Source organism: Carcharodon carcharias, chromosome 11, assembly GCF_017639515.1.
Source record: "Carcharodon carcharias isolate sCarCar2 chromosome 11, sCarCar2.pri, whole genome shotgun sequence".
Taxonomy (NCBI): Eukaryota; Metazoa; Chordata; class Chondrichthyes; order Lamniformes; family Lamnidae; genus Carcharodon; species Carcharodon carcharias.
This window is the reverse complement of record NC_054477.1, coordinates 29,957,186-30,092,991: the sequence shown is the minus strand read 5'-3', so window position 1 is coordinate 30,092,991 and position 135,806 is coordinate 29,957,186. Positions and strand designations below refer to the sequence as shown.

At 43.2% G+C, this 135,806-nt stretch overlaps 1 protein-coding gene across 1 annotated transcript; it reads right to left on the bottom strand.

Moving 5' to 3' along the window:
- Positions 1-17,856: 17,856 nt before the first annotated feature.
- p4ha3 (prolyl 4-hydroxylase, alpha polypeptide III) lies at positions 17,857-88,751 on the bottom strand. The gene is made up of 13 exons (XM_041199409.1): positions 88,333-88,751; positions 81,440-81,594; positions 78,320-78,543; positions 76,017-76,166; positions 69,094-69,145; positions 67,097-67,260; positions 65,806-65,982; positions 40,559-40,623; positions 38,812-38,971; positions 32,525-32,587; positions 30,182-30,250; positions 21,658-21,754; positions 17,857-18,403 (listed from the first exon to the last, which is right to left on the bottom strand). Exons 1-13 carry the CDS (start codon positions 88,515-88,517, stop codon positions 18,333-18,335), a joined length of 1,632 nt encoding a protein of 543 aa, XP_041055343.1. The 5' UTR covers positions 88,518-88,751; the 3' UTR covers positions 17,857-18,332.
- Between the last annotated feature and the right edge of the window lie 47,055 nt (positions 88,752-135,806).

Genomic DNA, 135,806 nt, shown 5'->3' with positions numbered 1-135,806 from the left:
AAAGTGCTTTGGGGACGTCTGGCAGTTGTGAAAGCTGTATAAATGTAAACCTTTTTCTCATGATAAACATCTTTCTAGTTGTTCCTGTTATGTGTAGAATATGCTTGAGATGGCAGCAGAATAGATAGTTGACTTTTGGGCACCTAATATTCAAGGACTGAATGTCTGTCAGAAGCTAACTCATTGATAGTTTCGAGAATGTTTTAGGAATTCAATTTCTCTACATATAAGAGTTTCACACAGTGTAGCAGTGAAATTTTAGAAGAGTGTGAATGCAGAGGTTAGTTTAAGACTTCTACATTAAAACTAAAATACAGATTGGATCTAGTTGGATGTGAAGTAAGAATTTGTACGCATAATCAGATTCAATATAACACATGGAAAGGAGTTAAAGATGAAATAAAAATATAGGCAGTTAACCTCCAGGGTATTTCTCAAAGAAAAGCCTTTAACTCAATGATCAGACAGGGTGGCTGCAGTGGTTGCTTAGGCAAGCACAATACAATTATGAAACATTATTATCCTGCAACACCACCACCCCCCCACCCTCACCCATGCCCCAGGGTGTATCCTTTGTGTGTGATCCCTAGTGTTCACTTACAAAGACCATGGTTTGGACTATGTGGTCAGCCATAATGGAACATGGTGCTCATAGGTCACCTCACTGATAGCTGTCCACAAAGTTTTCTCAGCTATCTCAGCATAGACTTGCACTAGTCCAGCACTTGATCAGTGTGACAGCCTCTACAGGGGATGTGACATCTGTTAGCAGGCTAAGAAACATCAAGGCCCTTCGACCAATCAAATGGAAGAATCCTCACTGAGACACGTAGGGTGGAATTGTCCCAATCCCATCGAGGCGGATTTGAAAGCGAGGCTAGAAATAAACTTTCAGCTGAGTGCACTAGGACGGTGGGCTGACGTGTTCCTGCCTCCAGGGTATCTTGCCTTGAGGTGGGTGAATAAAGGGAGTTGGCCCTTGGCCTGTCTGGCAGAGGCCACGTAGTCTGGAAAGGCTTCACATATGGCCCAAAATCCTCTGGAAGGGCTTCCCCTCTAATGGACCTAATGGCATTGGCACTCTTCACTTATAAAATTTTATGGAAGGTTCTGAGGTGCCTCTAATTTGAGCTGTCCTCACGCTCACCCTTCTGCCTGAGCAGCATCCACCTCTCCTGATGGGGCTGCTAACCTTCCTAAGGCGCGGGTCCTCTGATTGGGCCTGTAACCTCAGGAATATTTAATAGGACAGTAAAAGTGGAGGTGGCCAATTAGGAGACTGTCTCTTGAAAGATCATGCTGCTGGGTGCACCGCTGACCTGGAAATGGTTGGAACTCCTGAAAAAAAATGTCCGTAAAGTCTGAACCAAGAAGTATAAACCAGGATTTATAAATTAGATTTAAGTCATTCATAAAAAATGAAACCAAGTCTAGGAAAGACAAATTTTATAAAGAAAGAAAGAGAAATAAATACAGAAAAAGCAAAAAAAAAAGTTTTAAATTCTACATCACTGACTAATTTTTGAAGGAATGAGACTCCATACTTATAAATTTAAATTTCCAGGGCCAGAGAAGTTAGTTGGCAGTAATTGTCATTTACCATGTTGTTAAAAATACACTTACTCCTGAATGCATGAGGAGTTGTCTTTTTCTGGCGATTTTAGTTGGGAGCTAATGGGTAAGTACCTCAAATCCATGTCACTCGCAGATTCCTGGGATGAAGGGGTTAATTTATGAGGAAAGATTGAGCAGGTTGGACCCATAGCCATTGGAATTTAGAAGAATGAGATGAGATCTAATTGAAACATTTAAGGTCCTGAGGGGATTTGGCAGGGTTGTTGCTGAGAGTATGTTTCCTCTTGTGGGACTGTCTAGAACTGGGGGACACAGTAGAAAAACTAGGGTTTCTTGTTTAAGACTAACGCAAGGAATATTTTTTTCTCTCAGAGAGTTGTTAGCCTTTAGAATTCTCTTCCCCAGAGAGCAGAAGATGCTGGGTCATTAAATATATTCAAGGCTGAGTTAGATTAATTTTTTAAAAATTCATTCACGGGATGTGGGCTTCACTGGCTGGGCCAGCATTTATTGCCCATCCCTAGTTGCCCTTGAGAAGGTGGTGGTGAGCTGCCTTCTTGAACTGCTGCAGTCCATATGATGCAAGTAGGGAGGGAGTTCCAGGATTTTGGCCCAGTAACAGTGAAGGAACAGCGATATATTTCCAAGTCAGGGTGGTGTTGGAACTTGGAGGGGAACTTCAAGGTGGTGGTGTTCCCATCTATCTGCTGCCCTTGTCCTTATAGGTGGTAGTGGCTGTGGGTTCGGAAGGTGCTGTCTATGGATCCTTGGTGAATTGCTGCAGCGCATCTTGTAGATGGTACACACTGCTGCTACTGTGCGTCGGTGGCGGAGGGAGTGAATGTTTGTGGATGCAGTACCAATCAAGTAGACTGCTTTGTCCTGGACCGTGTCCAGCTTCTTAAGTGTTGTAGGACCTGCACTCATGCAGGCAAGTGGGGAGTATTACACCATGCTTCTGACTTGTGCCTTGTAGATGGTGGACAGGCTTTGGGAAGTCAGGAGCCAAGTTACTCGTCGCCTGATTCCTAGCCTCTGACCTGCTCTTGTAGCCACAGTATTTATATGGCTAGTCCAGTTCAGTTTCTGGTCAATGGTAGCCCCCAGGATGTTGATAGTGAGGTTTCAGTGATGGTAATGCCATTGAACATCAAGTGACGATGGTTGGATTCTCTCTTTTTGGAGATGGTCATTGCCTGGCACTTGTCTGGTGCGAATGTTACTTGCCATTTGTCAGCCCAAGCCTGGATATTGTCCAGGTCTTGCTGCATTTGGACATGGACTGCTTCAGTATCTGAGGAATCGTGAATGGTGCTGAACATCCCACAAAAATCAGCGAACATCCCCACTTCTGACCTTATGATGGAAAGAAGGTCATTGATGAAGCAGCTGAAGATGTTTGGGCTGAGGACACTCCCCTGAGGAACTCCTGCAGTGATGTCCCAGAGCTGAGATGACTGACCTTCAACAACCACAACCATCTTCCTTTGTGCTAGGTATGACTTCAACCAGCGGAGAGTTTTCCCATTCTGATTCCCATTGACTCCAGTTTTGCTAGGGCTCCTTGATGCCACACTCGGTCAAATGCTGCCTTGATGTCAAGGGCAGTCACTCTTACCTCAAGAATTCAGCTTTTTGTCCATTTTTGAACCAAGGCTGTAACAAAATCTGGAGCTGAGTGGTCCTGGCGGAACCCAAACTGGGCATCAGTGAACAGGTTATTCCTAAGCAAGTGCTGCTTGATAACACTGTTGATGACCCCTTCCATTCTTTTACTGATGATTGAGCATAGACTGATGGGGCGGTAATTGGCCGGGTTGGATTTGTCCTGCTTTTTGTGTACAGGACATACCTGGGCAATTTTCCACATAGCCGGGTAGAGGCCAGTGTTGTCACTATACTGGAACATCTTGGCTAGTGGCACGGCAAGTTCTGGAGCACAAGTCATCAGTACTATTGCCGGAATGTTGTCAGGGCCCATAGCCTTTGCAGTATCCAGTGCCTTCAGCTGTTTCTTGATGTTATGTGGAGTGAATCAAATTGGCTGAAGACTGGCATCTGTGAAGCTGGGGACCTCCGGAGGAGGCCGAGATGGGTCATCCACTCGCCACTTCTGGCTGAAGATTGTTGCAAATGCTTCAGCCTTATCTTTTGCACTGCTGTGTTGGGCTCCTCCATCATTGAGGATGGGGATATTTGTGGAGCCACCTCCTCCAGTGAGTTGTTTAGTTGTACACCACCTTTCACGACTGGATGTGACAGGACTGCAGAGTTTAGGTCTGATCCATTGGTTGTGGGATCACTTAGCTCTGTCTATCACTTGCTGCTTCTGCTGTTTAGCATGCAAGTAGTCCTGTTTTATAGCTTCACCAGGTTGACACCTCATTTTCAGGTATGCCCTGGTGCTGCTTCTGCACTCTTCATTGAACCATGGTTGATCCCCAGGCTTGTTGGTAATGGTAGAGTGGGAGATATGCAACCTCATGGTTACAGATTATGTTCGAGTACAATTCTGCTGCTGCTGATCCATAGCGCCTCAATCCCTCATGCCCAATCTTGAGTTGCTAGTTCTGTTCAAAATCTATCCCATTTAGCGCAGTGGTAGTGCCACACAACATCACAACATGATGGAGGGTATCCTCAATGTGAAGGCAGGACTTTGTCTCCACAATGACTATGCGGTGGTCATGGACAGATGCATCTGCAGCAGGCAGGTTGGTGAGGATGAGATCAAATATGTTTTTCCCTCACCACCTGCCTCAGGCCCAGGTGCTATTTCATTTAGGACACAGTCAGTAGTGGTGCTACTGAGACACTCTTGGTGATGGACGTTGAAGTACCCCACCCAGAGTACATTCTGCACCCTTGCCACCCTCAGTGCTTCCTCCAATTGATGTTCAACATGGAGGAGCACTGGTTCATCAGCTGAGGGAGGGCAGTACACGGTAATCAGCAGGAGGTTTCCTTGCCCATGTTTGGGCTGATGCTATGAGACTTCATGGGGTCCAGAGTCAATGTTGAGGACTCCCAGGTCAGCTCCCTCCTCACTGTATGCCACTGTGCCACCACATCTACTGGATCTGTCCTGCCAGTGGGACAAGACATACCCAGGGATGGTGGAGTCTGGGATATTATCTGTAAGGTATGATTCCGTGAGGATGACTATGTCAGGCTGTTGCTTGACTAGTCTGTAAGGCAGGTCTCCCAAATTTGGCACTAGCTCCCAGATGTTTAAAGGAGGACTTTGCAGGGTCAACAGGGCTGTGATTGCCATTGATAAAATCAAAAAACTGTGGATGCTGGAAATCCAAAACAAAAACAGAATTACCTGGAAAAACTCAGCAGGTCTGGCAGCATCGGTGGAGAAGAAAAGAGTTGTTGTTTCGAGTCCTCATGACTGTGGAAGGGTCCAGTTTGTTACAACTGGAGTGGTTTCATTTCAGACTCAACATTGTTGTGGGTCTGGAGCACTTGCAGGGCAGACCAGGTAAGGATGACAGATTTCCTTCCCTAAAGGGTATTAGTAATGGGTTTTTACAGCAATCAACAATGGTTTCAAGGCCACCATTGGACTTTTAATTCCAGATTTTTATTGAATTCAAATTCCACTATCTACCTTGGTGGGATTTGAATCCAGGGCCGCAGAACGTTACCCTGGGTCTCCTGGATTATTAAGCCAGCGACAATACCACTACACTATCACCTCCCTACAATGCCATCGCCTGATGTTCAACAAGGGAGTCCAGGGTTATGAGAAAGCGGAGCTGAGACTACAGTCAGATTGGCCATGATCTTTCTGAATGGCAGAGCAGGTTCGAGGAGCAAATGGATTACTTATGCTCCTAACTTTTCTGTTCTTGTAGGCCAATACAGTGATTTCAGTTTTCAGTCCATTGATGCAAACTAATCGAGTGCACCATACAGAGGAGAAGGTTATCTCTGACAGCAACTTGTGGATTTCCACAATTAACTACCACTCCAGAATTTGCTGACATATTTTCACCTTGTAATATCGCAAAAATCTGGGCCCATGTGCTCAAACTGTATGCACTATCACAACTGATGATCTTGACCACATTCTATGAGCTGCATGAAAACCTTTGTGTGCAACATGGAAGAAAACAACCTTCTTTTAAAACCTTTTATGGGGTGTGGGCATTGCTGGTCCAGCATTTATTGCCCAACTCTAAATGCCCTTGAAAAGGTGGTGGTGAGCTGCCTTTTTGAACCGCTGCAGTCCATGTGGTGTAGGTACACCCACAGTGCTGCTAGAGAAGGGGTTCCAGGATTTTGACCCAGTGACAGTGAAGGAATGGCGATATATTTCCAAGTCAGGATGGTAACTGACTTGGAGGGGAACTTCTAAGTGGTGGTGTTCCCATGTATCTGCTGCCCTTGTCCTTCAAGGTAGCAGAGGTCGTGTGTTTGGAAGATGCTATCTATGGAGCCTTGGCAAGTTACTGCAGTGCATCTTGTTGATGGTACACACTGCTGCAACTGTTGTTGGTGGAGGGAGTGGATAATGAAGGTGCACGATGGGGTGCCAGTCAAGTGGGCTGCTTTGTCCTGGATGGTGTTGAGTTTCTTGAATGTTGTTGGAGCTGCACTCATCCAGGCAAGTGGAGAGTATTCAATCACACTCTTGACTTGTGCCTTGTAGATGGTGTACAGGCTTTGGTGAATCAGGAGGTGAGTTACTCTCCTAGCCTCTGAGCTGCTTTTGTAGCCACAGTATTTATATGGCTAGTCCAGTTCAGTTTCTGGTCAATTGTTACCCCAAGGATTTTGATAGTGGGGGATGCAGCTATGGTAATGCCATTGATTGTCGAGGGGAGATGGTTGGATTCTCTCTTGTTGTGTAGCACAATGTTACTTGCCACTTATCAGCCAAGTCTGAATGTTGTCCGGGTCTTGCTGCTTATGGACACAGTTGCTTTAGTATCTGAGGAGTTGTGAATAGTGCTGAACATTGTGCAATCATTTGCACAACGGAGTTTCGTTAGCAGTGGGGAGCTCTGAACCTCATTGCAACTTGGTGGCGACTTCAGCAGTTGCCTGTGCTGAACTAACAAGGTCACCTTGATAAGTAACACTGCCCTGATCTCCTCTATCCTTAGCTGTTTGTCAATGATCCCTTTGGTATCTATGCCAATCCCTCCTAAAACATTGAGCAGCATGAACAATGGATTCCCATTTCTGTAGTCCCCCTACTTAACAAAAATCTTCCAATCCAAATCTGGGCACAGATACTTCTATGATTATTTACAATCCTGAAACATGAGCAACACTGCCCTTTATGTAATGGTAGTTCTTCACTAGGCTGCTGTATAAAATCGTAAGAGACCAGCCAGTGTTTCATAATCTCTGTAATTTGCACAGTATTTATTCACAACTCCTCAGATACTGAAGCAGTCCATGTCCACATGCAGTAAGACCTGGACAACATTCAGGCTTGGACTGATAAATGACAAGTAACATCTGTGCCACACAAGTGCCAGGCAATGACCATCTCCAACAAGAGAGAATCTAACCATCGCCCTTTGACATTCAATGGCATTACCATTGCTGAGTCCCCCACCATGAATATCCTGGGGGTTACCATTAATCAGAAACTTAACTGAACATTATGAACATTGTGGCTTCAAGTCTAGGTCCAAGGCTTGGAATTTTGTAGTGAGTAATTCACCTCTCCACGTCGCAGAGCCTGCCCACCATTGAGATGACACAAGTCAGGAGTGTGACGGAATACTCTCCAGCTTCCTGGATGAGTTCAGCTCCAACAACACTCAGAAGCTTGACAGTATCCAGGACAAAACAGCTGCTTGATTGTCATCCCATCCACCACTTTCAACATCCACTCCCTCCACCACTGACGCACAGTGGCAGCAGTATGTACCACCTACAAGGTACATTGTAGAAACTCACCAAGGCTCCTTTGACAGCACCTTCCAAACTCGCGATCTCTACCAACTAGAAGGACAAGGGCAGCAGATTCATGGGAGCCCCACCACCTGCAAATTCCCCTCCAATTCACTCACCATCCTGAATAGGAACTATATTGCTGTTCCTTTACTGTTGCTGGATCAAAATTCTGGAACTACCTCCCTAGCAGCACTTTAGGTGTACCTGCACGACATGGACTGCAGTGGTTCAAGGCAGCGCACTACCACCTTCTCAAGGGCAACTAAGGATAGGCAATAAATGTTGGCCAAGCCAATGAACCCACATCCCATGATTGAATAAAAGAATCATGTCACCCATTCAGTGTGAAGGTTAGCAAAAAGGCTGTCTCATATCTTTGGATCTGATGCAACCACCTCAATTATGGCTGACCTTGCCACATTGAAAACACCCAAAGTTATGGTCTCCTGATCCTCTCCCTTTATATCTGATACTTTTACACTCTATCCTTATGACATATATCTAGAAGATTCACAAGCCTTCACATAGCTAATGTCTAAATGCTGAACAGAAAAGTGGTTGATGAAACCAGTTTCTGCCTGTCAGTGGGAAGGAAGGTCATTGTCAATAGTAACATCACAGCCCAAGTTAACTAAATAGTCACCTTTCAACTGATTAATTATGTTTTGTCACTGGCAAGCTACCTGCTTAGAAACTTGAGGGAGAATTTTTGGCTTGGCGAGCAGGGGCGAGGCCTGCTTGTCAAGGCATAAAATGACGTGGGGTGACGTTGGGCATGTGTCCCGTCGCCGCGCTTCATTTAGATTTTCAGTTTGGCGGGTGTGCAGCCGAGTTGGCTGCGTGCCCGCCGAACTGTCAAATGCCTATTAAAGCCATTAAACTAACAATTAAAATAATTAACGGAGCTGCCTGTCCAGCCTTAAGGTTGGTGGGCAGGCGAAGAACCCAGGCGGCCTTTACATTTTTCATGGAACCTCATCCACGGGCGGAATGAGGTTTCATGAATGATTTTAAATTTTCTCAAAAATTCTTCTTGAAATTAATGCAGATGTCCCAGCTCATGTAACAGTTTCACATGAGGGGATATGCCATAAAAAAATTTTCAGCACTTTATTGAACTGTTAAAACTTAAAACCAATTTCCCTGAGGTACCCCTGTGCCTCAGGGAGATTTCTGTGCTCTTTCACATGCATGCGTGAAAGAGCACACCCCCAACTCAGGGAACCACACCCCAGCACACACAGGGAGCGTACAGCACACATAAAATAGTGGCACAGGCCCTATCAGGGGCACCAATCAGGTACGCGCCTGCCTGCACAACCCCCCTGATGGGGGGAAAATCCTATCCTTGGTGTAATGCACTTTAGAAACATATTCACAGAACCTCCATTCAATTCCTCAGCCATGCCACATGCTATTGGTAATAGCTAGGTGCACATAAAGATTATACAAGAAGAACAAATATCAGGTTGTTATGTATAAGTGCTGCTCCAGCTGTGCTCTCCTAAACCTTTTCAACTGCCACTGAAACAGCTAAAAACATTATTTACATTGGGAAATGGATTTTCATTAAACTCCAGACAAATATTACTTGTCAAAAGCATTTCCACATCAAGAGAAGCAAAAACATAGACTATGACAAAGACAATGAATGAATTTTAGCACTAAAGCCGAGTACTAATTGAACAGATCCACTGCTTGCTGATGGAATAATATTTTGTGACTGGCTAGTTCTTTCTATTTTTATTTCTTTGCCAAGGAACTTACAAATCATAAACTTATTGTTTTCCTGCTTAAAATGTTTTTTGAGGTTTATATATACAAACTGTTTACATAGGTAACAAACCAGGTATACAATTTGACTTTTACATTTAGCAATATAATACTTTACCTGGAGAGATGTTATAAAGGGAATGAAGATACATTCCAGTCGCTCGGATTAGGACCATCAATACCAAAAACAGTAACAGTATTTTTCAACATGTCGATTTGGTTTCTATCCGTTTTCCACATGGACTAAAACAATGGCACAGGCCTGTGTGTCTATCAATATGGATGTAACTCTGATTCAGTATTGATGAACAGAAAAGGTGGGCTGGTTACTTAACATGTGGTTCGGGATTAACATCAAGATTGTGGAGTTCGATCCCCGTTCTGGCTGAGGTAGATCTGTGTCCCGCCTCCTCACCCTACCCCATGGTAAAATTACAGCATAACCTGGGCTTGGCGACCTTCAATCAAGGGTGCTAGCTGGAGAAGAAAAAGTATGGAAAATTTCCTGGCTATTCCCTCTCAACTGGAAACATTTATATGCTCTAACAGCTGAATAGAATTTACTGAAAACGCACCTAACTCCAAAGTCTTTCCTAGTTTGTTGTTAAATAAATTTAATAACAAGCCACACAGGGCATCAGAAATGGAAATAACTTACTCTGGACTTACGAGAATCCTTTGAAAGGAACTTCCAGCACAATTGCAAGGGGAGATGGTAGTTTAGTAGTAATGTTGCTGGGCTCGTAATCCAGGCTAATTCTCTGTGGGACAAGGGTTCAAATCCCATCACAGCAGCTGATAGAATTTGAATTCAAACAACAAATTTGGAATACAAAGATAGTCTCAGTCATGGTGACCATGAAAACTATCAATGATTGTTGTTAAAACCCATCTGGTTCCCTAATGCCCTTTAGGGGAAGGAAATCTGCTGTCCTCACCTGGTCTGGCCTATGTGTGACTCCAGACCCACAGCAATGTGGTTGCCTCATAGCTACCCGCTGAAATGCCCTAGCAAGCCATTCAGTTTGAGGGCTATTAGGGATAGGCAACAAATGCTGGCCTTGCCAATGATGCCATGTCCTTTCAAAGAAAACTTCCTTATATTTCAATGGGGTGAATTTTATGACCCCCGGGTGGGTGGTGCCCGACACGACCGGGCGTAAAATTGCGCGAGAAGACATCAGGCGAGCGTCCCGATGACACCTCGCGCTTGCTCAGCGGGCATGCACAAAAGTCGGAAGCGAGTCAGCTGACAATTAAGAAGGTAATTAAGCCCATTAACAGCGCAATTGTCTCCGATTTTTCGTTGCCAGTCCAACCTTACAGTTGGTGGGCGGGCGAATTGGCCAGGCGGCCTTTATATTTTTCATCAAGCCTCATCCCAGGGTGAGACGAAATCTCCGTTATGAAATAAAATAAAAATAAATATCTGTAGACAGCATTTTTATCAGCTATATTTTCAGGTAATTGATTGTGATACATGGGCATTTTTTTTTGCAGCTGTTTAAATCCTATATTTGATGATTTTCAGGTCTGCAGCTCCCTGGGCCAGCTGCCTGCCTTCAGGGAGCTCTCTCGCGGAGCTCACCCGCAGAAACGTCATCGTCTGCCCTCTCCCCACCCCCACCACGGCAGCGCTGAGCTGGTTGTTAATTGGCCAGCCAGCATGAAATCGCGGTCAGGGGCCCGTTTCCCGACCGCTCCCGGACCCGCCAGTGATGCGCACGCCCACCAACAGTCAAATTTAGGCCAATGGGCAGAATATTAAGCTCAGCGGGCGGGCGGTTCTTGACCCGGCCGAGCTTAAAATGACGCGTGATGAACGTCGGGCAAGCAACCCAACATCATCGTGCAGTCCCACGACATTTTGTTCGGTGGACGCGCGCCAGAGTTAGCAGCGCGCCCACTAACAATTAAAAGACCTGTTAAGGCCATTAAAAAGGTAATTAAATTCAAGTTTACACTGCCCATCCAACCTTACGGTTGGCGGGCAGGCGAAAAGGCCAAGTGGCCTTTGCACTTTTCAGGAAACCTCATCCACGGGCAGGATGAGGTTTCCTAAAGCAAATAAAAATCAAATAAAAATTTTACACTTGAATCAAAAATATGTCCCTGTTCATGTGACAGGGTCACATGAGGGGATTTGTTTTATGACAATTGTATTTTCTTTATTTTTTTTAAACAGCACTTCATCTCCCTGGAGTGTGAAATCGTGGTATGGTGCCAATCTTTCTTAGCAAACTATTCTAGAATTATTCCAAACTGATCAAGTGCAGATACTATATTATTTTCAGTCAACTGTATCCAACTCTTGTGTCATCGTACCAAGCAGAAGACATTTTAAAATTAAAATATTAAGCAATGGAAATCCACCCAGCTTCATGGTCACTTAAACTGATACCAGTTTTCTACTTCCAGATTTTTGCGTCAGTGGTGCTCCCTTCGAGGTGTATTTTCTTTTCCTGGTGACACTGGTCCTCTCCATTGGTTTTATGTCAAATAGTCCCAGAGCTTCAGAATTCATATTATAGCAGGCTAATCAAACCGAAGGGAATGAACAAAGAGATTCATTCATTGCAACTGCCTTTGACATTTGGCCCTGGACTCAGTTCTGAAATTTATCTGCTGTGCCTTAAGAAACTGTGACTGACTGCTAATCAGAAGGTAACTCTGTGGGGAATGGCAGGAATTAGCTCAGACAAAAGTTCTCACAAAACTCACCAAATTAATGTGCGATGCAGTTATCATTCGTCCCGTAGTTACATTTTACACCACTACCCTATTTAAATAACATTTTCCTTATACATGTGACAAGCTGTTAACTCAATTGGGAATCAACACGTAGCTGATACTACTTTTCCCACCCTCAGCAATTAGGTTTTCCATTCTACGATGCCTTTCCCCAGTGTCTCACTAAAGATGCCCGATGAATGGTTTTGTCAGCAGTGCTGTGAGTGAGAGAGGCCAGAAGAATATGGAGTTTTGCCTCAATGGGAGTCCAGTCTGCATTATTGGACAGGGTTTGTTTCCTTCCAAAATGAATACTTCTATGAAGTGAGTAAGAGTAGTTTGATTCTTGTGAAAGATTCGTGTTAATGGAGGCCTTAGGTTAACACTATCTACTGTTTTTAAGCTAGACATAAAGGAATGACAGTGCATAGAAATTTCTACGTCTGTAATATTGTCTGTCTCCACCTCCTCAGCTCATCCACTGCTGAAACCCTCATCCATGCTGCTGTTACCTTCAGATTTGACTACTCTAATGCTATCCCAGTGACCCTCCCACCTTGCACCCTCAGTAAACTTGAGCTCATCTAAAATACTGATGCCTGCATCTAACTGGCAACAAGTCCAGTTGACCCATCATTCTTTTCCTCACTGACCCACATTGGCTCTGGGTCCAGTGATGCCTCGATTTTAAAATTCTCATTCTTGCTTTCAAATCCCTCCATGTCCTTAACCCTCCCTACTTCTATATCCTTCTCCAGGCCTATAACACTCTTTGCTCCTTCAATTCTAGCTTCTTGCACATCCCTGATTTTCATCACTCTAACTTTGGTGGTTGTGCTTTCAGCTTCCTAGACCCTAAATTCTGGAATTCTTTCCCTAAACCTCTGCATCTCTTCCTCTCCCCTTCTTAAGGCACTGTTTGTAGCGTAAAGGGTTAATGTAAAAAGAGAGTCTACATCATCAGTGATGTGAGATCACATGACAACAGAGTATGCTGAGAGATGGTTCTATGTAAAACCTTATGCCAAGCCTTATTCTGTACATAGTTAGAATAATGTTTAATAAAAATTAAAGTTTATCAACAACCAATTGCTCTAGTAGTCTCTACCAGTCCTATCCAAGGAAAACCTCAGCTAAGACCCACAATGATGATAACAGACTCCTTCTTTCCTTGACAACACATTTGGCCACCAATCCTAATATCTCTTAGACAGGTTGTTGTCCAATTCTGTTTGATAGCACTCCTGTACATTGGGATGCTTCAATACATTAAAAATAATTTATACATGCAAGTTATTGTTGTTGCTGTGATGTATGGAGAGTACAAGATTTGAGATATTGTAGAACCTTGGTGAATATTCTTTTGCATTGGGTTCCTGCAGTGGATGATTTTTGTGGTTGAAAAGCAATAGGCCACACTGAGTTATCAGAAAGGGGATGAGGGGTCACAACAACAACAGCAGCACATTAAATTTATATTGCCCCTTTAAAGCAATAAAACATCTCAAAGTGCTTCACAGGGGCAATAATACAAATTATGACCCCAAGCCACAGAAGGAGATATTAGGGCAGATGACCAATACCCGATAGGTTTTAAGCAATGTTTTAAATGAGGAAAGAAAAGTAGAGAGATGGAGAGATTTGGGGAAAGAATTCCAGAGCGTGGGGCCTCAGCAACTGAAGGCGCAACCATCAATGTTGCAGTGATTAAAATTAGGAATGTTTAAAAGGACAGAATTGGGTGAATGCTAATATCTCAGGGTGCTGTGGGGCTGGAGGAGGTTACAGAGATAGGGAGGGCTGAGGCCATGGTGGGATTTGAAAACAAGGTTGAGAATCTTAAAGTCAAGACTTTGCTTAACTTGGAACCTATGCACGTCAGCAAGTACAGATAGATTTTTAATCAGTAGGAGGATCAAGGGGTATGGGAAAAAGGCAGAAAAGTGGAGTTGCGGATTATCAGATCAGCCATTATCTCATTGAATGGCGGAGCAGACTCGAAGGGCTGAGTGGCTCCCACCTCTAATGGTCTTATGGTGATTAGTAAATGAGACATGTTGCAAGTTAGGACACAGACAACCGAATTGCTTTGAGATGGTGAGTGGTCATGAAAGACACGAAACAAATGCAAGCTTTTCCTTTCTTCCTTTTGTATCACCTAAAGTTTACAGAGGGTAGGGCATGGGAGGCTGGCCAGGAGTGCATTGGAATAATCAGATAACAGAGGCATGGCTGAGAATTTCAGCAGCAGTTGAGTTGAGCTGAGGCAAGGCTGAGTCGGTAATTTCCTAGAGGTGGAAACAGGAGATGTTAGTGATGACGTAGGTGTATGGTTGAAAGCTCATCTCAGTGCCAAATATGATACTAAGGTTGCAAACTGCTGCCAGGAAGAGGGTTCAATTCAGTGGCTAGGAAAAGGAATTTATGGCAGGGGCTGAAACCATTTACAATTTAGAGACAGAGGAGGAGTCAAAGGAGGTGCTGGTAAGGTAGCATAGGGTGTCATCAATGTGTGTATGGAAACTGGGTTTTCAGATGATGCCTGATCATACTCTGGAATATGGTTACTTAAGATGCAGCACTACATAGTTCAGGGGCACAGAGATAATGGGCAGAATTTCACCCTTGTCGGGCAGGCTCGGCAGCAGCAGTCAGCATCGAGGCCGGAAGGCAATTTCACACTAGCGGGCCAATTAAGGTGAGCCAATTAGTATCCCTGGTGTTAGAATCATTGAATCATGGAACGGTTACTGCACAGAAGGAGGCCATTTGGCCCCTTGTGCTCATACTGGCTCTCTGCAATAGCATTTCACCTAATGTCACTCCCTTGCCTTTTCCTTGTAGCACTACAAATGTTTCCTTTTCAGTTAATGATCCAATTCTCTTTTGAATGCCTTGATTGAATCTGCCTCTACCACACTCTCAGGCATTACATTCCAGATCCTAATCACTGGTTGTGTAAAAAAGATTAAGCTGTAAAAAGAGATATGTTGTCAAAGCTTTTCAACTTGCACTCATCAGGACTGGTGCAAGAATATCAAATTTCAAAGGGAACAGCAATTAATACTGCATGAGAAAAGTGCACTGATTGGATGGCAATTGGACTCTGATTGGTGGAGGCGTTGCCATGGAGAATGTACCAGGGAACTGCTATCCCTCAAGTTTTTGTATAAATTCAAAAATGGCAAATCAACTCTGATTGGTCAAGGCATTCCCATGGGGAATGCACTAGCAAAAAGTTATCTCCCATGCTTTTGTTTGTGCTTTCTGTTTGCATTGGACAGGGCCCTTCTTATGAAAATGTGTAACTTCTGGCAACTCATAACTGAGCCACATTGGAAGCCCAGCTGATAATCTTAAATTGATTGTTAGTGCAATTCTTAGCACATTGGGGATTGTTCAGTAAGTGCTGTCCAATTGCAGAATCACATCTAAAGTTGGACACTGTGTTCTTAGTTTTACAAGCATGGGCTGGTTGACTACAGTCAGCACTCTGCTCTTGCGAACAGCCAAAGGGCATGCTATTTGATACGATTCAGCTGTTGGGATGTATGGCCTACATACCTGGCATCACAACAGCACTGGAATTCATAAGCCATATTACTCATCTGTGTGATAGGCAGAACAATTTTTGACTTGACGACAGCATCCTGTTAGTGGAGACTACCACTCGTGCTGCTGCTACATAGTGGCAGCGTGGTGGCTAGCTTCATCTCTTGCTCAAATTTTTGGGACAACTTACCTTTCCACGGTAACTTAAGGTAAATGGCACATTTCAGGATTGAAAGTAACGGGCCTTAGGCCCATTCATGAGTTTGTCTTCACATCCTTCCTAAAGTGTAGGCCCAGAACTAGACACAATACTCCAGTTGTGGCCAAACCAGTATTTTACAGAAATGTTTTATAGAAACAATGTTAGAATGAAGGGCATCAAAATAACAGGCAAAAGGAGTAGAAGTGATGTCAGGAAAATTTTTTTCACCCAGAAGGTGGTTGGAGCCTGGAACGAACTCCCTGTAAGGGTGGTAGAGGAAGGTTCGATTGAGGTATTCAGGATTGCTACCTGAAAAGAGAGAATGTGCAAAACTATAGGGATAAGGCAGGGGAGTGGGATTAGGTAGAATGCTCTTTCAGCGAGCCCGTGCAGACTCAATGGACCAAATGGCCTCCTTCTGCACCATAAAGATTCTGTGATTCTGTGATTAAGAAATGGGTGGAAAATTTTCTAGAAAGGAATGGAGAACAACCAAAAGTTAAGATTTATATCATTTTAAATTTATTCTTTACTGGGGATGTGGGCATCACTGCCGGGGCCAGCATTTATTGCCCATCCCTAATTGTCCTTGAGAAGGTGGTGGTGAGCTGCCTTCTTGAACCACTGCAGTCCATGTGGTGTAGGTACAACCACAATGCTGTTAGGAAGGGATATTGGAATCATATCGGTGTTGGAATCAATGGTGTAGATTAACTGGGCAGAAAGGTATCTATCAGGTTGACTGACCATCAGTGGGAAGTTTTCAACTATAAGATGTATGGAACACAAAATAAATATATTCCAAAGGATTAGAAATGGTTGCATCAAGGTAAAGAGTTCTGTACCAAAACTGGTACACAAGAGGACCAGGCAAAGTGGTCCTCTTTCATCATCAGGACATGATTGGTCAGTTGTACCCTAGGAAACTGAAGAGGATGAAAGTTGACCAACTAGGATGCCAGGAATGGGTCTACAGTGAGTCCAGGGAGGGAGAGCTAGGAAACCCAGAGGGTGCCAAGTGGTGGCTGACAGGGGTCTGCAGTTTCACTGAGGAGCTATGAGAAGCACTCCTGGCTCCACAATTCACTTCCCATTTTCTAGCCACATTTAGCAGCCCCATGAAGGAATTCTGGTTTTGTTGTTTTAGACCTAAGAAAACTGTATGCAGCGTACACAACGTATGCTGTGATCAGTCAAGATTTAGTATGAGAAAGGGATAAGGTTGCCTACCCTCCAGGATTGGCCTGGAGTCTCCAGAAATTGAAGATCAATCTCTAGGACACTGTTGTGTGCAATCCTGGATGAAAATCATTGCGACATTAAAAAAATTGCTATTTTTTGTCATTTTCTTTGAGCTTTTGCCTTTACCAGATATTAAAAAGTGCAAGATGTGAGAAAAAGGCTGTTTGGCTGACAGTCAATCTCCATCCAAATGGGCAGTTAGTCTTTTTGTTTTCAAATTGGCGTAGGAAGGCAGGGCATCACAATTAAGGATGGATGGGTTGGCCGGCTAATGGCTGGAGCGTGGGGGCAAGTCATGCGATGAAACCTCCTGGAGTTCATTTAATCACAGTTAGCAACCCTAGAAAGGGGTCGAAACCTACAGCTGGGCCCTGAATTTATGTAGGAAATGGGCCTAACACTAGGTTCAGGCAATAGCCAGAAAGGCTTCAGTACATCTTATCCAACATTAGGAACTCCCTTCCTAACTGCACTGTAGATGTACCTACACCACATGGGCTGCAGTGGTACAAGAAGGCAACTCACCAAAACCTTCTAAAGGGCAATTAGGGAAGGGCAATAAATGCTGGTGCTGCCCGCATCCTGTGAGAGAATAAAAAGAATTGATCATGTGGGGTTCTGCCAGTCTGGAGTGAGTGTGTGCATTCCGCAATCTGTGTACAGGTCTTGGACGTGATTCTGACCTGTGTACTGTCCGCTGGTGCACCTATACATGATCTGTGTATGGTCATTAGACAGGCTGAAATGAAAGCACCTGAACAGATTCCAGTTGGATAAATAAAACATACATTTGATCTCCTCTCTTACCTTACTGCCTGCATTCCAAAATCAAGAGAAACAGAAACAGCAGTTCCCCTTCATTTGACTTTCAATTTTCATTTCACTTTTAATTCTCCAAAGAAATTCTCCTCAGGAATGAACAAAGCAATATAGCAATTTGTTTCAGGGAGCTACTTTTGTAAAATAAACCATTCTGTCCTCACTTATTTGAGGATAGTTTGTTTTCCTTTTCCCTTTGATCCAGCTTTTTCATGTCAGATACAGTGTTCAGGAATTTATGACATAGGCACAGTCAGCGATGACATGAATGGAAATTTGCAGCAATGCGTCCTGGTTCCAAGGGTGTATGTTTTCCCCATATGTTAACAACCGCTCAGCTCCATTCCTCAGACCCGAGTCAGTGCTAAAGTGTGTTTGGCTTCAGGCCATGCTTCCTCACTCCTGTTCAGACAGTACTTGGGCTTCCAGTCATTATTTCAGAAACATATGGTGCTACCCCTCTCCGTGCATAGCACAAGTTCTTGTACTCCAAGAGGTCCCGTGACGAAGAGGTCGCTTATTCATCTGGGTCAGCTCCACATTTCCTTTGAAATTCCTGCCCATGTTCTCGGATCCATTTGTTAGCGACTGAAAAGTTTATTTTTAAAGAAGAACAATTGTTAAACTGCCAAATATTAAAAGATCTACAAATCGTCAGCTAGAAAATACCAGCAACGACTAGTCATAGCCATCTTGCATTGAAATATAGTTAAAAAAAGCAAATATTAAGAACAATTAAAAAAGAAAAATATACATTAATTATATTTATTTTTCCCCATACAACCTCTTTATCTTAAGTCAAAGTTATTTAATTCAAATTATCTTTTCATTGCACATTTTAGCAATAAGTTGCCATATGCTTGTTTATTTATATTGTTTATTTCAAATTATGGGTAATTCAATTTTTAGCGCAAAATCAGGGATAGTTGTAGTGACGTCTGGGTAATGTGTCACTTAATTCATTGACTCCCTGTTCATGCTGCTGTTTTTGCAACCAGATGAATGAGATAATTAGATAGAGTTCCAGGAGGTAAGTGCTTTTCCAGCTCTGTTTTGTGGGCATAGCAGGAGTGACTCCCATGATCTCTTCCTCTCTGCAATCTCTCAGAAAAGCCATACTATCTCTGAGACTTCCCTGTGATATACCCCATCGCCCCACAAACCGCCCCCCCCCAAACTCTCAGACTCCCAAGACGCAATCTCTCCTTCTGAACCTGACCCCATGATCTATCTGTCCCACCTGTCCAATCTGCTCTGAGACTAACCACCTTCCCCAACACCAAACTCCCACCCCCCCAACACCAAACCCCCGCATGACCCGCAATCTTCTTCAGTGCCTGGGACTGTCCCCCGCAATTGCCAGCTTTCTCGCCAATGAGCCGACGAGCCCCCTCAATCTGGCTGCAAGGCACAAAATGGAGTAAAACCCTGCAGTGAGGTTTTGCTGTTCACTTTGACAGAACCCCCACCTTCCTGTAAATATCAGGGCGACAGAGTACAAAAACAACAAACTTATGACAAACCCATTATAAATCCCTGGTTAGGTCTCAGCCGGATATCATCGTTAATTCTAGGCAGCGCACTTTAGGAAGGCTTTGGAGTGGGTGCAGAGGAGATTTACCAGAATGTTGCTGGGGGTGGGGGAGGGTTTAGCTGCTTGGAGAGACTGGGGGTTGTTCACCTTCTTAGAGCAGAGGAGGTTATCGGGAGATTTAATAAAGGTATTCAAAATTCTGTGGCGTAAACTTTGGCATAAATTTGTTGTTTTTGTACTCTGTCGCCATGTACTGGACCTTGAGTTTCTACCCATCTACCTTTGAGTCACACCACCAAGAAATTTTTAAAAAACCTATTCTTATTGTTAACTTTAAATCCTTGTTCCACTTTCTCATACTCAGAGGCATTAATTAATGAGGTAATTAAACTTTATGCTGAATTTTCATCATTACTGAAGCAAACTTCAGGAACTAAGCTCTGGTCCCGGTGACCTACTCAACCCCTCAACTGTACAATGTTGGCAAATTATGGCCAACATTAACTATTGCATGATCTGTTTGCCAGCTCCCAGGACTCTGATTAAGCTGTTCCTTGAGGTAATTGCTGCGTAAAGGGTAAAAGAGTAAAAAATGTTAAAAGAATGGAGTTCTATTCACCAAATGATTCTGCCTTGAATGAGGATACAAAGAACGGACAATGAAAACATATGAACATATGAATAAAGAGCAGGAGTAGGCCACTCGGCCCCTTGAACCTGCTCTACCATTCAATGAGATCATAGCTGATCTGATTGCGACCTCCACTCCACATTCCCATCCACTACTGATGACCTTTCACTCTCTTGTTTAACAAGAATCTATCTAGCTCTGCCCTAAAAATATTCAAAGGCTGCTTCCACTGCCTTTTGAGGAAAAGATTTCCAAAGACTCACTAGCCTCAGAGACAAAATTTTCCTCATCTCTCTTCTAAATGAGCGACCCCTTATTTTTAAACAGTGACCCCCTAGTTCTAAATTCTCCCACAAGAGGAAAGATCCCTCTCCACATCCTCCCTGTAAAGACCCCTCAGGATCTTATATGTTTCAACAAGTCGCCTCTTACTCTTCTAAACTCCAGCGGATACAACCCCAATCTGTCCAACCTTCCCTCATAAGATAACCCGTCCATTCCAGATAATAGTCAAGTATATCTTTTCTGAACTGCTTCTAACACATTTATATCCATCCTTAAATAAGGAGATCAATACTGGACACAGTACTCCAGATGTGGTGTCACCAATGCTCTTGTATAACTGAAGCATAACATCCCTACAATTTAATTTTTTTCGCAATAAACAATTACATTCTATTAGCTTTCCTCATTATTTGCTGTATCTGCATACTAATCTTTTGAGAAATGTGCACTAGAACACCCAGATCCCTTTGCATCTCACTGATGCCAAAACACAGGTCTTTGGTGTATAACACGCATGCTTGTTGTATTCAATTCCTGGCTTCTTTTTATATATTTCTCCACACAGTGTGCACCAGAGGCCTGTGTTTTAATCGTTGGAAATATTTATAATACATCAGATATTATTTATTTCTAAACTAGACGACGAGGCTGTGTTATCAGTCATGAAACTAGCATCTTTTTTGCTTTCCCAATCACCTTACCACTATCCTCACCTTTCTCAATCCCATGGGTAGAATTTTCACCTTGGCAGACGGGGGTACGCACCCGATCCGCTCAAGCGTGAAATGACGTGCTTATGGTTGACGGGCAGGCGAAAAGGCCAAGCGGCCTTTGCACTTCTTAGGAAGCCGCACCCACGGGCAGGATGAGGCTTCCAACACCAAATAAAAATAAAACAAAAATTTTTAAATTTAATTAATAACATGTCCCTGCTCATGCGACAGAGTCACATGAGGGGGCATGTTTTATAACATTTTTCATTTCTTTATTATTTTATTAACTCTTCATCTCTCTGAGGCAGCTCTGTGCCTCAGGGAGATTCTGAAGCACGCATTCGCCCCCTTCGCCCTCCTCCCCTGCCCCCCCACCCCCCCCGGCCCCCAAACACACACACACACACACACACACACACACGCAATGCTGAGCCCTGCCGCTCGCGTTTCACGCTAGGCGGGCCTTAATGCGTGAAATCGCCTTCCGGCCTCGATTGTGGACGGCGGTCAGCTTCCCAACCACCCCCGCCCAGCCTCGCTGAGCCCGCCCGACAAGGGCAGGATTCTGCCCCATGTGTTTGATTTTGTTGTGTTATATTGGGCTCACCTATCTTGTGCACTGTCATTTTAAGGAGCATATAGAACAAATGATTCACAATTACTTCAATTGTGCACCTACCCCATTTGTCTCCAACTAGCACTGGACAGCCAGCGTGGAGAGTGTCTGCATTACCTTGTCCATTTTTGTGCAGGTTCCACCAAAACAGGGCTGCATTCTAAAAAAAAAGGAGCAATTTCTAGTTAATGTTCATCAGATGTTAGCTTCGCGATATGAGGAGGGCTGATGAATCTTTGTGCAAAGCAAATATATAAGATGAGCCATCTTTCCATCTTGTTTGTGATCTTTTGGAAAGTAAACTGTTCCAATTAGCATAATAAACTGAAATGGTTCTACTTTTAATGACCATCAATGTTATAAGTAAAATAACCTGTAAAAAAAGCAAAGAAAATTATTCTGGGGATTTAAACATTCAAGAATTCAGTTTGAAGAGTCATGATGATCTTCAAAGACTTGACAGATGATGGTCACACATTCTTGAGGGGAGTGAGACCTTATTTGGAAGGTCAAAATCACCAGAGAATCCCATTATTACTGGGACTGACCTGAAGTAACCTGGTTGTGTGGGGGAGGAGAGGTGGGGGGCTGTGGGAGGGGGGCAAGTCGCTGCATGGGAAGAGTCAGGACACTTGGTACCTTACCCCAGAAACTAATGAGATACAATACACAGGGAAATAAGTCTGCCATTGTGTTGTACAGAATGGCATTGGTTTAAACCTACAGTCGAAGCTCTGCTGTGACTCAAACAGGTCTCTGGAGTAATCCTGATACCGTAAATACAGTTAGCCACATAGTTTGGACTGCACACGGTTTTAATTTGTAGGGTTTAGCAGGTACTGATAAAAGTCTTTGAGTTAAGGGGAACCAAAAGCAATAACATTGCGACTTAAAAACCTTTAAATTGCAAGTTAAGGGAGGTCTGTTTGCTTTGTTCTATACGTTTTTGTTAATAAATTGTTTTTATTTCAAAGAAACCTCTAAATTGACATCTGTCTGTATGTAGGATTTTTCCAATTCTTGGATAAGTCATGAAAATATGGGTATTTTGCACGTGTGATGTCTTGGCATTGCAGTGAGGTCTGGGTGCCATTGAGAAATCTGCACTAGATCAGTATTTACTAAACTTTATACAACATGTTGTACTTCAGTTTGTGAATATAGTCAATGTGAAGGAAAGGACACACCAGGCAGATTTGGGGAAATTATTTAAACTCAATAATTCTAAGTGTAGGAAGACTGAATTGCTATCTTTTTTCAGATTGTTATTTTAATTTCATTATTTCATCTGCTAACACAAGATCAAAGTAAAAAGGGGATTCCAATAATACTCGATGTATAGTTCCCACCAATGTTTAAGGGTGTAATTTCTCATTATGTCAGAGCATGTTGTCACACTGTAAAATTCAATGAAAAATTTGGGATTAGATCAAAGAAGTGTAACTTGATAAACTTCTGAAAAAGGAGACAACAGCAGCTACAAACAAGGACTTTGCAGCATAGCAAAAATTGTTTCAGGTTACAATATTTTTCCACTGCACTCATTTACGGATCGGGTAGCCAGAGGGCAGGATGATGACTTGTTAGAATTAGTCCCAGAACGTTTCTTAAATTGACCGGGTTGGCAATTCAGGAGATGGACTCAGCCATGTATAGTCCCATAGTGTATTCGGCAGATGTTTGATGCAACTATACAATGAGATCACTATGCCTGAAACGTAACTCCTGCTGTGACAAATTAGATACAGATGAACTGTGTAAAGTTGGAACGCAGCAGACTGAAATGGATCTGTCCGGTACTCGGGACACCCCACTGCCTAACAGCACTTCCCACGGTCAGAATCCAGGCACCAGAAATCACAGACGTTTTGGCTCATTAAAGCTCAACATTAATCCTGCCTTGTTGTGAGGTTTGTGAGGGGTGTGATCTTCCATTTTAAAATGGTGTCAAATCGATGCTGATGCAACTTCTGCACTTCAGCCTGCCTGATCTTCTGAACAGAACTCCAGTATGCTGCAGCATTCAGGTGCTAAAGCTAGCTGCTGTTCTTCATTCCCACTTTCTGTGATGCGTTACTCAGTGAAATTCAACATGGTTCTACCAATGAAATACCGTGTTCTCTTTGCTTTTTTTGCTTTTATTTTTTACATAATCTTGCTAGTTAATGAGCATTTAGCATTCACCAAATTATTCACATTTAATTCAATTTTATCTTATGTTTTATTAAATTAAATTTATTTTTTAGTTCAGATTTCCAGCATCCATGGTAATTTGCTTTTATTTACATTTAATAGTCGTTTGGTAGTACAGGGTGCAGAGTATTGCTGAAAAAAAGAGACATGCTATCAAAGCTTTTTGCCTTGCACTCATCAGGACAGATGGAAGAACACCAAATTTCAAAGGGAACAACAATTTATACCACATGGAAAAAGGGTTGCTGATTGGTTGGCAAGTTGGCTCTGATTGGTTGAGATATTGCCATGGCAAATGCACAAGGGAGCTATTGTCTTTATATTTTGGTTTATTCACAATATCTGGACATATTCCTTTGGCTGCAGAGACCTATGAAAAGTGCCCAGTCTACCTCCAAATTACCCTGGAAGCGTAAAGTATCTCAAAAATTTGAGTAACAATTGAAGCTAGCTGTTTTATGCAGTAGCAACACGAATGGCATTCTCCAGTAACAGGATAGTGCCGTCAAACAAAAAGACATTCTGTCTACCACACAAATGAGTAATGTGGTGGATGAACTTCATTGCTGCTGTGATGCCAGGTAGGCAGACCTTACATCCCAATGGCAGGTGGATCATATCAAACAGCACGTCCCATTGGCTGTTCGAAACAGGCAGAGTACTGACCTCACTCAACCAACCTATGCTTACAAAACTCAGAACATAATGTCTAATGTTTGATATGATTCTGTGACTGGGCAGCAATTGCTGAATAATCCTAAGTGTGCTAAGAAGTACACCAACAACCAATTTAAAAATATAAGTCGGGCTTGCAATGTGGCTCACTTATGCTTGCTAGAAGCAACATACATCCATATGCAGTGACCTATCCTCTGCAGGCAAAAGGAAAATGTCCAGACACTGCACTTGTTTTGAATAAACAAAAGCAGAAGGACAATAGCTCCCTGGTGCATTCGCCTGTGCCTGACCTGATGAGTGCAAGATGAAAGGCTTCAACAGTGTGTCTCTTTTTTCAGCAATTCACATTTAAATCGTCTTCATAACTTATGGCTTGTAAAATCTTTCTTGCTTCTTTGTTAGACTTAGATATTTCACAATCTTAAAGTTACAGAATTCAGCCTGTAATCCTTATAAGAAACATGGCAACAATGAAGAACGTTACAAAAAGATCTTTTGAAAGGAATTGCTGCCAACTTCAGGCTTCACGTTAATTCTGACAGACTGGGTTTCACTTGCTTAAGTAAAGTCCTTTTTTCCAATGGAGTCTTTGCTTTGTCACAGTTATTTTGATATTTGTCAGTGCCATATGTTTTTTTGTTGCCAAGGCTTGGGGTGAGAAGGTAAATGCCACAAGAATAATCTGTGATTTTGTTATAGGTCTATGGGGAACATAGAATTCCTAACATAAATATGCAGAGGTGGCTTAGAAAAACCCCAAGAAGAGTAATTGGAGTAAGATAATATTAGATCAGCCTGCTTGACTTGGCATGAATGTTCCATTTCCTTCCTTGTTGAAAAAGGAAACTTGAGCAATTAAGAAATCAACAATAATAATACAGAAATCTGCAGGCTGGCTCATTCCCCACATGTCTATACCTTCAATTAGACTAGTCATACCATTGAATTTAAAATAAATTAAATTCAACATAAGAAAGAGATGGATTTATTCAATTATTTGCATTTAAGCTGATGGGAGAAATGGAAATTTAAAATTAATATTTCACCAAATATTAATTCTATCCAAATACTTTAAGTTGCATTCCTATAATAATATCAATAATTCATTTGAAACAACAAAATGCTCTGTGTAAAAAGTAATAACCAGTAAAGGTTTTTGAAACATGTTAAATAATTGCAGATATTTTACATTTGGTATACGGGAAACGGGACATTCGGCCCAACTGGTCCATGCTAACATTGAAAAAGTGGTTGCCTGCCTCCACTTAGAAAAGGCCGCACCAGGGATTCTTTAAGGCAGTCAGTCGCTGTGATCTTAATAAAGCGATGATGTCCTGGATTTATAAACTTAGGCATTTCTTATAGTTAGTGTCCAATCCTTAACCATGAGGTAAAATTTGAAGGTTGTGGGCATCTACTTATATTTTGATGGTAATACAGAGAGATTAAAGCATAATTGGAAATTATCAAGATGTATACATTCATAGGGTACAGTGTAGATTCACCAGAAAAAAAACACCAGGCCTTAAAGGATTAAATTATGAGCATGGGATGCATAAACGTGGATAGTTGAGTTGCATGTGCAACCCAGAACTGGGAATCCATGAAGATCCTCAGAACCTACAGAATACATGACTCAAATCATGCACACTTTTCCAGAGCTCTGAGAATGCTTTGAGGTTTTAACAAAAAGGACAAATGGCGCAACCGCAACCAATATCGGCATTAAGGATCTGGTGAGTGATTTGATAGTAGAGCTTCCAGGACTTGATCTTCCTTGAAAGCAGTGGTCTTACACTCAACAGGATCCACACTTCCCATGCAAGGGCATCACAATGGGATTTCAAGGATAGCCCAGCATGCAACTGTGGTCACCCGGATCAGACTGTTCACCACACTGTGGGTGGATGCAGCCTACAAAAAATTTGGCGCAGGATTCAAGGCAATCCACCTAACAACACACAGTGCAGTGACTCAGTTGTCCAACTTGGGCTTAGATTTGTAAAGCTGCAAGCTGTCATATGCAAGAAGAAGAAGATAAATATGGATTTCATTTCCTTGGGTTTATGAGGTTGAGAGATGATCTAACCAAGGTATTTAAAATAATTAAGGGATTTGATAGGATAGATACAGGAAAGCTATTTCCTCTAGTGAAGGAATCAAGAACAAGTAGACATATTTTTAAAATTAGACTTAGGCCATTTAGAAGTGAAGTTAGGCAGCATCTTTCACACAAAGATCAGTGCAAATTGATAACCTGTCCCTCCGAAAAGCAGTGGATATTAGGTCAATTGAAATTTCGTGAACTGATAGATTTATGTTAGGGAAGTGTATCAAGGAATAAGGAGTAAAGGCAGATAAATAGACTTGAGAAACAAATCAGTCATGATCTAATGGAATGGCAGAACAGGCTCAATGGCTGGATGGTTTATTCCTGTTCCTATATTCCTATAGATAAGCGTCAATTTAGAAACATAAAACAGATATAATGGGAAATATGGTGGTTGTCTTGTTTTAATGTTGCACTATGCCTGTTTGATGGGATATTGAAGTTGCTTAGTTTCATTCCAAGGTACAAGATACATTTATCATAAAAATCTCTGTCTCTGAAAATTGTATGCATCAATCTTTTGATTATTGCCAGCACCATAGATAAAGAGGTGTTCAACAGAGAATTAATATACCGACATATTTTCAAACTGAATGGATAGAGTCCTTCTTCCCCACTCCAAAGTGAAGTTACTCCATGCAATACATGTAATCCCAGGACAGGGTTTGGAGATGGCCTCCTTCATGGCTACCACAAATGAAGCCATGTAACCATGTGGTGTCTCAGGCAATTCAATTGGGCTACTCTGAATTAATATCCAAGCATGGATTTTTTATGCTTAACTAACTTGATTACATTTTTCGATGAGGTAACAGAGGGGATTGGTGTGGGTAATGCAGGTGGTGTGATATTAACGGACTTCCCAAATGCGTTTGATAAAGTGTCACATGCTAGCCTTGCATGTGAATAAAATGGAAAGTGGCAACATTGATATGAAGTTGGCAGGGTGACAGGAAATAGAAGGTAGTGGTGAATGGTTGCTTCTCAGACTAGAGGAATATATATAGTGGGATTTCCCAGGTCAGTACTAAGACCACTGCCTTTCTTAATATTTTATATATATATGTATATATATATTTTTTATTTGATCATGGGATGTGGGTGTTAGTGGCTTGACCAGCATATGTTGCCCATCTTTAATTGCCCTTGAGAAGGTGGTGGTGAGCTGCCTTCTTAAACGGCTGCAATCCATGTGGTGTGGGAAGAGAGTTCCAGGATTTTGACCCAGTGACAGTGAAGGAATGGCAATATAGTTCCAAGTCAGGCTGGTATGTGGCTTGGAGGAGATCTTGCAATTGGTGGTATCTCCATGTGCCTGCTGCTATTGTCCTTGTAGGTGGTAGAGGTCGTAGGTTTGGAAGATGCTGTTGAAGGAGCCTTGGTGAGTTGCTGCAGTGCATCTTTGTTAGGAAATAGAGATAGTTTAAGTAAGTTACATTTGTATTTGTGGGTATTAGGAATGAGTTTTAGTTTTAAAATTTATATTTGATTTGTATTTCTGTATCTGTGTTAAGAAAGGCCAAATGGAGTTTTAGTTTCACTTTTAAAAAGTGCTTACATTTCTAATGAGGTTTTTTTACAATGGTTGCAGCTAAGTTAAACAAATAAGGGTAGAAGAATTGAACTGTTGCCTGGCAACAGGGGGCCAGAGAGGCAGGTCCCTCCCACAAACACACACACAGAAAAAAAACAGCAGTTGTTTTGGAAGCTGTTTGAGTGCGGTTGGTTCTGAAAATAGCTGCCAGGAGAGACTGGAGCAAAGGGGACAGATAGCCAGTTCCAAGATAAAGAAAAACCCCAAAATCCAGGGCAGTGCACGAGGGGAAAGTCCAAAGAAAATCCTCTAGTCAAAGGAAGGACAGGGACTTGGTAAAGGTCCTGATAATGAAGTTGAGAGTGAGGGGCAGAAAGGAAGGCTCTGTGCTTCAGATTTAAAGAGACAAAAGCTGCAGAAAGCAGATTTAAAGTCAGAACAGTTTGCAAGAGTCAAGAAAACCCAAAGAGACAACTTGTAGAAGGCATCTGAGAGAAAGCGTTCATTTGGGAGAAGATTCCAAGGCGAGAATGGAGATCGGAAACCCTCGTATGAAGGACGGAGTTCAGTGAGACTGGTCAGCTCATGGTATGACAAATGTCTAGGGGGAGTTAAGGAGAGATTTATAGCATCTGGTTGAGGTGACATCTGTCACTTGATTTCAGAGTGTGCTATTTCTGACCACAGGGTACCATGGGTTTACATGGACTGTGTACTTACTGTGTACATGAGAGTATAAGATAGCTTTGTAACTTGTGTTATTCCTACAAATCTGTATACATTTGTAAAGGTATAGTTGTGGGTGAAGGAGTATTGTAATATAGTGCATCTTTTCTTGTTGAATAAATGTTTTATTCTTTTGTTAAAAGTTCATCAGCTGACTCCTTGCCTCTGTTCGGAAGCTACTCTCCACGTATCTAAAGAAACAAAATTAGGATCTATCAAGCTGGGTTCCACCATGGGATCTGGCTTGTCCAATGGTAACAGCAGCTGGGATTATAACAACCTTGTAGATGGTACACGTTGCTGCCACTGTGTGTTAGTGGTTGAAGGAGTCAATGTTGAAGGTAGTGGATGGGGTGCCAATCAAGTAGGCTGTTTTGTCCTGGATGGTGTTGAGCTTGTTGAGTGTTGTTGGAGCTGCACTCATCCAGGCAAATATTCCATCATACCCCTGACTTGAGCCTTGTAGCTGGTGGACAGTCTTTGGGGAGTTAGGAGGTGAGTTCTCACTGCAAATTAGTAACCTAGATTTGGGAATACAGGGCAGGATTTTAAAATTTGCAGGTGGTACAAAATTTGAAAGTATTGTGAGCTCTGAGGAGGTGAGTTAAAGACTTCAAGAGGACATTGACAGGCTGGTGGAATGGGTGGCCAAGTGGCAGGTGAAATTCATTGACTGGAAGTGTGAAGTGATTGATTTTGGTAGGAAGAACAGGGCCTGCCCACTGATGATCCGTGTGTTTCCCGTGAATGCATTACTAATGAGGCTGGGAAATTTTCTACTGGGAAGGGGATGATATGGCGTGAAAACCCGCCATTGCGGCCGATGGGTAAAGTATTGTTTTTCAAGCCCGCTACCGCACTTAGTGTAAATCTGGGACAATTCCGCCCACAGATTAATAAAATGGTTTAAAGAGGGGGAACTCATTATTTTTATCACTAATTTTCTCTTCTTTCTCTACCTTCTAAAACTGTTGATTCGTAGCAGGACACTGTTCCGAGCACCCCGGTATTTGGGCTGTGTGCCCATTCTTCATTTATGAACTTTGTCGGTGATTACTGGCAGATCCATTTGATGCATGGAGGGCATTGCATGTAAACCCACTCCTGTCCTCATCTAATTCCCACACATGACTAACAGGGATTACTGGATTATGATCGTGGAGCACTGTCTGATTTTTCACTCTCTAATCTAGTAGGCCAAAGGTGAATTGCCACAACTACTAACCTGGCTGAGGCAGTTTGATCAGAATGGCTCAGTTACATGTTAGATAAATATACATTTATAAATATAACAAATATCAACAACTACATCTAGTTATAACAAAAACAAGATATATTCTACTTACCTTGACAACAGGAACACTAAAGTTAGCATAAATGAAAGCAGTTGACCCTCCAGCTTCCACTGTACTCAACTAAAACAGAACACAAGATTATTCTTATAATGACTCCTTCATCATAAATGTTATGCTAGTTTCATAGCTATGAAGGGACAAGATTTCCCACCGGAGCTGGATGATGTTGCTTGTTTTCATTTTTATACAATTACCAAAATCATTACCAAACCAAATTGCACTGCTTGATTTAAGTGACTGATCATGCCTGGTGTCTCACTGTGGATTAAAGCAGTTCAACAATTTGAGCAAAGCTGCATCTCTTCCAGTGTTAACCCTTCAAAGAGATTAAAGAAATTGATACGAAGTGCTAGTGGGGTAATGGTAATGTCATGGGACTAATAACCTAGAGATCCCAGGTGAATGCCCTTTGGACATGGGTTCAAATCCCACTGTTTCAGCTGGTGGAATTTAAATTTAGCTAATAAATCTGGAATTGGAAGGTAATGGTGACTGTGAAACTATTATCAGCTGTCATAAAAACTCATCATGTTTGTTAATGTCCTTTACAGAATGAACTCTGCCATCCTTACCTGGTCTGGCCTACATGTGACTCCAGATCTTAACTGCCCAAACATGCCAGTCAGGTCAAGGGCAGTTAAGGATGGGAAACAAATGCCTGTCTTGCCTGTGATGCCCACATACCAAGAAAGAAAAAGGCAGGGGTATCTGGTTTAGTTCACAATGTGGTTCTATCGTTACTCTACCAGAGTCAGTTAGTGTTCTGAGGGATATAGAGCAATGCGTGTTGGCTCATATGAAATTTAGATGGTTGTCGGAGTAACAGGCACCATTGAACTCAAGAAGTCATCTGTTTCAGGCCTAAATTCATAACACATTTACACAATTGGCTTTGGCTATTGCATTTGGAACGACTGAACAAATCTTGAGTTTAAAAAAGAAACAAAAATTGACCATGCTTAGCTTCTGCGTGCGTCAGTCTATAATTACATGCAAATAAGCACAAATGTGCATCATTCTAGTGGGTTTTTTTTTCTTTTCTAACTTCCCAAGCTTTTTTAACTTCTTCAGCAGTCTATGGAAGGCCATCAGAGCTTGGGAAGGCCATCAGAGCTTGGGAACGCCCTCGCTCATGGTACTCTATCAGCCATCTTTAACCTAATTGGGCAACTTTCAGAATTGACCGAAAATTGGGTACCAATTTCAAAATGAATTTTGCTGAATCTCCCATCTCTTAGCACACCAGACGGAGTTGTGATTTACACTCACTTTCATCACTCCAACATTGGAGGTCGTTCCTACTGCTGCCACACCCTAAATTCTGTGATTTTCCTTCCTAAACCTATTGATTCTCTATCCTTACTATAAAACAGAGAGCAAATTAAACACGGTACTCTTGATAAGGTTTCACCAAGGCCAGGAGTAACTTTACAATCATTTGCTTAGACTTATAAATTGCACCCAACTGTACATCTCAGCACTATATTTGCTTTCTTGACCTCCTGTGAATACTGAACCAACAGCTTTAACAATTTTTGCACATAACCCCCCAGACCCATTTTCTGTGACTGTCCCATTTCCTTAATCACACAATCATTTTGTGAAAACTCCACATTCTCACTTCTCCAACCTAGCCTCACAACTTCACACTCACCCATGTTGGACTCTCTTTACAACCTCTCTTCCAGCTGACCTAGCCTGTTAGATTCCTTTGCATTATTGCACATTGTTTTGCCTCATTAACTGCTACACCCAGTTTGATGTCATCTGTAAATCTGGACAATATTCCTCTCTCCAATTTTTTTTTTTGTATTTATGGGATGTGGGCCTTGCTGGCTCAGCCAGCATTTATTGCCCATCCCCAATTGCCCTTGTTCAGAGGGCATTTAAGAGTCAACCAATTGCTGTGTGGGTCTGGCCAGACCAGGTAAGGGTGGCAGATTGCCTTCCCTAATGGACATTAGTGAACTAGATGGGTTTTATGACAATTGGCAATGGTTTCACAGTCATCATTTAGGCTTTAAATTTCAGATTTTTATTGGATTCAAATTCAAATTGGAATTGGAACCTGGGTCCCCAAAACATTAGCCCTGGATTCCCAGATTACCAGTCCAATGACAATACCACTATGCCATCGCCTCATTATCAACAATATCAATGATATTGACCCTTCTGAAACTCCACTGGAAAAATGCATCTCCTCACATATTTTGGGAAATAATACTGGGGCAGGATTGTAAAAAGAAATTGCCACATTCCACAAAAGTGCAAAACATAACAAGTCTGCGAGGAGATGGTATTTTCATCAACAGAAACTATATGATCAATACTTACATATATCATGAATGTGGCCACCCTGTTTCCAGACTTCAGTTTATACAGTGGACTGTTAGGGGACTATTGCAAAGCAAAAAGAAATACACTTTGAACAAATATTTTGACCATAAATTGATAAAGTAAATGAATTACAAAGGGTGCATAAATCAAACCGAAGTACTAAAGCCAATTTCATATGGAGTTTATATCTTTCAGGAAGTTATCCTGCATAAGCTATTAGCTGCTTACAAAAAAGGGTGGTTTAGTACTTATTTCCTCACCTTAGCCTAGAAAAAAGCATTTCAACTCTCTTCAGCATCCCAGTCCTTCCTCACCTTTTGATCCCAAGGCTGGAGTTTTCCTCTCCTGTTGGCGGTGGGCATGTTTGGTGGCGCAAGTGGACAATATGGTGAGAAGGCCAAAAATTGGTTTTACATCGTTGTAAAACCAGTTTGCAATCGTCTGCTCCGCCTATCTATGGCGGGCCGCATTTGCTGCTACCGCACATCAGGGACCTAATTTCAATACTTTAGCATCATTATAAGACCAGCTTGCCAGAATCATCTCCCCCATGCTGGATCATCCGTGCACATTGTTGTGTTTCACAGCTGTGCATAAGCGACGTGTGCCCGGTGAGCTGCACTTCGCTTGGTACTTCGAAGTTTGTTTGCCTACCTTGCTTCAGGCAGCAGTCGTGGTCATCAGTGCCAGGATTTGCAGACAGCACCACATCACTTTTAGGGGGGCTCATGGGCAGGTCTCTACCTATCAGACCAGTCGTAAGGTGGGGGTGGCTTTTCAATGGCTGCAGGGCTAAGGCTTGCTTGGGGAGAGAGGAGAAGTGGCCTCAGGCAAGGAAAGAGGCTGCAGGGCAAGGGCTGTACTGGGGAAGGGTGGGGTATCCCAAACTGTGTTTGTGGGGGCACAGTTTGATCTGCACAAGTGGCCTCAACTGGTCTCCAGAAGAAGTGAGGCCAGATGGAGATGTGAGGGTGTGTGTGAGAGACTGACTGGTGATGTCCCTTGAGCTGGCAGTGAGTGAGATGCCAGTGAATGTGTGATGAACTTGTGAGTGTGTGAGTTTAGAGCGATGAGATGGTTGCCTTACCCTAGCTGCAAGGATGAGATCATTAATCCTTTTTCTGCACTGGATGGTCAACCTCTTCTGTGCAGCATTGGCACTGACCATCACTGCCACCACCTACCAAGCTGGAGTGGTGAGCCTGCTGGACCTCCTGTGGCCAGGGAGGAGGTGGAGGACATCGTGGTGGGCCTCCAAAAGACATTCCAGTGAGGGGTCACTGAACTCTTCTCGGCTTTCAGGGCCATGTCTACACTGGAACAATCCTGGGCTGCAAGCATTGAGAACTGAGCGCAGCTGCAGTTTAGATATAGCACCCGGAGTGAGGAAACGGTGTGGTAAAGGCGTGGCGGGCGATTCAGAGGCCGCCCACCAGCAAGATAGTGTGTTTCCTGTGGCTGCATAATTAATGACGAGGGGAGCGGATGATACAGCACAAAACTCGCCCTTGCAGCTGGTGGGTAAAGCGTCATTTTTCACACCAGCTACCGCACTTAGTGCAATTTTGGGACGATTCCTTCCCAAGCTTCTGGATGAAGTGCATGATACTCACAGATCTTACATATCTGGTAAGAATTTACCAGCAAGGAATGCCAGATACCATCATGCAAAAACCATGCTGCAGACCAAACTCAGAGAAATGAAGAGCCAATGGCGGGAATTCAAGGTTGAAGAACTTTGAGCAGCTGCTAATGAAAACAACCTGAAGGCTCTACATGAACTGCCTGTGGTCAGTCGATGACAGTGTGAGACCCATCCTCTCAGTAGATGGCAATCAGCTCCTAACAAAGCGACATGAGATTCTCTCTCGTTGAGCACAGCACTTCAGCAATCCCAAAAACCAACAAACCACAGTATACAATGACACCATTGAGTCACTTCCACAGCACCCACTCTGGAAGAGCTTCCTCTCGATCCTTCTCAAAGGGCAGTCATGAAGGCCGTGAGGTAGCTTTCAATGGGAAAGTCACCGGGAGCTGATGGCATCCCACCTGAAGTATTCAAAGACGGAAGGATTTACATGGGTAGGAAAGTCACTAATCTCTTCTGCCCAATCTGGACCTAGGGCACAGTGCCCCAAGGTGACAGAGATACTTCAATAACTCATTTCTACAAACAGAAAAGGGAGCAAGTCCTTCTGTGACAATCATCATGGAATATCACTTCTTTCAATAGCAAGAAAAGGTCTTGCAAGCAGTTATCCTTAATCAGGATATCACTGACCTCACTGACTCTGTATACCCAGAATTACAGTGTAGCTTCCAAATGGGATGGGGAACAGAAAGCACAGGCTAGGATTTTCCAGCTCTGTCGCGGGTGGGACCTACCGTGGGTGAGGCGGTGCCCTGGCCAGAAGTCCATTAACTTGCGGCGGGACCGGAACAGTGGCGGGTGGGTGTGGAAAATCCCACCTATGGTCTTTGCAGCAAATCAAATTCAAGAAAAGTCCTGCGAACAGAACGGGGATCACTTTGTGGTGTACATTGGCCTGATCAAGACTTTTGACTCTGATCAAGACTCTGTAAAAATATGGTTGCTCTGAAAAGATGATCAGTACCATTTGCTCGTTTCACGATAGCTTGATGGCCAGCATGATGCAAAGTGGCACGTCAACGGGTGCCTTTCCTGTCACCAATGGCACTGAGCACGGCTGGGTATTGACTCCAGCTCTGTTTGCCTTATACTTCTTAGCCATGCTCCAGTATGCGCTCAAAGGTCTTTCAATTCAATTCAGGACAGGCAGCAACGTCTTCAATTTGCAAAGGCCCAAGGCTTGAACAAAGATTATTGAACAGCTTCGGAGTGAACTCTTGGTCGCGGGCGACTGCGCTGTCAAAGCACATACTCCAGAAGACATGCCGCTGTTTATTGATCACTTTGCCCTAGCCACAGAACACTTTGGCTTGACAATAAGTCTGAAGTAGACAGAGATCTTGTATTAACCTGCCCCTGGCCACATACTCCAAGACCCCACAGTCACTATGAACAATACACTCCTCTGCTCAATACAGTGGTTTTGCTATCTTGGGAGTATCCTCTCCAATAGCACTATGCTAGATGACAATACCATCCAGTGCCTGGCAATAGCAAGCTCAATATTTGGCAGGTTCACTCACAGCCTTTGGAAAGAGCATGGAGTTTGTCTCAGGACAAAGATCCAAAGTCTACCAGGCAGTGCTTCTTCCATCATTTCTTTATGGCTGTGAGACTTGGATAATCTACTGACATCACATAAACCAACCAGAATGATTCCATCTTCGCTGTCTTAGATTTATTAGTAACGTCATGTGGCATGACAAAATCCCCAACACTGAGGTTCTTGCAAAACGCTTCATACCTCGCAATAAGAGCATGCTCATCAGAGCTCAGCTTCGTATGAAAATACCTGCAAAGAGCAGGAGTAGGCCATTCAGCCCCTGGAGCCTGCTCTGCCATTTAATAAGATCATGGCTGATCTGATAGTAACCTGAAATCTGCATCCTGCCTACCGCCGATAACCTATCGCCCCCTTGCTTACCAACAATCTATCCACCTCTGCCTTAAAAATATTCAAAGACTCTGCTTCCACCACCTTTTCAGGAAGAGAGTTCCAAAGACTTACGACCTTCTGAGTGAAAAAATGTCACCTCATCTCTGTCTTAAATGGATGACTCCTTGTTTTTAAAAAATGACCCCTAGTTCTAGATTCTTCCAGAAGGGGAAACATCCTCTCCATATCCATCCTGTCAAGACCCCTCATGATCTTATATGTTTCAATCAAGTCACCTCTCACTCTCCTAAACTCAAGCAGATACAAGCCTAGTTAGTCTGTCCAACCTTTCCTCATAAGACAACCCACCCATTCCAGGTATTATCTGGTAAACCTGTTCTGAACTACATCCAACACATTTACATCCTTCTTTAAATAAGGTGACCAATACTGTACACAGTACTCCAGATGTGGTCTCACTAGTGCCCTGTACAACTGAAGCATAACCTCCCTACTTTTGTATTTAATTCATCTCGCAATAAATAATAACATTATACTAGCTTTTCTAATTACTTGCTGTACTTGCATTTTAGCCTTTTGTGATTCATGCACTAGGACACCCAGACCCCTCAGCACCTCAGCTCTGCAATCTCACTGGATTGGTCATGTGGTTCACATGGAGGTTTCCCACATTCCAAAGGCAGTAGTCTATAGCCAGCTGAACATGGGAAACTGCACCACAGGATACCCCAAACTTAGATATAAAGACAATCTGAAAGCCAACCCCAGAGCTTGCAAGCTGGATTCCAATTGGGCAAAAAAAAGCCTTGGATAGACTCACATGGAAAAGTCTCTGTCATCAAGTGATTTCAACATTTGAGAAGAGAGTCAAGTACCGCAGGACAAACGAGTGCGGCATAAAGAAAATGCCTCCATCAATCCCTCAACACTGACTTCAAATGCAATATTTGCAATTGGTTGTACAAACCAAGACTTGGCTGAACGTTACACATAAGGCAACATCAACCTACACTGTAAACCAGTCTTTTTTTAACTTGCTGAACACTCATCCGTTGAAGCGATGGGAGAATCCATCATCAGCCCAGAGAGCTTTTAAAATAATTTTAAATTTACACCTACCACTGCACATTAGTGACAAAAGTACCCATTATTCCTTCACCTATAATTATCTTATAAACACTCTGTGGAAGTGTGATTGCTGTTTAGTTTATAGGACTGAACATATTTTTAACATAACACAATACTAATAACAAATACCATAACATGCTACACGTACTATAATATACTCTAATAAACTATAACATACTTGTACTGTAGCATAACATAACATTATACAATCATTGCGAAGGACCTAATACACTAACATTTACTATAACCCACACTGTAACAAACTATAACATGTTGAAAATCCACTAATAAACTATAACACTACACAAACTCTAGTACTTTCTAATACTCTAATGTATACACAAACCAATCACACAACTGGGTCTTTGCTAACAGGGATCTCCATAAGAGGACAAAGGCTTTAGTCTACAATGCTGTTATTGTCACCACCCTTCTATATGGCACTGAGACTTGGGTCACCTACCAAAGACACCTCTGGGCACTGGAGAATTTCCATCAGCAGTGTCTCAGTCGTAAGGGAAGACAGATGAACAAATTCCAGCATACTCACTGAAGTCAATTCCTTGCAGCATTGCAAACAAGATCATGCAAAATCAGCTCTGTTGGTCTGGGCATTGCATTGGCATGCCAAATAATCAGCTTCCAAAGTAAATTCTCTTTTCACAACTTAAGAATGGCACACGATCTCAAGAAACGTAGGAAAAAAGTAACATAGGAGTAAGAGTAGGCCATTCAGCCCATTGAGTCTGCTCCACCACTCAATTCAATCATGGCTGATTACCTACCTCAACGGCACTTTCCTGTGCTATCCTCATATCTCTTGATGTCATCCGTATCCCAAAGTCTATCAATTTCTGTCTTGAACATGCTCAATGACTGAGCTTCCACAGCCTTCTGGGGTAGAGAATTCCAAGGATTCACCACTCACTGAGTGAAGAAATTCCTTCTCACCTCAGTCCTAAATAGTCTGCCCTTATTCTGCTCTGTAAGAATTTTGTAAGTTACAGGTGTGACAGGGTGGATGGAGATAGGATATTTCCCCTGGCTGGCGAGTCTAGAACCAGGGGATACAGTCTCAGAATCAGAGGCAGGCCATTTAAGACTGAGATGAGGAGGAATTTCTTCACTTAGAGGGTGGTGAATCTATGGAATTCTCTATATACCAGAGGGCTGTGGAAGCTCAATCATTGACCAAGTTCAAGGAGGACAGGGGAAACGTTTTAAGGACACTCTGAAGGCCTCATTGAAAAGGGGACAAATTGACATGGTGTGTGGGAGGAACTTGCTGCAAACCATGGCAAGTGGTGGCATATCATCCAGTAAGCTGCAATGCAGTAAAAAACTGACCGCATAAATTCCAATGTAGAAGTGGAAGCAGAGAGAGCAAAACCCTGGCTTGAGAAGCCTCAACTCAGTCTTCCTCAGGGCAACTCTTGTCCTGTCTGCCCAAAGACCTGTTGAGTCACCTGAAGACACACAAATCATGAAGCCTGGCAGACATCATCCTCGTTCAATCCTTGATGATGAGGACATAACTTGTAACACACTTTAACACAGTATACATGCTGTAATGCATCCCATAATGAAACAAACTATAGCACTTACCGTTGCATGGTCAAAGTGTGGCTCATAGTGACCTCCAATCCCATAGTTGACAACCTGGAGATATTCTGCATAAGGCTGCTGCACATTTAAACCAGTAAAATGTGCAATTCGTTGTTCCAGCTTTTTGATCACTGGATCCACAGTGTCTTTGATCCAGGCACTGGGAAAAACGTACAAAAAAATGGTCATGTTTATTGAAAAGAATAAAAACTAATGATATCTCCCATTACATTACAAGCATGGTAGTTAGTGAGAGAACCGTGCTAAAGGGGTTGAAAATGCTCAAGAGAGAGGGCTATGAATAGTAACCCCAAACCCCACTTAATAAAGGCTGAAGGAAAAAGACATGGATTGTTGAAAGAAGTAATAGATCATCAATATTTATACTAGTGATGAAGTAGTTCATGGTTAAAGAAAGAGCTTGCATTCATATAGCACCTTCCCAAAGTGCTTCACAGGCAATTCATTATGTTTGAAGTGATTCAGATGCATTTTACATCAGACACTGCAGTCTTCAATTCTGATGTTCTTTGCATCCTCGCTCTTCATTCCATCTTCTACTGCAAAGGCTTCTGTTGTTTTGGTCCCACACTTATATGGTCTCCCTGAATCTGCCTTCCCACCTCACTCCAATAAGGCTTTCCACATCTACATTTTTGACTAGGCCTTTGCTTCTCAACCCACAACTTCCCATCTTTGCTTGTGACCTCTATGAAGTGCTTTGCGTTGTCACTTGCCTGGGCTTTTTGCTTCTGTTCTTACCAGCCATATGGCTTTTCTTTGTGTTAAAATGAATGGGAGCAAAATTGCATGTCTCTGTTTCTAAATCCAAGAATCCCACATGCATTTTTAGCCAGCTTCTCAACTTGGCTTGCCACTTTCAAAGTGTACTCCTAGGATTCTCTGTTTGTGCAGCCACACTGAAAATTGTACTGTTTTGCTCATATTGCCTTTCTTCATTCTTCCTACAAAAATGCATCACTTTACACTTCTTTCCATTAAACTACATCTGCCATGAGTATGCTCATTTCACCAGTCCATTTATGTCCTCATGAAATCTGTTACTAGCTTCCTTCTTCAACCCCATGGAATGTTCTACTTTAAAATTGGCAGCGATTGTGAAAGAAAAATGAATACTTCAATTGGATTTCCCGGAGCTAAAAAAAAAATTTGAAGTAGTGAATAGAAAAAAATGGGAAAAATGTACTACATTTTCAAGATAGTGTTTGGCATGATGAGCAGATGGGATTGAGCCCATCAGTGGCGTTTGTTACTCAATCTGACCTAAGGCAATTGGTGGGGTAAGATAGGAGAGATGGAGAGGAAGAATTTTTAAAAATCCTTCAGCCAGGATGACAAGATATATTAAACTTACATAAGGAAGATGGCTTCTTAGCCAAAGGCTAATCTGAACCATCAGAGTAAAATCAAAATTATGCAAACAAAGATAGAGACAGACTAACCCGCTGACAGGTAAGGAATGTAAGTGTGTTACAGCTTGGAAGCTGCAGGATCTTGCTGACAGATATTGCTGAAAAAAGGGACTTTTTTTTGTCAAAACACTCTCTTGTCAACCAATCAGCACTCTCTTCTCATATAGTAGAAATATGTTGTTTCCCCGACTTTGGTATTTTCTTGCAAATTGTCCTGATGAGTGCAAGACAAAAAGCTTTGACAAAAAAAATGTCTCTTTATTTCAGCAATACTCAAGTTCTGTACTACCAAACAACTATTTGACAGATATTACCTTTTACTGATCCGGTACTCCACAGCAGCCTGCTTGTCCCCAGAGGCCACCACTGACCTCTGCAACTGTTGACCCAAGAAAACAAGTGTCAGTGCATTTGTGTTCATTCAGCAAGCAATCAACCGAAAGTTCCTATGTTAAATTATCTTAAATATTGGACAGTCAAAGTCTTACTCAATGTACACAGATGGCAGGTTTTAAAAATAGTTTATTTATAAACATGCTCAGCTTTTAAGTTTTTCATTTTTGAGATAGGAACCAGATGACAGTTCAGTTCCGTTACTGTTACTGCTGGCCACTAATTCCTTCACAGTAAATGCCCAAGAACTCAGCATAAATGAGCAGAATGTAATAGCTGAACAATAACAATTGTTTGGGTTTAAATGCTTCCTTTAACATATTGAGAAGAAATGGGCACTGAGCATAGGATTCTTTATCTTCCTATCTTTTCCCTTTTTTACTTTTTCCTGCCAAATACTATTCTCCAAAGGCAGGGAGTTGGGTGCCTTGATTTCAGTTCTCTGTCACTGCTGCACTGTAACTGAAGACGAGAGGATGTGGCAGAAGGCGTGGGGCCGGATTTTCATCCGAGAGGTGGGTAGCGGGGGTCGGGATATTTCCCGGCTCGGCCTGCCCGGTTCGGGGGAAAGTGCCAGCAAAGACGCAATTTTCGTTTTGAGGGGGCGGGTGCTAACTGGAGTCAGGTCTGCCACGACTGGAAAGAGGTTGGAGACAGCCAGAGGGGCCGCTGAGTGCTGAGGCGGGTTGTTTAAAAGGCCTGCCTCAGGGCTCTGGGGCTCTGTCCTAGTTGTAATAATGACAGAAAAACAAAGAACAGACCTTTAGCTCTCACCCTTCACTCCCACACCCTCCCCATACCCCATTCATGCCAACTCATGCCCCTACCCACTACTCATACCTTCCATGTTAAGGTATGGCACTTCCATGCCTATCCATCCATTAAACACTCCGTACAGAGCCAGAGAACCCTATCCCACTCGGATGTGTGAAAAATGTTTTAAAAAAATAGTGATTCATTAATAACTCTCTACTTATTTAAAAAAATCATTTTATTACATCTATCTAAGTGTCAATCATCCAAGCACTTTCAATTATCAATACCAGAAACTGTAAGCACTTGACATCTCTTTATCTTGTGTGAACATTGTGAGATTGACAGGATAGATCACAGAGTAAGAGCTGTCAATCAGACAATATTTTCCTTCAGATGCAGCTGTTTTAACAGTCTAATGGTTGTCTTGCCTCCCAGCCAAGAATTCATAACAAGGCTTCATAGTTTCGGATAATCCTCTGCTCCCAGTCCACAGTTCCTTTACAGCTCCTGACAGATGCTCTCTCTGCCTGTTTCTAAGCTGTTCCAACTCCAGACTTCTTGTTTCTGCAAGAATCACCCAGATCAAAGCCCAAAATCAAATTAAAACCTCCGTGCAATCTATCCCCACAGCAACATGGCATGCCTGGGATGTCCCAGATAGACATTCAAGCTAATTAACTTTACCTTCAAAACATCCTTTTGATTCTGGGACCAACATGAATAATTTATATCTCTAATGGGAACACTGCAATCTTACCAGACTGACCAGCTCCATTCTGAAAGTAAGAAAGGACCCCCTGTTGTTTATTGTTATTCACACCTCCAACTCTAACCCTTGAAGTAAACATGGGCCATCTTTTGAATTGCAATTATCTTAGGGATGTATACCAATTTCTCAAACCTAGGCTTTTCCAATTATCTTACATTCAAAAATTCAATTGCCAAGTTAAAAGTTATAACCCAAAAGCATATTAATCATAAAATTAGATATTCGTAACAACTTGTTCTTTACAGTTTTCAGTGTAATATACATATAATATGTACGTACATATGTGCTTAGATATCTTCAGGCCAAAAAGTAAAAATGCCACAATCCACCCTAGCTCAGAACCCAATGCCTTTAAAAAATACATTTTTGATAGTATGGATTTAACTTTAAATATAAAGTATGCACATTATTGGTTTTGGAAGGAGAAATTCTGAGTCTTGCCAGATCAGGTCACAATATTGGAAACTGGACAATATTATTTTGCTGACACCTCCAATTTCACTGATGGATCCCATAGCCCATGGTGATGAGGGAAGCCCATTTGGAATTAAGAAGAATAAAAGACTCCAAAACACATTCAGCTGAACTATTCACGGTTTGTTATCTGTAATCTAGCTGCAGGGTTTTAGTTTTGAAGTAATTACTGTCTGCTGCAAAAGGCCTGTCAAAGGTGAATTTGGTGCTTTCAGTCTGGATACTTAACCGGGAATTATTATTGGCTTCAGTTCACTCATTAAAAACCTCATAATTAATTAGTATTAGTCACGAATGGTCCACTACGTTTCTGAATTGGTTCAAGCAACTTCTAGCTATGAATGTAATAATTGGATAAATACTTGAAGGAAGATAAATTACAGACTATGGCAAAAGAACAAAGGAGTGGGATTAATTGGATATTGCCACCAAAGGGCTGGCAAGGGCACAATGGGCCGAATGGTCTCCTTCCATGTTGTATAATTCTATGATCAACTCAGGAACATTAAGAGAAATACTGCAGATGCTGGAAACCTGAAACAAAAACAGAAATGCTGCAAATACTCAGCGGGTCAGGTAACAACTGTAGAAGGAGTGCTAGCATATCAGGCTTGAATATTCCATCAGGGTTCGGATGTGTTTCCAGCTTTTTAATGTTCTTGTTCTAACATCTCTGTGTTTGCAAAATTTATCCCTTATATTGTCATGTCAAACATTGGACTTTTAAAAAAGGCAGATGTTTTGAAAGAAACTAAAACAACTTCAATATACAGCAAGATGGTCGAATGTACATCACCATACATCCAACGGACAGTTAATCTATGAAACTCATTACAAATAATCTCACCACCCTCCCACCCCCCCACCCCCAGCAATTGGAAAAACCCTTACTGAAGATATCTACGGCAGCCTACGGCATTCAACAATTGGAAACAAACCATTCAGAAACTGATGACTTGAACAAAGGGCCTTGATTCTAAGAAAACATCCTGACTTGATTCAATCAAGTTATAGTTGGAATTTACAATTGTTATTTAAAGCGGGCAGTTGGGGAGAGAAGTCACGTGATATTTCAAGCTCTGTGTGTGTGCTTAAGCACATGATTTGCAGAACATCAGCAGCAGTTGAGTGAAGGGAAGTCTCTTGCTCTCTTTCTCGCTCCAGCTGACCTGATCATTGTGCACATCCCATTAAGAAGCTTTTATAACAACAAGAGATAAATCAGTAATAGTTCCGCATTAGGAAATTCAAGGAGTGGATGTCAAATTAGACACATATTTTGAACGATGAGTTTTCCTGATGTTTGCTGTTACATTTTAATTTAATATTTAATATGTTTGAGACACTGGAATACTGAGAAAAGAGAAATCAGGGAGCTTTTAGAAACCAGTGTAATTATAAATCACTTCACAAGTCTGTTAATCAGGTTGTTGGTGCTAATATATGTCTTCTTATGCAATTGACCACTTTTCCCTCAGTTTGCTTCCCTTGTGCCACCTAAGGATGGATTATGTTTTCACAGACAACATCAGCAACGCTAATTGCTCATTCAATTTTCCATTTTCTTTCATGAGCCTGAAGCTGTGAGACATCACTGGCTATTCGACTCCAGAGTCGCCCCATCAATCATGAGGCTTCTCTTGCCATAGATGCAGGACTGGATGATTTTCAGCCTGAGGATATTGAGGCTAACTGTATTGTCCTATTAACATAATGCAACCCAGCACTAAACCTGGGACATCATTCTCAGTCTGTATAACTCAGTACCAACAACAACAACTTATATTTATATAGCGCCTTTAATGTATTAAAATGTGCCAAGGCGCCTCACACACATAGTGGTTAATTATCAGAAATCTCTGGTCAAACAATTGGCATTCCTCCTTTATGAACGTTAGATTATGTCCCCCCCATTTGCCATAATGTTGCTTAAGTGATGAATCATGATGGAAGTGGCTGAGAAGCATTGTCTCTGGAGCCCTAGCTTCATGCAGCAATTTGGTTGACTTAAAGGCAGTGCTGATGCTGCATCTACTAAACAATGACAAAGTTTTTCTATCAATCTGTGTACGTCCTAGAGTCCCTTACCACCTATCATCCAAATAAAATCTGCCATATGGTTAATGTGTTGTGACTATTGGGCACGGGAGGGGGTGCAGGCAGGCGAGAGAATGGTGGAATCATGTAATGTGTGGCAGGCTGGCATGGGCTGGACTGGGTCTGGGCAGAATTGGTGCTGGGAGTGGATGGGGAGTTGTGGTCAAATCCCTTTGAAAATGAACTTGGGCAAGACTCATGGATCGACCTGAACTTGTGGCTGATAGTGACAGGGCTTCTTTTCTCATAGGTGTATGACAATATGGCCAATAATGCTGGGACATGGAGCTAGCCAGGTCTAGGGGACTGCAGAACCCTCAATATGTGGAGGTCTATGAGGCAGGGGATTGCATGCCTGCTCACAGAAGAAGGAACATCACTTTGGTGAAACATTAGAAGTATGTTGGTACCTGTGGAACTGTAACCTGGCGTGAACCATTAGCTTCAACAACAGAAGGAGAAGGGAAAAAAACTGTAGCAGGAAACGTATTGTAAACTTTTACGCCAGTGATGGTGAGTTGTGCTGGATGAAGCAAAGCTAACATTCTTCTGAAATTCATGTCCACTGAATCAAATGCCTGATAGAAGTCCAGTAAATTAGGTTGTGAGCTCTTTCACCATCTTCCTGTGTGCTTCTGCACTATACATTCCCAGAAGTTCCCACAATTAATCGCTGTGCTGAATTTAATCAGAGGAACAGGGAAGCTACAATTGACATCAGTGTCCATGGGTTATTGCAGGAGGGTGAACAACATCACAGCCTAGAGACATAGCCATATATAAAGACTTTGAGGATACTCCCTCAGCACCCTCACATGAATTCATTCTCCCAGGGGAAGTAGGGCAAACATTGGAAAGAAACCAAACCAGCCTCTAGATAGCGAACAAAATAAGAATTTTCTAACATGGTGTGTTAGTGTCATGATGGGATGAAACTCATCTCACAGCAGAAATGTGCACAATATTTAGCAATGAACATGGATTGTGATTGTCTTCTTTGGGGTGGAGTTCTTCCTGGATGGGGCAAGACAATGAGACCTGACCCTCCAGATCCTTCACAACCCAAAATAACATTCGTGCCACGCAATTGCAGGAAATGATCATCTCCAACAAGGGAGAATCTAACTATCTTCCCTTGACATTCGATGACATTGCCATCATTGTATCCCCCACCATCAACACCCTGGGAATTACCATTGACCAGAAATTTAACTGGAAGAGCAATATAAACACTGTGGCTACAAGAGCAGGTCAGAGGCTGAGAATTCCACGGTGAATAACTCATCTCCTGACTCCCCAAAGCCTGTTCACCATCTACAAGGCACAAGTCCGGAGTGTGATGGAATACTCTCTACTTGCCTGGGTGAGTGCAGCTCCCACAACACTCACGAAGCTCAACACCATCCAGGACACAGCAGCCTGCTTGATCTGCACCACATCCACAAACATTCACTCCCTCTACACAGTAGCACAGTAGCAACAGAGTTTAGTATCTACAAAATCCACTACAGTAACTTGGCAAGGCTCCTTTGACAGCACCTCCCAAACCCATGATTTCTACCACCTGGAAGGACATGGGTAGCTGACACATGGGAATGCACCATCTGTAGGTTCCCCTCCAAGTCACACAAGATTCTGACTTGGAGCTATATCATTATTCCTTCACTGTCTCTGGGTCAAAATCCTGGAACTCCCTCCTTTACAACACTGTGGGTGTACCCTCACCACATAGACTGCAGCTGTTCAAGAGGGCGGCTCATTACCACTTTCTCAAGGGCAATTAGGGATGGGCAACAACTCCTGGCTGTGCAGAGATACTCACTTCAGAAGGGCAAATAGAAAAAAGCCCTAACCCATTTTCGTGGGTTAGGATTCATCCTGTGTGCATGATGAATGGCTGGTGAGGTTCTCTTTCTCAAGAGGGAGAAGGTCAGAATGAGGGTGGAAAATCTTGAAAGCCCACGCGGCAGCCAAAGATACTGCGAAGGAACTTAAAGAGGCAGAGCATAGCATCAAGCTCTAACTGGAAGTTCAGCCAGGCCATGTCTTTAACAGTTAATTGCTGGGCCCAATCTGGAGGGAGAATATGCCACCACAAGGTTGTCTGACTCCTTTAGACAGGGTCTTTACTGCCATTGACTCAGGTTTACAGTGACCTTCCATATTGTAGTCCAGGGAAAGGGTGGCATGTGGAACAGAAGGAAATTCCTCTGGGAACCTGGCCCCACCTCCTGTCAACGTTTGCTAGTGGTGAAGGAGTGGGGTTGGGGGAAGATCACCAAGAGGCAATCCAGGGAGGAGTGAGTGGGGGTGGGGGGGAGGGAAATCATGATTCTGGCCTTCCTCCTGCACTGTGGTGCTGCCTGATTTAGGGCCAAATCCTGGCCTTGTTCTTAAAATGGAAAAATGAAGGAATTTATTTAGCAGAAGTAAGGTTAAAAACTATTGGGCCACATACAAAAAGCTGGTAGAATAGCAACCCCCATGGAATCTTGATTTTTAAAAAATCTGCAATTCAAAGACACAAATAATGTAAAATAGGAACTTATTATTATTGCATTATTATTTGTGACTTTTTACGAAGGATATCAATTTTGGAGAAGGAGGTGGAATGGAATACTTATACATTTAGGTGACCCAGGATCTTAAATACTCCCAGATCAAGCAGGTTTAGAGTAAGGGCCCTCTACTTGAATCTCTAGCTTTCACAGACCATCCCTATTGCTTCCGGCTGAACAAGTCAAATTTCCAGCCTCAGCTGACCTCATATGATGTGAGTGAGCTAGCTGGTTTAAATGCTGCATATCTGGCAAATTCCTCCTGCTATAGACATCACTTATTGGGAACTGGCTTGAGACTGTGAAGACATGTTTCATGTACCACCCAATACAGCCAGCAGAGCAAGGAAACTTTTAGATCATCAGTTCCATAGGGAACCAGACCCTGCCGCACCACCCAGTTCATTCTGAATGGGTGGGGTTTTCAAAATGAGAAAAGATATTTCACAGTTTGCTTAATAGGTTCCAAATGTCAAGTCAGAGCAAAAACAAAATGAGTCTGGAAGTAATAAAAAAAACCAGACACAATTCACAAAAAGCAAGTCACTCCAGTCAAACCTTTTCCTTGCGTTGCAATAAGAAATTACACATTAGGCAAGAAGTGTATATGTAATGCATTCTTTCAGATCAATTTCTCATACTTTATGTATTATACATTTGCAGCAAAGTTACAGCAAGCGAATAGACATTTGGCTATAGCAGTCCTTCCCAATGTTTATCCTTCACACGAGCAAGTAGTGCTCAGTACATTTGCTCATCCTGTTTCTGTATCTCTTCAAGCTCTTGTCCGTTATCCACTTATTCAAGCTAATCTTGAATGTTGACATAGGGTGGGATTTATGGTCCGGCCCACTGCTGGAATCATCCGGTCCTGCTAAAAGTCAATGGACTTTTGACTTTTGACTGCCCTTCTAAATAGTCAGCCTCCAGAGATCGCGGCTGTCAGCGATTGTCTCCCAGTTGTTAATGTCAATGCCCACCATCTTCATATCTCACTCTTAGGTGTCCTTGTAGCAGAGGTATGGACACCCAGGAGGTCATGACCTAGCGGCCAGTTCATCTCACAGGAGGTTTATGGGTACACGGCTATCATCCATCTGAGGAACATGGCCAAGTCATAGCAGGTGTCATTGACTTAGCAATGAGTGTATACTGATGGAATTAGCATGTTCCACGACCTCTGAGTTGGTGACCCTGTCCTGCCAGGAGCTGCTAAGGATATGTCTGAGACAGCAAAGGTGGAAGCTGTTCAGTCTTTCCTCTTGCCCGGCATACGTTGTCCAGGTGTCGCTACTGTAGAAGGGTGTGCTGAGGATGTAGGTTTGGTAGATTTGCTGTTCTTGCTGTTCATTGTTGTTCCTTCGTAAAACAATTTGTGAATTGGTTCACCAGGTTTGTAAGTGGAAGTGTGCAACGTTATAGTTAGTTATGTCTGTCATTCAAATATTCATGTGTTACGAACAGTTTATCCTGCAGCAGATAAAACATCTCATGAAGCCGAAAAATACCTGACAGGGGGTTTTGAAGTGAAGCTTTCCGGGCAAGCTTGCCGACAACCATGTGCAATAGAACTGACTGCACCAAGGCTCTCCTGGCTGTCCTCCCATCTTCCATCCTGCATAAACTTGATCCCATCCAAAACTCTCTTGCACATATCCTAACCCTTACCAAGTCCCATTCACCCATCACCTCTGTGCTCACTGACCTACATTAATCCCCAGTCCGTCTTTGCCTCAATTTTAAAATTCTCATCCTTGTCTCAAATCCCTCCATGGCCTCACCCCTCCCTAACTCTGTAATCTCCTCCAGTCCTATAACCTTCCAAGATCTCTGCACTCCTCCAATTCTGGCCTCTTGAGCATCTCCAATTTTAATCACGCCACCACTTGGCAGGCCTTAAGCTCTGGAATTCCCTCCCTACAGCTCTCTCTCCTCCTTTAAAGTATGCTTTTAAACCCTACCTTTGACCAAGATTTTGGTCACCTGTCCTAATTTCTTGTTTTGTGGCTCAGTGTCAGATTTTGCACTCATATGAAGTGCCTTGGCACATTTAAAATGTTAAAGGTGCAATATAAATGCAAGTTGTTGTTGTTGTGGATATCACTTTAAAACAGTGAGGATGAAAATTACAGTAAAGCCAGACTTAAAAAAGTAATACTTCCACAAAACGGCATCAGCCTCCTGTAGGAGATTACCGGTCTTTAGCACCGTTTGAATCAAGTCAGTTCAAATGTTCCAATTTACAGGCAGGGTTTACCACACCCTGTCAATTGTGTAGCTAAAAAAAGGGAGTGGTGAAAAGAGACAAACTGCGGTATGCCAGTTGCATTAATACATTTAAGTATTTTTAGTCTCTAATCAGATGATTTCCTGTATGATCTAGTGAGAAAATATTGATCACGCCCATTGTCAACTTCCAACCAACATCACTGTAATTGTTGCAGAGACAGTGGGTCATTTCTCGAAGTTAACAAATGTGGAAGTTTCAAAAGATAGTTGGTACTCAAAAAGGTTACCTGCTTTGTTTCATTTCAGTGATGTGTGCCAATGGCAAAATATGTGCTTTGGCCGCATTTTTTATATTGCAATTCAATGCTGTTGCGAATAACTTACTTTGAATATTCAGACCAGCCACTCCCATCCTAACCCTCCGCTTCCCCCGCTCCACCTCATCTACTTCTCCATCTCTACAGCCAAGAGGAATAAGCAACCATTGGATAGGTTTAGTTGCAATGCAGCATTGCAATAAACCACTTTGAAGAACACTTCACCACTTTCATCACTTGCTTTCACCATGGCAATGACTCAACCAATCAGAATCAACTTGCCAACCAATTAGCACCCTTTTCTCCTACAGTATAAATTGCTGTGATTGTTTGAAATTTGACATTCTTGCGTTTGTCCTGATGAGTGCAAGATGAAAAGCTTCAACAACATATCTCTCGTTTCAGCAATATTCACGTTCCGTACTATCAAGTGACTGAAAGATCGGTTCACAATTCAGATGTAAGACCCTACCTCGGAACTCCAACTGTTTTTCCCTCTGTTATACCTAGCTGGGCATGTGAGGAAAATTGAACAGGGAGCCCAGTATCCTATTCTCCCACCACATGCCACCACTTCCATGATTTTCCACTCTGAACGGCATTCACCACTTTGGCAGTAGTTCTTCAATGTTCACCAAAACAACATCACTAATGGGCAGGAGTATGCGGGGAAGGAATAGCTGAAGGTTAAACCTTGTCCCCAGCTGCAGTATATTAGTAACACTGATTGTGCTCGGCCATTTGGACAGAAAGACATCAAAGGCCAAGAATGCTAGAAATACACATGATTTGTAAACAGGAAAGACAGATTCTTGAATATTGCTGAAAAGAGAGACATCTTGCCAAAGCTTTCTGTTATGCTCTCATCAGGACAAATGCAAGAATGCCAAACTTCAAATGATCACAACAATTTATACTACAAGAGGGTACTGACTGGTTGCCAAGTCGATTCTGAATGGCCGAGACATTGCCATGGAGAAAGCGACGGGGAACTATTGGCTCCCCAAGCTCCCGGGTAATCTAAAAAAGTGCAAGGCTTGAACATATTTATTTTGTTTGCAGAGAATAGGTGCCTGCTTGTGAATGTATGCCCTTCTAGCAAGTAAATGAGCTACATTTTGAGCTCGACTGCTTGCTTTCACCAGGGCAACGCCTCAGCCAATCAGAGTCAACTTGCCAAATGATCAGCACCCTTTTTTCCGGTAGTATAAATTGCTGTGATTGTTTGAAATTTGACATTCTTGCGTTTGTCCCGACGAGTACAAGATGAAAAGCCTCGGCAACATATCTCTCATTTCAACAATAGTCAAGTTCTGTTCTACCAAGCAACTGAAAGATAGATTCATATTTCAGATGTAAGACCCTTCCCTGGAAATTGAGATGTTTTCCTATAACTAGCTGGGCATGTGAGCAAAGTTGAACAGAGAGCCCAGTACCCTACTCCCTCACCACATGGCACCACTTCCATGATTTCCTTCCATGAGCAGCATTTGGTGTAAAATATGTTGCTGATTGTTTCCCTCCTGACACTTGATCTGGGTAAGCTGGCCATCCCAGGAACAGCACTAGGAAAGTCCGCATTCATTTAAATGATCTTAACCTTGGGAAACTGGCCGTTGTCCAAGGTGGAGACCTGGGCTAGATTGAGGTCATGCACCATGACAGTTACACCATGAATGCAGCCAAGAGGAAGTTCCATCTCAATGGTATTTTCTTTAAATTACCTCTCATATATGATCTAAAAATCCTTAAAACATTGGGCAGAATCATCCGTGCCCGCTGGCGTTGAGCGTGTTCAGTGGCATCAGCGGACAATATGGTTAGAAGGCCAAAAATTGGTTTCGCGAGAAAACCAGTTTGTGGTTGCTTGTTCAGCCCATCGATGGTGGGTGGCGTTTCCCACCATCAGATGTTGGGAACCTCATTGTAATATATCTGCATATCATAATAAGGCTAGCCTGCCGGACTCATCCCCTACCGCCGGATCTTCTGCCCGCGTCAGCTTGATTGCACACCAACATGTTTCACAACAGCATATAAAAGGCATACTCTTGGCAAGCTGCACTTTGAGGGCAGCTTGGAGGTGAATACACAGTAATGTTGCAGAGTGATCATGAGGGCCACCTGTTGGACTTCAAGGTTGACATGTGTTGGGAGTGTGGGGTCATAGGCTGCCCTGCAGTTGAGGTGACTTTGGGGGGCTCATCGAGCAAAGGTTGCCCTAGGGTTGAGGCAACTTTGGGGGGGGGCAGGCAAAGGCTGCCCTGCGGTTGAAGGTAGCGCACAAGCATATTGGGGTGGTGGGGGGGGGGGGTGGTGTTGGGTGAGGGAAGCTGCCATGCATTAGGGACACCTTGTATAAAGTAACCATTCCTCTGCAGCTGAGACAGTTCAGGCACAGCCACATTGATATGATTGGAGTTGGGCCTCTAGTTTATCTGCCCACTCAAGCAACACAGGCATCAAAATGCCACCAAGTACTCCAGAGCCATTCACTCCTTAGGGACAGACTGCAAACTAATGAGTGTTTTAGTGGACTTCAGAACAGTTGGACGACTGGGTGAGTTGTACAATCTCTTTGCTAAAGCTGGCCATGGAGCAGTCACTGGTGGAGGCACTCACAGCCCTTTGCAATGTCATCATCCCAATTTGGACTCTTCTCCCTCATAGTTCAAGCTAACAGTGCAGCCTTGCAGTGTGGGTTAGGAGAATGGCTATGCCTGAGCTGAGAGCACAGCATGTAGTCCAATGGGCAAAGCTGCCACCAATCGGTCAGGTGGAGTAGGGTGGAGGAAGGTGGGGTTTCAGGCAGCCATGCAGTGCACTAATCTCTGGCCATCCAAGTGGTGGTCAGCATTCTCTTGGATGTGTTATGGGGCCTTCAGACTTAACCAAGAGAGGTCCTTATTACACCCATGCTAAATACGTGCCTCTCTCTGTCATCCTGCAGGAGGAGTACATCAGGATCATGGAGTCTGGTGAACTAGCTGTATGCTTTGTGGCTTACAGAGAGTGAAGACAATGGAGAAGAGAGGACTGAGGCACCTGGCTGTACAGAGAGAGGAGCAGCACCCTCTGAAAGAAGGGCGGCTGGGGCTCCTGCACACGCCACTGAAGAGCCACAGTGAGCTGTCGCTGGTTGGTGCCTAGCTAGACCCAGGGTCTACAGACTGAGAACCAATATCGTTGAAGACTGTGCATGTCGAGGGAATTGGTTGGTCACATCTGCCAGCTGCTGCAAGATTTGGTGCCACGTGGACATGGAGGGCATCCACTGCCAGTGGCTACGAAAGTGACTGCGGCGTTCAATTTCTATGTCAGTGACTCCTTTCAGGGTTCCACAGGTGACCCCTGTGGGATATCACAAACCTCCACCCGCAAATGCATCCGTGAGGTCACAGATGCCATCTTCATGAGGGCACACAAATCTGTGCATTTTTACCTGGACCAGAAGAGCCAGGATGCAAGAGTGAATGGATTTGCCCAAATCTCGTGTTTCCCATTGGTGCTGGGTGCCATCGACTGCACTAATGTGACGCTTGGGTCTCTGTCACAACACGTGGTCAACTATGTCAACCGCAAGGGCTTCCATTCATTGAACGTGCAGCTGATGTGCGACCACCATACATCCTGCAGGTGTGTGCATGGCTTCCAGGAAGTGTTCACATGACTCCTACATTCTCAATCAGTCACAGATCCCTGACATCTTCCAGGATCCACAGAGGCTGCTGGGATGGCTCTTCGGGGACAAGGGCTACTTGCAGAGGATGTGGCTGATGACACCCACGTGGCAGCCTTAGACCGTAGCAGAGTGGCAGCATAATGAGGTTCATGTTGCAACTTGAAAGTTGGTGAAGCAAACCATCGGGATGCTGAAGATGAGGTACCGGTGCCTGAACTGGTCTGGTGGAGCCCTGCAATATAGTCCACAGAGGGTGTCACACATCGTCGTTGCTTGCTGTGCCCTTTACAACCGGGTGCTGAAATGGGGAGAGGAGCTGGCTGAGGACGAGATGCAGGAGCTGGAGGCTGCAGTCTTTTTGCCTTTCAGGGCCATGTCTTCTTTGCAGCAGTGGTGGGCTGGAAGCACTGAAAGGTGTGCTCGCAGCTGGTCTTTAAATATGGCGCCCGGCATGATGAAGCGGTGGGGTGATGCCATGGCTGGGTGAATGAGAGCCCGCTCACCACGGAAACGGCATGTTTCCCAGGAATGTGTCATTAAAGCAGTGGGTTTGGGATGATACAGCATGAAAAGCCACCATTGTGGCCAGTGGGTAAGACATCATTTTGCCCGCCCGCTATCGCACTTAGTGCAAATCTGGGACAATTCCGCCCACTGACCTTTGAAAAATCTTACGAGCGATTCTTCAACAAAGACTAGCTTTCCCATACTTGTCTTTCCTAAAAGGTATGGAGCTTGCCACCAAATCTTTATTTGGGGTCAAAAAAAAAACAGAATTACCTGGAAAAACTCAGCAGGTCTGGCAGCATCGGCGGAGAAGAAAAGAGTTGACGTTTCGAGTCCTCATGACCCTTCGACAGAACTAGGTGAATCCCAGGGAGGGTTGAAATAAAAGCTGGTTTAAGGTGGTGGTGGTGGGGGGTGGGGGGGGCGCGGTTTGGGTCGGGGGAGAGAAGCTTTTGCCTACAACCACACCACCCCCCTCCACTTTTCTCCCCCCACCCAACCTCCCCACCCCCCACCACCACCACCTTAAACCAGCTTATATTTCAACCCTCCCTGGGATTCACCTAGTTCTGTCGAAGGGTCATGAGGACTCGAAACGTCAACTCTTTTCTTCTCCGCCGATGCTGCCAGACCTGCTGAGTTTTTCCAGGTAATTCTGTTTTTGTTTTGGATTTCCAGCATCCTCAGTTTTTTTGTCTTTATTTGGGGTCGCCTGTCAAAAAAGCACATGCACAATGATTCTTCAACAATACAATGTTCTTAAAGATAATCCATCCGTTATTTTAAAAAGCACAGCAAAATCACGGTGGCCTTGTTAGTAGATTGTTAGTGCATTTTAATTTCAATGCAAGGTTTATTGAGTTGGGACTTGCAAAATTTTCAATGTAGAGTGAGGTGATGGACTGGGGACGGAGATACAATTAATAATCCTACCGACAGCTGCTTGCAAGCTTCAGAAACAGGTGTAGTGTAAGTGTTCTTTAAGTGAGACCTGGATCTGTTTATGGGGTGGAGGTCATTTCAATCTACAGGAAGGTACTTTGCGACATTAATCAGGGCCAGAATGGTCTCTTGGCCTAGGCTTGGATGCCTAACGGGTTGGAGAGAAATTTCTCAGATTGTTTCCCCCAAAAATTGACTTGGGCTTTTATCTGGATTATTGCCTCTTCCGGGAGATGACATGGTTTTCAGGTAGGCTGAGCAGTGTGTATGTTGCGGTGCATAAAGCGTCGCAGTTATGTGGCTGTTCCATGTCTATCGTTGCCTGTACTTCCATAAATCCATCAAAGGTTTGAAATGAACTTTATAAAGGAATCGATCAATCTACAATATTATAGAATGTTTTACCCAGTGAGCATTTTCAAGGTGACTGACTTGGCGACCTTTCCTGTCCTGTCCTGTACTTCACACCTAATTGTGAAGTGTAGCTTAGCACAAAAGCAGTGACATACACAGGAACTAGAGAGTCTGTAATATCTGACAGCTGGTTAGTAAAGCCATGGGAGATCTCCTCATATTGAAGAGTGACCATTAGAATAATGTTTAGGGCCAGTGGAAGAGTACAGTGAGTCCTTGCGATAAGTGGTGGTTGTGTTCCTGAAAATTGCCACTTTTAAGTACATCAACTTAATACAAATCATTGTTTCCCATAGGAACCAATGTTAAAGCTGGAGTTGGTTTCTGATCGAAATCTCTTGCCCAGAAAAAAGCAATGTACAAGTTGAAGTACTGTACCATACATTTGCATACATTGTACCATATGTTCCTAGCTGAAATAACAAGTCACTAAACATAAAAGAAACCTTGTAAAAATTCAAATTAGGCAACACTTACCAGTCTCTCTCTCTCTATTTCCCTCTGTCTCTCTCTCTTTTCTGAGGCAGTCTCTTGAGTTTGGGGTGACTTATTTCCATTCAGCCTTGTTGGGTTGGGGAGATGTTTTGCCTCTTCAGGGATACTTTGAGGGCATGCCTAAAGCATTTCAGTGGCGGTGGCTTTGAATGATTTTGAGCCTCAATGCTAGGCATGTTGGCTTGGGGGAAGGCCTGGCTGTTGTGCCACCATTTTTTTTAATACATTCATGGGATGTGGGCGTTGCTGGCTAGGCCAGCATTTATTGCCCATCCCTAATTGCCCTTGTTCAGAGGGCATTTTAAGAGTCAACCACGTTGCTGTGGGTCTGGAGTCACATGTAGGCCAGACCAGGTAAGGATGGCAGATTTCCTTCCTTAAAGGGCATTAGTGAACCAGATGCGTTTTTACAACAATTGACAATGGTTTCATGGTCATCATCAGACTTTTAATTCTAGATTTTTTTTATTGAATTCAAATGTCACCATCTGGGTTTTAAACTCAGCACTGGATTTGGTGGATCTTTTGAAGACACTGCAGGTGGTGCTTTGAGCTGCCTGCATGGTGCCATGACCTTAGGCTTTGAGGTCCTGGCCCTCTTCTTCGGAGAAGCTCAATGACTGAAGTTGGAGAGATTTTGGGTTTTCAAATGAAGGTGACATGCAACAGCCGGGTCCTGGTGGAGCTAATGGGGGCAAAGGGCCAGGATCGCCACAAACCTTGAAAAATTTATCCAAGGACTGTTGGATGGTTTTCTTTTGCTCCTCCCGGTAAATCGTCTGTAGCAGTTAATTAAATCATTGGTTGCCCAGCTGTTCACTTTGGCGCCATTCAGAACAAGACAGCCCACTTGACTGGCACCCTGTCCACCATCTTCAACATTCACTCCCTCCATCATCGACGCACCAGGGTGTACCACCTACAAGATGCACTGCAGAAACTCACCAAGGCTCCTTCGACAGCATCTTCCAAACCTGTGACCTTTATCGCCTGGACGAACAAGGGCAGCAGATGCATGGGAATACCACAACCTGCCAATCCCCCTCCAAGCCACTGACCTTCCTGACTTGGAAATATATTGCTATTTCTTCATCGCATCTAAGTCAAAATCCTGGAACTCCCTCCCTAACAGCACTGTGGGTGTATCTGCACCACATGGACTGCAGCGGTTCAAGAAGGTGGCTCACCACCACCTTCTCAAGGGCTTTTAGGGTTGGGCAATAAAAAATGCTGGCCTAGCCAGCGACGCCCATATCCCGTGAAATAATAATAAAAAAAAGGTTCATTCAGTTTTTTGCCACCAACCCCCCTTCCCTGCCAAAACTTTTGCCACTCTAGGCAACAGCCTAGTGGTTGCGCCAGCCCTGACAATGTTTAAAGTTCAAACTGCTGGAGTTACTGCTAACCCAAACATTACTTAACTCTCGAATTTTAAGGCGGCGGGCTGAATTTTGTCAGTCCTGAAGAAGTCCTGTCACTGGGACAGAAAGCAGGAACTGACCCCTCTGCCACCCACCCACCTGCAGGCCCCCCCCCCCCCCCCCGGTGATGGAACATTGGGTGGCAGCTTACCAGCAGCCACCAATTTATGGGCTCTCGCCAGGGCCAGCATCCAATTGGGGGGGGGGAAGGAGGTAGGGGGCAGCCCCTCACTGCTGCCAGCACAGACATGGAGCTGGCAGCTCAGCACTGATAATGGTGGCCACTGCTGAGGTTCCAACTCCAGGGTATTGGTGCATTTTTTTGGGGGGAAGCTGGGGTCAGGCGTGCAGACAGGTAGGCCCCAGTGACCGGATGGAGTTGGAGGGTGGGGAGGCGATATTGTGGTGTACCAGTGGTCAGGCATGGGGCACGGCCACTGCTGCTGGAGGCCCCTCCGTGGGCCAGCAAACATCCATCAAGGAAGCCCCCCCCACCCCCCAGAACTTGATGGGGGTCCCCCAGGGTCTTACCCACAGTCTTCTATGTAGTAAACTCCTCAATTGGCTGCTCCATGGGCAGCTGCACCACTGAGGTTCCTGCCCATGGTAATATACCACACCAGAAGGAAGATGTCAAGCCCCCTTCCCAACATCCTCCCCTGCCCTATATTACCACATCCCAGCCATCTCCAAAAGGCCAGGAAGATTCAGCCCAATATTTGTGTTTAAAACATAACTGTGGTCAATGTAGTCGGGGTTGTAATTAGCTCCTTTCCTTAATGCCCTGTTGTTATTCCAGGTCCTCACACAGTAAAGCTCAATGCTGCTCTTAGTTGGTATCTTCAACTATGGCCTCCTTCACTCCAGATTTAAATAAAAATATTCAGAAGATTCAACAGAATACACGGAAAATAATAAATAGATGTTGAAAATAATTAGCAGCATTTAGAGTGGTCTAATTTTTACAAACCTTCCCTTTTAATGGTTAGAACCTCCTGGCAGTATCTAGTAGAGCCTGTTGGAGCAGGCAAGATGGTGGGCAGACCTGGAGAATCGCATGACCGGCCGCATGTCCGATTCCCAGCACCCTGGAAGACTGTTCTACATTAAGTGAGCAGTGGGAAGGGGTTGATGCAGAACTCACCGAGGGGCGGGAAGATACTTGTTAACGAGCCCCTTAATCCAAATATCCCTGAGTTCACTGGGATTTCATGGTGTCCCAGGGATTAAACGAGACTTGCACAGGTTTCCCATGCCTCCGGAAAACTACCCAGCAAACCATACCATGGTTAACAGCGGCCGGCCAGGAGGGTTACCTCATAGGCACTCAATGCCTGACTGAGGGACCCTGCATGGTGAAACCATGCCGATGTGGTTTCCGGGCAGCGTGCCATTCCACCACCCCCCAATAACCTGTATTTTATTCTGCTCCTTCTTTTTATTGATTTATCTTTGTTGGTAGGCAGATAGTTTGGGGAACAGTCATTGGGTGATTAGATGGTTGACTAGACTGTCTGTACCGGGACCATAAGAGGGAATGGTTCAATTTGCTCAATCGCTTTCTTTCTCTTTCCCTGCTTCTTAATGTCCTTGTGTTACTGAATAATTGTTTTAATATGCTCACGACAAATGTAGATAAGACTATCTTGTTCTACCTCTGGTGTATGCCAGCTGATAATGTGCAGTGTTTCACAAGTGCCAAGAAAAGGCAAGAAAATAGCTGCAAGTAAGTAATGACCTCTCAGCTTGCCTGAAATCAGTCTCCCCTCCAGTCACAGTATCATTGCTGACCATTCAGACACAGCTGCCAATGTCAAGAGCTGCTGCATTTTGCCTCCCAAGGAGACTTAGTGGTTAAATGAATTACACATATAAATTTAGCCATAAAATCTGGGAAATAGTCCATAGCTTCGGAGTAACAGCAAGTCCCTCATTCTATAAATATAAAACACTGTTGGCTATGAGAAGCAGATTTTAAGCCAATTTTTGAAAAGGTCATGAATAAAAAAGATCTGTTGAAACCAAATTAGAAAAAAGGCCATGTATGGTTTGGAGGTTAAATTATTTTCATAATTGTTTTAATGTGCTCACGACAAACGTAGATAAGACTATCTTGTTCTACCTCAGGTGTATGCTTGCTAATAATGTGCAGTGTTTCACAAGTGCCAAGAAAAGGCAAGAAAACAAGAAAGGAAAGACTTGCGTCTAAACAGCTTCTTATAACATCTCTCTGAAACACCCCAAAGTTGTCAACCATAACAGCTGCATGTAAATGCAGTGATTGTTGGCTGCAGGCTGTAAGGTCCAACAAACAGCATCCAGACAAATAACCAGCTAGGTCATTTTTGGTGACATTGGCTGAGAAAGGAATGTGGCTAAGATCCTGCTGAAACAGAACTAACTCCCTGTTTTGCTTTCAATATAACGGGATCATTATATCTAATCTTATCCAAGGACCACCTTCTCCAACAATGCAGCACCCTCTCAAAACTGCAATGTTTGTCTAGATTATGTGCACAAGTCCTATAAGTTATGCAACTTGAACATACGTGGCTGCAGGATGACAAACACTGTGTCCTTAATATTGAGGGGTACATGACATTCAAGAAGAATAGAAAACTAGGGAAAGGTTGAAGGGTAGCACTGTTAATCAAAGGCAGCATTGGTGCAATAGCTAGAGATGACCTTGGTTCAGGAGATCAGGAGGTAGAATCGGTTTGGGTGGAGATGAGGAATAGTAGGGGAAAAAAGTCATTAGCGGGAGTGATCTACAGGCCCCCTAACAGTAACCACAGTGTAGGACAAAGTATGAAAGAAGAAATATTGGGTGCTTGTGATAAAGGGATGGCAAGAATCATGGATGATTTTAATCTACATATAAACTGGAAAAATCAGATTGGCATAGTAGCCTGGATGAGGAGTTCTTAGGATGCTTTGGAGATAGTTTCTTAGAGCAGCATGTTCTGGAAGCAACTAGAGAGCAGATTATATTAGACTTGGTACTGTGTAACTAGGCAGGATTAATTAATGACCTCAGAGTAAAGGCACCCCCAGGTAGCAGTGACCACAATATGATTGAATTTTACATCCAGTTTGAAAGGGAGAAGAGTGGATCTAAAACCAGTATCTTAAACTTAAATAAGGGCAACTATGTAGGGTTGAAAGCTGAGCTAGCTGAAGTGGACTGGGAAGCTAGGTTAGAGGTTAGATCAATAGAAGCGCAGTGCAGACATTTAGTATTTCAGAGTATTCAGAATATGTACATTCCTACTATAAAGAAAAAATTTAAGTGGAGGACCCAACTTACATGATTTACTAAAGAAGTTAAGGAACGCATCAAACTTAAGGGAAAAGCATACAACTCTACAAAGATGAGTGGCAGAACAGATGATTTTGGACAGAATATAAAGAACAGCAGAGAATGACTAAAAGGTTAATCAGGAAAAAGAAATTAGGATGTGAGAGGAAGCTGGCTAGAAATGTAAAAACAGATAGCAAGTGTTTCTATAGGTATTTAAAAAGGAAAAGAGTAAGTAAAGTGAGTGTTGGTCCTCTAGAGAGTGACAGTGGGGAGTTTATAGTAGATAATAAGGAAATGGCAGAAGAGAAGAACAAATATTTTGCTTCTGTGTTCACTATAGAGGATACAAAAAACATTCCAGTAATAGCTGCAAATCAGGAGGTGAAAGGGAGAAAGGAACTTGGTGAAATTGAAATCACTAGGGAAACAGTACTCAGCAAATTGATGGAGCTGCAGGCTGGCAAGTCTCCGGGTCCCGATGGACAACATCCTAGGGCCTTAAAAGAGGTGGCTAATGAGGTAGTCGATGCGCTGGTGTTAATTTTCCAAAATTCGCTAGATTCTGGCAAGGTTCCATCAAATTGGAAAGTAGAAAATATAACCCCTCTATTCAAGAAGGGAGGGAGGCAGAAAACAGGCCAATTAGCTTGATGCCTGCCGTGGGGAAACCATTAGAATCGATCATTAAAGAGGTTATAGCTGGGCACTTAAAACAGCTAAAGGCAATCGGGAAGAGTCAGCATGGTTTTGTCAAAGGAAAATCATGTTTAACCAAATAATTGGAGTTTTTGAAGGACTAACATGCGCAGTGGATAAAGGGGTGCCTGTAGACATGCTGTGCTTGGAGGCATTTGATAAGGTGCTGCATCAAAGATTATTACGGAAAATAAAAGCGCATGGTGTAGGTGGTAACATATTAGCATGGATAGAAGATTGGCTGGCTGGCAGAAAGCAGAGCTTACATAAATGGGTCTTTATCGATTGGCAGGATGTGATGAGTGGAGTCCCGCAGGGGTCTGTACTGGGGCCTCAACTTTTTATGATTTACATCAATGACTTACATGAGGGGAGTGAAGACATGGTAGCTAAATTTGCAGATGGTACAAAGATATGCAGGGAAGTATGTAGTGAAGAGGGCATGAGGAAGTTGCAGATGAATATAGACAGGTTGAGTGAATGGGCAAAGGTCTGGCAAATGGAGTTTAATGTGGGAAAATGTGAAGTTGTTCACTTTGACAGGAAGAACAAAAAAGCAGTATGTTATTTAAATGTAGAACGGCTGCATAATTCTGAGGTGCAGAGGGATCTAGGTGTTCTAGTACTTGAGTCACAAAAAGTTAGTATACAGGTGCAGCAAGTAATTAAGAAGGTTATGGAATGGAATGCTATCCTTTATTATGAGAGGGATTGAACATGAAAGTAAGCATGTTATGCTTCAGTTATACAGGGCATTGGTGAGAGCACACCTCAAATACTGTGTGCAGTTTTGGTCTCCTTACTTAAGGAAGGATGTAAATGCATTGGAGGCGGTTCAAAGGAGGTTTACTAGATTGATACCTGGATTGAGTGAGTTGCTTTATGAGGAAAGGTTGGACAGACTGGGATTGCTTCCACCGGAGTTTAGAAGAGTGAAGGGTGATTTGATTAAAGTATACGAGATCCTGAATGGCCTTGACACAGTGGATGTCGAAAGGATGTTTCCCCTTGCGGGTGAGTCCAGAACTCGGGGGCAATGCTTTAAAATTAGGGGTTGCCCTTTTAGGACAGAGGTGAGGAGAATTTTTTTCTCTTAGAGGGTTGTGTGACTTTGGAATTCTCTCCCTCAAAAGGTGGTGGAGGCGGGGTCATTGAATATTTTTAAGGTAGAGGTAGATAGATTCTTGTTAGGCAAGGGAATCAAAGGTTATTGGGGTGAGATGGGAATGTGGAAATCGAAACACAAATGGACCAGCCATGTTCTTATTGAATGGCGGAGCAGGCTCAAGGGGCCGAATGGTATATTCCTGTTCCTATTTCTTATGTTCTAATCTCTGAACTTGCAGGCATGAATGTTACCAATTAACCCCATATATCGAGGGACCATACTTGAAGGTAGAGAGCAATAGGTTAACAGACCTGTTATGCAAGGCCTCATCTTACTCTGCAAATTAGGCCCTGATGATAAAGTGCAATGAACACTAATCTGTTGAACTTCTTCAACAATGCACACCATTAATAGGCTTAATAGATACAATTCATCATTGTAATCTTTGTTAACAGGGCAATGACAGGTAAAGCTTTTGAGGTTGATACTCTAGACAGAAAATTGGCAAACCAGCTAACCCCTTGCACCATGGCAAACTAACAGCTGTGACACAAAATAGAACATCATCCGACATAGTTTTGGTGGGCTTAACTGTTCTATTATCAATACTGGGCCAGCTGTGAAAACAATGGTTTGTTTTCTCTGTCGTCTCTAGCAACAGAATTCCCCATTGGCTGCCAAGTGGCTGTTTTGTCAAAAATGGTCCAATCTGCAAATTCTTTGTTGGCAATGGCATCCATATTGCAGTTTTAATCCTGGTGCCTTCCTCCATGGCCCAACCTCGGCTGCTCTTCCGTCCATTATGCTATGGCTTTCATGTTGAATTTACTCCTCTCAACAGCATAAATGCAACACAAAACCTGCATATTTTGAATTCATTCTGCTTTATAATTATTGTCATATCTTCACAGAAGATTCAGGTCTTGTGTGGACTCCATAGCTGAGTTGACCCCCCAGAATCCAATATTTATCATAGTATGTCACATGGGCCATTAAAACTGCTCTGTACAAAACTACCAGCACAAACCTGACCCTTCAGGTCACTAAATAGCTAGATCAAAAATGTTTGTAGCCATATTCTATTTGTCACGTATAATAGATTCCTTTGAAACTCTCAATACCATATCATGCCTACAGGTATGTGTGTTCATGCATGGACAGCGGTAGCCCAAACTCTGGAGGAAGCCCTGACCACGGCCTGCTTCTGCTCCTAATTCGTATGTTCGTGTGTTCATGCAGTGTCAGCGAAGGTAACCTGATGGATGTGAAGATTCATGTTGGCATTCAACCACAAGAACGGGCAAACTGAACTGACAGTTGGTCAGTAGCTCTTACACTAGAAATGTTGTGATTAGTAAGAAGGGTCCACTCATCCAGAGTTAGATGCTGCCAGAGCTCGGTAGTAGCATATCATCTCTGAAGCAGAAGACAGCGGGTGAAAGTACTACTGCGAAAACTTGAGCGCAGACAATTAAGACCAGTACTGTCAGAGGTGCCATCTCCAGGATGAGATGTTAAACCAAAGGCCCATCTACCCCTCAAGTGAGCAAAAAGTACCTCATTACACTATTAAGAGGAGCAGAGGAGTTCTCCTTGGTGTTTTGGTGTTTTGGCCAATATTGCAGGACTGGGAACTAGTACTGGAGAGCTGTTAGTGAAATAAGGTTAGACACTAATTAGAGATTCATGGTGTCAGAGATTGTAAGACCACTACCCCCTCACTTTTCCTCTCCATCAGCATCTCTTTCTCTTTCAAATGCACATGCTATTCAAAGTATAACAAGTTCAATTTTGTTTATCTGTATAACAAGTAAAACATAGCTACAATTTTAATGTGTCTATAACTGGATTATTTATTTGGTTCAGCTTAATTCACTATAGAGACTGATCAACCAAGCCAACCAGTGAGTATTGTCAAAATTGATTGCAGCAAGGCCTTTTTTCAGATCTTTTTGATTGATAACCTGTTTCCTGTGTCTGCATTAAGTGTTATTTGCCTTTTCCAACTGAGTCTAGGATTTCATCCAAACTTGGTAACAAAAAGAGGATTGACGTCAGCTCCAAAAATTGAGGCCCTAATGAGTTCTCTTATACATTCCATCATGGCAGGAAGTTATAATAGGAGTGAGAGGTCAAAGGTAAACACATGTTAAAAGAACAGGTCATGAAGGAAGTGAAAATGCCAACTTTATTCTTGACGTACTCAGCATTCTCACCTTTGACCCTCAGAGGCAATTCTCACACTTAAACAGAGTAAACTGGAAAGTTAGCTTTTGTGTCCAGACTTGAAAAGCTGACTATGAATGTGAGACAAACAAGAGACAGATCCATTTCTTTCTACCTCAGAAATAAGAAATCCAATTCAAATAATCCTAGATTTTATGCTATGAACAGGATTCCAATGCCTTAGCAAAATTATGTAACAAAAATGCATTTGTACTAAAAACATAGTTGTATGGTTCAATTATAATATTAAGATAAATATGGCAGTAGAGCTGCATTTAACCCTTCTCCACCAGTTCCCTCACACTTGATGAGGGCGGGTCGGGGTTACAGTAGAGATGACATTCTCACCTCTGGTTTAGAAATTTAATTATGCCGACTGTCAGATTAACTGGCATGTTACAGACAGCCTGTTGGGGCTTCACTGCAGGCAGGTGAAGGCCTCAGAATTATGCAATTGGTGGGAACCTATTACATTAAACGGGCCTCGACGCAATGAGGTTGTAAAAAATGCAAGCAAATAAAGACTGGTCTTGATAGACTGGCCCTGCAGCATCTCTCTCTCTCCCCTGGGCCCCGCATCTTCTCTCTCCCTGGGCCTGGCAGCATTGCCTCTCGCTTCTTCCCCCACCACCCTGAAACCCTTTCTCTCTCTCTCCCCAGCGCACTTACCACCACTGGTGATCACTGGCCTCCAATCAGAGACTGCTTCTCTCCTGCATTTGCTGCTGTTTGGCTCACTAGTGATTTGGCTTATGATTGGAGGAGCAGCCCCTTGCAGAAACGTTCAACTTCACTTACCTGTCTTACTAGACACTGGCTCCAGGGACACATAGAATGGCTTTGGAGGCCACAAACCTGCCCGTGGGCCGCAGGTCGCTCAAGGATCTAAAGCTATGTGTATTCTGGCCCAGGCATCAAGGTGGGCTGGTGGTGATACTTACGGTGCACAGCTAACATTAAATGGACTTTCACCATGAAGCTAAAGTGAAACCATAACTAAAAAGTCTAATACTTGGGGATAATTCATTAACCCTATGTTAAGTCCTGATGCTTAAGGTACCTTCAACATTTGCTAAGCTTACCCCTGTTTGCATTATTTTATTGAAAGTCAGTAATGATCTGATGATTAATATAAGTGACATTTTAAAAATGAGCAAAGATGCAAAGAAACCTTACCGAAGGACCAGCAATTTCCTTTATCCGCTTAGCTTCAGAGTCACTGATAAACTTGTGGTACAGTACAACATATGGTTTCTGGCTTATAATCTCCCTTTTCACTGGCTGTAGAATCAGGTATGGACTGAGGTTTGTCTCGTAGGAACAATAAAGTTGTGAATCTTGATAATGCTTTGGCTAAAATATAGAGACACAGAGGAATACAGAGGAACAATGAGGAATACAGAGGAATAATGAGGAATAATAAGGAATACTGTACACAGCAACAATGAGGGATACAGGGATGTGATGAGGAGTACAGTGGAATGATGACGAATGCTGAGGAATTTTATGGAGGAACAAAGCCTCAAGTATTAAAAATCACTTTCATAGTCCCAATGCAAATAAATTACATCCAATTATTTTACAATACAATTATACAGTGTCTGGATAGTTCAGATGCTGTTGAACATAAATCTATGCTCAAATTACAATCTGAGTTACCAAAGCTTGTTAGTGTATTAACACAGAGGTAGTATTAGGGATACTTTTATAAAGGCCATATGGAGTTGCTTTCAAATTCCTCCTTGTATTTAGTTCCAGAACTATACTGAGAACTGGGGGCAGTTCACATGCAATAACACAATGGATGAATGGAGGGAAATTTGACTCAACTAGGTTCCATTCTCATTTTGACTTCAAGGGGTTTAAAGTGGTAAAAAAGGATCCAGTAGTGTTTTTTTCTTAAACATTAAACAATACAATTTGTTTGAAATTCACAGGCAACATTTGAGATAAAAATAAGTACTCTTTTTTTAAAAATGCTGATAAGGTGGTCAATTTGAAAATATTTAATCCTTAGTGTAATGCAACTTTCACAATTTCAGAATAAGGGGTTAACATTTAGGGCTAAGATGGGGAGAAATTTCTTCACTCAAGAACTTATGAATCTTTGGAATTCTCTACCTCAGAGGGCTGTGGATGCTCAGTTGTTGAATGCATTCAAGTTTGAGATTGATATATTTTTGGATACCAATGGGAATTAAGGGGTATGGGGGATAGTGCGGGAAAGTGGAATTGAAATAGAAGATCATATTGAATGAAGGTGCAGGCTACAAGGGCTGAAGGCTTAATCCTGCTCTTGTTTCTTATAAACCTGACAGTTAAACTGGAAATATAGCTGGATCATACTATTAGACTTCAAAGGAAAGAAGTAAAACAAACTTGCAAAGTCCTCATGACTCAGATGGTACTGAAAATGGCAATAAGTTCAAGTAAGTCTGCACTAGGGCTAAGAAGTCATGTGGTTTACCTGTGAGCCCAGTCTTTGACACAATGATTCATAGGTGTCCCTTGTAAGCAAATGAGTCACATTTGGTCTTTGAAGCACAATTTCCTTCGGTTCAGCATCTAAAGATGCTTGCAAGATCCTTTCATACTTCAGTATGTTCTGAGCAATTCTCCTATTGTTTGAGTCTGTTGACAAGAAATCAGCTAAACAACTGGCCTTGAAATAGTATAACTGTAGATAAGATGCACATATTCTTACTTTAGTTTAATGTGAGGCAGAAAACATAATATGGAAAACTATTTGGAGCAAACAGTACCTTTCATGATGCTATGCATTGATTTTTTACGCAAATGATTTACACATTGTGTGGTTGCATCATTAATCCATTAAGTGTGACAAGTTATCATCTGTACAAGGTTTCCTATCACCAAACAAGCAAACCCTATTTATAAATCACGGCTACGTTGGAAGATAACCAGACATTTACATTAAGCAGCATTGCACTATTTTGAGGCTTGGATAGAATCCATTGGGAAATCTCGAGGAAGGATGGTGCATTTTGTAGGGAGAAAATGTTTCTGTCATGACTATTCAGCTCCAGTTCACAGTCAATCAAAACTTGAACTTTTAAAAGTACCAGAAGAGAAGTGTGCAATTTCTGTCCAAAGATCATCATCACCTCAATGAAAAAATACCCACACGCAATGATAGCACCAATCATTAGATTATTTTGGGGAAAAGGGGGCTTAATTGTTACCAAAATAAACTTCTGCTGTTTACGTAGGTAATAACAAAATACTCGGTGGTTCCAGGTGCTTTATTCTTAGTGCCTTTTTTGCTGCCCTTTCACTGTTTGGAATATTCTGTTGATCAACCTTGAACACACTAGGCTAATCTTTAATGCACTCTCTGTCCCATGTATCAACAGGGCTCCATATGGCTTTTAGCATGTAAAGTGTTTGCACCCACACAAAACACAGCTAAGGTAGTGATGGGCTGTTCAACTCATCATCTAGAATTATAGTGCAGATTTAATTGCATGTAAGCAGGATTTCCACTGCACTTTCAACTAAGTTACGGCACTACAATGGGACTGGTTTGGAGGAAATTCCGGGCTGATAATTATTTTGCTTTACTTAACTTAAAAAGTGTCTAATTCTGTGTCTCACACTTTGCTAACAGAAAACAACTGAATGTTTGAAAATAGTGGAACAGGATTTTTAAACTTCAAATTTCTTGTTTGAAAATAGACTTTTGAAACTTAGTTGTCAACTAATGCTGGGTTCTTCTGAGTTTTTCTACAAAAAAAACATTGTAACCTTTTTCGTTAGGAAACCAAACTTTAAAAAAAGGTCCTTGTTGGAGAAAAGTGTTGGAATGCACCCATAAATAGTGAACGAGAAGGCAAAGTCCCTGTACATCAGAAAGCAGCGATTAGGTGGTGCCAAGCTCAGCTTTTAAAAGTTTGAAGATTGTAGAACGTAGGAAATGCTGGGAAGGTATAAGGAGTCCCACAGTTTTGAACTCGTGGGAAAGGATGAGCTGGAGTAGGAGACTGCTGATTTCCACACAGAGGAAACAGAATGTAAGGTGGTATAATTTAGAACTGAGAAACATGCACTTAGGATTCAGACGGCTGACTGTAAAAATGTTGACAGAATGGAAAAAGCCAACAGACAGTGCAACACAGAGAGGGATTAGAGGCTGTAGATGAGTGAAGGGTCATGATCAAGAGTGTGAGATGTAATGGAAAAGCCTCCCTAAATATGGGTGCAATATTCAAGTCTTCAATGCACCTGTACTTTATAGAGCTGTAGAGGAAAACAGTTTGAAACAGAGTTTTTGGAAGGCAGATTTAGCAATGGAGAGTTGTGAGGCCAAAAATGTCTAAAGATGAAGAAGATGAATGGAGAAGCCATCAAAAATAAGAAGTGGCAGCCTTGGGTGGGCTTGATGTTTGACATGTAGAAACTGCGTCTCTGAAAAATTGATGGAAATATGATTTTAGCAGCACGTACCAAGCTGTAGTAGCTCTTTAGATAGAGTCACAGCGTAACCAACATTTCCTGTCTGAAAAATAAAACATAAGCAACATTACATCATTTTTCCTTTTTCTCATCTATTCAAACATTGTGTATCAGTTATTTCTGACAGTGATAACATAATAGGTATTTAAGTTGTTCTGAAATGCATCCCGGAATAAAAAAAATTGTTATTTGGAAAAATATGAAGCGATGCAGAGTACTTATATAAAAATAAAATTCAGAAGCATTTCTTGACTGAAAATATTTCCATTTCAGGTCCACAATTTCAGGTCTCTACTCGCACACTGTTCTGACATGATGATGCATGCTTTGGAGGGCACAGGCAACAAAATTAATCTGTAGTAAAGCAGAGACTTCAGGCTGGTCTATGAGGTGTGCGATGACCCATGTGCTGGGAAAGGCTTGTATTTTCTGTGTGATGATCCATGTGCTGGGAAATGTCTTTAGTGTAAGTTTCCCCTTTAAGACCAAAGTGGACTGGGGAGTATTCTGAAAGTGGATTAATTGGTTCTCTGATTATGACATCATTAGGTTCCAAAAAATTCCCATATGACTCGAGGTTGCCGTGGGGGTGATCAGCTAAGAAACAAAGCGTAAATGGCAAGCTAATTGCTGTGGGATTGGGCTAGTCTGCATTTTTTGATTGGTAGTTCAGAACACATTGAGAATTTGTATAAAGTGGAAACAAGCAAGGCTCCTTCCGAATGGAACAGTTTTTGCCTTTGAACTGTTAAAACAGGTGTCTAAGAATAGAGCAGAGAGTGTGTTACTCTGTGTTATAGAGTTGTAAAGAACAGAGAGCTGAAGACAGGAAGGCCAAGGGATTAAGGATTGGACAAGAGCCATTGTTGCTGTTTCATTGTTGCCAGAGCTCACCAGGCCATTTAAAAGGATCAGAGAAGGAAGTCTCTGGGGATTCCATGCCATAAGGACTGTCATGACACGAGTGAGAGAGGGTTCATAAATATGCGCCTTGTCGGTGTTAGCCGTGTCAGGGGACCTTGGATGGAGTAGGGTTGCTGGTTAATGCAACTCAAGGACCAAAACAATTGGATGGGGAGTAAGAGATCTTACATAACAGAAGCCAAGTTGGAAGGGCTGTGAGGTTGAATGTGGTGCCGCACTTGTGCAGGAAGTAGTGCGGTGCTTAAAACTACGTGAGATGCATCTTTGTTGTATTGACTATGCTGAGTAAAATTTGCCTCTTTGTTTGAAATACCATTGCCTGTTAACTAATGTTTGGATTATGTTAATTTTAGTTGGTTTGTTACAGTAAAAAATTTAAAAAGTGAAATAATGTCCAGTGTTTTTCCTTCCATTGTCATCATGGGAATCCCTTTCTTTTAAAAGTTATTGGTCTCTACAGGGATCGTAACAGTTGACCCAGAGATACCTATGGTGGGTACTGGGTATTGAGCTGCTTCGAGTGGCTTCTGATACTGATGTTTATGAAGCTTCCAAGCTTGGTGAGAGCTCTTATATGCATATCAGTGATTGGGGCCACTCCAGGGTGAAAGGGCCACTCTTGTATGATGGAAAAAATTCTGGGCATAAGTAAAAACTGGAAATAATGGGTGTCCATCATAATAAAAACAAAATTAGCTCACAACAGGCAGATGATACATTATTCTTTTAATGTAACAGATCTCGTGAATGAATAAAACAAAGATACAAGGGACTGGATTTAGTCTGCCTGATGGGGGTCTCGCCTGCCCACTAGTCAGATAAATGGCAGGGCACCCCTGTCAGTTTCATGGAGGAGGCCCAACAGTATTAAGTGCCCATCAGGTGCTTAATTGGAAGGTTGGGCCTTCCCCAGAATTCAGGACCCAGTTATTGAAAGTCCACCTGGGTGGGAGCTGCCAGCCAATCAGAGGCTGGCAGCACTCCATTGCTCATCAGCACCAGCAGAAGCAGTGGCAACTGCCAGCAATGCACCCACCAGAGGCTCTGGATTGCTGAGTACTCCAGGCCAAATGTGAATGAGAGTGTGATGGGGATTGTGGGGTGAGTGTCATGAAAGTGCGGGGGCAGAGGGGTTGGAGGCAAGGGGAGGGGGCTTGTCCCTCAATTGGGTAGGGAGGTCTGATAAATAGGGACCACCCACCACCCTGCCCTGGGGACCCCAGCAAAACCCCCAGGGGTTTCCGTCTGTGGGAAAGCCTTGCTGCTCCCATTTAATACCTGAGTCACCACTGAAATGAACCTAGTTGACATCCTGCCATGGTGGCTGGGAATCCAGCATCAGCCCCTCTGTCCTCCAACTTAATCAGGGGAGGTTTTACTGCCAGTGGGAAACCAATATGGAGCCTCTCCCTTCATTAAATGGACCCAACTGCCATGGTTCCCACCACAACAGGCTGCATTAAATCCAGTACAAAGAAAGACTTTGCACTGTGGTATTATCCCTAAGCTTTTCTAAGAGAATAAAAAAAGCGTATCTTCACATCAGACAAGACAATCTCCAGGTCAGCGTAACATTCTGTTTTTAAACAGGTTACACAGACATAAATGGGGGACAATCAACTCCTCGTGAAAACACAAAGACAGAGGAGCCACAACATTTTACTTATGCTCTTCAGGCAATATCTCAATCCCTCACCAATATAACTCTAATGCCACCCCCTATAATGTATCCTAACCTCTGTTTTATAATCTTGTATTATCTGTCAAATGATGTTATCTCATTTCTTTTTCATCATTCTCCTCAGGATGTCAATTTCACATTTGTCTTTATCCTGATACGAAGTATTTTGACATATTTAAGTACCATTTACTTTGCCATTTTTAAACTAACCAATGAAATAAACAGTAAAGAAAAACTGAAATACTCTCAAAATTGCCATAAATGTCTGATGTAGCTACAAATTTGAGCTTATGCCCCACTGTAACAGAAACTGAACAAGAAAAGCTGCTTAGGTCACGGAATTAGCATTTTTCTTATTGGCAATTCTATGAATCAATATGCAAATCACCCATTAAATTCTAATTTTCACACTGCTGCCATGCAGAAAAGCATGGATACATATGCTTTCAAATGTATACCAATTCCACCTAACATATAACCAAAAATAAAATACTGCAGATTATGGAAATCTGAAATAAAAACAGAAAATGTTGAAAATGCTCAGCAGGTCTGCAGAACCACAAGAAACTTAATGGCTTCATTCAGGTGGTCAAGGTCACTGAATGTGCCTTCAAATATTATATCCCTTTATCTGCATCAGTAACCTCACCCGCTTCTCAAATTACCACCCACCTCATCTACCAAAAATCTTTACCAGTCAGGCCTCATTCCTGACATAGGAGAATTCCTGGAACATCCTCCCTAACAGCACTGTGGGTGCATGGGCGTGATTCCATGCTGGCTGGCCAAGCAATGCCCAGCCAGTATGAAAGGCGTGCTGAAAGGCCCAGCGCTGCCAGGATGCGGGCAGGAAGAGGGCAAGCGCTGAAGTCAGCACAGGCACAAGGGGAGCATGCAATGAAAGCTCCCTGAAGACAGAGAGCTGCCTCAGGGAGCTGAAGAATTTTAAAACCAAAAATAAACAGCATGAAATTCCGAAAAAAAATTTCCACCCGTAAGAATCATTCACCTAAACACATTGATGGTAAAAATTCTGCCCAAATATTTTTATTTTTTTTTAAATTAATATTGGAAATCTCACCCTGCCTTTGGATGAGTCTTCCTCAAAAATCCAAAGGCCGCCTGGCTGATTCACCCGCTTGCCAACTGTAACATTGGACGGGCAGCAAAAGATCCAGGTCAATTACTACATTAATGGCCTTAGTAGGCCTCTTAATTGTTGGCGGGCGCGCTGCTGACCGAAATATCGCGCAAGTGCACGATGACATCAGGGTGCTCACTTGACATCATCACGCGCGATTTTACACCTGACCAGGTTGGGCACGTGCCTGCCCGTGGGACTTAAAATTCTGCCCATGGACCGCAGCGGTTCAAGGAGGCAGCTCACCACCATCTTCTCAAGGGAAATTAGGGATGGGCAATAAATGCTGGCCTGAGCCAGTGATACTCCCATCCCATGAACAAATATATAAAAATAAAAATTGCTGCTTGCCACCCTGGGTGTACATGGTCTCCTGCTGAAAGCCCTTTTCCCCCCACCTCCACTTCCCCCGTCTCCCCTCAGCTTATGTTGCTCTGCATGACCCTTATTCATTCTCCAAGCAATGGTGTATCCCGAGGGAAATAGCGGCACTGGGTTGGGTTTTAGCTCTGGAGTTGGGCTCCCTATGTTGGGCGCATTTCTGGGTCCTGTCCCCGCATTGATGCCTGAAGCCTGATGGCATTTCTAACAAGCGGGCCAATTAGTGGTGAGGGAGCACACTTGCCATCCAATTGAGGATGGGGGGGAAGGCTCCTAAGGCTGGACTCCTATAGGCAGTCCTCCAGCCCTGAGAGATCAGTAGCCCACATTCAGAGATGGGTGCTGTCGAGGCAGCTGAGGGAGAGAGAGGGTGCCTCTATACATTTCAAAATAAGCATATAAAACCTGGCCACAGCTGTCAGACCTCCATACTAGAGGTGGAGTCCCTCCACTAGGCAGCCTATAGTCACACCTATTGCCAATTTTCAGTCATGGTTGCAGGGGTGGTATAGGTTGAAAAGCAAAATTGATTGCTGGCTCCCTGGTGTGCCACTGGGAGGCTCCCTCCTCTCATTGGCCATGCTTCAACCTCAGCGGGCCGACTGCTTGATGACAGGGGCCTTAATCAGCCCTTCAGGTGGCCTAAAATCACTGGCTTAGTAATCCAGAGGCCTAGGCTCTGTGGACATGGTTCAAATCCCAACATGGCTTGGTGGAATTTAAATTCAATTAATAAAAAAATCTGAAATTGAAAGTTAATCTCAGTAATAGTGACCATGAAAGTATCATTGATTGTCGTAAAAACCTATCTGATTCATTGGTATCCTTTCTGGAAGGAAACCTGTCATCCTTACCTGATCTGGCCTACATGTGACTCCAAATCCACATTAATGTAGTTGACTCTTAACTGCCTAGCAAGCCATTCAGTTCAAGGGCAATTAGGGATGGGCAACAAATGCTGGCCTTGCCAGTGATGCCCACATGCCATGAAAGAATACATTTAAAAAAAATTGGCAACCCTCTGCTTGCGGGAGGGTAGCCGTCACCCCCCACCCACCCACCACCACCCACCACCACCACCCCCATCCCGAAATGGACTCTTCAAAATTTGCATGGCGGCAAACCTCTGCAATGGTCGACAGTGGATCTTGAAGGCCCACCTACCTCTGGTCCTACCTCCTCATCCAAACAAAGATTGAGCCATCCATGTCTGGGAGCAACTGGTTTATGCAGAACTTGAAGCCAGCAAAAAGTCCTCAGTTGCTGCCACACTGCTCCCTGTAGACTTTTGTAACTTCAGTCAACAATAGAAAGCACCAAATTCTTGTTGAATTGAAGCAACAGCCAGAAGAAATCAACCAGCAACAAATCAGTAAGCAGTTGTTGATCCCTTCAAATACCACTGCTTGGGAAAGGGGTCCTTCCTGATGTTGAATGCGTGCACAGTTTTGCGAGGTCAAGAGAGAGTTCCAAAATCGCACCACTGGCATCAAATCTGCACGGGGATCATGACCTGCCTGCTCAGAATACATCTGACAGTCTTTCACTGTGCGCACGAACAGCTTCACCAATATGGTGCCCAGTGTGATTTGCATGCATTCATGCCATGAGTTCCACTTTGGAGTTGGAAGGGCACTCTTGGTGCTCAAAAAATTGGTGTTAATTAACCCTACAAAACCAAGATGCTACAATGCCAGCACTGGCAGGAAGATGCATTGCAATTTTTTTTCTATTTATTCACAGGATGTGGGCTTCACTGGCTGGGCCAGCATTTATTGCCCATCCCCTAATTGCCCTTGAGAAGATGGTGGTGAGCTGCCTTCTTGAACCACTGAAGTCCATTGGTGTAGGTACACCCACAGTTGCTGTTAGGGAGAGGGTTCCAGGATTTTGAGCCAGCAATTGACCCATTGCAACAACTTCACTTTGGGCTTCTTCCATTATTAATATGGAGATAAGAACTTATAATGGAGAAAGCTGGCAACTGGATGCAAGGTCTTACGATAGGAAGTGTCATAAAATAGCATAAAATTTTTGATATGTTATAGATAGGTGCTTAATGGTGATTGTGGGGATTGTCAGTATTCTGTGTGTGAAATAACTGTTATATCCGGTGGAAACCTTGGGCAGGATTTTCCGGCCCCACCACCAGCGGGTATCATCAGGGGTGGGACAGGAAAATTTGGAGAGCCGTTGACCTTTATCAGCTCTCCAAATTTTCCTGTCCTGCCAGTGACGATGCCCGCCAGTGTGGGGGCTGGAAAATCCTGCCCAATGGCTGTGACAGTTTGATACCTGTTGAGATTTATTTTCTGCATGCACATTGAGTTTTAGATTTTGCTTTTTGTTCAGCTCTATGAAGTATAATTTCAAATTCCTGTAACTGAAAAGATATTAAATCCTTGAAGAGTCAACTAAAAACAAGTTGCAGTTAGATAGTATTTTTAACATAGTAGAATGCTCCAAAGTGCTTTCCACTTTTAAGTCATTGGGATGAGAAGTTTCTTTTCTGTAGTAAACATGAGTGCTCTGAGAAGCCTCAAACCACTTTCCAATATCTCAAACTATTTTACCACTAGAAAGTCAAAACTCAGAAATGCTCCAGTCCAAGTTGAGTTACAAATTGGGTTCAACAGACCCAGTACCTTCTCTGTTCAAGCTTCTCACCAAAGTATTGCAGAGCCATCACTAATCATTTAAACAATTTTCACATGCAGTCAGGTAGCATGTTCTCAATATTTGTCCTCTCCCATCAAACAAATTCGACCTTCAAGATGTACTGCTTACCATGTAATGGGAAAAGGCGAGATGATCGAGAGCTTCCTCAAGATTTCCTTGGTCCTCAGTGTTCCAAATTCCTATACTTTGTCGGAAAAGTGTGACTGCTTCTTCTAACCAAGTAACTGAGTGATAGTAGTCACCTATATCATAGGCAACCTGGGAACATAACATGTAAAATGTGGATTTTAATATCTATGTTAAAATGGTGTCATAATGACCGATGAGTAAGAGGTTATATAAGAATGTTTTTATATATAGTTGTGTAAAGTTATAGAAGAATATTTTATGGTCAATTAAATATGCTTGTTATGTAAAGTAATATCAGAATGCTTTTTATATAAGGCTATATAAAAATGCTTTCCATATAAAGCTATATATGTGTATATTTTATATATATATATATATTTTATACAGGCATTCAAAAATGTCACTTTTAAGTTGGCCTTTGTGAAATTTAATTGCATTTCAAATTGCACATAAACAGTAAGTTCCAAGGGCAGGATTTTCCCTCTGGGGCAGGAAACAGAGGTAAGACTGTTTCTGGGTCCTAAGACAACCCCCAGGGGAGAACTGTCACCGGCCGCAAATTTGACGGGGTGCCTCCCTACCATCAGCTGGTCTAGAGTGGGTTCTTGAAGCTGGAGGACCAATCAAAGCTTTCCAGCTTGAAAGGAGTAGAAGGCTGCAGTAGAGGGTAACTAAAGGTGGGGGTGTTTTAAACTGGAGGTCCCTCTCTCCAAAATTTTTAAAAACTTAAGTAAAGAATGAATCTTGTGACCAGGACACTGTTTGCAGGTGGGTGGGGGAATGGAGGCGGAGCTCATCTACTGCACGCCTGGAGCACTGGCCACTGACTCTGCCACTAAGAGGAAACAATACTCTGATTAATCAAGTGAAGGTCTAATTAAGCAAAAAAAATATAATTCTATCTCTTTTTTATGAACAAGGCGTTTATGCAATTAAATGTGCCACTAAACTGAGCCTCGGACACACACACACAAAACAATCCCCAAGTCTGTGAATAGGAACAGATGGATTGACAATGGAAAACAAATCATTAATGTGTTGTTGGTAAATTGGAAATCACTTTGTCTAGTAAAAACTAAGAAAGTGAGTTTGTTACCGAGATACACTGGAAATCATTCAGTTCAAGAACATTGAACTCAATTCACTCAAATCCAGTCAAAATGCATCATTTTCACCACCTGCTGGAATATTATATGCAAAACTGTAGCAAATCATGTTGGTTTGATAAAAACATTAAATAGTTCAAGGAAAAAATAGTGAGATATGAATTCACTTTAATGGCGATGCAAGATGTGTGATCGGGAATTAGTACCCCATTTGAACTCGTCCGATTTTCCATTGACATCAATGCTATCATCTGAGGTGAATTTATGCCCAAGTATCTATAACTGAAAAATCCTGGAATAGGTTTATTAACTTGCCAATTGGGCGTAAAACTGGTATTTTGAATGAGTTGGTTGCTAAAGAAACCGGCCAATTTTCATTTCCATTACTTTAGACAGGTTGAAAATCCAGCCTCATGTCTCTTAACATGACTGAAAACAAAATTCAAAAATGGTTTTAGGAATCAGCTTTCTCTTTGTTGCGCTTGAATGAAAGTGTTGAAGCAGAACCAGCTGAATTATACGGGAGGGAAAGAGAAAACTTTCTCCTGATCTAGATTTTAGAATATCCCACTTTCATGGGTAATAATAACACAATGGGGGACTGGTTAGCTCAGTTGGCTAAATAGTTACTGCATAGAGCAGGTTAATGCCAACAACATGAGATTCAATCCCCATTCCCAGCTGAGGTGGACTCGGGGCCTGACTCCTTGCTCTGCCTGCAGTAAAAAAGTCAGAGCACTTTGCTGGGGTTTGGCAAATAATCACCAGAGACCTGAAGAAGAATACACATTAGTTCTCAAATACTTATATTTTCATTCCTGCTGATCAAAATGATCTCATGCATTATAAGATGTGCCATTGCTCATAAGTCAATAGCAACTGTACAATCACACCTTAAATACCTGAAGAAAATGTGTAAACAACTGGCACAATCCTTAGTTTGGTTAATTAATGCATGCATGTGGAATAGGTAAATGTGAAAAACCAGCATGCTCAGTTGGTCTAAAATTCGGCTAAGGTATCCACGGTAACAATAAATGAATGTCACAGAGTCTCATTCTGAAGAGGCACCAGTGCCTTTTAAGTATACTCAACAGAAAGAAGGAACTCATAATTTCCACAAAGCTCAGAATGTTAAAAAAGAAAATCAACTTCTTTTCACCTATGTTTACATACCTTTCCAATTTGAAAACAGTCATCTGCTGAAAGGGTACTTGACAGATTTGGCCTGTAGAGAATGGAAACATCGTCTCCAACCACCTGTAGAAACTCCCCTTTGACTAATCCCTTTGTGCTTAGGGCGTACACATCCTGCAGCCTCATCAAACCTTTGGCAGCTCCCTCTACGTCCTCAGCTTTTGGGAGTTTTGCTTCGACTTTCTCATAACCATCCTTTAGTGCTAAATGCAGTGTTGGAAGCAGTGTCAGTTCACCTTATTGGAGATCTTTGAACACAGGATTTACATTTTAGACTTGTCACATTCCGCAGATGGTAAAAATATGCAGTATTTATTACTATGCAGACAGTAAAGAGAGTGAGACCAAATTTTTAGGCTGGCTGCACTAAACCACAAGCATTGAAAGTAATGAAACAGATTCTGTCACGTGATAGGTAGCAACCAATGTAAAATCATCAAATTGGCAAATTTTAATATACAGTGCTATCTTCTGTAGAACATTAATTCATTAATTCTAATTTTAAGGTATTTTTGTCCCATAATTTAGTTGTTCCGTTAATAATAAGGAATTTTTGTGCCATTTTCTCCCCACATATTGACACCTAAGTGCAGTTTTTCACTCAAATTTCTCTCTTCTTCTCTGGAAGGTGCTAACAAATGCTGGACTTAATTCAATGCATGATACTCTAAAAGTATTCCCAACATAGCCATTCCATATGTGTGAGCTACAGAGTGAGTGTAGCCTTTTCAACCTTCGAGGAAATCACAGTCCAACCTGTTCTTCTCCAGTGATCCCACATGTGAATTTCCACCAAATAGTAAGATGCAGCCATTTTCACCACAAGCCTAGGAAAGTAGGCAATAGGTGTGGCTGTCCCAACTGTGCTGCAGTTGAGATCAGCCAACAGAACAGGAGACAGAACATCAAACCTTCCTGGTTTGTGCAGATCAATTCTAGATTTGACATTGCCCTTACTTGCTGAATCATTGGGGTGGCCTAGTACACATTAAATAATACCCTCAAGAGTTAGCACCTTGTTTTCATTATAATTTGCTGCATTGGTATTAAACATTGCAATTGCAGCTTGAGTTCATGAACTCATTGCTTTCTGCACTCAATCAAAGTGTCAGTCAGTAACACTTGGGAGTGAAAAAAATCGCTTGTGTGGTTAGCAAGCTGTTTTACTTTAAAAGGGCTGCACTGTATTTTTTTGGCTCAATGTTGGTGATTTGAGATTGTATTCATGCCATGTAGCCACTCTTGCCATGTAATGTACGTAGCAGAAGAAAACTGAATCTTGAACCTGGATTCCACTTGCTGATATATAAAAGAAATAGTGGAAACTTTCTGTCAGTCACAACTTGGGAAGTAAGAGTGACAGACTTAATTGGCCTGATTTTAACTCTGTGTAATTGAATGGATTTTGAGTCAGCTAAAATCTGGCCCAATGTATATATAAATATATGTATGTATGTTTGTATAACTGCACTAAAGCTACTTTCCTTTCCCTGTAACCCTGCATTTTTTCCCCTTCAAGCACTTATCTAATTCATATTATGAATAGTTATGTTCTGCAGACCTCTTTGATGAGGTACATACCTCATTGCATTGGGAGTGATACCATTTGCACCATTAGTATACAAATATATTGATAGATTTTCTGTATGTGCTGTCGTCTTTCAGTAGTGAAGATTTATTTTGGATTCCTGTGCATTTAATTTTTATAGACAATCATTGCAAGGAATCCTGATTATGTGTATAATTCCACTAATTACACATCCTCTAACAATGTGCTATGTGTACGTGTTTAGTACATTGAACTATTTAATATAAAATGCTTGTTGATACTGATAACCTTTCCTTTTCAGATACCTGACGTGAGAAACTATAATTATGTGGGAAGACTTGAATTATTAGGACATTTTCAACTGGAGCAGAGAAGGCAAAGTGGAGACCTAACAGTAGGTTTCTTTAAATTGTAAAGGGTTTTTAAGAGGGTGAAAAGAGAAAGGCTATTTTCTCTTATCGAACAGCCAGTGACCAGCGTCCATCAATATAAGATTGTCAGCAAGAGGTTGAAAGGTAAGATAGGATTATTTATCACAAGCAACAATTGAGACAGGTACCACTGCATCTTTTAAGTGAAGAGCAGATAAATATTTGAAGCAGATGCAAGGCTGTGGTAAGAGGACAATGGGATTTAATTTAGATTTTTCTAGCAATTAGCTAGCACAGAACTTGAGGAGCTGAATGGACTCCTTATGTGATGTAAAATTCCATAGTGCTATATTGATCTCAACTTACTGAACTTACTGGTTCTGGCCACAAATAGACAATAATACTCTAGAATAGAGCAGTATATTCTTGGTCAATGAAATGAGCACAATTTGCTGCTGGTAGTGGTGATTTTGGTATGGTACCCTAGTGGTTTTAGTACTGGCAACTAGAGACCATGAGTTTAAATCCCACCAAAACAAGTTATGGATTGGAATCAGGAAAGAGACCACAGAGCTGCCATATTTTTGTAAAAATCCAACTGGTTAACTATTGCCCTTCTGGAATGGGAACCTGCCACCCCTATCCAGTCTAGTTGACAAATGGTTGGCTCTTAGTGCCTTCCAGATAATTAGTAATGGGCAATAAACATTGCTTTGCCAGGATTATCCACAACACAAAGCTAAATTTAAAGAAGGAATTGAATTGGCTTATTGCATCACACTGGTGTATTATCACCATATATTAAAAGCAGTGATGTTTTAAAACTAAAAAAGAAATAACTAGCCAGTAATGATTTTTCACTTTCACTGCTTGGTCTGTGGTATGACTGAGTAGCAATCTGGTTCTAGGTCTGCAACCACAGGAGATGCCAGTTCATGTAGCATGAAAACCAGAAATGCTCAAACCCACAGAGATTCGAAGAGCCAAAGACACAGCAATGTGCTAATGTCTGGATAATAGTAGCCAGAAATGAAAGCACTGAAAATAATTTTTGTAATTGCAGAAGTGAATTAATTCAATTATACTTTTACCATACTATATTTAATATTATAGTTGTACAATTATAATAACTTTACTGATGAGATTAAAAAGTGTTAATATTTAAGCCTAAGCATTTACCTTGGATATTCTCGATGGCTTCATTGCTATATACAATATTTTGCCAGTCAATTTGCAACCTCTTAATAAGGGTGTAAGCAAACAAAGGGTTTGATATTGCTTTCACAGGTTCCTGATAAACATTGCTGTGCAGTGCCTTTACTTTTTCATAAAATCTGCAATGCAAAAAAATTAAGACCTAGAACAGGAGAAACAAAATAATTTGAAAGATAAGGAACTAATTGATTTACCCCCTTTTGTTGAAAATCAGTTGGATAGCATTTCTAGAACAATCTGAGCAATCGTAATGAAATGATGGACAAAGCCACAATGCAACATATTACCAAAAAGAACAATTTCATGTATTTCTATAACACACCTCTAGTAAAAAAGTGTTTTGGCGCATTTTACAATTCAGATAGATGAACACTTTGTCGGAGAATTAGGAAATTCATCAGGATAGATAAGACTGAAGGCACAGTTGAGTTGGGATTTTAGGAGACTTTGGGAGACAGAGGGAGATCATAGGCTGACCATGTTGCTGGAAGAGAATTCCAAAGTGCAGTGATTGAATGATTGGCCTGTGTGTTATATTGGAGTTGAAACAGCGGGAGAAGCAGCAATCCAGAGACAGAGTGGGAGAAAATGTATACAAGGATATATTACTGGAAAATATTGAGCAATGTGAAAGGACTTTGTGAAAGATGAGGTCATGGATCTTAAACATCTAGGACACAGCGCTAGTGGAGCTTGACATGGAAGGGAGTGATTGGTTTGAATCACGTTGTGCTGGGGAGGGCATTGGCACAGGGTTCGTAAGGGAAGAGTATTTATGAATGGAATCCTCTAGATGATGAAGGTGTGAGTTTGGATTTCAACAGCAGAATGTGAGAGGTTGGCTGTAGGTCAGCAATAACACGGCATCAGACCTGGTAAAAGGTGAAAAACTTAGCTCGAGGTGGAACAGAGCACTGAAATTCAATCAGAGAGCTATCTGAAAGGTTAATGAAATGGAATCAGATACTAATGGAAACCAAGAAGAGGGTTTTGTTTTATGTCAATTTGGAGCTGAAGGAAATTTCAGCTGATCCATGATTTGAACCCTGACAAGCAGTCATAAAGTATAGCAACAATCTTGGAGTCGATGGTAGCAACAGAGAAGTAGAATTGAATTCCATCCAAATAAAAGTGAAAGTTTATCTACAATTGCAGATGATGTTGCTAATCAATAAAATGTAAATAATGCATATTGGATTAGGAGAGGGGTAAGAATTGAGCTCTGGTGAACACCACCAATGACCCAGAAATATGGGTGAAAATACTGTTTAAAAATATAGTAATAATTTCTGGGGAAAGATATTTGTTACAATCTGGTTAGGGGCAAGTAACACTTTGTTTAAAGTCGATAAAGTTTGAAATCCCAGTTACCCACTAGCAGAATAAAGCTACAAGGTTCCATGGTTTTAAACAAAACAAACTTTACCATACAAAGTAAGAAAAGTAAACAATCAACAAAATCTATCTTATACTCTAACATTCAGAATTAACAGGAGCTCAATATAGGTTAACAAGCAAACTGTGGTTGAACACACCACACTGCGCATTAAATAACAGATATGACCAAGACAAATCCCACAGCTTTCTCAGCAACCCACCCAGATGTCAGTGACAAAGTCTTGTTAAAACTCTCTGTTTCCGTTATAAATTATTTCAGCTCTTCACTTTCAAAGATCTATCCTCTGAATTCCTCCAAAAGATCCTCCGACTCAGACTGCCTCAACGATTGCCCACTTCTCAAGGGTTCAATCTCCTCTCATGAGACTGCGTTCCATGGGATTCACAAAGCTGCATTCCCATCTTTAATTACCAACATGCTTCCAACTCTTTCATAGACCATTACCTTCATTAAACTGGCACGGCTCCTGGGTTTCTCCGAACTCCATGCTCCCAGCTGCACCGAGGTATAAATGGTTCCCAGGGCTTCTCCTGAGCCCTAACTCTCCCTAGCACAGAACCAGTGACCTTCTGTCACGTTGCCAGCTCCCCAAGACTTCTCCTGAGCTCTAACTGCACTAAATAGCAACCAGGGCTTCCTCGAGCCCTAGCTGCCTGGAACCTGCTAACAGCAGTGCCCTTTCAGCATTCCTTCTTCCACTGCTACAGAGCACTCGGATAAATTAAAACCAGACAACCTGCTTCAGCTCTACCCAAATTGATGACAATGTAGTATTTAAGGGTTCACTGAATGTTTTTAAACTAATTTAATTCTAACTCCCAAAACAGAACAACTCTCTGGACTGCCCTTCTTTGGAAGCAATGTAGATACCATGTCACCAGCTCTCCAGCTAAGTAAGCTACCTGCTGTTCATGATCTTACCTTTCTAGCTGTTAACCCCTTAAGTCAGCATGGCTCCAAGCTTTTAAGTGTAATTGACTCCAAGCTACTTTAGTTTCATCTATCCTATTTTCCACAATTAAACTCTAATCTTCCCAAAACTAAACATTAACACTAAAATATTAATATGAACCATGAGCTAAATATCTGTCACAATATTGGCAAAGGGTTTTGCAGACTGATGTGCAACACAAGACTACAAGGAATCCAATTTATTAAACAGATAACAACAACTTATTTTTATATAGTGTGACGTTCTTTGAATTGAAGCAGTTTTCTATTCAGCCAGAGACATTTAGAATGAGAACAACATGAGCTGTTAAACATGGGTCCTTTGTTATCTCATCCTAGTAGACTCCCTCTGCTGGTACATTTTGGATGGTAGCCTCAAGTGGACAAAATGCACAATGCAATTTTCAATAAACTACATATAGTACCTTGAATGTAGCGAAACATTGCAAGGCACTTCACAGGAGCATTATGATGCGTCAGAATTCTCAAGGGTTGGACATGTGTAGAGTATGAAAGCAGCGTTGTTCCAGGATTTCCCCAGATTCAAAGTGGAAGAGTACATGGAGGTGGATGGGGTTTGGGGGGGAGGGGAGGTGGATGATTTGGGGCGGGGTGCAAAATTACATTCCAGAGGGAAACTATAACCTTCATAACAAGGGCCCTAGAAATACACAATCATCCCACCCTTCCCCAAACCTATTACCAGTGTCAAACCCGAAACTTCTCTTGCTGGGGTCTCCATGCAGATTTGAAGCCCAGGTCACATGCTCGACACGTGCTCCTGGGACTACTGGTGATAATGATAGGACCTACTTTCCAATCAGGCAGATGGAGAGCAGAGCTATTGCAGTCTAAAGAATCTGAAAGGGGTGACTTAACATTTAGATTTGGATGTTTTGAACTCATTTAGAGGCTATTTCCTGACTTTTTCAGAGCAATGGTTTATTACTTTCCACATAGAGCTTAGACCGGTGATGTAATGTTAGCTGAGGGAATTGCCTGTATTATGTAGATAAAGAGACTGGAACACAAGAGAATTTATTAGTCAAATCAGTAAAACTGGAACCAAATCTGCTCCTGCCTAAATTAGTTAACCAACCAGCCTGAAAGCTGGTAAATCCCAAAGACATAGTTGAATGAAGGAGAACCTGTGTTGACCAGAATGATCATACCATCCTAAACATACCACCTGTGAAGAGACCTGCATCAGTGTCTCTTGGTTGCCCATTATTATGCTATATCTTTTAAAATTGTTGATTGGGAGCACATTTATTTGGCAGAAGAACATTTTCCAAGTGTGCTATGCATTGATCCATTAATTAGTTTATATCCATCCCTAAATATGTATGCGGTAAATAAATACAATAACTTGTCCTTCTCTGATCTGAATTGAAGGAAATTTTCAGCTCTTTATTGAAGATATTTTGATGTGGGTTTAAAGTATTCAGGCAGGCACAATAAGTGCCACATTAAATGGTGCAGTGATGTGAAAAAGACTCTTCTACAAGTTGATACAAAACAGTTGGCAGCAATCAGTATCTTATCATCTGCTATACTTAATATATTAAGGGGTACTGAGAGTGCGTATATAGTTAAGTTAATGCACATCACCATCTCTGGCAAGGTTCAGTACCTCCAGTGTTAAACTATACCCAACCATCTTCAACTGCTTCATCAATGACCTTCCTTCCATCATATGGTCAGAAGTGGGAATTGCACAATGTTCAGCACCATTTGCAACTGCTCAGATACTGAAGCACTCCATGCCCAAATGCAGCAAGACCTGAAAAATATTCAGGCTTGGGCTGACAAGTGGCAAGTAACATTCACTCCACACAAGTGCCAGGCAATGACCATCTACAACAAGAGAAAACCATCGCTCCTTAACATTCAATGGCATTACCATAACTGAATCGCCCACTATCAACACTCTGAGGGTTATCATTGACCAGAAACTAAACTGGACTAGCCATATAAATACTGTGGCTACAAGAGGAGGTCAGAGGCTAGGAATAAAGCAAACCAGTCCAGACAACAATTGACACCTGCAAAATTAAAGTATTGTCATGAGGTATAATAATTTTCATAATATTTCCTGCTTAATGTAATGTAGGTTTATGGGGGTTGTGTTGTTTTGTCTGTGTGTGTGATTTAATTACATCTTGTAGCCAAGCAGGCTGCAGGTTGAAGTATCAAAAGAAATAAGGTGTAGAAGTGTCTTTAATATGCTAATTCATAAATATGGTTGGAGTCTTAGCATGTAAGGTGTAAAAGGAATTTGCATTTGTAGATTGATGAAGGGAGATTTAGTTTTCAAAGGGATCCCCATCTGTTTACAAACACCCAGACAAGCAAGCTGAGGAATGTGTTTATTTTTCTCAAGGGCTATTGAAAATATATAGAGGCAACATGAAAAGATTTATATTATGAGAAAGGTAAAGTTCCAAAGACATAGGGACAATGGAATTTACACATTAAAATGGAGAAACATGTATAAAGGAGAATGAGGCTATGTGTCAGGGAAGGCATTGTAAGATCTAACAGAGGTGTAAGGAGCCTCTGATGTTTTTGCATTAAGCCTGCTGTCTACAGAAACTGAAGCTGGGAAGAGCCACTTTGAATTCCACTGTCCAGGGTATTGTGTTGACTTGCTGGATCTTTTTAAAATCTATTTTTTTAAACTGCTGCCTTAACAGGGGTGTAACTGGAAGCCAGGCTAATTAGGGATTTTAGGAGTTATTACAGTATTAATTTGTAGACCTATGTATGTGTTTGAAATCTTTTATTTTGTTAATAAATATTTTAATTTTGTTTTTTAAAAATCTCTAGAATCTTGGTGGATTCATTACTTCTGAATTCAGGGCACGCATCCCGAAATAAATACAAATTGCAAAACCGTCGTGATTGCATGATCAAGTTTCCCTCGTAGACTTGATCTGCCTGGCACATATCATCATTCACATCGTAACAATACCTAAGTATCATAAAGACATCACCTACTCCAAACCCTGCGCCCATCACAAGGAGTTTTTAATGCTACTCAATGTCGATCTCTCTAAATTGGAATAAGATATAAATTGGAATATCGTGTGCATACAGTTAATTCCGCATTACAGCACACATAACCGGTGGCATCAATCAGCATCCATAAGTGTTAGTTGGTAACACTCTCATCTTTGAGTCAGAAAGTTGTGGGTTTAAGTCCCACTCCAGAGACCCGAGCACAAAATTCAGATTGTTAATCTAGTGCAGCACTGAGGATGTTCTGCACTGCCAGAGATACTGTCTTTTGAATGAGATATTAAACCAAGGACTCCTCCTGTTTGCCCATATCTTCCCTCTCAGGTGGATGTGAAATATCACATATACAAGTAAGAAAGAGCAGGAAGTTTTGGCCAGGATTTCAGGGGAATTCCCCTGATATCCTGGCTAAGATTTATTCGTCAACCAAAATCACTATAACAGATTATCTGATCAGTATCAAACTGCTGTTTGTGGGAGCTTGCTGTGTGAAAATGGCAGCTAGGTTTCCCACATTACAACAGTGACTGTGACTACACTTCAAAAATATGTAATTGACTATCAAATGCTTCAGGGCATCCTGAGGTCATGAAAAGTGGTATATAAATGCAAGAAAAGTGTTACTATTCAAATACATGGAACTTGAAGTGCCCATTGACAATGAAAGATGTGTTACTGTTAAAAACAACCTGTGTCCTTAAACACAAGTCCGTCTAAGGAAATTGAAGGTTGATTCAACTCCGACTATACTTCAAATGAAATCAAATTAAAATTACTTTAAGAATGAGTTTAGATGCTCATTAATACCTATTAGTTTGTTTAACTATGGAAAGAGAAAGAAAAATAAATCAAGCTGAATTTATTGAAAGAAAATAGTCCAGAATTAACTAAATCTTTGGCTAGAACATAAAATCATCACCAGTGCTGACTAAGTCACAAATATTTACAGTCTGAGTAATTTGCCAAGACCTCACATCTGACAGCCCTGTGCTCTGAAATTTGGATAGAATTGTAGCATTGTATCCTGTTTTGTAAATGTCAAGACAGTAAATCAAAAAGCTGCACTTAAATGTTTTAATCACGGGGAGAAATCCTGCACCAAGGCTACATATGATTTTAACCCTGGGTAAGCGAATGAGTTTTGAATGGATTAAAATTGAGCCCAGTATATTTTGCCAGCTTTACTTGCACGGGACTTTGTCTCTTATCTTAAAAAAGTATTCTGTGGCTGAGCTCTTTCTAATGCAAATTTGGTCTCAGAGAATAGCTATTATTGTAAATGTGACATAATAAAATGCAGCTGCCTAACTAGGCTGAAAAAAATAAACTCAACTAGGTTGAGCTAACTAATTGAAAGGCGAGGGAAATATTAATAAAAATGTTGAAATAAAAATGTATAAACGACATGTTCACTATTCCTCAATGAGACTGCTAAAGCTCTTGTTTTTTTTAAATGGATTTAATTCCGAGCGAATTAAAATCTTACCGTTTCAGATCGTCCATTCTGTAGATCTCGTTTTCAACGTAAGTCTGTAAATTTTGCAAAAGCACCTTTTCCACGGCAATTTCTCCCTGGATGTTCAGGAGGGAGGTGTACAGATCTCCTCGAGTCGGTGACAGCGAGGAACCGTTCACCACGTACAGGAATAGTGAGTGCAGCAACAATAGCATTTTGCAATAATCTTCCAGACACTGCCCACTTACTATAACAAGAGTTTCAACTCAACATTTACATATTAGTCTTCCTTAGTGGAAATGTACTTGATTGTCTGTTTCCTTAGTCATTTAGAAGTGGGATCGCGTTTCAAGAGCTGATCGAGACGGAATCCACGCTCCCCTGTTCCAGCATTCATATTCCCCACATTCCAATGAAATGGGTCATTTTGCTATGTTACTGCTGGAGACTAATGCAGCTGCATCAACAGAGAAATAGGGAGGGAAGAAGTGAGTGCTATCTCACTGGTGTCTGACTGACTGTTGGCTCAGGCTGTTCAGTAGAATGTCAGGGGACAGGAGGAATGATGTACAGTATGCATGGGGAATTATTGAGGACTAGGGGTTTATGCAGGTTCCCCGGGGCAGGGCTTTGCTGTTCTGCGATAGGGCAACTCAGACCCTGCCCGTCACTCCCTTTTTAGGGAGAACTCGCTTCATGACGCTTGCTTCTTTCAAACTACATTTAAGCAACAGAGCTTTAAAAATCGGCGTTACGATTATACTATGCTTTGTTACTTAGAGATTGAAACGTGGAGGCAAACTGGCTTTGGCGGTCATCATTTTCATGAAGGAGTGTTGTTGATTCTGTAGAAATGGTGGGCCATTGTCATTGATGATATGATTTGTAAATGACACACGCCTGGCTGCCTTTAAATAGGATCCATGTAGTTGCACTTTGGACTTGTTAGAAACAAAACTTGTACACTAACCACTTAACGAAAACAGAACCTTTTACTTATTGTGGTTGATGATTGTTTGAGAAGGAGTTTTTAAACCAATAGCCTCAAGATACCGGGAAGGCCAGATTAATTGTCTGTCTCTACTTGTCCTGACAAAGTGGTAGGGGGCCTTCCCTTTGAACCATGGCAATCCTAAAGGTGATGGTGCCCCCACTGGCATGAGGTAGAATTGCAGGCTATTCACCAATGACAATGAAGGAATAGAGAGAATTACCTGGAAAAACTCAGCAAGTCTGGCAGCATCGGCGGAGAAGAAAAGAGTTGACGTTTCGAGTCCTCATGACCCTTCGACAGAACTAGGCGAATGCCAGGAAGGGATGAAATATAAAACAAAAACAGAATTACCTGGAAAAACTCAGCAGGTCTGGCAGCATCGGCGGAGAAGAAAAGAGTTGACGTTTCGAGTCCTCATGACCCTTCGACAGAACTAGGTGAATCCCAGGGAGGGTTGAAATATAAGGTGGTGGTGGTGGGGGGTGGGGAGGTTGGGTGGGGGGAGAGAAGTGGAGGGGGGTGGTGTGGTTGTAGGCAAAAGCTTCTCTCCCCCCACCCAACGTCCCCCCCCCCCCCCCCACCCCCCACCACCACCACCTTAAACCAGCTTATATTTCAACCCTCCCTGGGATTCACCTAGTTCTGTCGAAGGGTCATGAGGACTCGAAACGTCAACTCTTTTCTTCTCCTCCGATGCTGCCAGACCTGCTGAGTTTTTCCAGGTAATTCTGTTTTTGTTTTGTATTTCCAGCATCCACAGTTTTTTGGTTTTTGTTTTTATCTAAGGGGTGAAATATAAGCTGGTTTAAGGTGGGGGGGTGGTGTTGGGTGGGGGGAGAGAAGTGGAGAGGGGTGGTGTGGTTGTAGGCAAAAGCAGTGATAGAAGCAGATCATCAAAAGATGTCACAGACAGCAGAACAAAGGAACACATAGGTGTCGAAGTTGGTGATATTATCTAAACAAATGTGCTAATTAAGAATGGATGGTATAGCACTCAAGGTATAGCTCTAGTGGGGGTGGGGGGAGCATAAAAGATTTAAAAATATTTTAAAATAATGGAAATAGGTGGGAAAAAGAAAAATCTATATAATTTATTGGAAAAAAAACAAAAGGAAGGGGGAAGAAACAGAAAGGGGGTGGGGATGGGGGAGGGAGCTCACGACCTAAAGTTGTTGAATTCAATATTCAGTCCGGAAGGCTGTAAAGTGCCTAGTCGGAAGATGAGGTGTTGTTCCTCCAGTTTGCGTTGGGCTTCACTGGAACAATGCAGCAAGCCAAGGACAGACATGTGGGCAAGAGAGCAGGGTGGAGTGTTGAAACGGTCCACTCCTCCATCACCCCCTACTCCCCAGCCCCCACCTATGGCACCACCCCATGCCCACGCAAAAGATGTAACACCTGCCCCTTCACTTCCACTCTCCTCACCGTCCAAGGGCCCAAACACTCCTTTCAAGTGAAGCAGCATTTCACTTGCATTTCCCCCAACTTAGTCTACTGCATTCATTACTCCCAATGTGGTCTCCTCTACATTGGAGAGATCAAACGTAAACTGGGCGACCGCTTTGCAGAACACCTGTGGTCTGTCCGCAAGAATGACCCAAACCTCCCTGTCACTTGCCATTTTAACACTCCACCCTACTCTCTTGCCCACATGTCTGTCCTTGGCTTGCTGCATTGTTCCAGTGAAGCCCAACGCAAACTGGAGGAACAACACCTCATCTTCCGACTAGGCACTTTACAGCCTTCCGGACTGAATATTGAATTCAACAACTTTAGGTCTTGACCTCCCCCCTCCATCCCCACCACCCGCCCCCCCCCGCCCCCCCACTTTCTGTTTCTTCCCCCTTCCTTTTGTTTTTTTTTCCCAATAAATTATATAGATTTTTCTTTTTCCCACCTATTTCCATTATTTTAAAATATTTTTAAATCTTTTATGCTCCCCCCACCCCCATTAGAGCTATACCTTGAGTGCCCTACCATCCATTCTTAATTAGCACATTCGTTTAGATAATATCACCAACTTCGACACCTATGTGTTCTTTTGTTCTGCTGTCTGTGACATCTTTTGATGATCTGCTTCTATCACTGCTTTTGCCTACAACCACACCACCCCCCTCCACTTCTCTCCCCCAACCCAACACCACCCCCCCCCCCTCCCCCCCACCACCACCTTAAACCATCTTATATTTCACCCCTTCCTGGGATTCGCCTAGTTCTGCTGAAGGGTCATGAGGACTCGAAACGTCAACTCTTTTCTTCTCCGCCGATGCTGCCAGACTTGCTGAGTTTTTCCAGGTAATTCTGTTTTTATTTTGTATTTCCAGCATCTGCAGTTTTTTGTTTTTCGTTTTTAAGGAATAGAGAGACATGTTCAAATCAAAGGTGGCGTGTGACTTGGATGAGATAGGGTTCCTACAATTGATAACTGTGGTTATTAACGGCCTGCCATACTTTCCCTCTCGATGTAACAGCAACAGGATCCCTGTACATGGAACACAATCCTTAGCTAGTTGAGTTATCTACTTTGTTAAATTTGTAGAAAAATAGTCTTAATTTTTGTGCCAAGCAGTAATAATGGGCTGAATTTTCCCAGCTCTGTGATGGCAGGACTGGAGGCAGGGATGTTTTCCGAGGGTGGCTTGGGATGAGGATTACCTACCCACTGCATGGAGGAAGGCAGGCAGCTTAACCAGTTATGGCCCCAATTGGGGGTGATTTTGTGGCTGTCATGGCATATAGCTGGTGGCAGAGTGGCTCCTTGCCATGTGTGGAGGCCTCCAGCTTAATGGAGGCAACATTCCTTTGGCAGACCGGTGACAATAAGAGCCGGAGGGGTGAAAGGCCACTCCCACAGTCCAAATGGTGCATCTGGAGGGGTTTCTCCTCTATTCTGAGGCATCTATCCCCTTCCTCCCCTTTGATCTATTAACAAGTTTACCCCCCTGAGGAGGTCTCTGTGAGATCTCCTTCTTGGCCTAAGCAGCACCCAACTCTCCTGATGGGGCTTGCGAGGCTTTTAGCTGACAGCCCTATGAAAGGAACTGCAGCAATGGGAGCCCTTAATAGGAGGGTGAGTATGGAGTTGGCCAATTAAGAGGCCGCCTGTGCGCCAAGCCGGTGTCAGTGCGAGCAAGTGCAATCTCGGGACGTCCGTTTGGTTCTAATGTCAGTGCCCCAAAAACCATGGTAAATTCCTGCCCAATCAGAGGAGAAATTCTTGAAGCATTCATATAAAATTTGCTTCTGTAGGACAAAGTATAAATTGGGAAATAGTGGAGGTGTGAAAGAAGGGCACTACAATTGTCATGGGTGATTTTAATCTGCATATTGACTGGACAAATCAGATTGCCAGGGGTAACATGGAAGACATATTTGTAGAGTACATCAGGGGTTTTTTCCTAGGGCAATACATTGCAGAACCTGGGGACAGGCTATTTTAGATATAGTAAAGCGTAATGAGGTGGGAGTAATATGAAGTATTGTGGTTAAGAATCTTCTAGGGGATAGCGATCACAACATGGTAGAATTTCTAATTCAGTTTGAGGACGAGCAACTTGGGTCTCAAACCAGTGTCCTCAACTTAAATAAAGGCAATTACAGAGGTATGAATAAAGAGTTGTCTAAAGTGGGCTGGGAAAATAGGCTAAGGGGAAGGTCAGTGGATGAGCAGTGGCAGACATTTAAGCAGATATTTCATAAAGCTCAGCAAAAATTTATCCCGGTCAAAAAGAAGGACTCAATGAGAAGAATGAACCGCCCGTGGTTAACAAAGGGTGTCAGAGAGAGTATCCAATCAAAAACTAAGGCAAAAGCTAATGTTTTTGGTAGGCCATTTGGGAATTGATTGGGAATTTTTTAGGAACCAGCAGTGGATGACTAAAAAGCTAATAAAGAGGGAAAAATTGATTATGAAAGTAAATTGGCAAGAAATATAAAAACAGACAGCAAGAGCTTCTATGGGTATATAAAAGGGAAGAGGGCAGGATTTTCCCATCGATGAGCAGGGGGGCGGGGCCTGCTCGCCGATGCGTAAAGTGATGAGCAGTGACGTCAGGCGGAACTCTATTTAAATTTTCCGGTAGGCGGGGGCGCCGCAAAATCAGCTGTGCACCTGCCGACCTGTCAATGGCCAATTGAGGCCATTGACAGAATCATTAAACTAATTAGTGGACCTGCCCGTCCAACCTTAAGGTTGTCGGGCAGGCCAGGAGCCCCGGCGGGAATTAGAAAAAGCATGAAACCTCATCCACGGGCGGGATGAGGTTTCATGTAAGTTTTTAAAAATTTTATTAAGGTTTTTGTAAAAATTATGGACATGTCCTAACTCATCTGACAGTGTCATATGAGGGGACATGTCAGGAATTTCTTTTCCCAATTTTTAATATTTGGCACAGATTAGCCGATCTCCCTGAGGCAGCACTTAGCCTCAGGGAGATGAGTACGCTCCTTCTTGTGCATGCGTGCAGATGTTGCGCCCGCCCACGTAAAATGGCGCCGCCCCCCTGATCGGGGGTGCCGATCGGAGGCGCACCTGTGCACGTCTGCAATTCAACTTCCCCCCACGACGGGGGAAATCCTGCCCAGAGAATGGTTAAAATGAGCGTGGGACCCTTGGAGGAGGCAACTGGAGAACTGATAATGGGGAACAGGGAAATAGCAGATAATTTAAACCAATATTTTGCATCGCTCTTCACGTGGATGACACTATAAACATCCCAAAGATATCAACTAAGCAAGGAGCTTATGGGAGGAAAGATCTTGTAACAGTCTCCATCATGAGGGACAAAGTATTGACAAACTAATGGCACTAAAGGCAGACAAGTCACCAGGGCCTGATGGCCTGCATCCAAGGGTTTTTAAGGAAGTGGCTGCAGAGATAGTGGAGGCATTGGTCAAAATATTCCAGCACTGACTGGATTCTGGGAGGGTTCCAGCGGATTGGAAAACTGCTAATGTGACACTCCTGTTCAAGAAGGGAGGGAGACAAAAAGCAGGAAACTATAGACCAGTCAGCCTAACATCTGTCATTGGGAAAATGCTAGAGTCCATTATCAAGGAAGAAGTATTGGGGCATTTAGAAAAGCTTAACGCAATCAAACAGAGTCAACATGGTTTTGTGAAAGAGAAATCATGTTTGACAAATTTGCTAGAGTTCTTTGAAGATCTGACAAGCAAAGTGAATAATGGGGATCCTGTAGACATAGTATATCTGGACCTCCAGAAGGCCTTTGATAAGGTGCCGCACAAAAGATTAATACACAAGATAAGATCACAGAGTTAGTGATAATATATCAACTTGGATAGAGGATTGGCTAACCAATCGAAAGCAGAGAGTCAGGATAAATGGGTCTTTTTTTGGATGGCAAGCTGTAACTAGTGGGGTGCCACAGGGTTCTGTCCTTGGGTCCCAACTACTTACAATCTATATTAATGACTTGGATTCAGGGATAGAAGCTACTGTAGCTAAATTTACAGATGACACCAAAATAGGTAGGAAAGTAAGTTGCAATGAAGAAATAAGAAATTTACAAATGGATATGGACAGGTTAGGTGAATGGGCCAAAATTTGGCAGATGGAGTTTAACCTGGGTAAGTGTGAGGTTATCCATTTTGGTCTGAAGAATTAAAAGGTGACTTATTATTAAATGGAGAGAAACTTCAGAATGCTTCAGTGCAGAGGGATCTGGGTGTCCTCATGCATGAATCACTGAAAGCTAGTGTGCAGGTACAGCAGGTAATAAGGAAGGCAAATTGAATTTTGGCATTTATTGCTAAAGGAATAGAGTATAAAAATAGGGAAGTGTTGTTGCAACTGTATAAGGCATTGGTGAGATCACATCTGGAGTACTGTGCACAGTTTTGGTCCCCTTACTTGAGGAGGGATGTAGTTGCATTGGAGGCGGTTCAGAGGAGGTTCACTAGATTGATTCCAGAGATGCGGGGCTTGTCTTATGAGGAGAGATTGAGCCGTTTAGGCCTATACTCGCTAGAGTTTAGAAGGATGAGAGGAGATCTAATTGAGGTATATAAGATGCTAAAGGGGATAGACAAAGTAGACGTGGAGCGGATGTTTCCCCTTGTAGGGCATTCTAGAAAAAGACGCCATAGTTTTAGGCTAAGAGGTGGTAGATTTAAATCAAAGATGAGGAATTACTTTTCTCAAAAGTTCGTGAACCTATGGAATTCACTACCACATAGTGCATTGGATGCCGGGACGCTGAGTAAATTTAAGGAGAAGATAGACAGATTTTTAATTAGTTACGGGTTAAAAAGTTATGGGGAGAGGGCGGGAAATTGGAGTTGAGGCCAAAATGAAATCAGCCATGAATTGAATCATATTGAGTGGCGGGGCAGCCTCGAGGGGCTGAATTGCCTACTCCTGGTCTTAGTTCTAATGTTCTTATGTTCTTATGGGGTAGTGCTTTAGTATAGTTAACACACAAAAGACAGAGAGTGAGGATTAATGGGTCTTTTTCAGGTTGGAAAGATGTAACTAGTGGAGTGCCACAAGGATCAGTTCTAGGGCCTCAATTATTTACTATCTATATTAATGACTTGGAGGAGGGGGCAGAGTGTAATGTATCCAAATTTGTTGATGATACAAAAATAGGTGGGAGGGCATTTTGTGATGAGGACATAAGGAATCTGCAAGGGGATATAGGCAGATTGAGTGAGTGGGAAAAAACTTGGCAGATGGAGTTTAATGTAGGAAAGTGTGAGGTCATGCAGTTTGGTAGGAAGAATCAAAAGGCAGACTATTATTTAAATGGAGAGAGACTCCAAAAAAGTGCAACACAGAAGGATCTGGGTGTTTTTGTGCATGAAACACAGAAATTTAGCATGCAGGTGCAGCAAGTAATTAAGAAGGCAAATGGAATTTTGGCCTGTATTGCCAGAGGATTGGAGTTTAAAAATAGGGAAGTCTTGTTACAACTCTACAGCGTGTTGGTGAGGCTGCACCTGCAGTATTGTGTACAGTTTTGGTCCCTGCATTTAAGAAAGGATATACTTGCATTGGAGGCAGTTCAAAAGAAATTCACTAGGCTGATTCTTGGGATGAAGGGATTGACTTATCAAGAACAGCTAAACAGGTTAGGCCTTTATTCATTAGAGCTTAGAGGAATGAAGGATAATCTTATTGAAACGTACAAGATTCTAAAGGGGCTTGATGGAGTAGATGTTTCTACTAGTGGGGGAGTCTCAAACTAGGGGACATAGTTACAGAATAAGGGGATACTCATTTAAAACTGAGATGTGTAGGAACTTCTTCTCTCAGAGGGTAGTGAATGTCTGGAATTCTCTACTCCAGAGAATTGTGGAGGCTAGATCACTCAAATAATTTAAGAGGAGGTAGATAGATTTTTGAAATATCAGAGAGTTGAGGACCATGAGAAGCTGGGACGAAAGAGGAGTTGAGGCCTGGGGCAGATCAGCAATGATCATATTGAATGGCGGGGCAGGCTTGAGGGGCCAAATGGCCTACTGCTCCTATTTCTTATGTTCTTATGTTCTTTACATGTGATTGTGCACAACAATGAATATGATAGTATCAGTATTTTAAAGGCTTGTATTCTTGCCAGCATTGACTGCCTGCCAATATTTCAATGTCCCTGCTCATTATTTGTAAAGGTATTGCCCAGGTCTCTATATTCTGTTCCCACTCTCAGTTGGGATCTGGATTTGCAGTAGGTAAAATCGTGCCAAGTGTGACAATTATATCACAAATATAGGGCAGAGATAGAGCTTTCAAAGTATCCTCTCCACTTGCTAATATCTCAGCACAGTTTTGTATTACTGTTTTACAAGGTTTCAGGCCATAATGTGTTTACTAGTCAATATAATTAGTTACTATGCCTTGATTCAGTCATGGACAAAAGAGCTGAACTCCAGAGGTGAGCTGAGAATGACTGCCCTTGACGTCAAGGCAGCATTTGACCAAGTGTGGCATTAAGGAGCCCTAGCAAAACTGCAGGGGAATCAAAGGGAATCGGGGGAAAACTCTCTCCTGTTTGGGGTCATACCTAGCACAAAGAAAGATAGTTGTGGTTGTTGGGGGGGCAGTCATCCCAGCCCCAGGACATCACTGCAGGAGTACCTCAGGGTAGTGTCCTCAGCCCAACCATCTTCAGTGACCTTCCTTTTATCATAAGGTCAGAAGTGTCGATGTTCGCTGATGATTGCACAATGTTCAGCATCATTCGTGACTCCTCAGCTGCTGAAGCAGTCCATGTCCAAACGCAACAAGACCAGGACAATATCCAGGCTTGGGCTGACAAGTGGCAAGTAACATTCATGCCACATCAGTGCCAGGCAAAGACCATCTCCAGCAAGACAGAATCTAACCATTGCCCCTTGACATTCAATGGCATTACCTTCACTGAAGCCCCCACTATCAACACCCTGGGGGTTACCATTAACCAGAAACTGAAGTGGACATAAATACTGTGGCTACAAGAGCAGGTCAGAGGAATCCTGCGGTGAGAGAGTCCCCAAAGCCTGTCCACCATCTACAAGCACAGGTCAGGAGTGTGATGAAATGCTCTCCACTTGCCTGGAAGAGTACAACTCCAACTCAAGAAGCTTGATGCCATCCAAGATGAAGCAGCCCGCTTGATTGGCACCCCATCCACTCATTCACTCCTGAGATATTAGCAGGTGGAGAGGATACTTTGAAAGTTCTATCTCTGCCATACATATGTGATATAATTGTAGCACTTAGCATCATTTTACCTACTGCAAACCCAGATCCCAGTTGAGAGTGGGAACAGAACATATTGACCTAAGCAATACCTTCACAAATTTCAATGCCATTCTAATGAGCAGTGTGTACCATCTTCAGGATGCACTGCAGAAACTCACCAAAACTCTTTGGACAGCACCTGCCAAACCCACGACCACTACCATCTAGAAGGACAAGGGCTGCAGATACATGGGCACATCACCACCTAGAAGTTCCCCTCCAAGTCACTCACCATCCTGACTTGGAAATATATCGCCATTTCTTCACTGCCGCTAGGTCAAAATCCTGGAACTCCCTCCCTAACATCACTGTGGGTGTACCTATGCCACAGGGACTGCAGCAGTTCAAGAAGGCAGCTCATCACCACCTTCTTAAGGGCAATTAGGGATGGGCAATAAATGCTGGCCTAGCCAGCAACATCCATATCACATAAATGAATTAAACAAAAGAGGTATTACATGGCCAACTAGTCATTAAATGGTAGATAGGACTATGCAGCAAATAGGCAATAAACAGAGGGGTTCCAACCAAATCGGGTGTGTTGGGGACTGCATTGAGCCAATGGGGAGGACCATCCTTTCAAACAGCCAAGCAAACTCCCTGAGCAGCAACAGTCCTTCTTCGCCCCTCGGCTCTGCTGTCTTCCCTCAAGATTGAGTGATTATATTATATTAAATACTTAATATTAAACTACTGATACTAGCATATTCATTGTTGCGCACAGTCAGCTGAAAAAGAAACAAATGTCATATGAATGCATCAAGCATTTCTCCTCTGACAGATTGGGTGTGATTTTACTGATTTTACTCCCCTAGGCTGGGAAAGGCACTGGGTATTGCTGTTTTAAATCTTAATCTTCCACACAGTCAGACAAACACAATTCTGTCTTCAACACTCTTCCCTCTGCTCACCAGGGCAGCAACAAGTAAACCATCAAAGGATAACCCTTCTGTAAGTTCCTTCCTCCCTCTGCTTCAATCCTTGGAAGCCAGAGCAATTAAGAAAAGTCCAACCAGGCAGGGTGAGTCCTCAAAGTCCAAAACACAATGCTGTGCACCCACCTCCCAGGCACTTCTCCTATCCCTTGCCCTTCTCTTCCTTGCTTTCCCACTTGAGTGTGACTTGGCTTTGTTGTTTCTAACTCAGACCTGTTCCCTCTGTCTGAACAGCTCAATACTGTTAGACAATGGGCATAAACAACCTCATAGAATACAGTAAGATGGTAGGGGGGTAATATTGCTTCAATTAGATCTAAGACCTTTATTGGTGCACTAATGTTATCACTTGAGCTTGTTTTGTTTTATTCTATCATATTCTGTTCTGCTGTGATGCCCACCGTGTCATTATGATCTTGCATGTTGTTATCTTTATGAGGTTACCCATTGGAATAATGGAAATATCTGGAAAATAATCTGAATAGGAACATAGGAAGATAAGAACAGGAGAGGGCCATTCAGACTGCTGAGCCTGCTCTGTTATTCAATATGGTCATGGCTGATCGAACACTTCAATGTCTTTTACCCACACCATTCCCATAACCCTTTACGTTATTGTTAATCAGAAATCTATCAATCTCTACCTTTAACATGCTCAATTACTGAGCTAGCACTGCCCTCTGGGCTAGAGAATCCTAAGATTCACAACCCTCTGAGTAAATTTTGCCTCACCTCGGTCCTAAGTGGCTTCCCCCTTATTTGGAAATTGTGTCCCCTGGTTCTAAACTCCCCAACCAGGGGAAACGTCTTACCTGCATCTACCCTGTCGATTCCTTTAAATATTTTGTAGGATTCAATGAGATCACCTCTCATTCTTTGAAACTCTGGAGAATACAGGTCCAGTTTCCCCAATCTCTCTTCATAAGACAGTCCTGCCATCACTGGAACAAGTTTGGTGAACCTTTGTTGCACCCCCTCTATAGCAATAATATCCTTTCTGAGGTAAGGGGACCAAAACTGCAAACACTACTCCATGTGCTGTCTAACCAAGCTTCTATACAATTGAAGCAAGACTTCTCTACTCCTGTACTCAAATCCTCTTGCAATAAAGACTAACATCCCATTAGGCTTCCTAATTGCCTGCTGCACTTGTAGGTTAGCTTTCAGTGACTTATGGACAAGGACACTCAGGTCCCTTTTTACATCTGCACTTTCTAATCTCTTACCATTTAGAAAATACTCTGCACATCTGCTCCTTCTACCAAAGTGGATAACGTCACATTTTTCCACATTGTACTCCATCTGCCATGTTCTTGTCCATTCACTAAGTCTGTCCAAATCCTTCTGTAGCCGCTTTACATCTTCCTTAGAACACACATTCCCGCTCAGCTTTCTATCATCCACGAACTTGGAAATATTACATGTGGTCCCCACACCCAAATCATTGATATATGTGAATAGCTGGGGCCCAAGTATTGATCCTTGCAGGACCCCACCAGCCACAGCCTGCCAACAGGAGGCCAATAGGTCTATAGTTCCCTGTTTTCTCTCTCCCTCCCTCCCAAGAGCAAGTTATGCTGGAACTATATAAAACGCTGGTTGAGAAACAACTGGAGCACTGTGTGCAGTTCTGGTCACCACAATATAGGAAGGATGTGATTGCACTGGAGAGGGTGCAGAGGAGATTTACCAGAATGCTGCCTGGGCTGGAGGATCTAAGCTATGAGGAAAGATTGGATAGGCTGGGGTTGTTTTCCTTGGAGCAGCGAAGGTTGTGAGGGAACCTGATAGAGGTGTATAAGATTGTGAGGGGCATAGATAGGATAGGAAGGCATTTTTTCCATTAGTAGAGGGATCAAAAATCAGGGGGGCAGGTAAGAGGTAGAAGGCTAAGAGGGGAGTTGAGGAGAAATGTTTTCACCCAGAGGGCGGTGGAAGTCTGGAACTCACTGCCTGAAAGGGCGATTGAGTCAGAAACTCTCATAACATTTAAGAAGTATTTAGATATTCACTTGTGTTGCCATAGCCTATTGGCTTGGACCAAGCACTGGAAAATGGGATTAGTGTAGTCAGATCTTTTTTGACTGGGGCAGACACGATGGGCCGAATGGCCTCCTTCTGTGCTGTAGACATCTATGAGTCTATTTTTAAGAATTGGGGTGACATTTGCTATCTTCCAATCTTCAGGAACCATTCCAGAATTTATAGAATTTTGGAAAATGATCTTCAATGCATCTATTATCTCTATAGCAACCTCTTTCAACACTCTGGGTTGCATAATATCAACTTTCAGTCCCATTAATTTCTCCACCACAATCTCCTTATACTAATTTCCTTCAACTCCTCATTCTGCCTAGTCCTTTGGATCTCTAAATCTGGGAGATTCCCTCTATCTTCCTCAGTGAAAACAGATGCAAACTAATCATTTAGCTTCTCTGCCATTTCTCTATACCCCATTATGAATTCTTCTGACTCTGCCTGTAATGGGCCCACATTTTTCTTAGCCAAATGCTTCCTTTTTACAAACCTATAGAACCTTTTACAGTCTGTTTTTATGTTTTTTGCTTGATTGCATTCATATTCTATTCTCCCTTTCTTTACCAGTTTCTTGGCCTTCCTTTGCTGTATTCCAAAAATCTCCCAATCCTTAGGTTTACTACTACTTCTGGCAACTTTATAAACCTTTTCTTTTAATATTATACAATCCTTAACTAGCTTTGTCAGCCACGGTTGACTGACATTTTTGGGTTTTTGCACCTTGAAGGAATGTATAGGTGCTTTAAGCTATGCAATAATTCTTTGAAGACTATCCATTGCCTATGTACAGTCATACCTTTTAATGTATTTTCCCAATCCACCTCAGCCAATTTGTTCCTCCTGCCTTCATAATTTCCTTTATTCAGCTTTAACACCCTTACTTCAGAGTGAACTACCTCACTTTCAAACATAATGTAAAATTCTATCATATTGTGGTCACTCACGCCTAAAGGTTCTTTTACAAAATTATTAATTAGCCCTTTTTCATTACATAATACTAGATCTAAAATAGCCTGTACTCTAGTCGACTCCTCAAAATACTGCTCTAGAAAACCATCCTTAACACACTGTAGAAACTCGTCTTCCACAGCATTAGTGCTCAATTGGTTTACCCAGTCTACATGCAGATTGAAGTCACCCATAATTACTGTATTGCCCATGCTACATGCTTCTCTCATCTCCTGATTAATACCATGCCCACACTACCATTACTATTTGGTGGCCTATAGACAACTGCAACCAATAGTGAACTCTTACTGTAGTCAGCAGTTCCTAGAGATGACAGCAGGTTTACTTGTTGATAAAAATGTTTAGACAATCATGTATTAAGGGCTTATATGCCTCAGCTCCCTTATAGACAAAATTAGATAAAAGCACCTATAAATGGACAATATTTAAAAATTGCCCTTCAACTTACAGCTTTTCTTAACTAAATAGTTGCTTTAAGCACAGCACTCTGTGTTCACAAAAAATTTTACAGCATTCACATATGTTTTTCACGACGGTGATGTGTTCCAACAATACAAGGATGACTTTGGGGTATGATGACATGCTGCATCATTACGCTGCAGTACTTCACAACAAGTAAAAGTTTGGCAAACATCTTCAATAATTAAAGGCAGAGGCCACTTTAAATTAAAATCAGAAATATTGAAAACTATTTTGTTCATTGTTGAAAACTGGGATGTTTTTGTTGACAATAGTTTTTCTTTGACCAAGTAGTTGCACTTGATATAAAATATGTAGATGCCTTTCCAAAAACTGGCTGCAAAAGGCCACGATGTCTAAAAGCATTTGGGATAAGTGCAAGAGAGGTGACGGCCACCAAAATGAAGGTGCTGTTGCATGTTACAGATGTGAGGAGGATTTTTCTGTGTGTATTCCAACACACTTTTCCAAAATGCCAGCAAGATAATATGCCCGGCAGCAGGTGGCAATAACAGTCATTGTGGTGTACGTTCCATGCAATATCTGACACAGATATGGAGATTTTAAGAAGGCTGTCAGGGCTAAGCAACAGTACCATGTAAAGGGTAGATGGCTCAAGTGTACAGGCTGCAAAGTAATGGCTATCAAACAGCTACACATTTAACACTGGCCCGTTCTGGGCCATCCGTGGGCAGAACCAACCATACCTGCTGGCATTGGGCATGCTCGGTGGTGTAAGCGGGCAATATGGCAAGAAGGCAGAAAATTGGTTTTGCAATGTCGTGAAACCAGTTCGTGATTGTCCGCTCAGTCCGTCGATGGCGGGCTGTGTTTCCTACCATCAGACGTTGGGAACCTCATTGTAACATATCAGCATCTCATTATAAAGCTAGCCTGCTGGACTTATCCCCTCCCGCTGGATCATCCGCCCACATCGGCGGGAAAACACGCCGGTGCAGAACACGTCTTGACAAGTGTGACGTGCAGAAGTTGAAACTTGTCGCCAGGGCCTTGTTCACATTGCGGACACCTGAGGAGCAGAAGAGGCCAGAGCATGACAGCAACAGCACACTGGAGGAATGTCTAGGGTCGACTGGGAGGGGAAGAGGTGTCCGGGGGGTGCGCGGGGGTGAAGTTGGGAGGAGGGAAATGAAGGTATGGGGGGGGGGGTGAGTTTTGGGGGGAGAATGAAATTGTTGGGCCAGGAGGTTGGGGATTAGGGAGTATGGGGGGGAGGAGAGGGTAACGGGGGAGAAGATAGCAACTGGGGAGGTAGGTGTAAGGGAAGTGCATGATGGGGGGTGGAAGGTGTAAGGGAAGGATTTCAGAAAGGGGAAGGAGTGCAGAGAGGGGAGGGAGTAAGGGTGCAGGAAGAGGTAAAGGTGGAGGAAGGAGTCGGGTAGAGGGAAAGAGTAAAACTGGAGGAAAAAGTAAGGGTGTCTGAAGGAGCCCTCATAAGACAACACCACCAACCTAGGGATTAATCTGGTGAACCTCCATTGCACTGTGTCTATGGCAAGTATACCCCTCCTTAGATAAGGGGACCAAAACTGTACACAGTACTCCAGGTGTGATCTCGCCAAGGTTCTATACAACTGCAGCAAGACATCTTTACTCCTGCACTCAAACCCCCTTGTGATGAAGGCCAACATACTATTCACTTTCCTAATTGCTTGCTGCACCTGCATGCTAACTTTTAGTGACTCATGAACAAGGACACCCAGGTCCCTTTGAACACCCACACTTCCCAACCTCTCACTGTTTAAGAAATATTCTGCCTTTCTGCTTTTTCTACCAAAGTAGAATAACATCACACTTATTCACATTATATTCCATCTGCCATGTTCTAGCCCATTCACTTAGCTTGTCCAAATCTTCTTGAAGCCTGTTCACAACTTACGTTCCTGTCCAGTTTGGTGTCATCAGCAAATCTGGAAATATTACAATCGGTCCCCACACCCAAACCATTTATATAGATTGTGAACAGCTGTGACCCCAGCACTGATCTTTGCAGTACCCCACGAATAACAGCCTGCCATCCTGAGAATGATCCGTTTACCCCTAATCTTTGCTTCTGCCTGTTAACCAATTCTCAATCCATATTAATATGTTTCCCCCAATCCCATGCGCTCTAATTTTATTTACTTTATCATAAGCCTTCTGTAAATCCAAATACACCACAAGCACCGGGTCTCCTTTATCAATGCTACAAGTAACATCCTCAAAAAACTCCAACAAGTTTGTCAAGCGTGGGGAAGAATTTTTAGCTCATTGGGTGGGCATGTGCCCGACCTGAATGAGCATAAAATGAAGCGTGATGACATCGGGCAAGTGTCCTAGCGTCATCGCGCACTCGCACAATACTTCGCTCAGTGGGCGCGTGCGAGAGTTGGAGTCGTGCCCGCCATTAATTAAGAGGCCAGGTTAAGGCCCTTGACAGCCCAATTGCTGGTGATTTAACGTTGCCTGTGCGATTTTTCGCTCATAACATGGGCAAAATGGGCAGGCGGGCAACCCACAATTTGCAAAATCTCATCCATAGGAGGGATGAGATGGGTCAGCAGTACTGTTAATGTGAGTAGTGAGGGGTTTTGGAGATAGCTTGCTGTTGGCGGCTCCTTGGTACTTGTTAGCTTAATCTCTGTTTGGGGCTTTATTTTTAGCATTTCCAGTATCATTTCTGGACTCATTGGTGTCCAGAACCCCTGAAGATTCAGGCCATGTGGACCCTTCCAGGTATCAGACAGCCTTCCTTTACCCTGGTAATGGGGATTGTGGTCTCTGCTGGAGACACCTCCTCCAAGGAGGAAAAGAGGAGCAGGAGGCCAGATGTCCCAGTGCAGCTTCCAGGGGAGGGACCTTTGGGAGGAGAGGCGCAGGCACAGGGGCACAGAGCCAATGGTTAGCCAAGGTGGAAGGGGCCGGGGAAGAAGCGACTATCCTGCCAGGGTTTACAGGCAGTGATGCAGCTACCTCAATATGTCCGAGGTGCAATGCCGAAGGAGGCTCAGCCTCTCAAGGGAGACCGTGACTTCCATTTGTCAGATGATCGGGCCTGAGATTAGCTCTGACTGTGTGGGTGGACACCCTATACCAGTGGTTCTGAAGGTCACAGTGGCCCTCAACTTCTGTCTCCAGCTCTTTCCATGGCTCAGTGTGTGTGGAGTCTCCGAATCAGCTGTCCACAGTTGCGTCAAGCTGGTGCCAGAAGCTCTGTTCAGGCGGGTATTGATTTTCATTCATTTCTGTACAGAAGAAACTAGCCAGGCTGAGTGAGCCAGAGGCTTTTCAGCGATTGCTGGGTTCACCCGTGTCCAGGGTGCCATTGGTTGCACACATGTGGCCATCAAGGCACCAGCGGGTCAGTCCGGTGCCTTCGTCAACAGGAAGGGCTTCCACTCCATGAACATGCAGATAGTGTGTGAACACAGGATGCAGATTCTGCAAGTCTGTGCCAGGTACCCAGGCAGCTCCTATGACACCTACATCCTCAGACACTCCCAAGTGCCGGGGATCTTCAGTGTTCCAACCCAACTGGATGAATGGCTGCTGGGTGGCAAGGGCTATCCCCTGAAAAGGTGGCTCATGATGCCTCTCTGCCACCCAAGAACAGAGGCAGAGCAGCGGTACAACAGGAGACATGCCTCCACAAGGACGGTGGTAGAGAGAACCATAGGTCTTCTCAAGATGCGCTTCCAATCCTGGACCATTTAGAAGGAGCACTACAATACCCCCAGGGTAGGTGTCACTGATAGTGGTTACATGCTGCGCTCTCCAATACCTGGCACTGGCAAAGGGGAAGAGGATCTTGACGCAGCTGCACAGGCCACAGAGGATGAATCCAATAGTGAGTCAGAAGAAGAGCATGGTGAGGAGAGCACTGAGAGCGTGGAGGCAGACATCAGTAACTTCCAGGGAGGCAGGGACACCTTGATCCAAAGCTCCTTCAGCTAGGTTGCCAAATAAGAACTACCACCTCATGCCAGAGCTACCACATCCATCGTGGATCACTGAAATGACCCTTTCCTTGGCTTCCAAGATATACTCAGTGCCTGTGCGATAAAGGTTCAAGCCACCCACGTCCAGCATTACATACTGGCCTACTCTGCACCTACAAAACAAATGAAGCATACTCAGGCCAATAACACAAAAGCAAATGTAATTTTATGTTGGAACTCACATTGTACTGAATAGAACAATATCTGGTGTAGGTGGTCACCCCATTAAAAAAGGAAAAATAAAATTGGGGAACAAAAGATCACCCAGACCAGGCCCTCTTGTGCTTAAGGTGCTTTAAACTTACGTTTACAAGTGCTACATCTAGTTCCTCCCCCCTCGCTGGCACCGGCATTGGAGACAGCCTGCTGTCCCTGCTGTCCTGTCGGCCTTGATGACTTTGGTGGTCATCCTTTGGCCCGTGTTCGTCCCGCCTGGGAGGGAGCAGCCAGTGCCACGGCGGGCATCTCCCCAGTCAACACAGCCTCATCAGATGCGATGGTCGCTGGCAGACGGGTGGAGGAGCTGCTGCCATCATCCAGAGCACCCTGAGAGGAGCCCGCAGAGATGACAAGCAGGTCATGCGCCAATGTGAGGTCGCTGTGGACCTCCCTACTCACCATTGATAGATGGGCACCTAGCTGGGTTACTGGGTGCCCCATCCATCTCCCACACGGACACTGGCCGCCTGAGGTCATTGCCTGTGTGCGGACTTACAGGTCCGAGCGCAACCCCAGGAGTTCCTGATTCTGTCCCTGGATCAGCGTCTCCACGAGAGTTGCCACTCTCTCAATGGAGGAGGCATTGTGCTTGGCCATGAGGGTCAACACAATGGTCACAGTCTGCATGGAGTCCTCCACAATGAAGACCATGGCACGCTACCCTCATGGATCTCTGCCAGATCCTCTCACACACCCCACTGGACGTCCAGCATCTGCTGCCTAATGGATGACTCCAGAGGCTCATCATCTGCCTTCGACTGAACATCGTCCTGCTCTCCAGCAGTCCTCCAACTACTGGCGCCCTGGGCACTCTCTGCCTCTGCCTGCACCTTAAGCAAGTGTGAAGTGCCCTCACCAATGTGCACCGAGATACCAGCCGCTGGACTAATACCCACCAAGGTGCTGGTATCTGTGCTGGTGCCTGGGTTCAGAGAGTGGGTGTGACGCAGGTGCTTGGGGATCATGGCGGTCCTCCGGGGTCATGGGTAGCTCCTGGAGGTCCTGCGCCTCGCTTGTTGGTGGCAGATCTAAGGGAGAAGGACATGTTATTAGTTAAAAGTCATCACACTGTCACTGTGCATGCCAGGCACCCTGGTGAGACAACGGAGATCTGCATCATGGTGCCATCATCTTTCAATGATCAATGGGGACTCCAGGTTTGAGGCTGTCATCAATGAAGAGACTGCACTAGAATGGTTGCACAATGAAACTCTCATCTCTGTACACTGCGCTCTTACCTTCGTCTGACACCCCAGCCTCACTGCGGCCGGTTGACCAAGTGCATGGCGCCTTTCGAGCACCCAGGCCTCCTGCTTGCACTGGGAAAGGATGATGAGGTGAGGGGTCCTCTGCCAATCGCGACCTCTCACTATTGAAATGGGATGTCTTCTCCAGAAAGGATGGAGGAGCGCTGATTAGTCCACTCTCTACCTGCAGCACCAATGCAGCCTGGCCAACCCCAGCTGAGGAGCACCTCGCAGGGCAGATCTGAGTCGTGGTCCTCAAGCTGCAAGGCACTCAGTCAAATCAGCCAGGGCTCAGCCCCTTGGCCAGCTCTGGCGTGATTGACAGTTGGCGCTCAGACTCTAACACCCCTGAGCTCCATGGGCAGATGGCCAGCCCAAAACAATTCAACACACTGACCCATTCCAACAAGGTACTCATCCTTTCTGAGCGCAGCAGGTCATTGAAGTGCTTCGGGCACTGGGCCCAGGTGCACTCCACCACGTTGTGGCTTCTCACCCGGGCTGCCACCTCCTCCCATGCCCTCTTTGTGAGTTGCGGTGGTCTCCTCCTCCCATCTCTGGGGACAAGGATGTCCCTTTGGCAGCCACCTCCTCCAGGAGGGCAGTGAGGCACTCATTGGAAAAACAGGGGGGCTGAGTGCCCAGCCGACCTCACCTTCCACCTGGTCTCTGCATCCTTGTTTGCAGCTAAGTCACTGCTGCAACTCCGATGCGGACGGCCTCCCTGGGGCTGCCTGCACCATTTTTGAACCAGCCGCCGGGTTGCCATTGGACCCAGTGGACAACAGGTCCCTGTCCCCACCTGCCCATCTCGGAGGTTCTTCAGCCGGCATTCACGTTGGGCGGGCCTTAATTGACCAGCTTGAAACCGTGGTCCGGCCCTGATCATGGGCAGCAGTTGGCTTCTCGACCCTCCCCGCCTGCCCCTGCTGAGCCCACCCACCAGGGGCAAAATTCTTCCCATGATTTCCCTTTCATAAATACATGTTGACTCTGCCCAATTTTACCATTCCTTCCTAAATGTCCAGTTATCACATCCTTTAGAATAGATTCTAACATTTTCCCTACTATTGACAACAAGCTAACAGGTCTGTAGTTCTCCATTCTCCCTCTTCCACACTTTGTAAATAGTGGGGTTACATTTACTACTCTCCAGTTCACAGGAACCTTTCCAGAATCTATAGAATTTTGAAAGATAATCATCAAAATATCCACTATCTCTCTAGCCACCTCCCTCAGCGCTCTGAGATGAAGTCTATCTGGTCCAGTGGATTTATCAACCTTCCATCCAGTTAACTTTTCAAGTACTACCTCTTTACTAATATTGATTTCCTTTAGATCCTCAATTTCACAAGTCCCTTGGTCACCTAATATTTCCGGGAGATTTTCTCTATCTTCTTCTGTGAAGACAGATGCAAAGTAACTGTTTAGTTTCTCCACCATTTCCCTGTTCTCCACTATAAATTCTCCTGTCCTGACCTGTCATGGGCTCACATTTGTCCTAGCTAATCTTTTCCTTTTCACATACCTACAAAAGCTTTTACAGTTTGCCTTTATGTTCCTCGCTAGTTTGCAGTCATAGTCTCTTTCCCCTTAATTAGTTTCTTGGTCCTCCTTTGCTGGATTCTAAATTGATCCCAATCCTCAGGCTTACCACTTTTTTCTGGCATCCTTATAAGCCACTTCCTTTGATCTAATGCAATCTTTAACTTCTTTCATTAACCAAAGCTGATTTACCTTTCCCTTTGGGTGTTTGTGCCTTAGTATTTCTGTTGTAGACCATGTAGTATTTCTTTAAATACTAGCCATTGCCTGTCTACCATTGAATCTTTTAGTGTATTTTCCCAATTCACCATAGCCAACTTGCCCCTCACACCTACGCAACTTCCTTTCTTCAGGTTTAAGACCCTAGTTTCAGAATGAACTATATTGCATTCAAAATTAATGCAAAATTCTGTCATGTTATGGTCATTATTTCTCAAAGGCACCTTTCCATCAAGGTTATTAATTATCCTTTTATTACTACACAGCACCAAATCCAAAATAGCCATCCCTAGTTGGCTCCTCAAAGTACTGCTCCAGAAATCCATCTCGTACACACCCCAGAAATTCCTCCTCCGGAGCAATAGTGCTGATTTGGTTAACTCAGACTATGTGTAAATCGAAGCCGCCCATTATTACTGCTTTGCCCACATTAAATGCATCTCTAATTTCTTGATTTATACTGTGCCCAACAGTACCAAACGCTACAGTTTGGTGGCCTATAAACAGCTCCCACCAATGTTTGCTGCCCCTTGCAGTTTCTTAGCTCCACCCAAACCAAATCTACATCTTGATCCTTTCATCTAAGATCCTCTCTTACTAATGTATTGATCTTGTCCCTTAATAAGAGTGCCCTTGAGAAGGTGGTGGTGAGCTGCCTTTTTGAAACGCTGCAGTCCATGTGGTGTAGGTACACCCATAGCGCTGTCAGTGAGGGAGTTCCAGAATTTTGACCCAGTGACAGCGAAGAAATGGCAATATATTTCCAAGTCAGGATGGTGAGTGGCTTGGAGGGGAACTTCCAGGTGGTGGTGTCCCCATGTATCTGCTGCCCTTGTCCTTCTAGATGGTAGTGGTCATGGGTTTAGAAGGTGCTGCCTAAGGAGCCTTGATGAGATCCTGCAGTGCATCTTTAGATTGTACACACTGCTACGACTGTGTGTCGGTGTTTGAGGCAATGAATGCTTGTGGAAGGGGTGCCAATGAAGTATGTTGCTTTGTCCTGGATGGTGTCAAGCTTCTTGAGTGTTGTTGGAACTGCATTCATCCAGGCAAGTGGGGAATATTCCGTCACACTCCTGACATACTCCTTAGATGGTGGACAGGCTTTGGGGAGTCAGGAGGTGAGTTACTCACTGCAGGATTCCTAGCCTCTGACCTGCTCCTATAGCCACAGTATTTATATGTCTAGTTCAGTTCAATGGCAACCCCCAGTATGTTGAAAATGGGGGATTCAGCGATGGTAATGCTATTGAATGTCAAAGGGCAATGGTTAGATTCTCTCTTGTTGGAGATGGCCATTGCCTGGCACCTGTGTAGCATAAATGTTACTTGCCACATGTCAGCCCAAGCCTGGATATTGTCCGGGTCTTGCTGCATTTGGACATGGACTGCTTCCGTATCTGAGGAATCACGAATGATGCTGAATATTGTGCAATCATCAACAAACATCCCCACTTCAGACTTTATGATGGAAGAAAGATCATTGATGAAGCAGCTGAAAATGTTTGGGCCTAGGACACTACCCCGAGGATCTCCTGCAGTGATGTCCTGGGGTTGAGACGATTGGCCTCCAACAGCCACAACCCCCTTCCTTTGTGCTAGGTATGACCCCAACCAGCGGAAAGTTCCACCCCCACCCCCCCCACCCTCCCTGATTCCCATTGACTTCAGTTTTGCTAGGACTCCTTGATGCCACACTCGGTCAAATGCTGCCTTGATTTCAAGGGCAGGCACTCACACCTCATCTCTGGAGTTCAGCTTTTTTGTCCAGGACTGTAATAAGGTCAGGAGCTAAGTGACCCTGGCAGCACCCAAACTGAGTCAGTGAGCAGCTTATTGCTAAGCAAGTGCTGCTTGATAGTACTGTTGATGATCCCTTCCATCATGACCGGGTTGGATTTGTCCTGCTTTTTGTGCACAGAACATACCTGGGCAATTTTCTACATTTCTGGGTAGATGCCAGTTTTAAGCTGGGGCACTTGGCAGCCACCAATCATATCCTGTCGTTTGGGAAATTAGCCGCTCTGTCATGTTTCTGTTACTATTCAGCAGGAGAGGAGATAAAAGTTTAGCCCTGCTGACCAATGCCAATTCCTGTGGACAGCACACTGCCCAATACTTCAAATGAACCCTATGGTAGGGCTGAATGACCTACTCCTGCTCCTTGTTCGTATGTTTGTATGGTTCATATGGGGCCTGAGGAATAAGACAGGCAAGCTGAGGGCACAGATAGGCACGTGGGAGTATGATATCATAGCTATGGCTGAGATGTGGCTAAAAGAAGGGCAGCTCAACATTCCTGGTTATAGGGTATTCAGACGAGATAGAGAGGTAAAGAGGGGGATAAGAGAGGAGGATGGGATGCAAATATTGATCAAGGAATGAATTATAGCTGTGAGGAGGGATGATAGCTTGGAAGGATCACCAAATGAAGTCATATGGTAGAAGTAAAAAACACAAAAGGGGCAAACATGCTGTTGGGTGTGTACTATAAACCCCCAAATAATCAGGGAGAGATGGACCATCAAGTATGTAATCAAGTTTCAGAGAAGTGTAAGAATAATAGGGCAGTAATAGTAGGGGGTTTTAACTACCCAAATATAACTGGGATAGTTTTAGCGTGCAAGGTAGAGAGGGAGAAAAATTCTTAGGTTGCATCCAGGAGAACTTTTTTAGCCAGTACATAGAGGAGGAGGCAGTTCTGGACCTAATATTCAGAAATGAGCCTGGTCAGATGGAAGATGTATCAGTAAGGGAGCATTTTGGAGATAGTGACCAAAACTCAGTTAGATTTAGGTTAGTTATGGAAAAGGATAAGGTTGGGCTGGGAATAAGAGTTTTAAACTGGGGAAAGGCTAATTTTACTGCAATTTGGCTCAAGTGGGCTGGGAGCAGCTACTTGCAGATAAAACTGTGTCAGAGCAGTGGGAGGCATTCAAAGAAGGAATAGCGAGAGTTCAGGGCAAATATGTTCCTGGAAAGACAAAGTGGGGGGACCAAGCCGGAGAACCCTGGATGTCAAGGGACATAAAGTTTAGGATTAAGAAAAAAAGAGATGCTTATTGTAGATACCGAAGGCTCAATACGGCAGAGTCCTTAGAGGAGTATAAAAAGTGCAGAGGAAAAGGAAATTAGGAAAGCTAAGAGAATGCATGAGAAAGCATTGGTGGGTAGAATAAAGGCAAACCCAAAGGGGTTTTTTAAATATATAATGAGCAAGAGGAAAGAGTAGGACCAATTAGGGACCATAGAGGTAATCTGTGTGTGGACCAGGAAGACGTCGGTCTTCAAAATGGAAAAGGACAACACAAGTATAGACATCAGGGTGGAGGACTGTGAAATAGTAGAGGAAATTAACATAGAGAGAGAGGAGGTACTAGCGAATTTAGCGGCCTTAAAAGTGGATAAATCCGCAGGCCCGGATGAGATGTATCCCAGGCTGTTGAAGGAGGCAAGGGAAGAGATATCAGGGGCCCTGGCAGTAATTTTCAAATTATCTCTGGCCACAGGTGAGGTGCCAGAAGACTGGAGGACTGCTAACCTTGTCCCATTATTTAAAAAGGGAGGAAGAGATAGACCAGGAAATTACAGGCCAGTCAGTCTAACCTTGGTGGTGGGGAAGTTACTAGAAATAACTTTGAGCGGCAGAATATATCTGCACTTGGAGAGACACAGATTAATTAGGGAGAGTTAGCATGGATTTGTTAAGGGAAGGTCATGTTTGACACATTTGATCAAATCTTTTGAGGAGGTAACCAGGAGTGTTGATAACAGTAATGCATTTAATGTGGTCTACATGGAATTTAGAAAGGCTTTTGATTAGGTCCCTCATGGCAGACTGGCCAAGAAAGTAAAAGCCCATGGGATCCAAGGCAAAGTGTCACATTGGATCCAAAATTGGCTGAGAGGCAGGAAGCAGAGGGTGATGGTAGAAGGATGTTTCTGTGACTGGAAGCCTGTTTCCAGTGGGGTTCCACAGGGCTCAGTGCTGGGGTCTTTGCTGTTTGTGGTTTACATAAATGATTTGGACTTAAATGTAGGGGGAATGATCAAGAAGTTCATGGATGACACGAAAATTGGTAGGGTGGTAAATAGTGAGGAGGATAGCCGTAAACTGCAGGAGGATATTGATGGATTGTTCAGGTGGGCAAAGCAGTGGCAAATGGAATTCAACCTGGAAAAGTGTGAGGTAGTGCACTTGGGGAGGGCTAACAAGGCAAGGGATTACACAATGAATGGTAGGACCCTGGAAAGCACTGAAGATCAGAGGGACCTCAGCATGCATATCCATAGATTCCTAAAGATAGCAGGGCAGGTAGATAAGGTGGTTAAGAAGGCATAAGGGGTACTTGCCTTTATTAGCTGAGTCACAGAATACAAGAGCAGAGATGTTATGCTGGAACTGTATAAAACGCTGGTGAGGCCACAACTGGAGTACTGTGTGCAGTTCTGCTCACCACATTATAGGAAGGATGTGATTGCACTGGAGAGGATGCAGAGGAGATTTACCAGAATGCTGCCTGGGCTGGAGGCTCTGAGCTATGAGGAAAGATTGGATAGGCTGAGGTTGTTTTCCTTGGACCAACGAAGATTGAGAGGGGACACGATAGAGCTGTATGAGAATTTGAGGCGCATAGGTAGGAAGGCACTTTTTCCATTCATAGAGGGGTCAATAACCAGGGGGCATAGATTTAAGATAAGAGGTAGAAGGCTAAGAGGGGAGTTGAGAAGAATGTTTTTCACCCAGAGGGTGGTGGGAGTCTGGAACTCACTGCCTGAAAGGGTGGTTGAGTCAGAAACACTTGTAACATTTAAGAAGTATTTAGATATTCACTTGTGTTGCCAAAGCCTCCAGGGCTATAGGCCAAGCGCTGGAAAATGTAGGCAAATCTTGGTTGACTGGCACCGACACAGTGGGTTGAATGGCCTCCTTCTTTGCTGTAGACATCTATGAGTCTATGAATCTACCTGGGAGAGGTAGATATGTTGAGAGCGGAAGTGAAGAGTTCTTGACAGGGTGAATATGAAGAGGATGTGGAAGAATCTAGAACTAGGGGTCTCTGCTTAAAAATAAAGGTTTGCTTTAAAACAAAAATTAGGCAAAATTTTATCACTCAGTGAGTTGTGAACCTTTGGAGCTCTCTTCCTGAAAAGGTGGTGGAAGCTGGGTCTTTATTTTTAAAGCAGAGGTGGATAGATTCTTGGTAAGCAAGGGGGCGATAGGTTATCAGGGGTAGGTGGGATGCAGATTTCAGGTTACTATCAGATCAGCCATGATCATTAAATGGCAGAGTAGGCTCGAGGGGCTGAATGGCCTACTCCTGCTCCTTGTTCGTATGAACTTGATCATCACCAACAGTGTCATCCTGGTGACCTGGCGACAAATATCTACACCTATCTCTGAGCTTCCTTGAGATTGTGAAGGCACTTGTCCTTGCCTTTATCAGGTTGATGCACCAAGGGTTATTGCCACAATTTTTGGCATAAGAGTAGGTGTGTGTATTCTTGTGTCAGTTGTTCTACCTAACATATCTCGTATAATTTCAAACAGGGGATATTGTATTTGCAACTTTCAAAGCACCCCACACATCATTAATGTTTAACTTGATCTGTAAACTGACCCAGAATGTCTATAGCTTGCAGTTAAATGCCTCTAACCCACAGTGAATGTTTATACTGCAAACGTCCCTTTACATGTTCCTTCTCCTGTTACAATTCCCTCTTTTGCTAAACTCCTGTAAACTGCAGTTGGCTTTACAATGATTTCTGAAGATAATATTTGGTCGTTTTTGTTTCCACGTAACCTCTCAGTACACGTTTTGATGTCAAAAAGAAATCAGGTCAACGAGCCACAGAATAAAATAAAAATACACATAAGAGAAATGTTATGCATTTAGCCCTTGGAGCTTCCTTCACCTTCTTACTCGAATGAGCGAAGTGCGAGAATACCTTATGGCAGCCTAAAAGGCCAGGTGGAAGATTGTGTGCTATGCTCGTTGAGTGGGGATATGGTGAAAAGGATCCTGAATCTGCAGCAGTTGTTTGCACATTCCACTTGGTGAGACTGGCAGCCACTATGTGTAATGAGAGATCTGAAACACAAGCACCATATTCACTGGAGCCAAGAGGCTTCTTGAAGAATTAACAGGAGTGTTCAAAGTTATGCAAGTGAAACTGAGAGATTATTTTCAGTGGGTGATTAAACAGTAACATGAAGGCATAAATTTAACATTAGTGCGAAAAGCATTAAGAGGAGGACATGAGAAGAAAGGTTTGCAGGCAAAGGGTAATATGAACATGAATTGCATCACCAGAGGTGCTGATTGAAGCTGAACTAATCATAATTAAGAGGGTATCAGAGAAGTACTTTAAAAATAAAAATATTAAAGGGAATGGGAAAAGAGCAGGGATTACATTTTGGTAGGAATAATGAGAAGAGGCAACATAAACTAAATGGTAAAGGGAATGCAGGAACATTTAAACCTTCTTTGAAGGTGGCAGGACAAGTTTAAAAGGCTGTTAGGAAAGCACATAGGATCTTTGGCTTCAGCCACTCCAATCACATTCTGTAAAATAAACAGTATAAACAAGTAGGTTTATTTAGTATTCAGTCATTAATTTGCTGTATATTTAACAATCTGGACAAGAATCAGACTATATGAATCTCCTTCTATAAAATCCCATTGACACCTGTCTTCCCTATTATTACAAAATCTTTTCATGAAAAGAAAGACAGTCTTTAATTCTCTCCCTCTTGCTTCTCAGTTTAGGAGGTTCTCCATTACTTTCCTTTTATTTTAATTTACTCCTTTTTACCTTCCCTTCTTTTACCTTTATCTATTGCTTTTCATTTCATTTTTTCTTTCTTCTTGCTGCTTTACTTTGTTCCTTTCTTTCCCTGTGTCCTGATTCCTAAGTTGTTATCTGAGTCATTCTCTGTTTAGTTCTTCATCACCACTGTTTCTGTCTCTGTTGCCGTTTCACTGTTTTCTTGAGCTTTTTATTTTTATATTTCCAGTGACCAGCTCTGTCTTTTGGATTAGTCAGCTCTAGACAGGTTGGTTCAACAAATAGAATCATTAAAGCCCAACAAAAAAGCTGAGTTACAAAAATGCAGACATAGCTATCAGATGAACAACAACCTATAATTATATAGCATCTTTAATGTTAAAAAAGGCACCAAGGCACTGCAGGAGCATTATAAAACAAAGTATGTCACTGAACCACATAAGGAGAAATTAGATCAGATGATTGAAAGTCTAGGTGGGGTGACAGAAAGGTGAAGGGAGTCGTATTCCTGAGCTTAGCACCGAGGCAACTGAAGGCATAGCCACCAATGCTGGGGTGATTAAAGTCAGGGATGTACAAGAGATCAGAATTGGAGAAGTGCAGATATCTCAGAGAGTTATGGGGCTGGAGGAGATTACAGAGATAGAGAGGGGTGAGGTCATGGAGGGATTTGTAAATAAGGATGGGAATTTTAAGATCAAGATTCTGCTTGACCAGAAGCCAGGTGTAGGTCAGCGAGCGCAGGGGTGATGGGGGAGTGGAGCCTGATGTGAGTTAAAACATGGGCAGCAGAGTTTTGGATGATCTCAGATTTAAGGAGGATACAACATAGGAGGCTAGCCAGGAGTACATTGGAATAGTCACACCTAGAGATTAAGGAGGCATAAATGAGGCACAAACTGAGTAACTTTAATGTTTGAGGGAATGCAACATTTGTAAATATAAATAAATTTATTTATAACTTATAAATTTCCTAACCAGCATTTCTTAAAGGTTATCAACCTGACTTGCATTTAGATAGCACCTTCCACCCAGAATATTTCGAAGCACTTTAAAGCAATTGAAGAACCTTGGAAGTGTAGTCACAGTTGTAACATAGGAAAGGAGGCAGGCAACATGTGGACAGCAGGGTGCTACAAACAGTAATGAAATAAATGACCAGATAATCTGTTGTAGAAATGTTGGCTCAAAAATAAACATTGGCCAGGAGACTGGGGAGAATTCTTCCACTCTTCTTCAAAATAGTGCCATGCTCACCTGAGAGGGCAGACGGGGGCATTGGTTTAATGCCTCATCCAAAAGACAGATATAATGCCCAATCATATTTATTTATAAAAAAAGGTTCATAAAGAGATTAAAAAGGGCATCATTTTTACGAAGTCTGTAGTCCTCAAATAAGCAGAATAGATCAATAGAACGATTAGTAATAGTACATCAATGAAAAGATAGAGAATGGATTAACAAGATGTGCTGCAGCATAACTAACAGGTTTAACTCCAAACCAGAAAGTTGTTCTCTTGTTTCTTGTTGTACCATTTTGAAATGTGGGCAAGAAATTGGGCCAGGTGATGCCCTTTTTTTGGGCACTATGAGCGCTGTTAAAGTGCCAAAATGCCATCTGCAGCTCCCGCACACCCATGATGAAAACCATGCCACATGCCATCTTGGTGCAGGTGTTGGCGTACACACAGTGACTACCTGCAGAAGGTATGCAGAGGAAGTAGATCAGGACACCAATTAGGATGCAATGCTGATTGGATGTCAGCAATGCTATTTGTAGTTCAGTCCTCAGTTGACGTCCTCTCTTGATCTCACACAGCTGAAAACTCATTCATCAGCAGGTAGAACCCTCCATCAGCACTGTTTAAAGGGATCATCAACTACTTACAGGTTAGTTGCTGATTTATGCCTTCTGGGTGTTGCTACAAGTCTACACATTTTCAATGTTTTCCGTAGTTGTTTCACATTTCATAAGTCTACAGGGAGTGGTGTGGCAGATGCTGAAGTACTTTTTGCTGACTTTAAGGTTTGTGACAAATAAGTTGATCCCAGACATGAATGCAATAGTACATATGAACATACGAATTAGGAGCAGGAGTAGACCACTCGGCCCTTCGATCCTGCTCTGCCATTCACTAAGATCATGGTTGATCTGATTTTAACTTCAGTTCCTCCTTCCTGCTTACCCCCGATAACCTTTCACCCCCTTGCTTATCAATGATTTATCTACCTCTGCCTTAAAGATATTCAAAGGCTCTGCTTCTACCGTTTTTTTAGGAAGAAAGTTCCAAATACTCATGACCTTCTGAGAGAAAAAGATTTTCCTCATCTCTGTCTTGAACAAGAAGCATAGGCCTTCCTCTGGGAATACAGTAGGACTGAAAGAGTGAATAGAGGTCACACAGAGCAGAACAAGCTGCTACAAGAGGGAGGAGGAGCAGTGCTTTCAACAGGAGACTGATTCCTACCTGAACCTCAGCAAGGAACAGTGTGTGAGACATCTGTGTTACTTTAAGGACATCTTCACTAAACCTGTCACCCGGCTGCAATCAAAACCTCAACCTCAGGAGCAGGACAAGGGTTGCATTGCCAGTAGCTGTGAAGGTGACTGAGGTGATGCACGTTTATGCATCTGACTCTTTCCAGGCTATAGCTGGTGAAATTACCATTCACAAACCATCTATAAAATGCACTGCAGCAATTCACCAAGGCTCTCTCGACAGCATGTTCCAAACCCATGACCTCTACCACCTAGAAGGGCAAGGGCAGCAGATGCATGGGGACACCACCACCTGCAAGGTCCCCTCCAAGTCACTCACCATTCTAATTTGGAAATATATCACCATTCCTTTACTGTCACTGGGTCAAAATCCTGGAACTCCCTTCCTAACAGCACTGAGGGTGTACCTACACCACTTGAACTCAGTGGATAAGGAATGCAGCTCACCACCACCTTCTCAAGGGCAATTAGGGATGGGCAATTAAAATGCTGGCCTAGCCAGCGATGCTCACTTCCTGTGAAAGTACTAAATAAAAATTAGCAACATCTCACTGTTTGCCATGCATGTTTGCATAAAAGAGGTCACTGAAGCTCTCTATCCAATGAGAGCTGATACGGTTTCATAATTTCATAAATAAACAGGCCAAATGAGAACAAGGGCTTGCTTGGATTGCAAGCTTCCTGATGGTGCTGGGGCTATTGACTGTAACATGTTGCTTTGCCATGTGCCAGAATTGATAGGGACTCCACTACCTGAAAGTCCAGCTACTGTGTGACAATAGGTAGCAATTCATTCAGGTCATACCAGATCCCGGCATAGGATGCAGCAGTCTGGGTTGAGTGGCCGATGGAAGCTGCTTGTGCTGCAATGGAAGCTGACACGTTGTCCATCAGATGCCGCATCATGGCTTGATCCACAAGTATGTTGATCAAATTGACCATGACATCCAGGCTGGGAAGGATGGGTTCCAAGCTATTATAATAATATTTCGGCACAGACTAGAAAGGCTGAATGGCCTGTTTTCTGTGCTGTAGTGTTCTATGGTTCTATGGTTCTATGCACAAAGGACTGAGTAAAATTGATGCTGGACTCTTCCATGTGCCTTGACATTGAACACAGGCTTTCCGGCAGGCTTCCTGATGTGCCAAGCTGGCATCAGCAATATCCTTGCCCCCCTGTCCTGCCTGCCAGTGAAGCCAGTGACTCAGTACATGTAGACCCCATTTCTAATCTATCCTCTAAGAAATGCGCGGTGTCAGTATCTGAGGTGGTAGCTGCCTTCATTGTCAGTCACTTCTTGTTCTTCCTCTACTGCCTGACCAGGTTGCATATCTTGGATATCTGCAAAGACAAAAGTGGGGAAGTAAGTGGTGTATGCTAACACCATCTTGTAAGTCAGAAGAGATTGTGGGATGAGGAAGAAGTGGGATGTGATATGAGAAGGGGAAATAGGTATGAGGATACCATCTTCTTCAATGGTTTCAGTCCCATTGTTAACAATGGCTGCAGCAATGGGCATCCCAATAATGACCAACACCATTTCCTCCATGGTGGGCACGGAGGGAGTTATAAAATTCAGTTGTTTTGTCAGTTCCTACTGCCTCTGGTTATGCACTGCCTTCTCCTGCAAGAGAGTGTGTGTGCATCAGTGAGTGTTTTGCAACGTGTTTACTGCCATGGTTGAATAGCTGGCAGTCTATACAAGCTGTGAGGGGTGGGTGTGTGGCTTGTAACAGTGCTAAGGGTGTGGGAGTGAGGTGAAGCATAGGAATATTAGCTATGAGTGTGCAACATTGGGAAACATTGGTGCACGCACTATCCTGTTGTTCTTTGTTGCACAGCACTGTCCTGGGAGCTGTCCACACTTCCAGCAGCCACAATGTCCCTCTCCTAGTACAGGCTTTAAGCAGTGCAGGCTATCTTTATGTAGAGCTCGCAAGTATCAATTTTGGGCCCAGTACCGATGCACAACAAATAAGCAACACAGTTAGCTTAGGCTGCATGCAGAAACCATGTATATTATCAGGCAACTGCTGCAGAAAATAGGCTGCCCACATGGACTCCTTTCTTCTTTCCATGAGAACATGCACAGTTCCATCGGTTACAATGGAGCAACATCAGATGTGTTCAAGATTAGCAGTGGGTAAATCAGGGCTGAATCCTGGCACCAAATCTCTGATATATTTTTCTCCATGCTGCTATTGTACTCTTTCAGTGACTCAAGTGAATGTGTCTACCTGTAGTAATCTGATATGTAATATACCTTTAAGACAAGTATTATAATGTAAGGTCACATGACCTTAATACCTAATAGTAGAGTAGCATGGGCTACCTCTCTGTGGGAGAGTCTTGAGTTAGTCCCTGATGAGCGAAGACAGAGTTTTATGTTGAGAGCACACAAGTGTAGCTGCTGAGTTTAGTTTGTAAATAAACTCTAACAATGATCTCCAGATATTCTCTGTCTCTGTACCGACTTGGTCACCCCAAAACAAGTATGCAACCCGGATCCTTTAGCCGCTACAAACCAAGGGCAACAAGGACAAACCGGCAACAAGAGTAAAAGCACGAAAAATCACAGGGGAAAAACGAGGCGAAAAGCGTGTGAAAAACAAAGGAATCCAAGAGAACCAAAATCAGGCCATACCTTGCGTGGTAGTTGTAAGTAAAAGAAAATTTCCTCCTGAGCATCAAAGTGATTGCCTCAGAGCACGCCACAATTTGGAAGAGTGGAGCCTTTTGACCCAACCTCGGACAACTGGTCTCACTATGTTGAACGCCTCGCGTTCTCCTTCCAGGTGAACGACATTGCGGGGGAGGGCAAGAGGTACACGATCCTTCTGTCCACGTGTCGGAGTAAGGCATATGGACTAATTCAGAATCTGTTGGCACCCAGTGCCCCCGGCTCGAAAAGTTTTGATGATTTAGTGAAACTCATAAAGAATCATTACCAGCCCAAGCCGTCGGTGATGATTCAACGGCTTAAATTTAACTCAAGAAATAAAGCTAAGGGGGAGACAGTCACTTGTTATGTGGGAAGTCTGAAGCAATTAACCAAATATTGCGAGTTTGGTACATCTTCCATGATATGCTCAGAGATTGTTTGGTGTGTGGTATAAATGAAAATGCGATTCAGAAGAGATTACTGGCTGAAACAAATCTAGATTTTCAGAAGGCCTTGGAAATCGGTCTGGCAATGAAAGATGCAGTACAAGACTCAGAAGCCATTTAAGGAGGGAAAAATGGTGCCATCCTCCATGATGGGTGGGGAGCCTCAACCAGAAAGAATGCAAAAGTGTAGAGCTTTGTTCTGAAGCGGGAAGCAGCCCATCGCTAGCAGACAAATTAAAAGGGATAACTTAACAGCAAAAACATGAAATTACAGTAATAGAGGTGGAAGCAAACAGCCCTGTGCTGAATCACTGTTTAAAAAGATTGAATGTTTCTTCTGCCATCAAAATGGACACCTCATGAGTCATTTTTCTATCATATTGGACCACAAGCCATTGTTAGGAGTATTCGGTGAAGACAAGGCGATACTCTCTAGAGCCTCAGCAAGAGTACAAAGATGGGCGTTGATCTTAGCAGCGTATGAGTATACTTTTATTCACAGATCCAGAAGTCAAATTGCAAATGCACTCAGTTGTTTACCCTTGCAAGTAAAAGATGAGCATGTTCTAATTCCTCAGGAATTCGTTTTGTCATTGAACTTCCTGGACTTATCAACAATATGTGCAAAACAAATTAAAGATTGGACAAACTGAGACCCAGCCTTATCCAAAGTGAGAAATCAAGTTCTTTATGGTTGGTCACAAACACAAGAATCTGATTAAATGAAGCTGTATTTCCAGAGAAGATGCGAGATAACCAGCCAAGAAGGTATCTTTTTGTGGGGAGCTCAAGTGATTGTTCCTCCAAAAGGACGAAAGTCATTGTTATCAGAAATTCACACCGCACATCCTGGAATTTCCAAAATGAAGACAATAGCATGTAGCTATATGTGGTGGCCAGGAATGGATGGAGAGATAGAAAACTTAATGAGAAATTGTATGCAGTATCAACAAGGGCAAAAATTACCTGCAACTGCTCCGTTACACCCCTGGGAGTGGCCAGGAAGGCCATGGGTGCGAGTACACATTGACTATGTCGGACCTTTTATGGGAACAATGTTTCTACTTATCGTCGATGTACACTCAAAACGGATGGACATATACGAATTGAGGTCACCTACATCTTCAGCGACAATCGACAAGCTAAGACAAAACTTCACTATAAATGGATTACCTGAAGTGCTAGCATCAGATAATAAAACAGTATTCATAAATGCTGAATTTAACCGATTTCCAAGACTCAATGGTATTGTTCACGTGAAAACGTCTCCATATCACTCAATATACCATGCAAACGGACTCACCGAGACAGCAGTTCAGACTTTCAAATCTGGTAGGAGGAAATTATCTGGAGATTCGATAGCAACTAAATTGGCATATTTTCTTTTCCATTAGAACCACGCCTCATATAACAACAAGTGTCGCATTTGCAGAATTGTTGATGAAGAACCACCTATGCTTGAGACTGAGCCTAATCATGCCAGGCTTGGTTGGGGAGGGGGGGGAGTAGAAAGAAGGCAGCAAAGTCAGAAAGTGGGACATGATTGTCACAGTTGGAACAGGACATTTAATGTAGGAGAGAAGGTATTTGTAAAAAAATTTAGAGAAGGACCAGCCTGGTTGTTTGGTGAAATAAGTGCTGTAATGGGATCTCTTTCCTATCACGTGAAAGTCAGAAATCGAATAATAAGGAGGCATGTGGAACACATACGAAGGGGAGAAACCAAATATTCAGAAGTGATTCCACCACTGTTTGAGACTGAATCAACATTTCCTGTTGAAAGGACTCAACCGATTACAAGCGCGTTTGAAGTGCCAACTGTGCCTGAAAGGGTCGAAGAAACAAATTTACAGGAACCTGCTGTAGAACCAGATGACTTCAGAAAGGGAGATTTCAAAGCAAGCTTCAGAAGCTGTAGATCTATGTCGTTCTACACGCATAAGGAAAACCCTAGGGAGACTGGCTTTGTAAATAATTGATCTGTAAATAAATAACCTGATCTATTGAAAAACTGTAAAATATATTTTTCAGTAAAGGGGAGAGATGTAGTAATCTGATATGTAATATACCTTTAAGACAAGTATTGTAATGTAAGACCACATGACCTTAACACCTAATAGCAGAGTAGCGCAGGCTACATCTCTGTGGGAGAGTCTTGAGTTAGTCACTGATGAGTGAAGACAGTGTTTTATGTTGTGAGCACACAGTGTAGCTGCTGAGTTTAGTTTGTATATAAATAGCATGTGTTTATTCTAACAATGATTTCCAGATGTTCTTTGTCTCTGTACCAACCCGATCACCCGAAACAAGTGTGTAACCCGGATCCTTTAGCCCCAACAAACCAGGGCACTGGATCCAACACTGCCTAAATGCCAGAGCTGATGGTGAGCTGTTCAACATGGCAAGACTGCGCACAAAATCCAAAATGTGTAATACTCTAATCCATGAATTGCTGTTTGCTGATGATGCTGTGTTGGCATCCCTTACTGAAGTTCATTTGCAACAGCTGGTAGACTGGTTTTCCCAGGTCTGCAAGGTGTTTGGACTGACAATCACTGTCAGGAAGACCAAAGTAATGGGCCAGGAGATGGAGACTCCAATTCCCGTCAACATCAACACCCTCACTCTGGATGTTGCCAACAGCTTCACATATCTTGGATCAACAATCTGTCCCTTGATGCCAAAATCAGCACCAGGATTGCCAAGGCCACATCTGTCATGTCAAAGCTGAGAAGTCGATTGTGAACCAACAGCAAACTAACTGAAAATCCAAAACTCTGTGTGTACCAGGCAGTTTTTCTCAGCACCCTCCTTTACAATAGCGAAGCATAAACAACTTATGCAAGCCAAGAAAAGTGGCTGAACAGGTTCCATCTCCACTGCTTCAGATGAATATTGGTCATCTCCTGGCAAGACAGAATGCCAAATATGAAGTACATCAGTGTACAGGGATCCCAAGCATGTTTGCCCTCTTGAGTCAATGGCGACTTCGTTGGCTAGATCATGTGAGCCAATTGGATGACAACCGCATCCCCAAAGACATGCTCTATGGTGAGTTTGCTATCAGCACGAGACCAATAGGTTGCTCATGTCTGTAATACAAAGATGTCTGAAAGCGAGACCTCGAGTTTACCGGGATCGGAGCAGATTCTTGGGATTCCTTGCTGCTGACTTGAGTGCCTGGAGACAAGCAGTCAGGAAGAGCATTGAAGAAGCAGAGAACATAAGAAATGACCAGATGGCAGAATAGAAAACTCACTGGAGAGGAAAAAATGTCAACCTCAGGCCAACGTCATTCATCTGTGCCACCTGCAAAAGGGACAGCCATTCATGTATCGGCCTCTACAGCCACAACAGACAATGTTCAATCTAGAAGTGGCATAAACGCAGGGCGCAGTCCGTCATCTCTTGAGACAGATGGATGCCATCACAATCAGTGCATCCACTATCTGGTGCATTATCCTGCAGCACTTCAGTGATTTATGTATCCGTACCCTTAGATCTCTTTGCACCACTACAAAATTCAGACTCTTATTACTCATGCTTTATGTGGCCTCCTTATTTTCCTACCAAAATGAGCCACCTTACACTTATCTATTGTTGAGAACTAGAGATAGTTTAAGTAAGTTATATATGTATTTGTGAGTTAGAAAGGTGAAACTGGGGATCTAGTTTCATTTTTGAGTGGAGACAGCTGCTCTAAGGCTTGTTTGTATATCTGCATTTTAAAGAGCTTTATGACCCTTGAAGTGGAGATCCGTGTTATCAAGGGGGTAGTGGTTTGGGGAAGTTAAAACAAAGTAGAAAAAAAATTGTTGTTGCCTAGCAGCAGGGGTCCAGAGAGGGAGGACACACACAGACATGCACACAGAAACTGAAAGCAGTTTGAGTGCAGTTGGTCAATGTACTTTAAAGCTGAAAAGTGTTCCACCAGAAGCAGCATAGGGGAGGAACAGGTAGCAAGACCCAAGCTAAAGTTGGAAACAGGAGCGAAGAGAAGTTGGACAGGCGGGAGCTGCAGGAAGCAGGTTTCCCCAAAGAACAGAAGAAGGAAAATCCCAAGAAGACCTTCTAGTCAAAGGGAAAGTACTTAAAACTGGAAAAGATCCTGTTAAGTAAAGTTAGGAGTGAGAAGCAGAGAAAGGCTCCAAGTTTAGAGAGTGAAAGCTGTTTGAAGCAGTTTTAAAGCAAAATAGGCTTGCGAGAAGCCAGAAGGCCCAAGGAGGTAGCCAAAGGTCCATAACTCTTTACCATGGGCATGTGAAGCAGTGGGGTTCTGTTGGCACCACTAAGTCAAAGGGAGAGCATGTGGAAGGAAGCTTGAATGCACATGAAGATCCAGGGAAGAGTTTGAGATCCTGGAGGTGGACCCATGTGGAAGGCAACTGAGAGAAAGGATCATTTGGGAGAAGATTCCAAAGTGAGTTCTTCGAGAATGGAGATTGGAAATTCTCGAGTGGAAGGCAGAGTTCCATGAAATCATTTGGCTCACAGTGTGACAAGTGTCTGGGGGGAGCTGATGAGGGATTCACAGCATCTGCTTGGGATGGCATGTGTCATTTGGTTTCAGATTGTGTTGTGCCTGGTCACAGGTCACCTATTGCTTTACATGGACTGTGTACTTACTGTGAACATTAGAGTATAAAATAGCTTTTGTAATTTGTGTTATCCTTACAAATCTGTGAAGATATAATTGTGGTGAAGGAGCATTGTAACACAGTTCATATTTTCTTGTTTAATAAATGTTTTATTCTTTTGTTAAAAGTTAATCAGTTGACTCCTGTGACTCTGTTCAGTAGCTACCCTCCACATTTCAAAACATAGAAACTAAGAGCAGGAGTAGGCCATTCAGCCCTTCCAGCCTGCTCCACCATTCATTATGATCATGGCTGATCATCCAACTCAATAGCCTGCTCCCACTTTCTCCCCATACTCTTTGATCCCTTTCACCCCAAGAGCTATATTTAACTCCTTCTTGAAAGCATACAATGTTTTGGTCTCAGCTACTTTCTGTGGTAATGAATTCCACAGGCTCACCACCCTCTGGGTGAAGAAATTTCTCCTCATCTCAGTCCTAAATGGTCTACCCCATATCCTCAGACTGTGACCCGTGGTTCTGGACTCCCCCAACATCGGGAACATCCTTCCTGCATCCACCCTGTCTAGTCCTTTTAGAATTTTATAGGTTTCTATGAGACCTCCCCTCATTCTTCTGAACTCCAGCGAATATAATCCTAATCGACTCAATCTCTCCTCATATGTCAGTCCCACCATCCCAGGAATCAGTTGGGTAAACCCTCTACAGCAAGTACAGCCTTCCTCAGATAAGGAGACCAAAACTGCACACAATATTCCAGGTGTGGTCTCACCAAGGTCCTGTACAACTGCAGCAAGACATTCCCGTTCCTGTACTCCAATCCTCTGGCTATGAAGGCCAACATATCATTTGCCTTCTTTACCGCCTGCTGCACCTGCATGCTTAACTTCAGTGAGAGGTGTACAAAGACATCCAGGTCTTGTTGCACATTCCCCTCTCTCAATTTATAGCCATTCAGATAATAATCTGCCTTCTTGTTTTTGCTACCAAACAAAAAATAAAAGTTAGGATCTATCAAGCCAGGTTCCACCCTGGGATCTGGCTTGTCCAGTAGTAACATCAGCTGGGATCATAACACTATAATGAAATTCATTTGCCAATTACCCACCCATTCTTCAAGTTTGTGAATGTCTTCCTGTATTTTGTCAAATTCGTACATTGTATTAATTATACCTTCCAGCTTGGTGTTGCCTGCAAATTCTAAAATTGTACTTCTGTGCCACACATTGAAATCATTAATGTAACCTGTGAACCAGTCCCAGGACTGATTCCTATGGAACACCACTTCCCACCTTTTGTCAGCTTGACCAGCTTAACTGCTACTGCCTGCTTTCTGTTTGTGGTCAGCTTACTATCCATTCTGATACCTGTCCCCTGACTCCACAGGCTCTGAGCCATCCTAGTCATGATTCTACTATGTGGTACCTTATTGAAGGCTTCTGAAAATCTAAATACTTTACATTCACGCAGAAGCAAAACACTGCGGATGCTCGAAATCTGAAATAAAAACAGAAAATACTGGATATACTCAACAGGCCATTTAATCAGGCAGCAGGGTGGAAGACGAGGACCCCATCATCTTCCCACCTCCACTCTTATTAAGTGTGTGGCGGAATGGCATTTAATGCCCACTTTTAAGGGCCTCATCCCGCCATTGCTGGCACTAACCCAGGGGTGCACTTGGGGCTTGCCACGACAAGCAAAACCTTGTGTGTTTGCTTGTGGGCTCCTGGAGGGGTTCCTCGTTCAAGGGGTTTCAGTGCCTGATCGAGGGATCCACATCAGGAAGTGAGGTGCCTGCAGAGAGCCAACCGCCTGCCCTTGCTTTCTTGCCCCTCCCCACTCCCCAGCGACCCCCATCTCATGACCTCTTCCTCACCATCATTCACCTGTACCTGAGTCCTTCCTTGATCTGAGGCCTTGGGTGGGAATAGTACTGGCAGCAGTCACTGCCTTCCTGGTGCCGTTGCTGAGTACAGAAGAACTACTGGCCTTGGATTGGCCTGCAGCTCTCGGTGGGCGGACCCTCCATCCCCCTGGGTCTTTGATCCTAAGGGAAGGCCCGCTGCTGGCCCGTCAAGGGCCAGAGTGGCAAAACATGTGCTGGGTCTCTCGAAAAGAGCAAACGCGGGGGTCTCGCTGGTTCTCTGGCAAGACACCTGCTGCCTCCAAAATATTCTGCCCAATGTTTCAGATCAATGACCTTTCATCAGAGCTGGGAAAATTAGAGATGTAATAGGTTTTAAGCAAGTGAAAGAGGAAAGGTTGGATAGACTGGGCTTGTTTCAATTGGAGTTTAGAAGAGTGAGGGGTGATTTGATTGAAGTATACAAGATCCAGAACGGTCTTGATAAGGTGGATGTGGAAAGGATGTTACCTCTTGTGGGTGAGTCCAGAACAAGGGGCACTGTTTTAAGGACAGAGACGAGGAGAATTTTTTTCTCTCAGAGCGTTGTGTGACTTTGGAACTCTCTGCCTCAGAAGGTGTTGGAAGCAGGGTCATTGAATATTTTTAAGGCAGAGGTAGATAGATTCTTGTTAGGCAAGGGAATCAAAGGTTATCATGTGTAGATGGGAATGTGGAATTCAAAACGCAAGCAGATCACCCACAATCTTATTGAATGATGGAGCAGGCTGGAGGGGCTGAATGGCCTACTCCTGTTCCTATTTCTTATGTTAGTTATGGGGGCTAGGTTCAGAATAGGAACAAAAAGGAGTGTCTGTGACAGGGTGGAAGGCAGAAGAGATTAAATGACGAAAGGGTGGATGGTGCAAGATCAAAGGGATTGGTAATGGGACAAGTAAAGAAAGAATTAGATGTGGCCAGAGGAGGTGTGAATGGCAGCTGCTGTCTGAAAGCAAAAGGATGAAAGAGAGACAAACAGCAAAGAGAGAAGAAAGAAAACGGGGGCAGAGATTACAATCTGAAATTGCTCAACTAAGTGTTGGGTCAGGCTGTAAAGTGCCTATTTGAAAAATGAGGTGCCGTTCCTCAAATTTATGCTGAGCTCCATTAGAATGGTGCAGGAGGCCAAGGACAGAGAGGTCAGAGTGAGAGCACAGTGAGGAATTAAAATGACATGTGGCTGAAAGCTCAGGTTCATGTTTGCAGATTGGACAGAGGCGTTCTGCAAAGCGGTCACCCCATCTGCATTTGATCTTCCCACAATATAGAGGAGACCGCATGGTGAGCAGCAAATATACTACACTGAAATATAATGAAAATATAGTCAAACAGAGCAAATATAGTGCACTAAATTGAGAGAAGAACAAGCAAATCTCTGCTTCACCTGAAAGGTGTGATTGGAGCCTAGAATGAAAGGAGGAGGCGAAAGGGCAGGTTTTGCATCCCCTGCACTTGCATGTAAAAGTGCCATGCTGAGAGGTTAATGGGGGCCAATGGGGATGGTTCAGGGTGTTGCTGAAGGGATGTTCCCTCCAGAATGCTGAATGTGGGAGGCGGGGAAGATGTGTATGGTCGTGGGGTCCTGCTGGAGATGGCAGAAATGGCAGAGGATAATCCATTGAACATGTAGGCTGGTAGGGTGAAAAGTGAGGGCAAGCGGAGCCCTAGTATGGTCCTGGGAGGGTGGGAAGGGGTGAGAGCAGAAGCATGTGAAATCTTTTACCCAGAAGAGAGGCAGAGAGTGAACCTGGTTGGAGAACGCACAGGAGACAACAAGGAGAGGTCTGAAGAAGGGTCATATGGACTCGAAACATTAACTCTTTTTCTTAATTCATTCAGGGGATGTGGGCTTCACTGGCTGGGCTAGCATTTGTTGCCCATTCCTAGCTGTCCTTAAGAAGGTGGTGGTGAGCTGTCTTCTTGAACCACTGCAGTCCATGTGGTGTAGTTACACCCACAGTGCTGTTAGGAAGGGAGTTCCAGGATTTTGACCCAGCGACAGTGAAGGAACAACAATATGTTTCCAAGTCAGGATGTTGAGTGACTTGGAGGGGAACTTCCAGCTGGTGATGTTCCCATGTATCTGTTGCTCTTGGTCTTCTAGATGGTATTGGTTGTGAGGTTGGAAGATGCTGTCGAAGGAGCCTTGGTGAATTCCTGCAGCGCATCTTGTAGATGGTACACACTGTTGCTACTGTGCGTCGGTGGTGGAGAGAGTGAATGTTTCTGGATGTGGTGCCAGTCAAATGGGCTGCTTTGTCCTGGATGGTGTCAAGCTTCTTGAGTGTTGTGGGAGCTGCACTCATCCAGGTTATCATGAACCTATTAACGTATATAATATTTCAGAAAATTCTTTTCTTTTAAAATAGAGGTTTGGTCTGTGGCTGTGTCTCAATTGGATTAAAGTCAGCTAGCCTGGGTGCTTTGATATGTACTAGTTTGAGATATCAACCAAGAGGTAGAGTGTATTTGCATTTTTTGAGTGGAGCATTCAAGAAGTCGGGTGAAAAATTGATGCCTTTCTAGCAGCTACCAAGCAATATACTAATATTACTAATAAAATTTAGTACAATGAATGGGGTTTCATTGTTAAAAGGTAAAGAGACTGGTGAGACAATGAGAATTTGAATTCAATCAGTGGTAGTAGGTATAACTTCAGTAGCTTTCGGGTGTGCAGGCAGAAGCAATGTAAGATCAAAAGGCAGCTGCAAGCCTCCAACTGGCCCCACAGTGAAAAGAACCTCATTTTGGATTTGTAACGTGAAAATGCTTTGACTGGTGTTTGGTTAAGTCTATGGGTTGTTGTTGCCTTAATGGAGATTAGTTAGGGAATTTGTTAAAAGTTATTATAGTAGTAATTTGTAGCCATGTGTATATATTTTAACCTGTGTAAATTAATAAAATGTTTCAATTAGTTTAATGTAAAACTTCAAGAACTGATGGTCTGATTCCTGAATTTAGAGTGACATCTCAAACATACTTAAAATTAGAAGTTATGACAGTAGTTTAAAGTTTCCCCCTGGGATTTTTAAGTAACTCCGCTTTACCAACTGCATCAGTCATAACAAGGCAAGTGGGGGATATTCCATCACACTCCTGATTTGTACCTTGTAGATGGTGGACAGGCTTTGGGGAGTCAGGAGGTGAAATACTCATCGCAGGATTCCTAGGCTCTGACCTGCTCTTGTAGCCACAGTATTTATATGGCAAGTCCAGTTCAGTTTCTGGTCAATGGTAACTCCCAGGATGTCGATAGTGGGGGATTCAATGATAGCAGTGCCATTGAACACCAAGGGGAGATGTTTGGATTCTCTCTTGTTGGAGATGGTCATTGCCTGGCACTTGTGTAGTGTGAATGTTACATGCCACTTGTCAGCCCAGGCCTGGATATTGTCCAGGTCTTGCTGCATTTGGACATGAACTGCTTCAGTATCTGAGGAGTCGTGAATGGTTCTGAACATTGTGCAATCATCAGCAAACATCTCCACTTCTGACCTTATGATGGAAGAAAGGTCATTAATGAAGCAGCTGAAGATGGTTGGGCCAAGGACACTACCCTAAGGAACTCCTGCAGTGATGTCCTGGAGCTGAGATGACTGACCTCCAACAACCACAACCATCTTCCTTTGTGTTTGGTATGACTCCAACCAGCGGAGAGTTTTCCCCCGATTCCCATTGACTCCAGTTTTGCTAGGGCTCCTTGATGCCACACTCGGTCATATGCGGCCTTGATGTCAAGGGCAGTCACTCTCACCTCACCTCTTGAGTTCAGTTCTTTTGTCCATGTTTGAACCAAGACTGTAATGAGGTCAGGAGCTGAGTGGCCCTGGCAGAACCCAAACTGGGCATGAGTGAATAGGTTATTGCTAAGCAAGTGCTGCTTTATAGCACTGTTGATGACCCCTTCCATTACTTTATTGATGATCGAGAATAGACTAATGGGGCAGTAATTGGCCGGGTTGGATTTGTCCTGCATTTTGTGTACATGACATGCCTGGGCAATTTTCCACATAGCCTGGTAGATGCCAGTGTTGTAGCTGTATTGGAACAGCTTGGCTAGGGGTGGGGCAATTTCTGGAGCACAAGTCTTCAGTGCTATTTCTGGAATATTGTCAGGACCCATAGCCTTTGCAGTAACCAGTGCCTTCAGCCATTTCTTGATATCTCGTGGTGTGAATCGAATTGGCTGAAAACTGGCATCTGTGATGCTGGGGACCTCTGGAGGAGGCTGAGATGGGTCATCCACTCGGCACTTCTGGCTGAAGTTTGTAGCAAGTGCTTCAGCCTTATCTTTTGCACTGATGTGCTGGGCTCTTCCATCATTGAGGATGGGGATATTTGTGGAGCCACCTCCTCCAGTGAGTTGTTTAATTGTCCACCACCATTCACGACTAGATGTGGCAGGACTGCAGAGCTTAATTTTGATCCATTGGTTGTTGGATCACTTAGCGCTGCCTATCACTTGCTGCTTATGTTGTTTGGCATGAAAGTAATCCTGTGTTATAGCTTCACCAGGTTGACACCTCATTTTTAGGTATGCCTGGTGCTGCTCCTGACATTCTCCCTGCACTCTTCGTTGAACCAAGGTTGATCCCCTGGCTTGATGGTAATGGCAGAGTGGGGGATATGCCAGGTCGTGAGGTTACAGATTGTGTTTGAGTACAATTCTCCTGCTGCTGATGGCCCATAGCGCCTCATGGATGCCCAATCTTAAGTTACTAGATCTGTTGAAATTAATGCCATTTAGCACAGTGGTAGTGACACACAACACGATGGAGTATCCTCAATGTGAAGGCAGGTCTTTGTCTCCACAACAATTGTGCAGTGGTCACTCCTACCGATACTGTCATGGACAGATGCATCCGTGGCAGGCAGGTTGGTGAGAATGAGGTCAAGTATGTTTTTCTCTCTTGTTGACCCAGTCTAGCAGCTATGTCCTTTAGGATTTGGCCAGCTCGATCAGTAGTGGTACTACCGAGCCACTCTGGGTGATGGACATTGAAGTCCCTCACCCGAAGTTGCCACCCTCAGTGCTTCCACCAAGTGGTGTTCAATGTGGATAAACTCCATTTCTCTCTCCACAGATGCCATCAGACCTGCTGAGTTTTTCCAGCAATTCCTGCTTTTGTCCCTTTTCTCATGACCTTATCTGAGAGCGCTGCAGCTTTTCCAGGAGTATCCTTGGACATTCTCCTGGTCGAGTGCTGCAATGTATGTAGAAGACTGGCAGTCACCTCATTTCCAGGGGTTATCCAGGCAGACTAGGACTCACGGGCACAGCCTCAGAGTAAAGGGAAGACCTTTTAGAACAGAGATGAGGAGAAACCTCTTTAGCCAGAGAGTGGTGACTCTATGGAATTTATTGCCACAGAAGGCTGTGGAGGCCAGGTCATTGAGTGTATTTAAGACCGAGATAGATAGGTTCTTGATTGGTAAGGGGATCAAAGGTTACGGGGAGAAGGCGGGAAAATGGGGTTGAGAAATTTATCAGCCATGATTGAATGGCGGAACAGACTCGATGGGCCGAATGGCCTAATCTCTGCTCCTATGTTTTATGGTCTTATGGTTTCGGCCAATCTTCTGACAAAGTTTTGGCCAGCGAATCGGGAGAATCCCTCAGGAAAGTCCCACCATTGTTGTTGAAAAATGGAGTAGAGGTCACCCCCTTCTCTAAACATCAGCCCAATCGGTCTGTGCTGGTGCTAATGCTTCAGGCGAGTTCCCAACTTTGTCTAAACTTATCTGAATATCCTTCTATCCCTTTCTCCCTCATGTACTTATCTAGTTTCCTGTTAAAGGCATCAATGCTATTCGCCTCAGTTAGATAACAACGTGGAAGATCTGGTTATGTGGGATCCAGTAGAGCCAGTCTGTTCCCATTTTTGGGTGTTGGACACTAAGACCTCTCAATGTTGATCCTTAGAAAACAGCAGCTGTTGAAAGTGAATAGTGGATTTAACTATTGGTTGAATTGCCAATTATGAAGCACTTTTAACAGGGAATTTTTAAAAACTACAAATCCTCCCATTTGCGTCTACTCTGAGAGATTTGCATTTATAGGACTTCAGCAAATCTCTAAGCTTCATTCACACATAATTGAACAATTAAAAAAAATGTAAAATAAAACTTGCTGCTCAAAATTCTTCCACACTCTAATAATTTCTAATTTAAACCCGAGTTAAGCAGCTCAGATGCACACCAAGGTCAATAGTAGCTCAATGGCGGAAGGCTAGTTTTGTAAAGCAGAAAATCATTTCCAATTTCACAGATGCTTGTAAGACAGCTAAACTCCATTTTCACCTATTACACTTGATGCAACTTATTTGCAAATGAACAATCTAGTTTGACCTTGCAGCAGATTCAAAATTATGATTCCCCCATGTAACATGTCGGCGACCTCTCTAGGAAGCTACCTAGTGGCTAAGCTTGTGGGAGGATGTAGGCGGTGATAAACCAGAGCAGACATGTGCCACAAGTACTAGGTAGGATAATGTTTCCAAATCAGAGCCTATAAGAGGGCTAATGGTTCTACATGCACATAGACTGTCCTTGAAATGAATCTACACTCAAAATCAATAAGCTGTATTTATATAGCACTTTTAACATAATTAAATGTCTCGAGGTGCTACACAGGAGCATTGCCAAACAAGATTTGACATGAAGCAACATATGGAGGTATTGTAACTTTTATTTAGACTCAGTGAAAAAACAGAATGAAAGCTTGTGTCTCCTGTCTGTGCAGCACCTTAGTAACTGGGCATTTCAGTTCTATTAATTTGAAAATCAATAGCCTGGATCAGTTAGAGCAGTGGTGTGGTTTGTCAAGGGGGCAGATGTAGCTGCATGCACTATTCTTAACTATGCAAGGTGTCTTGAAATAATAACCAGCAGTGAATATATATTCATACATAGGGCACTGATCTCTGCAAACAGAAAGAACATGTCCAGGAATTGCGCTTTTTCAATTAACCAAAAACTCAGGGGACAACCACTCCCTGGTGCGTTCCCCATGGCAAAGCCGTGATCAATCAGAGTGGACTGGCCTTTTTTGATTTTAAGCCAAAGCTTGGGGTATAACTATTACCTGCTGCATTCGCTATGGTAACATCTTAGACAATCAAAGTCCACTTGCCAAACGATCAATACCCTTTTCCTCCTGCAGTGCAAATTGTTATTTGGAATTTGGTATTCCTGCATCTGTCCTGATGAGTGCAAGAAGAGAAGCTTTGACACTTTGGATG

What these genes read in the sequence shown, in the direction of transcription:
- p4ha3 (XM_041199409.1), bottom strand. Translation starts at nt 88,517, where the DNA reads ATGCTATTGTTGCTGCACTCACTATTCCTGTACGTGGTGAACGGTTCC. An exon ending in TAAAGAGCTACTACAGCTTG is followed by an intron (nt 67,261 to 69,093) that starts GTACGTGCTGCT and finishes TCTTGTCAACAG; the next exon opens with ACTCAAACAATAGGAGAATT. An exon ending in TTAGTGTTCCTGTTGTCAAG is followed by an intron (nt 21,755 to 30,181) that starts GTAAGTAGAATA and finishes CTTTTTTTTTAG; the next exon opens with AATGCAGCCCTGTTTTGGTG.